The sequence below is a fragment of the Anabrus simplex genome, chromosome 1 (genome assembly GCF_040414725.1).
Source record: "Anabrus simplex isolate iqAnaSimp1 chromosome 1, ASM4041472v1, whole genome shotgun sequence".
NCBI classification, from domain to species: Eukaryota; Metazoa; Arthropoda; class Insecta; order Orthoptera; family Tettigoniidae; genus Anabrus; species Anabrus simplex.
The window spans coordinates 87,445,465-87,589,643 of NC_090265.1; the positions used below are offsets into that span (position 1 = coordinate 87,445,465).

A 144,179-nucleotide genomic window follows, 5' to 3' on the forward strand; every position below is an offset into this window, starting at 1 on the left:
GTGCACATTCAAATTTGTGTCCAATTGTAAAATTCCCTTGTTAAAGTGTAATTCTGTGTCGTGTTCATCTATTTCGCCTACCCAGGATGAGATGTTGTTAGACCTTAGACATCTACCTGAGGAGCAGGCTGATAGTATTCGTAAATTATGTCAGTCATTTCCAGAGGTGTTCTCTGATACTCTTGGTGTTACTGACCTTATTGAATACAAAATTGAGGTCACGGATTCGATTCCTGTCCGTTTTCCACCTTATAGGCTATCTCCACCTAAAATGAAGGCTCTGAAAGAAATTATCGATCAGATGTTGAAGGATGGTATTATTAGGCCCTCTAAGTCGGCGTATTCATCGCCTATTTTTCTAGTCCCGAAACCCCAAGGAGGCTTCAGGCCTGTCATTGATTACAGGGCTCTCAATCGGAAGGTGGTGTTGCAATCTGTGCCCCTTCCTGACCTTCATTCTTGCTTTTCATGGTTTCGTAAGGCCAAGTTCTTCACTATCTTGGACTTGAATCAGGCCTATAATCAAATTCCCCTTGCCGAAGAGTCTAAACACCTTACAGCGTTTGCCACGGACTGGAATTTATACGAATACAACCGCGTGCCTTTCGGGCTCCCCACGGGGGCAGCTGTGCTCACTAGGCTACTAGATAGGGTCTTCTCCGACATCAAATTCGAGTACTTATATCACTATTTAGATGATGTCGTCGTATTTTCAGAGACTTTTGAAGAACATCTAGATCATTTGCGAGAAGTTCTCGATCGCCTTCGTAAGGCTGGGTTAACTGTTAAGTTGTCCAAGGTTGCCTTTGCTAAGCCCTCTATGTCATTCCTAGGGCATATTGTGTCACCCGATGGTGTAGCAGTCGATCATTCTAGAACACAGGCCATCCGTGATTTTAAACCTCCCAAGGACATTAAAGGTATCGCCAGGTTCATTGGTATGGTGAATTTCTTCAGGAAGTTCATTCCTAACTTTGCTAATAGAGCGGCGCCCTTAAACCTTCTTCGTAGGAAAGGCATCAAATTCGAGTGGGGACCTTCTCAACAAGCCGCTTTTGAAGACCTTAAATTAGCACTTTGTAATGCCCCTGTACTTGCTATGCCTGATTTCTCGAAGAAATTCATCGTCCAAACCGACGCGTCGTCGTCAGCAGTAGCTGCAGTCCTTCTTCAAGAGACTGAACTAGGGAGGCGACCTATCGCCTATGCCTCTAGGACCTTGTCGGCTCAAGAAGCCAAGTATTCCATCTATGAGCTCGAAGGTTTGGCAGTCTTATTCGCCTTAGAAAAGTTCCGTCTCTATCTGGAACACGTCAAATTCGACCTGGAGACAGATAATCAAGCATTAAGCTGGGTCTTAGGTAGGCCGCGTCGTACTGGTCGTATAGCCCGCTGGGCTATTCGTATTTCCGCCTTCCAGTTTGATGTTAGACATATCAGAGGTACCGAAAATGTTGTTGCTGATGGACTCAGCCGTATGTTTCATAACGACGTCGAGACCCACGAACCGGTCGACAGTTCATCACCTCCCGAGTCCATACTATCTGGTGTTAATGCCATCTTAACAGATGCTCCCATGCTTTTTAGGGATATTGAGAAATACCAACGTGAAGATCCGACGCTGGCTCCGATAATGGAAACCCTTTCTTCTGGGGAACATGTTGTCCCTTATGTTCTGAGGAATGGTGATCTATGTTGCCCATCGAGGCATGATAGGATGATGAAAGTTGTCGTTCCAGCTGTTCTTGTACCTATGATCTTCAAGTATTATCATGAGACCCCATTAGGAGGGCATCTTGGAATCTTTAAAACTCGTGAGAAGATTCGTGAAATGTTCATCTGGAAAGGTATGGACGGTGAAATCCGGGAACTTGTAAAAGCTTGTAAATCTTGTTTGCTCAGTAAACCCACCATGTCCACCAAGGTAGGCCTTTTGTCTTCGCATCAAGCGTCGCGCCCCATGGAACGTCTGTATATCGATTATGTAGGACCCTTCCCCCAGTCAAAGGGTAATGCTAACAAGTTCATCTTTGTGTGCGTAGATGGTTTTACCAGATTTTCTTGGTTATTTCCGACTAAGCTGGCTACCGCTCAGTCTACCATTACCTGCTTAAATTCTATTTTTGCTTCTTTTGTTCCGTGTCAATATATTGTATCTGATAATCCTAAGGCTTTTACATCTAATTTATTTCGTAAATTCTGTTTTGACTTATCAATCTCTCATGTAACTACTTCTGCTTATTACCCTCAACCATCTCTGGCTGAACGGGTTAACCGTAATCTCAGGTCCGCACTTATTGCCTATCATCATGAAGATCATTCCAGGTGGGACACGTCCCTGCATTGGATAGCTTTTGCTTTGAATTCGGCGGTTCATGAATCTCACAAGTTTACTCCAGCTTCTTTGATGTTCAAGTTTGTTCCCAACTCGCCGCTCTCTAACCTCTGGTCTCTGAATGACATTCTACCCGAGACAATAGATCCGGATAACATTAAAGATCTTTGGAAGAAGGCTAAAGCCAATCTTAAAGTGTCTCATGAAAAGGTTAGGGAAAGGTATGATCGTGGACGGAGACCCACCCCTTTGAAGGTAGGTGACCAGGTTATGGTCAAAAATTTTGTTCCCGCGGGCAAGCTTGCCCCCAGATTTCATGGGCCTTGTATAATTCTCGATTTCCTCACCCCGGTTACGTTGTTATTAAGCAATCCAGCCACCGAGAGGATATTTAGGGTTCACCTGTCACAGGTGAAACCAGTGTAAATTTTGTGTCAACTTGCTTTATATAATTTGATAGGAATATGAAGGTTATATATTTTTTTTTTTTGAGTTCCACTCTTAAGGCATTCTGCTCCTTCTATTTTATTTTATATGTAAGCATTTCTTGTAAACCTCCCCGATTGTTAAACTGCCTTCCTGTCCTTACCTCGGCCATTACCACGCTCCCGTCTCCTGCTTCAATACACACAGTGGCTTGACTTATGCCATGGATATTTGCACGCCGCTGGCCCCTCAACCTCTCCACAAGCCTGTACCCTCAAAAAAGATGATGGTCCAACACAATTCTGCCGCCAAGCTTTAATGTTTCAGTGCCCCCGCAGCCGCGCGGCGCCGTGCAGCAACTGGAGCTGAGGACGGGCCCCCTCGGCCCCAGCGAGGACGACGTGTGCACGGCGAGCCGGAGCTCTCCTCCCGGCCAAGGCTGATGTGCGGCGCACGACCTGCTACTTGCCCGCAGCCTGTATATGTTCACCGCGGGCGCGGCGTGCTTCAACACCTCTGCTCCCCTCATAATGCGGGCGAGCGGTATCTCAGGGTACTTGAGGGGTCCGAGCGGCCTCCTTTGGACGCAAGCCGCAACGGCCGGTCTGGCAATCCCACTTCATCACCATCTACTACATGAACAGATACCATAAGTAATGACTACACTTGGGAATTCAACTGCAATATTTGGTGGACCTTGAAATTTTTTTTTCTTCACTTTCAAGTATAAAAAGTTATCTTCAGAAATTCAACTTCTACAAATATAAAGACATTACTTCATCTGCAACAACAAATTTTGAAACCAAATCAACCCCAAATTAAGAAAATCTTATAAATTTTTTGGCAATCAATCTTCATACCCACAGCATAACTTGGACCTTGTTTCAAACTGATTTCATGTGTCATCCCTGGAGGGACTTTTGGGGGGGGAGGTCTGTACCGGGCGGTACACCTCCACTCCGCTAATTTAAAATGTGCGCCTGTTGAAACTCCTCTGCTGGAGGAAGTCTGAACTTTATTGACAGTATTAATTTTCTACCGTCTCAAAAGATGTCACCACGTGGAAAATTTTGAGTTTTTGAACTGTGTCATTTTTGATGTGTTTTTGTTTCGCTTGAAGTAAGAAGTGTGAACTTTCTCTTCTAGAGGACACTACTGAAGATCTACAATAGTGCAACCTAGTGCGGAGTCAAAGAACTATTTTTTTTGGAGAAAATTTAATTTCAAGAGTTTGTTCTTTGTTAAATTTCTTTCTGTCATTGTTTAAGTTGGCAATATTTACCCCTTTCTTCCCCTTGTTATGAATGTATCCAATCCCGAATTTCTTCAATTAATTTCTATCCAATCAGATGTATCTTCCCCCAACTTTAATCTGTTGCGGGGTCCTATCCAATAAAGAGTTTGTGGGAGGGTGTTTTCTTTCCCCTAACGCCTAGAAACTTCCGCGAGAGTATTTAAACTGCTGATTTTTGGGTCTCTAGGCCACTTCTGTTCCATCTTTCAGTGTGTTAAGTACATAGCAGGGGGCGGGAAGCGCCTCTTTCTTCTCCAGCCGTTCAACACAAGGTAATGGCCGATTAATAACTTCTTTCTTTGCTAGCTCAGCAGTTTAACTTTCGGGGCGGGTTCTAAGCGTTCAACCATGTAACCTTTTCCTAAAATGTAACTTCCCTTTTCATCTATTCTCTTGTAAAACGACATATTGGGATAGAGAGTGCTAACCCTCTCGAGCTCCCACTCACATTGTCTTGAGGTGAACTTATTTTCTCGACCTATTTTTCGTTAATGTAAAACAAATTGTTCTTTTCTTAAGTCACCTCTTTAGCATGGGATTAGCCCTTGTATTAACGGCCTAGTGCCAAGTAGGTCTTAATCAAAGTGTATTAGGAGTGCAAGTTCGCCTCCTCTCAAATTGTTATTTTAGAGGTCATTTAATTAACCTGCTTTTCTTTTAATAGACCTCAGTAGATTGGGTATTTTACCCCTGTGTTTATGTCCGTTGAGGACAACTTGAAGGTGGAGTTTGGTGTGGCCTGGGAGAGGCTTAAATTTTGAGAGCGAGTGGCTCTTTTGAAAATTCTGGGTTGTATGCCTCATGGAGGTTTTTCAGTGTAATTTGGAGCAAGGGCTCCTAGGTATGAATGGGGTTTTCTCCCCCTCTGTTAAAACTTGTGTTTGAGGTAAAACTGAGCTGATTGCCCAAGCATTGTGAAGTCAGGGCGCGAAGCCCAAATTCTGTAAATATTGTAACTAACCCCTTTTGAATTGCTACTTTGTACCTGCCATGCTTGTTATTTCTTTGTTTTCGAAAAGAAAATATAACCTTGTTAATTTTTAAATTAATTTTACATTGCACTATAATTTCGTAGCTTGAAACCCATTCACACCCGCACCTTCTTTCACCTCTACCTACCACGGAAAAGTCCGTAACAAATATAATTGTTCTTCAAAATTTGATTATCAATGAATTAAAATTTTAAATATATAAAAAATATATAATGGCGATAAAGCTGGAATTCAAGAGGAAAATTTGGGTCAAACACTCGTTTATGCTGGACGAAGTGGAGGTGGGACAGGTTTTCCTCCGGGTACTACGGTTTTCCCTGTCATCTTTCATTCTAGCAACACTCTTCAATACAATTTAATTTAATCTATCCGTCATTATTCATTGCCCTAGAGGAGTTTTACAGACTTCGACAGCCGGCACGTTTCCGATCCTCGCAGCTCGATGGGACTTCATTCATTCCATTCCTGACTCGGCCGAATGAATGGAAACAGGCTGTGGATTTTCATTTTCATGAATAGGAAGTATGGACTGGAATAATTTAACAAGGGAAATGTTTGATAAATTTCCAACTTCATTGAAAACATTTAAAAGGAGACTAAGTAAAGCTGGGTGACAGCACTAAAAAGAGATAATGAAGACTGATGGTTAACTGAAACATACTTCACCACAGCACCCGTTGTAAAAATAAATGTTACGATATCCACACCTATTTTCCCCCAAAAGAGAAAAAATGAACATTTGCATCGACGTGTTGTCGCCACTACGATACAAAGAACCTTCATCAAATATTATATCCTAAGCTTACAATTAAGCCTGAATATTACTGCTATGTCAGGGGACAACATCTCTGTAGCGAAACCTTCGCGGTTTGAGATAAGTTTCATCCGGAGTCAAGGTACAGGTAGCTGCAACACACGTTCATTACATATTGCACAGTAGGATATTCCTAAGACTCAGATAAGATAAATAAAATTCATTAATATCTGAAATGATTGATGAGGTGTTGACAAATATATTTCTACTAAGTACTTACGATTTCCTTATCGATAATACAAGGAGTGAAGAAACATCAATCAATGTCCGGAACCGTAAACATAGGTATGACTAATTACTAACGTCATAATTACCTTTTATGCGCTCACTTTTTCGCATCCTTTCGGCTGTATGTGGACCACTCTGCCCCACGCATTCTCACCTCTCTTGGGCATTACTGCGGGTGCAGTATGTTTACATTTCAGCTGTATGTGTTCTATCCTTTCTTGAGTCCATTTTCTTGCTGAACGTGGTGCGGTTGTAGAGTTCCTAGGGAATGTATACATCTTATGAGATTTTTCTATATAGATTTCTGTTGTGCATTTCAGTCGGACTAATTTTTAGTCAGGGCTGGATCATTTTTGAATAAATTTGGCGTAAAATGGCCTTTGGGATACTGTGTTTCCGATGTGGTATGTTAGCACTTCGTTATCAACATTTTCTAAATGACGAAAGAAAATAAGTCTTCTCTTCCTCATGTAACTTATGTGGTTACATTTTCGCTATATTATCATGTTTCTTTAGGTTTGATTAAAATAACGTCGTGTTCATGAATTTACCAAGTTCAGCACAGATACACGAGTGATGTCATAAGCTTACTTCGTACTATATTCGATATGACGAAAAATAAAAAGAATCGATTTCTAATTATTTGTTGGATAGTTCATGTTTATTCGTCGAAAGAGTTTTAACAGTATATATTCAAGGTTCGCCAAAAGAATGTGCACACTATTTAATTGATGGTGTCTATGTATTGTTGCCGGAATAGAATTGAATTACCATCACAATATGTAGCATCGTGTTTTCTCAACAGGTGTGACTTCTTGCATCACTATAATGTCATATTACGTATGACATTGACGAATGATAGTGCAAGAAGGGGGCGGTAGCACGATTGACGTTTGAGAAATGGAAGTGCATCTTAAAGTTGTACATCAAGTGTGTAAATCTTCAATGTCAGTTGAGTCGTGAGTTCCAAGCGGAACCTCGAACGAGCTTGACAATTACGGGGATCCGTGACAAGTTTTATGTAAATAATACCATTTGTGATGTGCATAAGTGAAGATCCTGAAGACCTCGCACAGCTACAAGCCATAATCCTTCTGCTTCGGTTTTGGAAATGTTTACAACGTCTTCACGGAAGTCCGCTACACAATGTGTAGATGAGGTACGGGTTATTAGTACAAGTGAGGAGCAACCAATGAAAACGTGTAATGTCCAATAATACAATTTTTTCAGGAGAAGCAAAAAACTGATAGCTCCTAAAACATTGAATAAAATATAATGTAGTTCTCACAGTTAGTTTCTTATTGGAGATCAATTATTTATTGAAAGTTAATTTACATTTTGGACAACATACGGACATACCGGACATTATACGTTTTGACGAGGTTATTGTATTGTCATCATTAGATTATATTAACTTTTATACCTGAAAATTATAACTTACAAAATTTGACTTGCAATCACTTCAAATTTACAGCACGTGCTTAGAATGGCTTAAAATGAATATCTGCCTGACGGAATCAATCAATCAATCAATCAATCAATCAATCAATCAAGCAGTCGCCCAGGTGGCAGATTCCCTATCTGTTGCTTTCCTAGCATTTTCCTAAATGATTTCAAAGAAATTGAAAATTTATTGAACATCTCCCTTGGTAAGTTATTCCAATCCCTAACCCCCTTCCTATAAATGAATATTTGCCCCAGTTTGTCCTCTTGAATTCCAACTTTATCTTCATATTGTGATCTTTCCTACTTTTATAAACGCCATTCAAACTTATTGGTCTACTAATGTCATTCCACGCCATCTCTCCGCTGACAGCTCGGAACATACCATTTAGTCGAGCAGCTCTTCTTCTTTCTCTCAATTCTTCCCAACCCAAATTCAACAAAGACTAAAATTACTTTGTAAAAACTGGTTCAGTACAATCATTTATTATAGGCAGAATATTACTGTCTAGAACAGACTACATTCATTACATTTTATGCCATTTATGAAAGGAAAGTGAAAATATGTCATTGGTGGACATTATACAAATATGTTCTGATTCAGTCACCCGCGTGGAAAATATACGATTTGTTTTAACAACTCACTTTCAAGATATTATTTCAATGTTACAGTATACAGACAGATAAAAACTGAATGCGGTATCATGTAGAGCACGAAAAATACTCTACGAAACTGTATCAAACTCATTTTCGTCCTGAGGTGGACATTATATATTTTGATTAGTTGCTTCTCAAGTGCACGACGCTTTCTGCAAACCGTTACGTGGAAAGTGTACATTCCAAGATTACTGCATGACGGTGATTCTAATCGCCGAATGCAGTTTTGTAAGTGGTTTATGCAAATGAAAAATCGGAATGAAGAGTTCGTGAAGAAGATAATGTGGTCTGATGAGGCACAATTCAAGCTTAATGGAACAGTGGAGTCATAATTGTGTTGATACAGTGGTTGATCTACCAGGGGTGAATGGTGTCAGCCGAATGTTAGATAGAGGTTTAATCTTCTTTAAAGGCGTTATTACTGGTAAAGCGCACCTGGAAATGCTCCGCTCATCCATTTTACCAATAATACGTGCACTTCACGAAAACACTGATATCTTATAACTCCACACTACTGCTAAGAAGTGCGAGATTTTCTGAATGAGAAACTGCAAGGACACTGGATAGGGCGATGCGGTTGGTATATTTGGAAATCCAACATGTTAACGAGTTTTAACACCTCTGAACTTTTAACTTTTGGGGTACGCTGAAGGATGTCATGATTTTTAACATTAATATTGGATGTCCTGGAGGAAAGGAATCTAATATGCGAAGATTTCACGTCTTAATGGAGTTAATTTACACCCTACCCTTGAACAGTCGGCAGTTGATCCCCAATGACTTCCGCTATTTTAGTTTTATATTACAGTCTGAGATATTGTAGTCACTCTTTGTCATAAATTTCTTTGACAATGAGCCGGGCTGAGTGCCTCAGACGGTTAAGGCGCTGGCCTTCTAACCCCAACTTGGCAGGTTCGATCCTGGCTCAGTTCGGTGGTATTTGAAGGTGCTCAAATGCGACAGCCCCGTGTCGGTAGATTTACTGGCACGTTAAAGAACTTCTGCGGGACTAAATTCCGGCACCTCGGCGTCTCCGAAGACCTTAAAAAGTAGTTTGTGGAACGTAAAACAAATAACATGATTATTACTTTGACAATGATAGCTGGATATATGATACACGTAGCAGAAGGAGACACTAGATGCGACAGTTGTCTAAATTAAATAGCCTTTGGCACCTTTAATATCGTCGAGGGTACTAACAGGTAAAGGTAAAACGGATATACGACGGGTTCTATGGGACAACGTGATTATACAGACGTACCACAGGACCGAACGAGCTAGCTGCGCGGTGTGGGCAGCTTAGCTGTTAGCTCCCGCTGTGGATGGGGGTGGTAGAATAACACTCACGATGTCTGTGCCTGTCGTAAGAGCCGACTAAAAGGGCTCCCAGGTGCTCTTAACTGGGGAGCGTGGGTTGGCGACCACGGGGCCCTCAGTTGAATCCTGGCATTGCTTACGATTACTTACCTTAGGATCCTCACTTTCATCTATCGTATCCGGCCTCCCTTGGTTAACTCTTGTTCTTTTCCGACCCCGACTGTATTAGAGCACTCGTGGCCTAGGGAGTCTTCCACTTTCTCGCCCCTCGTGCCTCTTGTCTTTCTTTAGCCGAAACCTTCATTTTTCGAAGTTTCGGATCTCTTCCAATTTTCTCTCTGATTAGTGTTGGATAGGGGATGGTTGCCTAGTTGTGCTTCCTCTTAAAACAATAATCATTACCATCACTTATCTGTTAGCTTGCGTTCTGGAGATGGTAGATTCGAAATCCCCATCGGCAACACTGAACATGGTTTTCCTTGGCTCTCCATTTTCACACCATTTTAACTTTAATTAAAGACATGACCGCTGCCTTCCCAGTCCTAACACTTTCCTATTCCATCGTCGCCGAAACCCCACCTGAGTTGGTGCTAATAGTATTTTTCTTTTGCTAGTGGCTTTACGTCGCACCGACACAGATAGGTCTTATGGCGACGATGGAATAGGAAAGGCCTAGGAGTTGGAAGGAAGCGGCCGTGGCTTTAATTAAGGTACAGCCCCAGCATTTGCCTGGTGTGAAAATAGGAAACAACTTAAAACCATCTTCAGGGCTGCCGACAGTGGAATTCGAACCCACAATCTCCCGGATGCAAGCTCACAGCCGCGCGCCTCTAACCGCACGGCCAACTCACCCGCTAGTGCTGATAGTAAGAAAAAAGAAAACCATACATGATTGACGTGAGAAAGGACATCTGCCCATACAACTAAGCCATATCGACATACGTGACGCGTATATGGTGGTAGTGGAAGTGAGTATTATTTCACGAAGTACAACTAGTAGGACTGGGCAATCAGTCCTTCTTAACATTAATCCGAAGGGAAAGAGAGAAGTGGTACGATTCTTCGAAGAAACAACAACAGAAAGAGAACGGTCACGAAGGTGGTGGTGGTGGTGGTGGTGGTGGTGGTGGTGGTGATTATTGGTTTAAGAGGAAGTACAACTAGGCAGCCATCCCCTATTTAAACTAATCAGAGAGAAAAAACTGGAAGGAATACGAAACTTTAAAAATGAAGATATCGGCCAAACGAAGACAAGGGCCACAAAGGGCGTTAAAAAGGAAAGACTCCAGAGGATTTGCAAACTAATACCAATGGGGTCGAAAAGATCAAGAGTTGATCAACGATAGTCGGATAGGATAGGTGAAAGTTAGCGGCTTGGCACAATTGGAAGTTATGCCAAATTTAGCTAAGGGCCCCATGGTCACCAACGCATGCTCTCAAGTTGAAAGCCCCTGGGGTGGTGGTGGTGGTGGTGGTGGTGGGGCTGTTGATTATTTTATAAGAGGAAGTACAATTAGGCAACAATCCTCTATTAAGATGAAAAATATAGAAGGGACCCGACAATTCGAAAAATGAAGAGATCGGCCAAAGAAAGACAAATACCACGAAGGGTGTTAAAATGAAAGACTCCCTAGGCATCGAATTTTCTAATAACGTCGGAGTCGGAAAAGAACAAGAATTGACCAAGGGTGGTTCGATAGGATAGATGAAAGTGAGGAATCTGACCCAAGTAAGTGGAAGCAACGCCAGGACTCTGCTCAGGGCCCCCTGGTCGCTAACCCACGCTCCCATGCTGAGTGCCCCTGGGGCCTCTTTTAATCACCTCTTATAAAGTATACGTGAGAACAATATTTGAATTTGTGCTACTGGAAATATGTTTCGTCGTGATGACCACGTGACACCTCGTAATCTGCAGGCCTTCGGGCTGAGCAGCGATCGCTTGGTAGGCCGTGTTCCTTCGGAACTGCTGAACCATGGGCGTTTCCTTCTTTTAGTCATTATTTATCAATCAATCAATCAATCAATCAATCAATCAATCAATCAATCAATCAATCAATCAATCAATCAATCAATCAATCAATCAATCAATCAATCAATCAATCAATCACTACTGATTTGCATTTAGGGCAGTCGTCCAGGTGGCAGATTCCCTATCTGTTGTTTTCCTAGACTTTTCTTAAATTATTGCAAAGAAATTGGGAATTTATTGAATTATGTCCCTTGGTAAGTTATTCCTATCTCTAACTCCCCTTCCTATAAACGAATATTTGCCCCAATTTGTCCTCTTGAATTCAAACTTCCCTTAAAGACATCACTCAAACTTATTCGTCTACTAATGTCATTCTATGCCATCTCTCCACTGACAGCTCGGAACAAACCACTTAGTCGAGCAGCTCGTCTCCTTTCTCCCAAGTCTTCCCAGCCCAAACTTTGCAACATTTTTGTAACGATACTCTTTTGTGAGAAATCACCCAAAACAAATCGAGCTGCTTTATTTGGATTTTTTTTTTTTTTTTTTTTTTTTTTCCAGTTCTTGAATCAAGTAATCCTGGTGAGGGTCCCATACACTGGAACCATACTGTAGTTGGGGTCTTACCAGAGACTTATATGCCGTCTCCTTTACATCCTTACTACTACCCCTAAATACCCTCATAACCATGTGCAGAGACCTGTACCATTTACAATCATATTTATGTGATTACCCCATTGAAGGTCTTTCTTTATATTAAAACCTAGTTACTTACAATGATCTCCAAAAGGAAATTTCACCCCATCAACACAGTAATTAAAACTAGGATAACTTTTCCTATTTTTGAAACTCACAACCTGACTTTTAACCCTGTTTATCATCATATCATTGCCTACTGTCCATCTGACAACATTATCGAGATAATTTTGCAGTTCCTCACTACCTTGTAACTTATTTATTACCCTGTGTAGAATAACATCATCTGCAAAAAGCCTTGTCTGATTCCACTTCTTTACACATATCATTGGTACATATAAGAAAACATAAAGATCCAATAATACTGCCTTGAGAAATTCCCCTCTTAATTATTACAGGGGCAGACAAAGCATCGCCTAACCGTACTCTAATTCTCTGAGTTCTATTTTCTGGAAACATATCCACCCATTCAGTCACTCTTTTGTCAAGTCCAATTACTCTCATTTTTGCCAGTAGTCTCCCATGATCTACCCTATCAAATGCCTTAGATAGGTCAATCGCGATACAGTCCATTTGACCTCCTGAATCCAGGATATCTGCTATATCTTGCTGGAATCCTACAAGTTGAGCTTCAGTGGAATAACCTTTCCTAAACCCAAACTGCCTTCTGTAAATAATATAGTTTGTGCACGTTATTTCTGGGTGGTTATGTACAGAATGAGTGAGCTAATATGTTGTCCTCACATAACTCACAAACCGTTAAGATTGTCAAATATCATTTTTAACCTTTATTAACGTTACGCAAGCCTCCGTTGCTCAGACGTCAGCGCGCCGGCCCATCATCGCTGGATACCGTGGTTCAAATCCCGGTCACTCCATGTGGGATTTGTGCTGGGCAAAGCGGAGGTGGGTCAGGTTTTTCTCCGCGTAGTCCGGTTTTCCCTGTCAGCTTTCATTCCAGCGACACTCTCCATTAACATTTCATCTGTCACTCACCATTGCTCCAGAGGAGTGCGACAGACTTCGGCAGCCAGCATATTTCCTATCCTCGCCGCTAGATGGGGCTTCATTCATCCATTCTTGACCCTGTCGAATGACTGGAAATAGGCTGTAGATTTTCAATAATGTTACGTAAGGGCTCAATCAAAATTGAAGTAATTTTCCAGTGTGTCAGTATCTGCCGATACAATGGTACTACCTTCATTTTTCAAAGGAATTACACTTTTCTACACCTAGGATTAAAAGTCATGGAGTGTGATGTTTTCAAAATCTGACTGGTAGTTCTCGAGAAAATGGAATGTTTTTAGACATGATTTATTCGTCAGCTGTGAGCCACCCTATTCGAATGAATCCCAACCAGATGACCAACGTCCACGCTTCGTATGAATCCTGAGCCTGTTAACACATTGACCCTGTACTTTATTCTTTTTTCAATTTGCTTTACGTCGCACCGACACAGATAGCTCTTATAGCGACGTAGGGATAGGAAAGGTGTAGAAGTGGGAAGAAAGCGACCATTGCCTTCATGAAGGTACAGCACCAGCATTTGCCTGGTGTGAAAATGGGAAACCACGTAAAAGGGCTTCCGACAGTGATGTTCGTACCCACTATCTCCAGGATGCAAGCTCATAGCTGCCCGCCCCTAACCGCACGGTCAACTCGCCCGGTGTAGAGGGAACTGGGATATGCAATTGCTGCTATAGAACAACATTAAATTATCCTGACGTGCAGTGTTGACCATTGTCCCCTTTATTATGTAGCTTTATCACATTTTTGTTCTTACATGTGCTTTTCTGAATAAATACAACACTGTTTTATTGTAAAACATTCCCTGACATCTGTTAAATGTACGGCGGGTGCCGCAAAAAAAAAAAAAAAAAAATTGTTCGTAAATTAAGGAAACTCGGTCATAACATTAAAATTGAGGGCAAGTAGGAACTGTTGCTTAGCCTACAAATTATTTAATTAATACTGAGTAGAAGGGTAGGTTAGAAGAAGTTTCTGAAAATAATCCTCAGTTATTTCCGTTCATATCACTCCTATTGAAAAATTGTACTAACAAATGTACTCGTAGAGTGATTTCCAATCTTCTTGGCTTGTAGGCCTACTATGCTGGTACGGTAAGATTTTAGATGTTCGCATGATTTCCTCAAGTGGTATGTATGATACGTTTTAACTACAGGGACGTAGCCAAGGGGGTTTGCTGGAGGTTAGAATACACCCCCCTGAAGATGGTTTTCCGTGGTTTCCCATTTTCACACCAGGCAAATGCTGGAGCTGTACCTTCATGAAGACAATGGTCGCCTTCTTCCCACTTCTACACCTTTCCTATCCCTACGTCGCTATAAGAGCTATCTGTGTCGGTGCGACGTAAAGCAAATTGAAAAAAGAATAAAGTACAGGGTCAATGTGTTAACAGGCTCAGGATTCATACGAAGCGTGGACGTTGGTCATCTGGTTGGGATTCTTTCGAATAGGGTGGCTCACGGCGGACGAATAAATCATGTCTAAAAACATTCCATTTTCTTGAGAACTAACAGAAAGATTTTGAAAAAATCACACTCCATAACTTTGAATCCTAGGTGTAGAAAAGTGTAATTCCTTTAAAAAATGAAGGTAGTACCATTATATCGGCAGATACTGACACACTGGAAAATTACTGCAATTTTGATTGAGCCCTTACGTAACTTTATTGAAAATCTACAGCCTATTTCCCGTCATTCGACAGGGTCAAGAATGGATAAATGAAGCCCCCATCTAGCGGCGAGAATAGGAAATGTGCTGGCTGCCGAAGAAAATAAACTTGAAGTGACAATAAAAAATAATGTTTCAAAAAAATTGTAGAACCAACAGATCTGTGGAACTTATTTTCTAGGAAGCCTCGAAAGTTGGATTTTAGATTGTAAACTGAAAATACCATTGACTGTAAAACCGTCGTATTGTTCTTGATCTGTATTTTAATATAAAATTTTGCAGTGCAGGCCTACTGCAATCCGAATATCAACATATTTCACTTGTATCAGCGTCGTTATGATGACAAGACTTGCATGCGCGCACCACGTGCACACACAAGCACCCTCATTATGTTCTGTCTTTTTGTAACTATAACTCCCCCCCCCCACTATATTGGCTGATCCTGGCTACGCTACTGGTTTTAAGCATAACATTTGAATTACCTAGGACATAAACAATGTTGAAAAATGATGTGGGGAACGCACTGATGTGAGATTAGAGGGCTGCGTGTCTTGAAATTCAGAGCAAAATGTCACGATGATGAATATAAGTTATTCACCGAGAGCGCAGGAAGCGAGAAGACGCTGTTTAATGTTTGTAGTAGTAAGGGCAAAGTATGTTCTAAAACATTTTAGTAGTAAGGTTATGTACGTCCTAGTTCATCGACCTAGTAGTAAAGCTATGAAGGTACTTGCCCGGGTTCAGTGACCTCTCGGTAAGGTTAAGAAGCGGAATAACGCCATAGCCTTGCGTACGAGAGCAAGCCTAACCTCACAGACTCCATTGGAGGGGCCTAATTGGTCAGAGAAAGACCTAGGGTACTCTTGACCCCTACGTGAGGTTATGACATCATACCCTTACGTACGAGGGCAATGCTAACCTCACTGGCCAACCTGGAGTGTTTTTGACCGCTAGGTGAGGTTATGACGTACGAGGGCAATGCTGACCCCACGGGCCACTTTGGAGGAGCCGCATCGCACGGGCCCCCCTTGGAGGAGCCGAATCGGAATAGTCACGGACACCTTTGGAGGAGCCGAATCGATCGGGCGCCCTTGGAGGCGCCACAAATCTGTAAGGTGACCTGTAGATGAGGTTAAGACGTCATTATGACGTGTTAACCTAATCTTGCGCACGAACGCTAACATAACCTCACACAGGCCCTTTGTCGGCTCCCCTTGGAGGAGTCCAGTCTGTTAGGTGACTGGTAGTTGAGGTTATGATGACATGATGACGTGTTAACCTAACCTCGCTACGAGGAACGCTAACGTAACCTCAGACAAGCTATTTACGGATTGCTCTTAGAGGAGCCGAAATAGTGAGGTGACTTGTAGGTGTGGTTAACACGTGTGCTAACCTAACCTTGGCCACGAACCGTAACCGAACCTCACACAGGCTCTTTGTCGTCTTCCCTTGGAGGAGTCCAATCGGTTAGGTGACTGGTAGTTGAGGTTATGATGACATGATGACGTGCTAACCTAACCTCGCTACGAGGAACGCTAACCTAACATCAGACGGGCAATTTACGGTTTCCCCTTGGAGGAGCCGAACTAGTGAAGTGACTTGTAGGTGTGGTTAACACGTGTGTTAACCTAACCTTGACCACGAACGGTAACCTAACCTCACACAGGCTCTTTGTCTTCTTCCCTTGGAGGAGTGAGGGAGCTGTGACGAAATAAGCGCGGGCGATTTAAAAATGCATGCTTATCTTAACATATCCGCACGTGCAGGCTTTCTCCTGACAGAGCTGTGACGTCAAAGCCTGGGTGATTTGAAATACGGACTGCTGGCTAAGGGTGCAGGAAATTATAACCATTCCTTGTCCCGTTTCTCTACGGTGTCGGATTTGTGGTGAGATGAATCTGTCAAGATGGATTTTTTATAACCGGAGTCCCTTCCTGACGTCAAACTCATCAGGGAAGATAATAAGGTGAAATGAACGACATGATATATGATAGTAGAAAGGGAGAAGGTAAAAGCCGGTAGTGGCATATAGCATTCTCCTCCCGAATAGCATCGAGAGGTCTGCTCAAGGTTTTACGTCTCCATCCGACGGACAAATCACCATCAACAGCGTTATATGTCCTCGCTCCACATGAGCACTACGGAGAGGATTGGAATTTAATCGAGGGTTTCAGGCACGCAGTCTAGTAATTAAGAAATTGTATACCACCATCTCCCTTACCCTGCCAAGCTGAGTAGCTCAGACGGTTGCAACGCTGGCCTTCCGTCGCAAACTTTGGAGGTTCGATTCTGGCTCAGCTGTGTGTGTTGGGGGGACATATCAGCGTACTCTCGCGGCGTCTTCGTGAGTTACTGTAAACAAATACCCCGTTAGAGACTTAACAGTGTGCTCTTACGACGACGTTCGTGAGTTACTGTAAACAAATGAATATCGGTTCCCGCTAGAGACATATCAGTGCGCTCTCGCGGCGACTTAGTGAGTTACTGTAATCAAAAGACTATCAGATCCCGCTAGATACATAACAGTGCACTCTCGCCGCGACTTCGTCAGTTACTGTAAACAAATGACCGTTAGATCCCCTAGAGACATAACAGGAGAAATAACTAGTGTGCATGTGCGAATGTACATCAGCTTGAGGTACACTCTGACGGCGAGTTTGCAAGTTACTGTAAAACAGATTACTCACGCACTCTGTTAGCCGTGGGAGAAAGTAGGTTTGCGAGGGGCGCTATGTATCTAAAGAAATGACAAGTAGTTCTCCATACTTCGGATAGGTGTCGCATGTTGGTATGCGTGACGGATGACAAAGGCGCTAATTTTAAACTTTTGTACGCAAGTGTTTAGAAGCAAGGGGATACTGTGCGGTCGACATCGACTGAGATAGTAGAATAACAACAACTGACCCTCTGTTAAAAGTAGAACTGGTTATCACGTGAATACGTGTGTTAACACATTTCCTTTAAAATTTACCTTTCTTATGCAAGATATAGCATGTTACAAGTAACCTTTGTACTTAACGCTCTTTATACTACGTATTTCCTTTTACTTCCTTATCTTATGTATCTGAATATCCTCCTCCTGACTCTTAATGCTCGTTTTTAAATAAATAAATAAATAAATGCTCAAAATTTTTCGACGGACTTTTTCATACGAGGCCTAGTTACTAGCTTTAACCGAGTGGAATTCGTAATTTGATAAAAGTAATCGTTCTTCAGTACTGCGCTAACTGTAAGACATTATCTCCTTGTTCACTATTTTACCCCCATTAAGTGGCTTTACCCTAAAGTATAAAAACTTGTGCTTCATTTAGCCCAGAACCTATTTGTAAACCACGTTTGTGGTATTGCCTTTCGGGGCTAAGATGACCAGGTTACTGGCAGAGCTAACTCTAGAACATGCGCCAACGAAATGTCCATGTGAGAAACAGCCCATTCTCACGTCAATAAATAAATAAATAAATAAATAAATAAATAAATAAATAAATAAAACAAAATAAAAATGTGTGTTTCTTTATTTTTTAAATGATTCCAAATACCTATTTCCACATCTGTAACATCTTCACTTTTTGAGATATAAGTATCCTCATGAAAAGAATTCAATACCTTCTTCACTTTTCACCCCCAATAAGTGGCTTTTCCGATAAAACAAAAATTACATATTCTTGTATTCTTAAAGAAGTTTCCAAATACCAATTTTCACGGCTGTAACATCTTCAGGTTTTGACACATCTTCTTCTACCGCTTTTCCCATACCTATGGGGTCGCGGGTGCGAACTGTGTCAGACATATGTGGATTTGGCCCTGTTTTGCGGCCGGATGCCCTTCCTGACGCCAACCTTATATGGAAAGATGTAATCACTATTGCGTGTTTCTGTGGTGGTTGGTAGTGTAGTGTGTTGTCTGAATATGAAGAGGAAAGTGTTGGAAAAACACAAAAATCCAGTCCCCGAGCAAGAAGAATTAATCAAACACGATTAAAATTTCCGACCCGACCGGCAATCGAACACGGGACCCTCTGAGCCGAAGGCCTTAACGCTGACCATTCAGACAATAAGTCGGACAGTTTTTGACACATATCCTCGTAAAAAGAATTCAAACCGTTTATCAGGTTCCCACTCCTCAAGTGGCTTTCCCGAAATAAAAAAATACATGTTCTTGTATTTTTAAAGGAAATTCCAAATACCAGTATTCACAGCTGTAGCGTATTAAGTTTTTGAGACATACTGTAGATACATTCATTTTAAAAATTCACCCGTTCTTTCAATTCACTTCAGCCCCTTAAGTGGATTTTCCGGGGAGAAAACTTGTTCCTTTATTTTTAAACGAGCAGGGGAGTTGGCTGTGAGCTTGCATCCGGGAGATAGTGGGTTCGAGCCCCACTGTCGGCAGCCCTGAAGATGGTTCTCCGTGGTTTCTCATTTTCACACCAGGCAAATGCTGGAGCTGTACCATAATTAAGGCCACGGCCGATTTCTTCCCACTCCTAGGCCTTTCCCATCCCATCGTCGCCATAAGACCAATCTATGTCAGTGCGACGTAAAGCAAGTTGTAAAAAGAAAATTTAAACATGATTCCAAATACCATTTTTACGTCTGTAACATCTTCAGTTTCTGAGATATAACTATCCCCTTATAAAGAATTCAACCCATTTTCCGGTCCTTTTCACCTCACTTAAATGGATTTTCCGAAAACAAAAAAAAATACGTGTTTCTTTATTATAAAGGAGATTCAAAATACTAATTTTAACGTCTGTAACATATTCAGGTTTTGAGGTTCAGGTATTCCCCTTAAGGATTTTAACCCCCTTCTCGGCCCTTTTCACCCCACCCACCAAGCGGATTTTTCAATAACAAAGAAAAGGAGCGTTTCATTATTTTTGAAGGGAATTCCAAATACCACATTTTACGTCTGTAACATGTTAAGATTTTGAGATATACTTATTTCAATAATGCACCAAGTTTTCGCTTCTTTTTACACCCCATAAGTGGATTTCACGAAATTTAAAAAATACGTTTTCTTTTTTTAAAGGAGATTCCATGTATCAATTTTCACGCCTGTTGCATTTTCAGTTTTTGCGATATAAGCAGCCTCATAAGGATTCAACCTCTTTTTCACTCATTTTTAAACCCCTTAAGTGTTTTTCCTGAAAACAAGTAATATCTGTTTCTTTATACTTAAAAAATATTCCAAAAACCAATTACCACGTCTTGAATGTTAGGTTTTTGAGATATAGATATTCTCATTTGCAAAATTACCCCCACCCCCACCCCTCCCCACCTTTTCAGCTCCTTAGCGACGGGATACCCGAAAATCCTCCCTTAGTGAGCACCTCTGTACACTGTAATATAAATGTATCCCCAAAATGTCATTTCTTTATGTCCAGTAGTTTTGGCTCGGCAGTGATGAATCTGTCAGGACATGTTATTTTATATGCACTGAGTGGACAAAAGTCACGGGAAGGGGTGTCCCGTTAGAAAATGTGGCGTGTATGACCGCTGACCGTTGCGGCTAGCGGCGGCGTAGCTGAGCAGTGTGTTGCAGACACCAGTGTCGCGAAGATGGCAACACGCCCCGAACGTGGGATGAACATCCGCGCACGGCGCATGGGCCATGGCATTGCGGAGATTACACGCGAATTCGGGTTTCCGAGGTCAACAGTGTCGAGTGTGATCTTCAGTATCGGAGAGATGTTACCACCCACGTAAACCGCAGCACAGGAAGTCCACAAGTATTTAACGAACGGACACCTTGTCGCCTCCGCGCAACCATACTGGGTGCTCGACGGACTACTGTGAGTCAGATTACCGCCCGGTTGAATGTTGGGAGTCAGGAAGCCGTTTCCACACCAATATCTACCAGAACTGTATGGAGGCAACTGCACCCAATAGGCTTCACCAGCCGATGACCAACTCGTGTCTCTTTGGTGACACCTCGACACAGAGCTCAACAACGTGCATGGGCCCGCTAACATCGACAATGGACCATGGAACAGTGGTGGCGTGTGGTATGGTCCGATGAATCCCGTTTCCAGTTGTATCGAGCTGATGGACGCGTGAGAGTGCCGCGTCTGCCCCGTTATGCTACGGATCCTGCATGTCAACAAAATTGTGTCCAGGCGGGAGGTAGCTCAGTTCTGGTCTGGGCAGGGTTCTCATGTTCGTAATTAGGCCTCATTGTCCGGCTGCAGGGAGCGCTGACTGGTGCACGTTATGTGGACATTCTTTCAGACCATCTGCATTTCTTTCTGGCCCTAGAATACCCTGATGGAAATGCCATGTTTCAATAGGACAATGTGCCATGTCATCGCTCTGTGGTTGCACGTAGGTGGTTGGAGGAGCACTCTAGTGGAAGTTATGACCATGGAATTGGCTCTCCACTTTTCCCGATCTTAAACCAATTGAGCATTTATTGGATGCTGTCGATGTTGGTATACGCTCCATGAACCTCGCACTAATTATACGAGAACAATTGTGGGCAGCAGTGCAAGATGCGTGTGTAAAGATCCCTGCACAACTATTCCAACACCTTGCAGAGTCGATGCCATTCTAAGGGCTCGCGTTAGAGCAACTCGTTATTAACACTACATGCAGTGTCTTCACATGACTTTTTGCTACTCAATAGATAGTGATTCCTGACGTCTTTGCAAGATCTAAATGATTACTATAATTTTGACGAAACTCGAACGCGGCATTTAGGGGGCTAATTGCAGAAGGGTTGTATAATTTGGTGAAGCCTTGAGATATATATCTCGTTCTTTGCGGACCTGGAATGTGGATAAGAAGTAAAGAACAACCATTATAAAGGGCATATTGAGAGATAAAAATACTAAAAATATTAATATATGTATAATATCATCAAGAAGATGTCCCAACTCGACTGAAGCATGTCTATTCTGTAGCGTGGAAGAAAGCACACTCCGGAAAGATGAAAACCTGGTGGGTTCGCAAGAAGACAAACTGTTGAGATCTCGCAGTCCTTAGTAGCCCTAACGATGAATAATAATAATATGTATAATAGATCCATCGTTGTGGCCGGATAACGATTCTAGAATTCACCACCAGCTGCTATCAGGAACTCTTAACACCATATCAAAATTGAAGAATACATGCATAGATTACCTGCTGAATACCGCTGATTGCTTCGTATGATTGGTGACATATGATAGGGTGTGATTGTGGTATGTAGCTTAGTAACATTGACATTTTACTTTACAGCTGAAGATCACTGCTGTTCCTTATGATTAGAGGTTAATATTTTATTATTATAGTGTAAATGACGAGTGCCTGTTCAAAATGTGCTATTTACGTTTCCAAAAATGGAATCAGTATTTCGTCCACATGCATTAAAGTAGTTTTTTTTTTATCGATTGTCATGAGCAATCCAAACCAGAAAGATGCAATTCCTTATAATTTGTACCAAAGCCGATCATGTGTACGTTCCATGTGTCTTTTACATTACGCTTCTTGTACTTTTCCCAAAACTTTCTTAAGGTGGAAATAGCAGACACTCCTCAAATGTACATAATATTTAGCTGTTAGCTCATACTTCACGGAATATTGGAGGTAGAGAGGTAATCATTGACACACATGATTGGCATGACATGGGGTTTTATTGAAGCCAAAATAAAGTAAATACAGCTTCGCTAACTGTGCCTTTTCTGATAACGTCAACATGCCGCGATTGCAGGTGCATCTGACGCCCTCTCTCACGACAGTTCCTTTTATACCGTACACGGGTCCCATGCGGCATCACTGACGTGTTGCTGTCCAGCGCCAACTGTTGGGCTGTTTGCGCACTTATTGTTGGTGTCAAGGAAACCCCATGTCATGTCAAGCATGTGTGGCCATTTGTAACTGACTTGCTGTTGTCCAGCGCCATTTGTTGGTCATTTTGTGTACTTTATTTTAGTCTCAATAAAACCCCATGTCATGTCAAGCGTGTGTGGCCATTTTTACCTGACGTGTTGCTGTCCAGCGCCATCTCTTGGTAATTTTGTATACTTTATTTTGGTCTAAATAAAACCCCAATGCCAATCATGTGTCTCAATTATTACTTATCTGCCTCCAATATTCCGTGCAGTATTGGCTCGTCAAATGTTAACGAACCGTGTATCTGTTTTTTTTTTTTCGTTACTTATTATGTATTGTGTTCTGTTTACGCATTGGCTTATGTTTTTCAGTTTGTATTTTGCTTGTTTTTCGTTTAGATTTTTTCTCTTTTTTTACTTTTATGCTTCAGATTTCTTTTCGTTTACAGTATTTGTTGAGTTTTGCTTTCTTTCTTCATTATATGTTCTCCAATTCTGTTATTTAGTTTAATTAACATTGATTTTATAATAGAATCGCGTATTTCTTCTATATGTGTATTATCCTGTCATTTACAGGAGAGGGTCACGAACCCTAACTTCGCCACTGCTAAAGACAAAATAAGTATTAGAATAATCGCGAATCAATAACTTCATCGTCCACTTCATCTTCTGTTGAAAGGAATCAATTACATGAAGAAGTCTCCAAAGGTTTTGCCAGAAGATACTTCCATCAAACACCGAGGCTGTCCATTTTCTCAGGACACGACAATGCATTTCTTACCTCACGTTATTTCCAGAATTCCGTCTCCATTACAAATCAATTAATCCTGGCTAATATTTCATGCCCCTCTCCTTTGTGAGATGTTTGTTATTACCTTACAAAATACACTATAATATTTATATACAGAGCGTATCAGAACTACGCCGAAAAAATGAAGGACGCTCTTCGTTCTTGAGTGAAAAGAAGGTGAGGCAGAGGAAGTGGAGGTGTATGATGGAGACAGAGATAATGCTCCGCACGTATGCACAAGGTTCCTCGTTCTATTAGCTCAGGATTGTCCTTGTCTCTTACAGGCAATATCCACTGTCCTTTTACTTAAACACCCCTAACTGTACACACAGTACAAGAACACGCTGTAATTATCACATACTTGACAGTCAAGGAATGCACCAAATTGTTTCTCCTCACGTCTGTTGGTCGCAGGAACATACTTTATTATTGAACTTGCTCGAGATGCAATGCACAGTCCTGCACTCTGATCGGCCAACCGAGCAGAGGAGGGGTGGCCACGGCTCTACCGTGGCTCTACGCTTCTGCATTCGGGAGACGGGACAGGGCTGGACCTCACGGCTGTCCCAACCGTCGGCTATCTTGAGAATGATTTTCCGTGGTTTTCCATCCTCCTGCACTAAGGCGAATGCCGGGACAGTTCCTAGTATAGGCCACGGCCACCAACACCCTCAACTTCTCCGAGCATCTCCTTCACTGTAACAGAGCTCCCGGCCTGAGAGACGGCGTCACCGCCTAAGAGGCCCAGCTCCCCCTTCAGGGGAGGAATGAAAACGTAGTAGTAGTAGTAGTAGTAGTAGTAGTAGTAGTAGTAGTAGTAGATGCAATGTTACCACCCAACGATTGTGTATTCCTTCACTCAAAACACTGTAAATGGAATGAAATTTTGAACGAAAGAAACAGTACGCCCAATGGTTTGATTACAGTACATGTTCAATGTGTGCCGCTCTTACTTCGAGGCACAGTTCACAATGGTGTAGTAGTGACATTTGGACTCTGTTCAGGATGTGTGGTGTGTCGCAAACGACTTGGAAATCTCTTCTTTCTACGCGATTCGTATAGTATGAATGTGTGCAGACAAACTGTGCACTGCCTACTGGGGCTAGGAAGCGACTATGCGAAACAAACGAGCAGCTTGTGCATTCGCACCGAACATAACCTCTGTCTTCCACTTCCCCTCCCTTCCTTTCCCTCCCCTGACGCACAGCAACAGGAAGTGGCTGGTTCTCTGGTATAGCAAATACGGCAAGTTCGTCAATTTAAATCGCGCGCCTCGAACTAACACACTAACCTCATTTTCTCGAAAAGAAAGAATTTCTTCGACAATCCGGTTGCACCATCGTTCTTAACATAACACGAAGGTCAACTCTGTTGTTTTTAGATATCATTCTGATACACCCTCTACAGATCGTGGTGGTGATTATTGTTTTAAGAGGAAGTACAACTTGGCAACCATCCTCTATATAACACTAATCACAGGGAAAAATGGAAGGGATCCGACACTTCGAAAAATGAAGAGATCGGTCAAAGAAAGACAAGGGCCATGAAGGGCATGAAAATTAAAGACTCCCTAGCCCTCGCAAACCTAATAGCGTCGGGGTCGGGAAAGAACAAAAGTTGACCAAGAGAGGTCGGATAGGATAGATGAAAGTGAGGAGCCTGGCACAAGTAAGTTGAAGCAATGTCAGGACTCAGCTAAGGGTCCCGTGGTCGCCAACCCACGCTCCAAAGTTCAGAGCCCCTGGGGCTATAGGTCAAAGAAAGACGAGGGCCACGAAGGGCGTGAAAATGAAAGACTCCCTAGCCCTGGGAAAACTAATAGCGTCGGGGTGGGAAAAGTTGACCAAGAGAGGTCGGATAGGATAGATGAAAGTGAAGAGCCTGGCACAAGTGGAAGCAATGCTAGGACTCAGCTAAGGGCCCCGTGGTCGCCAACCCACGCTCCGAAGTTCAGAGCCCCTGGAGCTCCTTTTAGTCGCCTCTTACGACAGGCAGGGGATACCGTGGGTGTTATTCTACCGCCCCCACCCACAGGAGGATACACCCTCTACACCAAAATATGATACGTGACACTCGTTCTTAATAACCACATTACATCTAACGTAACACAGTAGGCCTACAGTATTTAGTGAAACACAACTAGGTTTATCACATTTTAGCTGTATATTTCACTCCAGTGGTACAACTCTCCGTTTACAGCTACAAGTGATTTATCTCGATTATAATTTCTTTACACAGGAAAGGAAAGGCTAATAAAATATGATAATGTGCTTCTAATAAAGGAGTTTTCCTTTTTTCGCTGACTGTACAACACTTGCATAAAAGTATGTGACAAGAAATCACATTACAAATATTGTCTTCACGCAGAAATTTTGAAAGCGGATATCTTACCTTAATCATTCCTCAGTAATAAACACAGACTTCGTTACTTTCCTTCATGATGCGTAGGGTTGATAGAGGGGCCCTCAAACATGAAATAAAACTACTCAAAATAACTGACTGGAATGAATGCAGAATTTAATCACTTATATTGTATTTTTAATACTAAACGCATTTAGACTCCCTGTGTTGTATTACAGTTACTAAGTTGTTGATGAAGTTCCTATAATGAAAGTGGACCTAAGTGTTAGATTACACTACAGTGACACGGAACAAGTTTTAAAAACATCTTCAAGATTTAAGAATTCTGATTGTGGTAGTGGATATCTTTGTAAATTATGTAATGTACAGTTCATTAGTCCTATAGGATTTTTTTTATCCCAGTACGTAACTGGGAATGGTATTTGAGATTAATGAATGTCGTATACAGTCAGAGGTTAGTACCAACTGGCTAGTACTGACGGACATACGCCTGTAATTAAATTGAGCTCACTCTATGTCTCCAAAGAAAGAAATGACATATGCAATACGTTGGTTACAACTTGTCCCAAACTCAGGACTTTACCGATCGGAAAAGTCGCTCGTTTCATTAGCTACGTTGGCACTTTATACTGTCAAAATTCTTAAAACAGCTTCGTATCGACAAATTTATCGGTACTTAAAGAACTACTGTGGGATACATTGACGTCTCCGCGAACCGATAAAGTAGTTAGAGGGCCGTAAGGAAAATGTATTATTATTATTATTATTATTATTATTATTATTATTATTATTATTATTATTATTATTATTATTATTATTATTATTATTATTATTATTATTATTATTATTATTATTATTATTATTATTATTATTATTATTATTATTATTATTATTATTATTGGGCAGTCCCACGGTCTTGTAATTGTGCACCTGCCCCTTACCGGCAGACCCTGGTTTCAGTAACTGATTGCTGGTTGCAGGTCCATTCATCCTACTTAAGAACAACTGAAAAACGTTTTGACGGTGAGAAAGTGAACCAGGTCTAGAAAACCAAAAATAACGGCCGAGAGGATCCGTCGTGCTGACCATGCGTCACCTAGTAATCTGCAGGCCTTAGGGCTGAGCAGTAGTCGATTGGTAAGCCAAGGCTTCACATGGGTGTAGTTCAAGTTGGTTTGTTTTTCTTTATTTTTATCATTTATTTATTTATTTATTTATAACTTTTATTTTTTATTTTTTTCACCACTGTCTCTTTGAGGAATACAGCAGCCACACCAGGAGGCTGTCGACGTTAATCGTGGAAGAACTGTGGCACAATCGCGACGTCCATTGGAACCCCAGCTGGCAACATTTCAGTTGTCCCACACTACTCTTAAAGCAGACCATACACGCTGAGATATGTATCAAGAGACTGTGCCTGATATCAGTTATATCGCGTGCAGCGTTTTCACAACTGGTCTCACGTGGTCTCATGACGTATCACGTCTCTCGCTGGTAAGAGAACTTGAGACCGATATAAGCAACACTATACAAGTCTCAACATGTGTGTAGGGAGGTATCGCGTATACAGAGTATTTCTTTGAAAAGTGATCATGAGCGGAGAAATATCTGATCGTGCATTTTGGAAAGAATTTATAAGTCCCTACCAAATGTGCACATGTACATTGGAGCCCGCCACATGAATCAGTGTCTTGAAATATCTCAGTGTGTATAGTCCGCTTAAAAGTCATTAACGGCGCGTGGCTGGGCTTCTAGTATCACGTTTTTGCCACTTGACGGCCCACTTCCCGCGTATTTCCTGTCAAAATGCTCCAGACACAGTTACGCTGTGGAACAGTAGGCCAATTTGGCAACAATGCTTGTTTTTCAGAAGCCCAGCTGCATCACTTGGAGGGTAGGACCTTCTTTCGAAGACGTTTCACTCAATGTGATGCCAGCTGGGGTTCCAGTAACCGTAGCGACTATATATCGAGACTGCAGATTGTCCATCCGAGACAATGGTACTAGTGTTGGACGGAATGCAGCCTCAGTGATGCGAGTATGAAATCGGCGGACGGGGGCGGACAAATTGACCATTGTGAAGGATCCCGACGGCCACGTCACACTTCCGAACGAGAGGGTACACACCTTGTGGCGTAGCTATTACGGGTTGTATAGCTACATCATAAACTCTCTACCTACTATGTGCCCTACTGCTACATCACGAACAAGCATTTAAAAATTTAGGTGAGACCGCAGCCACACTCCGACATAGCCTGCAGCGTCGAGGTATTTGATTTCAAGGCACTCAAGATCCAGCTAACGTTACCTTGGAGGTGATTATGATTCTGAGGAGAAGAAGAAAAAGTAAAGAAGTAATGGAATTTAATGAAGATTAAGAAAAACAAATTTTGGCTCATCAGGAGAAAAATGAAAAGAAGATGCAGTTTAAGGTGACAGTGAAGAAATTAACAAGACTGTGGAAGGATCAAAAGAATTCTAAGAGACTGAAAATAAGGCTAGCAAACTGTCGAATATTTCCAATACTAATGAATGGATGACATCGAACAACTCTTCAAGTTGGCTGAAGAAAGGGGTGCTTTCTCCAGGGTGATTGCCAACGTCCGGGGGACCGGATATGGCACCTGAAGGAGAAGAATAATGTATGGATGCTAGTCGTGGATATTAAGAAAGAAGGAGAAGGAAAATCGATCCAACGGAAATGTTTTGCTGAAGAAGGATGTCGATAATTCCATGGGCCGATAAATGCAGGGATAACTTCATCCTAAAAGAGCTTAAATTTGAAAGGAGTATCTCAGGCCAGGTTCGGCTTCGTCAGCTGAATACTTTGACCATGTAATGGGAAGCGGACCAGAAACTGAGAAGTTCATCATTCAGGGAACAACCCGGGGACAGATCCTAAGTGGAAGAGCCCAGTCAAGGTTACCAGTAAATGTAGAAGAAGAATTAATGATCTAATGGAACAAGTTAGTGATCTAGGACATCACAACAACCTCCACATCTCGTACAGGACGTCAGGATTGAAGAGAGGGAGAGAATAATAGCAAAGAGGCCAAGGAGATGTTCAAGCAAGGATAAGCAATCAATCAATCAATCAATCAATCAATCAATCAATCAATCAATCAATCAATCAATCAATCAATCAATCAATCAATCAATCAATCAATCAATCAATCAATCAATCACTACTGATCTGCATTTAGGGCAGTCGCCCAGGTGGCAGATTCCCTATCTGTTGTTTTCCTAGCCTTTTCTTAAATGATCGCAAAGAAATTGGAAAATTATTGAACATTTCCCTTGGTAAGTTATTCCAATCCCTAACTCCCCTTCCTATAAACGAATATTTGCCCCAATTTGTCCTCTTGAATTCCTACTTTATCTTCATATTGTGATCTTTCCTACTTTTAAAGACACCAATCAAATTCGTCTACTGATGTCCTTCCACGCCATCTCTCCTCTGACAGCTCGGAACATACCATTTAATCGAGCAGCTCGTCTCCTTTCTCCCAAATCTTCCCAGCCCAAACTTTGCAACGTTTTTGTAACGCTACTCTTTTGTCGGAAAACACCCAGAACAAATCGAGCTGCGTTTCTTTGGATTTTTTTCCAGTTTTTGAATCAAGTAATCCTGGTGAGGGTCCCATAAGGGCCCCATAAGGCTGGAGAGACCATGAAAAATCTTTAGAACTGGAACAGCGAAGGAATATGGTAGATTTTTAAAGAAGAAACTACAAGAACATCCGAAATATGTTTTTGGATCTAAGACAAGATATCCTACTACAAGCCTTGGAACGCATGGTATCCTTAATTTGAAGAAATAATGATAAACTATCGGGAGGTCAAGCAGGATGCAGGAAATACAGCAACGCGATAAACACAGAAACGAAGAAAGTAGGGAAGTAAATTTAGAGAGGAAGATGAAGACAGAGTTAAGGGCAACCCGGAACCGAAATAAGAAGACAATTCAAGAGAACACAAGAAAAAAAATTAGACAGAGAGAAAGGATTGGTTTGGAATTCTAAAACAACTGTAAGGGGGTTTAGAAAACTACACAAAGGGAAATGCGCTGATGGAACATTATGGAAAATGATGTTGAAGATAACGAACCTGATTTGTTTTAAGAAACTTACATCATTGAAACCGTACATACTCAAGATATGCAGACAAGGATAGCTAGGAGACGGAGGACCTTGAAAAGAAAAGAAAACCTCAATGCTGAAGGTTATGACGACGTGTGACACTGAGAATAGGGGTGGCGAAATAAGATTCAAGGTTTTCCTGTTGTTTACAAATCCGATTAACGACAGTATTACAAATATATTTTTGTAATAAATTATTATTATTATTTATTATTATTATGAAAAGGGAATCGCAATCCAAGGAGAGGAAATTAAAACCCAGATATGTGCCGATGATATCGTTATTAATTTCAGCTGAGACTGCACACGATCTGGAGAAATTGCTGAATGGTATGGACATCTTGGGGAAGAAATACAAGATGGAAATTGAAAAGTTCAAAACTAAAGTAATGGAGTGCAGAGTGCAGTCGAACGAAGTCAGGTGATGCGAAATATATTTCGAATTAGGAAATGAGCCTTATAGGAAGTAGATGAATATTGTTAGATGGGTAGTAAAATAACTAACAATGGTAGAAGTAAGGAGGATATAAAATACAGACTAGTACAAGCAAGGAAGAGCTTTCTTAAGAACAGAAATTTGCTGACTTCGAACATCGATACAGGAATTAGAAAAATGTTTTTGAAGACTTTCGTCTGGAGCGTGGCATTGTATGAAAGTGAAACGTGGACGATAAGTAGCTCAGAAAGAAAGAGAGAGAAGCTTTTGAAATGTTGTGTTACAGAAGAATGCTGAAGGTGAGATGGATAGATCGAATCACGAATGCAGAGATACTGAATCGAATTGGTGAGAGGAGATCGATTTGGTTAAATTTGATGAGAAGAGGAGGCAGAATGATAGGACACATCTTAAGACACCCAGCACTTGTTTAGGTGGTTTTTGAGGGAAGTGAAGGTGGTAAGAATAGTACGGCTAGACCAAGGTATGAATATGACAAACAGATGTAGGATGCAGTAGTTACGTAAACATGAAAAGTTTATAACAGGGTAGGGTTGCATGGAGATCTGCATCAAACCAGAATAAGGACTGATGCCTCAAAATCAAATTATTATTATTATTATTATTATTATTATTATTATTATTATTATTATTATTATTATTGCCTCTGTTTGTAAGTCACAGACTTCTATTGTAAATTAGTTACGTGTAAAGGACTGCCTTGAGTCTTAAACTCACCACAAATAATAGCCTAATCTATCTACTTACCTATCTGTATATCTATCTATCTATCTATCTATCTATCTATCTTTGCAACTAGTTTCCTGTATAAATATTTATTTATCCATAAATTTATTATCTTTCTCGTCATTGAATTAAGAAATGGAAGATGGGAGAGAACTGGACAGTCTGGATATGGGTGAGTGTGGAAAGGAATTAGATGAAGAAGAACAAGCCCGTGAATTTTGGGAGAGTTTAGAAAAGCAAACAAGCGTTAAGAGAAACAAAGCACCAGGTGAACATGGGACTGATTATTACACTTACTTAAATATGGTGGACAGAGAACTGAAGACGCACTTTACGACCTAATAATTTAATAACGGAGAAGGGAGGAGATGCCGCATACGTCAGAAAGGAGACAGAGCACCTCATAAGGTCCAAGATAAAAGTATTTTGAAGAAGACTTGAGCTGTGGATAGTGTAGCATATCGGGGAGGTACCGGGAAGGAGCACACTACGACAAGTACTGGAGCAAGTTTACGAATATGACAAACACATTCATCAAACAGGATGATGATAGTTATAACACAAGTAACCGATATGAGATTATAAAAGATTTTGGAATCCAACAGGAAACGGTAGGGCTGCCAAAAGTGCTTGAGATGTATTAGAACAGGATGGTCAGGGACATTATAGTGAGAAGGGCCACTCTCTACGCTATTGAATAAGTAATTACTAAAGAGCCCATAAAACTAGAGGGAACGGTATTTAGCAGACTTGCACACGTGGTAGCATCAGAAATTACTTGAAGAGAGTTATACCGTATAAGAAAATAAGGAACAGTAACTAGAACTGAATATAAATAACGAATACATGAAGTAGGAAAATGCTGAAGAGTCAAAGAAAATACTCTAAGATTGAGTGGAAAGGAACCAGGGAGTTGAAATTTTACAAATAGTATCAGGTAATGAAACATCAGTAGTTATGCAAAACGAATATCAAATGTAAAACAGGAGGAATCAGGAGGAATACCAATATTAAAACATACACATACAACTGTCCTAAGACCTCTAATTGGTATGGTTTAGAGTGCTGGGTGATGACCGCAGATATGGTGGAAAAGAAGGATATTAAGGAATGCACTCAAGAGTATTACGAGGTGAAAGTGATCGGAGAATGAGGACAAATACAGAACTGTAGGAACTATTCGGTGGCCTAATTATTTAGCGAAATTTAATCAGTGGAATATAAGTAGAGATGGGTTCTGGATAGCTCGATAGGAGAAGGAGAAGGAGTGGCAGAGGAAAATGTGGACCCACAGAGTGGAAGAAGACCTGCAAAATTTAAGCATTAGAATCTGGAGAAAGAAAGGTGGATCGAGGAGTCTGGGGGCAGGAGACTGAGGCGGAGGTATTCTGCATGGACTGTAACGGTCATCTATCTATCTATCTATCTGTCTATCTATCTATCTATCTATCTATCTATCTATCTATATCCATATGTCCATCTGCCTATCTACCTGTTTACGTAACTATCTATTGTACATATCTATCTACCTCTCTACCTACGTATGTACCTACCTACATATCTACCTGGCTACAAACCTATCTCTCTACACAGCTGTTTACATATATATCTACGTATCTAACTACCTACATACTTATTTATCTATCTGTCTGTCTGTCTTCTGCATGTCTATCTACTATCTACAATATGTACCTAAGAATAAGTCTACCTACGTACCTACCTACGTATCTATCTACCAATCCAACCATCTACATATCTATCTATCTATCTATCTATCTATCTATCTATCTATCTATCTATCTATCTATCTATCTATCTATCTATCTCCATATGTCCATCTGTCTATCTACCTGTTTACGTAACTATCTACTGTACATATCTACCTCTCTACCTACGTATGTACCTACCTTCATATCTACCTGGCTACAAACCTATCTCTCTACACAGCTGTTTACATATATATCTACGTATCTAACTACCTACATATTTATCTATCTATCTGTCTGTCTTCTGCCTATCTATCTACTATCTACAGTATGTACCTAAGAATAAGTCTACCTACGTACCTACCTACGTATCTATCTACCAATCCAAACATCTGCATAACTATCTCCCTACGTATCTATCTATCTACTATCTAGCTATCGATAAGTAAGTGTGATGCAGCTGTAATACCCGTAAAGCGTGGCCCACAAGATGTGTATCCCCTCGTTCAGTTGTGCTCTAGCTGTTGGAATTCCTTCACATCGGTCAGTTCGTCCATCCTCGACTCACAGATTCCACATTCACATCACTGCGGCCGTATTCCATCCAACACGGGTACCAGTGTCTCGGATGGTTAATAATCCACAGTCTCGAAAAGCCACAGTTTTCCTGCGATCAAAGGCGATAAGCCGTAGATGTGGCTGCTTTATTCCTCCACGAGATTCTTTTATTCTTTCGAATCCATGCCCAACCCCACACTGAGTTTAGAAAGCATTCAGTTGCACTCAAGCCATCCTGTGTAAGGGTACGTCCAAGATGCACGCTGGTTTTCTGAGTCAGACAGTCGGCGCCGAGTCGGCATAAGTATATCCTTTGTTGCTAAACGGGACTGCCCATAATGCACCTGCGCGCAGAAGCCTGCGCACCGGTAGTCTGACTCAGATGTTTACCGGAATGATTGGTTCATTCTGGTTTCAGACAACCTGCCCCGCAGGCTATTGATTTTCGTGTTGAGTGTGTTTGACATTGTTATCGATGGATATCGAGGATTTGATTTCAAAAGTTCAACTTAATTCTCCGATATGGGATAAGCAAATTAAAGATCATTCCAATAGGAACATCGCCTGTGTTCAATTTTTTAACAAAATAAAATCAAACGTATCCGAACTCATTCTGAAATATTCGAAAAATCTGTTTTCGTCGGCAAGTAACTGTGGAAAAAGGTGTTTGTACTCCACGTAAATAGATCATAATTCATTAATTGGATGTATATCACTTCTAATTCGTTTTAACTTGGTTTTAACATTGTCACTTAGCAGCAATAGAGCTGCAGCATGTTCTCTTGTTAGTTCCATGCTACACTGATCAGTTGTATTTCATATCTTTTCTTTTGTGGCAGCTCTGTCTGCGCTGACAATCAGCTTTCATAATGGCCACATCCCACCTGCTGCTCGGAGTCAGACAGTCAGCGCCGACTGTCTGACTCAGACAACCAGAGCGCATCTTGGACGTACCCTAAGGTGGGGGGAGTACAATACCACCTGCCAGTCGGAAGGGGCGACTAAAACGGATACGCTCCGAAGATCGCCACTATCGAGCACTGTACTTCCTCATAAAACAACAATCGCCATCACAATTTGCGAATTATACCAAACTATGGCGGCTTTGCTTCCAGAAAGAACTATGGGATTCTAGTTGCTCATTTAGCAGGAATAATCAGTTAATACCAATTCCTATATTACTATGGAAATAGAGGCATAGCCAGTGTTGTACACATGGTTTAGCATGAAGTTAAAAGTGCCAACATTTCCTCTCCTAGGACATTCAGCTACACGTAAAGCGCATAAACTCGCTACAACGAAGAGGTTGTAATGCCAAACATAACAGGGACGATTATTTCAAACAATGAAGCATTAAATGACCCAATTTTCCACTGTTTCTTCTATTTGTAGTATTATTTCATGTCTGCAGTTTGGACCTTCCTCATAAACAAAATGTTCGTTAGTAATTTAGAACAAAAGTCTGCGCTTGTCGTTTAGAACTAATGAAGGGCAGCTCACTGGATCGCTTTAGACATTAAATAAACAGTTGTTATTTCAACAAGTGTTCAAGTCATACCCTTATGCAAACCTGAGTCATTGTGAACCATTCTCTGAGTAAATTTGGAAAATAGCCTTTCCAAACCTTCTTTAATTATTTTGGTACCAATATCTTCCTGAATTTTTCACATTCAGTACGGAAGAAAACTCCTTCGACTTGTTGAGATACGTTTCTCGTCAGGATGAACACTTCTTTATTCTGAGGATCAAACAAAAGTATATCACGTTAAAATAAAATATTATAGAGAACCCTTTTTCAAAGAAAACTAACATAATAAGAAGAATACTGATGCACTAAACAAGAAAATAGAAAAGTATGGTATGAAGATCAGCGCAGAGAAAAGCAAGACCATGGTGATATCAAGAGAAGACAAGGGAAAGGCATTGTGAAAATTGGTGGCCAAAGCCTTGAAATTGTTAACAGTTTCAAATACCTAGGGAGTGAATAATGAAGAATACAACGCTGGACATGGAGATAAACAAGAGAGTGCAACAATGTATCCCAATAAAGTGTAAGAATCCTTGCCTGGAATAAGGAAATACCAATGACATGTAAAGAAATACTGTACAAAATGTTTTATGCACCTATATTGACACATGCAGCTGAGACCTGGAGAATAACAAGGAGGGAGGAAAGTAGAACTGAAGCCAATGAAATGAAATACCTAAGAACTATGATAAGCAAGACAAGGAAAGATAGACTGAGAAACGTAGGTGTGAGAAAGTAGATCGGAATGGAAAGCGTAAATGAGGGAATTGGTAGGAGTAAACTAAGATGGAAGGTAGAAGGACCGAAGAAAGGGTTGAGAAGAAGAATACCTTTAGATATATGATTTTTCACGAGAGTTTAATCCTGATGTAAACAAATAGGCGGAGCACCTTGGCTTTGCATGTGGACACAGACGTAGTTGATTGGAGAAGCAACCGTCGCACTCACTGGACTGTATGCGAGCTCGAAGAAAATTAGTACGTGGCATTAATTTAATTTTATCTTAGTTTATTACATTTAGATAGTCTGAAAGAGTACGTAATCAAATTAAAATATGGTTGTCATATATACCGGTGTGTATCTATAATTTTTTTAAATAAAACAGTGATTAAATAATGAGATATGAAGGCAGAAGGCGTGGTGTAATGCAGGAAGTCTTCTCATAGCGAGGGAAAGTCCCAAGCTGTACAGTGTGGAGATAAGGTGTTGCATCTTGCAGCAGCTGTCAGTGTCAGTATTCACAGTGAGAGAAATGGAGCAAGAGGTGCTCTAGCCTACGATAGCTTTCTTTAATATTCAGAAATGAATAAAAAATAACGTAGGCCCTAATCTTCAGCAGTAGATCTCCCTTTAGACCCCTCTGTTTAGTTTCGCACAGCTCAAAAACTGTTCCTCGTCTATTTTAGGTAATATGCGCAGCACTGTATGTCCGAACACGGGACGTTGACGGGGCGGAGGTCGATACTACACGCTCAGCGAATCACAACTCTTTCTTTGGCTGAGGCGTGGACATGCCTTGTTTACATCAGGATTAAACTCTCGTGAAAAATCATTTAATCCTGGTCATGCTCGCTAGTGTAGCGATCAGCGCTGTTAGCTGCTGTCCTCGGAGAGTCGGCTTCAATCCTCCGTGGCTTATAGATGAAGTACACTGGATGTGTATCTGGAAGGAACTCCACCACCAGCAGCTCGAGGGTTACTAAATTACTAATACACTTTTCTATCACCATTACTGTAGCCACTGAACTCTTCAGTGCCTGTTAACATCGTAAAGTTACCCCTTGTCGTCCGCTTGGTCGAGAACACTTTGCTTCTTATGAAACATACATTTGGTATGTCCAGTAAATTTATTGCACTGAGTGTGGGGCGAAATTCTCTGCCAGTCACGTGTTCTCGTCTTGAACTCCGCCAATCCACAGACTCAGATCGTTTCTCTCCTCGTGGGCTATTTCCATAAGTATATCTCTACATTCAACACATGAACCCTTGTGGTAAAAACACATCCACAACATCCTCTGTGTCTATGAGCGGTGAACTTCCAGGGGTTCAGGAGTGTGGTGACGACGGGGCCCTTGTTCCAGGCTCCTCACATTAAGCCTTCCTATTCGATCTCTCTTCATAAATTCCTGTTTTCTTCTGACATCGACTGAAATCCGTTCTTCGAGGTCCTAGTAGATTTTTTTTTCCTTTTGACACATTTTGATTATCCGATGCCTTCTTTTATTCGAAGAATCCAACCTTGGTTTTTATCTTCTGATAAAATCAATCAAGGGAGGGTTGTTATAATTTAGTTACTCATCCCATTACTATCACTGTCACACCCACATTTTACCGGTTTTTAACAAACATTAGATTGTATGTTTGCCGACAACATTCGCGAGATGTATGAATACAGCCAAGTTATACTGAGATTCAAGTTACTTCAGAGGTAGTTGGGAATGAGTCAATATTTCGCTGATCGTCACCTCCCTTCACTTAATCTTCTTCTTCTTAGCATTTTCCCATTCGTACAGATTCCACTTGTAAAGCCACTTAACATGCTCAACTGTACCGTCCACACTATCCATATCTCGTCTTGGTAATTGAAATGGCGTATGGCTTTTAGTGCCGGGAGTGTCCGAGGACAAGTTCGGCTCGCCAGATGCAGGTCTTTTGATTTGACTCCCGTAGGCGACCTGCGTGTCGTGATGAGGATGAAATGATGATGAAGACGACACATACACCCAATCCCCGCGCCAGCGGAATTAACCTGTCGGGAATCGAACCCGGGACCCCTGTGGCCAAAGGCCAGCACCCTAACCATTTAGCCATGGAGTCTTGGTAATTAAGACTAACGTACTCGTAAACTGCCAATGTGACACACATGTTAATTACTTCGGAGGCAAGGACGTCGTATGAACGTTCCTCGGTGCTGTTCATTCGTACTCGGACAGTCTTTATTCAGCTCGTCCTGCTGAAGTGTCTTGAGAGTACGACAAGGAAGTGGTGCGGTGTGTTCCTGTTACGTCAAACATCTGTAACAAAAGAAATACAATAGCGAAATTAGAACAAAGAAGTTTGGGCAGGATTTAAATTTCGCGTGACTGTTAATTTACATGGATTACGAACCACAGTGCCTTTGAGTTTTTAAAATATGTTTGGGAGAAGCAGATTTTCAAGAACCTTCAAATTAGAGACTAAACTGGCGTCGCATACAGGTTTATCTAAATTATATAGACAAAAGTTTCAGGGATGCTCTTCGTGTTATATAAAGAACGATGGTGCAATCGGATTGGCGAAGAAAATGTTTCTTTTGAGGAAACGAGGTTACGTTGCTGCTTCCGAGCGTGCGATTCGAACTCGCCGTATTAGCTGTGCCAGAGCGCAACCGCTGCCGACTGTTTTTTTTTCTATTGGCTTTACGTCGCGCCGACACAGATAGGTTTTATGGCGACGATGGGACAAGAAAGGGCTAGGACTGGGAAGGAAGCAGCCGTGACCTTAATTAAGGTACAGCCCCAGCATTTGCCTGGTGTGAAAATGGGAAACCACGGAAAACCATCTTCAGGGCTGCCGACAGTGGGGTTCGAACCCACTATCTCCCGAATACTGGATACTGGCTGCACTCAAATACAGTAGAGACAATACGCGACACTGAGCGAGATATCGAGGGACAGCTATTGGAGCTCACTCTAGCGGATAGACCTGAACGGTACTGATTCTGCCATAAGAGCACGTGTATTTTTGCGTGAAGTTTTTGGTGTTATTTATGCGTTTTCAGTGAGCTGACATAATTAAATAGTAGCGTGTGCCATTCCTTGATATCTCCTCTCAACATGAGGGGAAAGGTATGTGCTGTGTTTGGCTGCAGTAATTACGAAGTAGAGAAAAATGCGCGGTCGTTCTTCAGGTTCCCTCGTGACAAGAAAATGTAAGTAATATTGTGTTTGCATATATATTCTTCCAGTGACAGAGATTTTTATAGTACTTCATAATCTTCTGACCTGCTCGACCCATATTTTAACTGGCATAAAATGTAATACGCATATTTTATTGTATAGTGCAGCAGTTAACCTTCAATACCGATGTGTTGTTGTAGGTGTGATCTGTGGGTTTTGAAATGTCACACAAGCGATTTGGATGAGGTGTACAAGAAAGAAGGGACGTTACGCTTATATAAGAATTATACGATCTGTTCAGATCATTTCCAGGCCAGCGACTTTAGAAATCCTCGACAATACAGCCAAGGGTATGTTACATTTTTACTCTAATTGTACGTAAATATTCCTCAAAGCATCACTATCGACAACATTTTCAAACTTTTCCTTCTTTTATCCCTCTTCTCAGATTAAAGCCGGGATTTTATAGATTTTCTTTCTGTTAGTAGGCTCCATGTTAAGAGGAAAATTGTCCAGCTATTAAATGTTAATTCATTGCATCATATGTGTAAGGAATGTGCCGATATTTTTATTGACAAATGTCTTAATGTGATGATACAATGTTTTTAAATGAGGAAAAAAGACAAATCCAACCGTAAGATTTCAGGCAGATATGCTAAAGCTAAAAAAGTAATGCATAAATGAAAGATCAAGCCATTTCACAGCAGTCCATTTCACACCTTGTTTATATGTCTAATTTCAGTCTTTGAATAATAACCTTTTAAATAATTCTTCATTCATTTATCCAGAATTGCTTTAGCAACTTCAAAGTTAATATCTCAATACCACTTTCTTTCTAGACGTAATTTATTTATCCATTACCGTATATACATTTCCATTGATATTTGAATTTAGCGAGATTTGTTCAGGTCAAGTCACTAGGAGCGCCACCGTCGAATTGTCTCCCATTTTAACAAGGCGAAATCCGTAAGTGTCGCGTATTGTCTCTACTGTATTTGCTGCACTTACGCGACTGCAGCTATCGAGCTCGGTATGCCGACTGTTGTGCTTCAGGGAAGAGAAGCGGAAATGGGAAGTTGAATGTACGATAGACGGAGGCAGAGATAATTCTCCCAGCGAATGCACAAGTTTCTTCGTGGCCTTGTCTTTCTTTGGCCGATACCTGCACTCTTCGAAGTGTCTTCTTGTCTCTGATTAAGTGTTAATAGAGGATGGTTGCACAGTTGTACTTCCTCTTAAAATAATAACCATCACCACTACCACAACCGCATCAGTGAACAACGTGAGAGAAACAAAGAAAATTATGTTCAAATGACAAATACAGCATTTCATTAGAGAAAATTTCAGACCAGTCTCAAGGTTTTAAGGAACTTCTTTTGATATCCAAAAGTAGGTTGAAAATGAAAATTCACAGCCTGTTTCCAGTCATTCGACCAGGTCAGGAATGCAATTAATGAAGCCCCCATCTGGCAGCGAGGATAGGAATCGTGCCGGCTGCCGAAGCTTGTCGCACTGCTTTGTGGCAATGATTAATGAGTTAATGACTGAGAAATGTTCGCCTCTGTGGTGTAGTGGTTAGCGTGATTAGCTGCCACTTCCGGAGGTCCGGGTTCGATTTCCGGCTCTGCCACGAAATTTGAAAAGTGGTACGAGGGTTGGAACGGGGTCCACTCAGCCTCAGGAGGTCAACTGAGTAGAGGTGGGTTCGATTCCCACCTCAGCCATCCTCGAAGTGGTTTTCCGTGGTTTCCCACTTCTCCTCCAGGCAAATGCCGGGATAGTACCTAACGTAAGGCCACGCCCGCTTCCTTCCCTCTTCCTTGCCTGTCCCATCCAATCTTCCCCATCCCTCCACAAGGCCCTTGTTCAGCATAGCAGGTGAGGCCGCCTGGGCGAGGTACTGGTCATTCTCCCCAGTTGTATCCCCGACCCAAAGTTTGATGCTCCAGGACACTGCCCTTGAGGCGGTAGAGGAGGGATTCCTCGCTGAGTCCGAGGGAAAAACTGACCCTGGAGGGTAAACAGATTATGAAGTAGAAGAAGACTGAGAAATGAAATGAAATCATATTGGAGAGTGTTTCTGGATTGAAAGACAACAGGAAAAACCGGAGCATCCGGAACAAAACCTGTCCCGCCTACACTTTGTCCAGTACAAATCTCATTTGGAGTGAGCTGGATTTGAACCACGGAACCCAGTGGTGAGGTGCTGGTGCGCTACCGTCTGAGCCACGCGGGCTCATCAAAAACACGTTATTCAGTTGCTAATTCAGGTATGAAGGTAAGAAACGCAGAAAGGACGTAGTACTTGTGAATTTCTTTAAGTATTGTTTAAACATCGTATTAATCTGCTTAGTGCGCTAGTATGCTGGTTATACGGTTCGAACGAAATGCATGGAAATGAACGATATCTTCAAAGATTTCTGTGACTAACAGTTGTAATTCTGAGAATGGAGTACAGATAAGAAGATAACCTGGTAAACATGCAATGGATCATCTGTGATGGCAGCTTATCATGGAGGTGTGAACATAATTAATGAAGAGTGACCACCTACAATATTCATTCATCGTTCTGTACGAAAAATTAATTCGACTCAAAATGAAGAATGTTATCTTTTATGATTTGAATGTCATCGATGAGAGAGATATGGGTTCAAGCTACCATAGGCGTGTATAACACGACTGAACGTCCTCTCCGTATCAACTTCAACAATAATGGCGCTAAACATTACTGATAATAACGAACGATGGGACGGCTAATCACATCATTCTCCTACAAAATTGTTTAATGAAATAGACGACTCAACATGTTTCTTTATGAGTGGTAGTGGTGATTATTGTTTTTTTATGCTAGGGGCTTTACGTCGCACCGACACAGATAGGTCTTATGGCGACGATGGGATAGGAAAGGCCAAGGAGTTGGAAGGAAGCGGCCGTGGCCTTAATTAAGGTACAGCCCCAGCATTTGCCTGGTGTGAAAATGGGAAACCACGGAAAACCATTTTCAGGGCAACTGGGCAACAATCCTCTATTATCACCAATCGGAGAGAAAAAATTGGAAGGAGACCGACACTTCAAGAAATCAAGGTATCGGCAAAAGAAATACAAACGCCATGAAGGGCGTGAAAATGAAAAACTCCCTACCGTCGGGATCAGAAAATAACAAGAATTGACCAAGGGAGGACGGATAAGAGAGGTGAAAGTGATGAGCCTGGCACAATTTAGTGGAAGCAATGCCAGTACTCCCGCCAAGCATTTTGCCACAATGCGCTCCTCCGCGCCACAAGTTCCCCTCCTTTGCAATCTGCTGAGAACTTTGCCAACGTAAGTTTCAGTTTATTCAAGTGTTCACGAGTTTAGTGTCCGACTCGTTGGCTGAATGACCAGCGTACTGGCCTTCGGTTCAGAGGGTCCCGGCTTCGATTCCCGGACAGGTCGGGGGATTTTAACCTTCATTGGTTAATTCCAATGGCCCGAGTGTTTGTACTGTCCCCAATATCCCTACAACTCACACACCACACATAACACTATCCTCCACTACAATAACACGCAGTTACCTACACATGGCAGATGCCGCCCACCCTCATTGGAGGGTCTGCCTTACAAGTGCTGCACTCGGCTAGAAATAGCCATACGAATACGAGTTTAGTGCTCTATATGTTGTTCCAATCCCATTTTCATTGGTGAGTGTGTGTATATACATACTACCTTCATAATGTACGGGGAATCTTGTTCGAAAACACTTGGCGATTCAGTGCCGGGCGAGCGCTGGAAGCATTGGCGGGAGACAGGTTCGCAGTGCAGGCGACCGGGCGAGCGACAATCCCCGTCATAGATAGATCAATGTCCCTGTACAACCAGTGGTTCTTCTCCTTAAAACAAATATCACCACCAACCATGAAATAACTATCCACATGTTAGACCTATGTATAATAAGCGGAGTAAATATTCATATCGACCATACAAATTCTGTTGGTATCACTTCACTGTCATCTTCGGCATAGAAAGTGTTGGGATTGAAGTTACTTGGTTTAGTAGTGATCCGAGTAGAAGTTGGTTGAAAGTTTTGAAAATTTCCACGTTGATAAGTGAGATGACTGTAACAAACCTTTCCCATCATCATTCCTGAAAAACGTAATGAAAATATAACTTTTTAAATACTACAACATAGCTGTCATTCCGTCCCTGGAGGTGTATGGCGGGCCTCTTAAACGGTGACGTCTCTCAGGCCAAGGAGATTTGTATCGGTGAAGGAGATGTGCTGTGAAGGTAAGGGGTTTGACCCTCACCTGTACTAGGAACTGTCCCGGCATTCGCCTTAGAGCAGGAGAATGGAAAACCACGCAAAACTTTTCTCAGGACAGCCGATGGTGGGGACCGGCCTCTCTCCGTCTCCCGAATATAAAAGTGTAGAGCCGTGGCCACCTCGTGGGTGTCTGCAGCTGCCGACCCCGCCTACTATGGGTCCTTTGTTCCATGATGACGGGTCGATAGGTTGCTTGTTTCAACTGAATGATGAAAATTCAATTGTACGACTTAGAAAGGTCATAAAGTTATATAGTTCTAATCTTCCGGTGTTACGTGGTGTGTTTGAAATGTGGTTGCGGCTATCAGGAGTTTGAATGACCAAATGACTGGTACGAGGTTTTAAGAGGGTACGGCTATTGAACGTACACCAGGTAGGAACCTGCCATGTGTACTGGCCCGCTTATTAAGGCCACAAGTGACTTGATGGGATGCCGGACTTGAGTATGGGGATCGAGTGTTTGGTGGCGGGATGCTTGCTTGTCAGGGTGTCTGCTACTCGATCCACCGAGGGGACAAGATCGTTTGAAAATGGTCGAAGCACAGTGAATATTGGATGGAAGGAGGTGTTATAAACAACATTACAAACGAATCAGTTTTTTTACCGGTATTAACTGGTCACAAAACTGTCGAAAAGGGCAGGGACTACGACAGGCATATCAAGACGAGTTACCTGACCCATTTATAACGAATGCTGAGGAGCAGCCGGGTAAACTAGTAATAATGATTTTGATGATGATGATGATGATGATAATAATAATACCTGTAGATGGCCATAAATACAGCAGACTTCGTGTATTTCTCTGGAGACTTCTGGCACTATCCTTCAAAGACATTTTTGTGACCCCTCTTCCACACAAACATACTGTGTAGTTTCTTAAGAATAGGCCATGTTTTCCCAAATGTGAATGCACTGACCAGAAAGATCTGTTAGTTACTTCCTATTATACATTACGGAATTTGCCGAGGAATTAAGTTTCATTGCTTCTAACACTTCCGTGTTATCTACTTGCAATAGTTTAATTTTAAAATATATGTATAATAATACCAAAATAATTTAGGGCCTAATAGAAGGTTAGGTTTTATGAACTGCATTCAGTTGTATACTTTTAGACTGGGTTTTGGTTTTACTTCGCATTAATTTTGATGAGAAAAGGCAGCGCGTTCTGAACGTTATCTAGCCAAGAAGAACACAAGTTTCACGTGGTAAATAATTTATGTTATTTTTATGCTTCTCCTGCATCAACAATAAAACACAGATTAAAAGTTCAGTCCATCTCACGCAGCATTAGTACCATGGTTACTGCTTGCATCGGCAATATCTACGCGCAGTTTGACTTTCCTATGTTTATTTCTCGCAGACGACTCGCCGATGACGAAGCCACAAAGCTGCCAGCCACTGTACTTAGGAACTAGTCCATCTGTTAGCAAGGGGGTCTGGCAGGGGGGGGGGGGGGGAGGTAAGTCCCCAGTTAGGATAGGGCATGGATAAGACCATTGGTACCGAGCTCGATAGCTGCAGTCGCTTAAGTGCGGCCAGTATCCAGTATTCGGGAGATAGTAGGTTCGAAGCCCACTGTCGGCAGCGCTGAAAATGGTTTTCAGTGGTTTCCCATTTTCACACCAGGCAAATGCTGGGGCTGTACCTTAACCCTCAAGCACACGCGCCAGATCTTAGGACGCAGACACACGCGTGGGGGTGCTTTCCACCCCACATATTATTGTATTGTAAAATATGAATTACTGTATTAATTGGAGATTTTAAGATAGATTATGTAGGAATGATTCTTTCTGCAGGGATCCAGCCAGAAAGGTACAAGAGCGGGGAGAGCACAGAAAGGTTATTTGTACATTTCACTAGGATATAAAATGACCTGGGGTGGATTCCACCCCATACGCGTGTGTTTGAGGGTTAATCAAGGCCAAGGCCGCTTCCTTCCCACTCCTAGCCCTTTCCTGTTCCATCGTCGCCATAAGACCTACTGTGTCGGTGCGACGTAAAGAAACTAGCAAAAAAAAAATAATAAAAAATAAAAGACCGTTGGTCTGGATTGGTTATGGTATTGAGCCCTGGACCACAGTTACCTTTCTTTTCACATGTTAGGGTACTTAGCCCTGGACCACAATTACCTTTCTTTTCACATATTACGGTACTTAGCCCTGGACCACAATTACCTTTCTTTTCACATATTACGGCGTTACGGTACTTAGCCCTGGACCACAATCACCTTTCTTTTCACATTACTACACCGCGGCATTATATGTGGGTTGCTGGTCAGGAAATGATACGATTGATAGCAGCAAAGCCTACTACGTCTTTCTTCGTACATAGCGCCTCCACATCTAGGCAGCAGTGCGTCTGTCCATTGTTGATACAGAAAACATATCTAACTCTATTGACATGGCATCGTGCGATGGATGCGTTATTAATGTTACAAGTTTAATTATTAGTGAATGAGAAGTTCAATCGAGTTGTTTTTTCATGTCGCCGCCGAGTACAAGGAGGTCGGGAATGTGTTTGGTATGCCAGGGCTAGAAAAAATACTTTCTTTGTATGGTTTTTAGTGTTTAGAATCGTAATTACTGCATCGAAACGTCTCAACTATTTCAACATGTTCTTATATAATCGTGGCTGGCGGTGGCACGAATGGACTTTGCCATCGCCTGAAGATTTGCCCTATGGAATGTCACTGCCATACTTCAAGATAGCCAGATATTGTTAATCTTATTTGTTTCATATGGTTATTCTTTTACATTGCCTCACTCTTAGGTCTTTTCATCGCGTAAGTTGGTCATAATTTCTGCCTGTATTGAATTATGGGAACGACATTTCATTGGACTAGCCTTCAACAAATGGCAGTGTCCATTCGCCCACCGTTAGCCCGTTGCCTACGAGATAAGTACAGGCCTCTGCATGCGCGGTGTTTTCAAGCACTAAATTGGCAGAGCAGTAGCAGTTCAAATACCGCCGCTAGATGTCAGGCAAGGCCTCCATTCTTTAGCACATTCCCAATTGGCATTACGAGAATAATTTGCACATAAAAGCACATTAAGGAGGTAAAACATTGAGTTTTGAGTAGAAAAGCGATATTTCTATGATATTTAATAAATAAAAATAAATGTATCACACAGTAATTCAAGAAGAGCTCATACAGTCACGTCGTATAATAGTGACCGGAAAGATCACTTCCAAGTAGAAATGAAAATACTCCACTGTATATTTAAAACCACTTCAGTATTCACATAGCAGGATTTAATGTTATGAAAACTTCACTTACCGATATGTTTCTTGTGGTAATTGCGTCACGTCGTGTAGGCTACATCTACAACTTCATAACTTTCCTGTTGAGTGGCTTAAAACTGTACTGCTTCGCACGACCGTGTTTGTCCGTCACTTTTCTGCCAACATTGTCCAATAGAGGATTCAACAACTTGATGAGCAAAAGAGAGCAAAGTTTATCATTGTCACATTCACTGCATTTCAGTTCATTAAAAAACCTGGTTTTACAGTACTTAAACAGTTTTGCTCTAACATTTCTTCTCGGCAAAAGTGGAATAGCATTAGAGCAAAAATCCACAAGAAGTAGCACCAGAGAGATAAACGATGGCTTAGGGTATCTAAGTCCGCCCCTATCTTGTCTCTGAATCAGCATATTCAGTGGTGCGTTTGTGGTGATTGTTGTGAGCATGTCCAGGCAGTGATCGCAAGTTGTGTTCTCTTCAGCCACTCTTACGAGATAACCACATACAAACGTCACGGATGCTGCTTTCAACGTTGTTGGACAAGCTGGGAAAAAAAATAGGAAAGAAAATTTTTGTTTCAAAAAGCATGTTAACATTGGAATTAATATAATGTGATTATTCGTACTTACTACTTAACGGGCGCATTAATATTTCCATCACAGCATTCGGTAGCTGAATTTCTGCCATCTCCATCTGAGTCTCTTTATGCTGAGTTCCGAGCCAATTTTGTGAAAAATTATCAGGATTCATCTCGACATTTGCATGCATAGATGCACGTATGATTCCACTTTTCAGCGTGGTCTCAATTCCATGCGTACAAGCACGAGCATCCATCATATCATTAAATCCTCCCAATTGCCTGAGGTGACTAAAAAACAGTTCAACATCGTCACTGGAGAAATTTCGCGTTAACACATAGTGGAAGCCCATAGTTAACAAGTACTTGATACACGCAACCGTCGACTGTGTAGTAATGACAAGAGCACGGTAAGTCTCCGTACTTAACGTCTCATTTTTGTTTCTTCCTGCACCCTGAAGTTTCTCAATATAAGGCAAAAAGGTATCAGTGAGCCATTCAAGTCTTTCATCACTAACGGAAAAGAAATGCAACTTATCAGAATTTCGTGAGAATAGAGCATGAGTTCGATTGCAAACATCGTAGATATCGAACCACTTTCTCATTACATTCATGAAGTGTACCGTAGCATTAAGACTCTCCTTATCGGGAAAATGTTCACTTGCAACAGAACTACAGGTTTCCAGAGCAGCTGTAATTGAGACTGAAAATAAAAGTTTCGCACGCTTAACGTTTATTTTCTCAAAATTGGAGGGGTATACCATCTTTCTGGTCAAGTAGCGAACTGGAGAAAAAATTAAGTTCCTCTGTAGTCTGTACAGAGTTTTTACGTGCTTTCCTGAGATTTCTTTTCCGTCATCTTGAAATGACTTTTCTAGAAACTGTGACCGAACATTCTTGATTATGTGACTTTGATCATAGCTCAGAAATAGTTTGCGAGTTTCATCTAAAGGATGGGCCGTTTCTGGTTTAACATGCCCACCACATAACTTTTCATACATAGACACGTTCACTATGGCATTATCGGTCACGATTCTCAACACCGTAAATCCTATTTCTTCTACGGCTGCTATTACTTGCAGTGTTCTTCTTTGGAGCTCAGTTCCGTCCAAATTACAGCAAAAGAAAAACGCCACGGGAATTCGAAAACTTGCTGCCAGACCTCTGAACATAAAGCAAAGCAATCTGTTAGCTAATTCTCCTTCCGTAGCAAGTTCATAACCCCCATGAAACTGGTATAATTGTCGATCATATATAAGTTTAGGCTGTATTGCCATTTCGTCGATAATAAGAGAGCCAACCTTTTCCTGTTCCGTAGAAAGTGTCTGTAATTCTGCTTCCAACCTATCTTTTATCTCCTGTGTAACTCCTGTTTCTCCAGATGATCTGCCAATATATTTCATTAGCGAACTTTTGTGTGGCAAATGCAATATTTCCATCTGCCTAGCAAATTCGTAGCCTTTTGGCGATTTCCTCTGCCACAGAACACAAATTTTTATAATATCTTCTGTATACTGTATCTTTTTCTTGCCAAATGCCTTCAGTTGTTCAAGTAAAAACGTAGCTTTCAAGTCCTTCGCTTCACTAGAAACCTGAAGTGTAGCAAAGAGTTTATCTGCATACGATTTTCTCTTTCGTTTCTTCACTTCAGCAAGCAACTTCCTATTCTTGCACCTCAATTGTTTTATGATAAGGTTTTTCCTTTTGAGAGTACGCGATGCCAGTTGTCTCGCATTTACCTTAGTTGTGGAAGTTGACTGTACTTTATACTGGGGGGTCATGTCAACTTGGACTGAACGTGAGATGGCTTTTTCGTCTTCTCTTTGCTCTTCTTGTACGTCATGTGAAACATTTGTACTTGGCTGCGTGAATGCATCTTCATAGCTTCGTTTCTTGGGTAGCTTACGCGTTTTATTAAGCCTGCTCTTGTCATGAAAATACGATGGGTACCCTGAAAAAAGCGTTGGAATTGAATTCGGAAGAAGGCGTCTGATTTTAGTAGAAATGCTGAAGCACGTATTTTCAAAATGTTCGCTACATACTACAGATTTTGAGGAAGGTTGCCACATGCTATTTTTCTCGTCACCCCGACGAGATATAACTTTGACCCATTTTTCTCGTAATTCTGCATTTACTGGGAACTCGTGGAAGGAAATCCCACTACCTTTCTGCAGTTTACTTTTGCAGAATGGAACACAGCAATAAACCATTGTTTATCACGTGCAATAAACATCCTGTGAATAGAATGTTTACAGTAAATAACTCTCTCGGCGCCAAATACAGAACCTTGTATATTCATGAATATTCATAAAAAAAATATCTTAATTTTATGTTTAAATAGAAACTATGTACTCACCACAAGCTGAATACACAAATCAACGCTTTATATAATTAATTTTAAGGCCTATATCACCTAAAAACTCACTAACTTAACTTTTTGTTCACTATTTCCGTATAAGTCTATTTTTAACAGTGGAGGAGTAACACGCAGTCTAGCGGCGAGTCTGGAACTAGAACGTATTGCACGCTGCATAAGCTGCCACGCGGAGGCCTTATTACTAATCACGTAGGCAACGGTTAGCCATGATTACTATGTTATAAACTTGCGTGAGTAAGGCTGAACTTTTACCAACACAGTTCTATAAAGCTGTATAACAATGTCAAAAGCAGAACTCACCATCAGCTCGGGAGAATGAGCGAAACACACACCTGCATTCTTCGTATCCGATATATTTTCGGTTGGGATTTTCGTCTCCCAGAAAAGTATCCTGTCCTCACTCGAAGGAAATGAAAATTATTTTGTGTATAACCACTTGCATATCTGTATTTTCGACGTGGTACGCATAACTTCTTAGCATTGTGGCAAATTTCACACATTATATTTAAACACGCGATATATTATATTTGCACAAAGAAGTGCTCTGTGGTAAAACTTCAATTAATAAAGTCCATGGCAAGTATTACGTTCCTTGAAATAACCATACTCACACCTGAAGATAGGATACCTAACCTACATGAGGTCTCATTGTCTTAACAACAGCAGTTTAGGTAAATCGTGATGTGATTAATTACGACAACAAGCATGCAATATACTTACAAATATAGGTCTGTCTTTCAACACTCACAATTATACAAGGAATGCTCCCAATCCTTATCATTACATTTACAGGTACAACTCATAACATTCGCTTAGCTCGCCCTAATCGATCAGCTGATAGGCTTGGCACGCTGACTACAGTACGGCTTACATGTTACGCAGGCAGTGGTTTTGTTTAATTAAGAGATTAAAAAGGAAACAGAATTATAAACTAGCACGTAGGGAAAGTACTGGCATTTTCTTTGTTGGAACGATGAACTGCGAAGACATCAACTTGTTTATTTTTTTTATTTTTTATTTTTTGTAAGTTGCTTTACGTCGCACCGACACAGATAGGTCTTATGACGACGATAGGATAGGAAAGGGCTAGGAGTGGGAAGGAAGCGTCCATGGCCTTAATTAAGTCCCAGTATTTGCTTGGTGTGAAAATGGGAAACCACGGAAAACCATCTTCAGGGCTGCCGACAGTGGGGTTCGAACCCACTATCTCCCGAATACTGGATACTCGCCGCACTTAAGCGACTGCAGCTATCGAGCATGGTCATCAACTTTTCAGTGGCCATGAATATAATGTACTGTAGTACAGAGAAGAAAACTTACTTATATGAATGGTAAACAAATAGCCAAGTATACAGCATTTCAGTGCTTTTACTCACTTCCGCACAACTTATACGCCGTTTATTCTTTGATAAATAGGCCTGTATTTAGATATCTGTGGCAAATGGCCATGATTATGTCTGTCAAAACATTTCCAATGAAACGAACTCTGGTTATCTGTAGGAAGTTAGCAAGGATATGGATGAACTAGAAATAACTCCGCACGATTTGCAAAACCAAACAGAAAATTTAAAGAAAGTGAAAAACATAAAAATAAGATATAAACCAATAATAGACAAAGGACATACAATGAAAAGGATATTTACAAAAATGAAATGGCATATTGCTTTTAGTGCCGGGAGTGTTCGAGGAAATGTTCGGCTCACCAGGTTCAGGTATTTGGATATGAGCACGTAGACGACCTGCGCGTCCTGATGAGGATGAAATGACGATGAAGACGACAGATACACGCAGCCCCCGTGCCAACGGAATTGACCAATGATGGTTTAAATTCACGACCCTTACGGGAATCGAACCTGGGACCCCTGTAACCAAAGGCCAGTAGCAGCAGCAGAAGAATGTTACGATATTCGGACAACACAACAGTTAAACATACTCGACTGCTTGAAAAATGAAACACACACTAACTAGATTGCACTACACTAAATATCACTTCTCAACTTCGTGTAAGGGTAAGAAATTACCTTTGTAGATGAGTTGAACATCACACTTTCACACAGGAGTCATTACTTCTGATGAGTTTTATAACCGATACCAGGTTAGTCATTGTGTTAAACGCGACAGATCGCTAATCCAATTCTGCAAATTCTAACTCAACATGTGACGTTATGCAGCTCCATATTCAGTATTATTATATTGTTTCGTGCCTTTCAGTAATCTGGCCATTACCATAGTAATGTAACTGTGATTGAAAGCGACTTTCAACCTATTAGGTCGTGTTACGTACATTTAGTACGTGATGAAGAGATGTTAAGTACAGAACAAAAATGGCCAACCAGACACCAGTGGGACCCGAACCCACAACCTCCCGATTTCGCGTCGGTTGCTCTACCAATTGAGCTATGGTGGCCTAGGCCATCTTTGTTCTGTTGGAAAGGATGTAAGCTACAGGTCTGGTACTACTACCATCACACTGTAGAGTGCGTTCAAGTTGCCCGTTGAGGGCCAAGTCAATGAATATCGAATTTTCACGACCACATTGTAATCGAAAGCGACTTTCAACCTATTAGATCGTGTTACGTACATTTAGTACGTGATGAAGAGATGTTAAGTACAGAACAAAAATGGCCAACAACCTCCCGATTTCGCGTCGGTTGCTCTACCCACTGGTGTCTGGTTGGCCATTTTTGTTCTGTACTTAACGTCTCTTCATCACGTACTAAATGTACGTAACACGACCTAATAGGTTGAAAGTCGCTTTCGATTACAATGTGGTCGTGAAAATTCGATATTCATTAACTGTGATTGTTGATCGTCAGTAGGCTATGCAGATTGTAGCAGCATAACTTACATACGCACGGTTTTCGCTATACACATTACAGTACATTTTGGAGTAAACTCCAAAATTTCGAAGGGTTTCAAGTCGTAAGAACTATAAAGACTGGAAGGGCGAGGATGCAGAAGCAAAGGCAAATACACTACAGAGAATATCTGTATCTTTGCGAGATATCGCAAGACATTGATTGACAGCGCACCCCGCGGACGGCCTTGAAACTGATTGTATTAGTGCACTATACACCAGGGCCTCTCAAGCGCCCAAAATCTCACGCGTGCAAATTGAAGCGCAGAGTTGCTGTGCACAGTGCATCGGTCCCATTCGGTTCGGCTCGGACCAACGCTTCGTCGCTGAGTTACTCGGCTAAGCTCGGCTCAACTCGGCTCGGATTTGGAACGCTACGGAGCAAATTAGGAAGAGGGAGACAGGCGGATCGAGCGAGACAGGCGTGGGGAAAGAGAGAGACAGTGCTATTGCTCCAAATCGAGTAGTGGGGGTCTGCACTATGGTCAACGAAGCGAAGTCGTCTTTTGCACCGTGCACAGTGCATGCACCAGGTTCATGCACTCTGAGAGGCCCTGCTATACACTATCAATTATGCCAAAATGTCAGGTTCCAAGTCGTCTTTAATTAAAATTAAAAAGTGGTTACAGAAGTTCCCCATTTCACATCGGATGGTAAAAGAGATTATTGAACTTGTTATACATTCCCCCTAAAGAGTTATTTATTAAAATAAACATGGTTTTTAATTCATGCCTATTAAAATAAGTAAAATTCATGTTGCATAAAAATATTTTAGAATCTATTTGTGTGTCTATTTTCGGCAACTAAAATAACATTTAAGCACCTAAAAATCCGAGGTCTAGTAATCACTATCGCATGTTTCTGTGGTAGTTGGAGGTGTAGTGTAGTGTGTTGTCGGAATACGAAGAGAAAAGTGTTGGAACCCCAGCTTGGCAGGTTCTATACTGGCTCGGTCCGGTGTATTCGAAGGTGCTCGCACTCGTCAGCCTCGTGTAGGTAGATTTACTGGCACGTAACAGAACTCTTGCGGGACAAAATTCCGGCACCTCGGCGTCTCTGAAAACCGTAAAAGTAGTTAGTGGGACGTAAAGTAAATAACACTAAATATATACATTATTAAGAACAAACACAAACACCCAGTCTCCGAGACAGGAGAATTAATTAATTACGCGATTAAAATCCCCGAACCAGCAGGGAATCGAATCCGGGGCCTTTTGAAGAGAAGGCCTCAACGCCGACCATTCAGCGAAGGATTCGGGCAAAACAAAATCAATATTGAGTTTCATTGTTTCTATCAGTATTAGCATTCAACTTTCGTAGTAGAACAAAGCAAAAAATAATTATTTAGTTTAATTATTTCTATCAATTTTTACATGCAAATTTTGTAGTTTCAATCTTGCCGCCTGAGATTTAAGGTCGGGCCGCCAGGTGCGCCACTGTCAACATGTCTCTCGGTTTAGTACGGGAGAATACGGAAGTGTCCAGTATTATCTATAGTGTATAGGGCAAATGTAGCAGATCAGCAAACGTATGAAGGAGTACTGAAGACAGAGGAGACTCCTGAAAAAGAACACCAAATAAAGTTGTAACGTGATTCTAGGTGGTTAATTCGCAAATAGACATTTATCCGATATGATATTGATGTACAAAGTTGTAATAGTATCGTTGATAACTCGTATCTTCTTTCAAATTCAATATCTCGTAGACGAAAACTATGAAAATGAGAAAACAGCCAGTTACAATAACTCACCACTTCAAAAAATACCGAACGAGTTGGCGGTGCGATTAGGATAGCGCAGCTGTGAACTTGAATTCGGGAGATAGTGGCTTCGAAAACCATTCTCGGCAGCCTTGAAGATGGTTTCCCGTGGTTTCCTATTTTCACACCAATCTGTATTACGCGACCAAGGCGAGTGGAGTCCTGCATACCACAGCGCCACTAGTAACGATCATGACGTTATCGCAGTACAGTCATTCCAGGAGCACAACTGGAGCACTAACCAAGACCGACTACAATTGACCCGAGCAGTTCGGGTTCAGGACGAAACGTAGTGCCCCACTACAGGTACCACGACTGGTATACGACATAACAACTGCCATAGACATCAGGCATCCGGTCCCGGCTGTATTCATGGACATCGAACACGCATTTGATACAGTGTGGCGCCCATTGTTGATAAATAAAATGCACTTTGATGCCAATGTACCGCCTTACCTGACTGGAATAGTAGCCAGCTTCTGGAGAGAAGATCGTTCTTCGTGAGTGTTGATGAGCGCTCCATCATTCGCGGAGTGGAAGCGGGAGCACCCCAAGGCAGCACACGGTGCTGTACAGCCTCATGGTGAACGATCTTCCAAGATTACCGTACGTACGCATAGCGCAATACGCAGACGATAGACAATGTTGCACTCTACGTTATAGCTAAACGACATCTGTGCTTTAAATATTTATCTGAATATTTAAATCTCTTCGAGGACTGGTGCGACGTTAACCGTACGCGACGAAGACGGTTGCCATGACCTTTACTAGACTCAAAATAGATCCCCCGCCACTGACTTTTAAAAATACCTCCCTACCATGACAATCCAAGACAAGATATTTGGGAATGACCCTGGATAGGAGACTTTTATCGAGAGATCACATTGCTCAGGCCATCGCTAGCGCCAAAGTCCGTACGCCTGCTCTGTACCCTCTCTTGAGAGACAGGTATCTGCCTCTCAACTCAAAAAGAGGACGTACCTAGCCTGCATTAGGCCTGTCTTAATATTCGACATATACTAGAGCACTACAGGTCGTGTAAAACAGGGTCATATCCATTATGACCAACTCCCCACGATTCACAAATTTACGTAGACTACACACCTCGCTACAAATACCAACAATACGCAGGTTTATAGACAAGGCAGCTCTATGTGTATTAGGTCGTATCCCTGCCGGTCTTCAAGATTGCGGCATCAACATGATTAAAAGACTTTCCCAAAATAATTTCAAAATTGCCTACTGGGTGTAAAACCCGAGGACCGTAGCTAATGTATAAAAGATAAAACTGTTGCGTGTATTTTATACATGACCGGATACGATTTCTCCCCGACAGCGAATATCTTTAAGGTCAGAAGAAACTTACCTTAGGTGAGTTTCTCTATCCTTAATTAAAAAACATCAGATACATACATGTAAAGGGACCAGGTTTAGGTCCTGGAAGATGCAGATCTATATGTGAGATCAAAAAGAAAATTTCGCTGAGGACAAGATTTGTGTCCATCGCCAAATTAGCAAAACCCTCTGTACAGCCAACGAACATAGAAATACGATAGAGCATCTCAGCAATGTGCAGCCAGAATTGAAGCCAATGGAAACGCGTGACCGCCATATTATTTGTGCTACAACATTATGAACGGTTGCTGTCTGTTTTTGATCAAGTAAAAGTAAATGGAAGAATTCTGTATTATGGTTTGAGTTTATCTAGGTCAGGACGAATAGAAATGAATAGTGTGACGACTCCCTCTGAATCACATGTTAACAGACACGGTGTACATGTTCTCCGCCACCTGCAGCGCTGCTGTCGATAAAAGGGCCAAGTACGCGCGCTTTTCGTCGGCTTACTGTGGAAGTGTGCAAACAGTTTGTGGTCTTTTTCAGTAGTTTTATACGTCCTCCAGTGTATAAGTGCAAAATAGCTGGCATTAACTTTTCATGAACTGAAAAGTGAAAAAGATTATGCATTTGAGAAGTAGGACGTATACTTTGACATATGCTTCAATTTACTACCGCATGTGAATATGCCAACTTGCAATGTCCCGGATTGTAATTCGGGTTACAATAAACATTCGAATTATAAGCGTCATTTTTGTTTCATCCCCAAAAGATCCCACTCTATTCTCAAAGTGGTCGAAGGCTATCCCACGTCAACATCTGCTCTTAAAGTGATAGTACCCTTAACATAATTTTTCAGTCAGATTAGAGCTATGGCAAAAGCTGTTGTCAAAGAGAATGCCAAAATCACAAATACAGCTCAGGAAAAAAATTGCAACACGCTTACCTTTGATCAGTCCGACTCGTTGGCTGAACGGTCAGCGTACTGGCCTTCGGTTCAGAGGGTCCTGGGTTCGATTCCCGGCCGGGTCGGGGATTTTAACCTTAATTGGTTAATTCCAACGGCACGGGGGCTGGGTGTATGTGTTGTCTTCATCATCATTTCATCCTCATCACGACGCGCAGGTCGCCTACGGGAGTCAACTCGAAAGACCTGCACCTGGCGAGCCGAACATGTCTTCGGACACTCCCGGCACTAAAAGCCATACACCATTTCATTTTTTTTCACCTTTGATCAGCCACAATTATCTTTTTTCATTTTTTGCTAGTTGCTTTACGTCACACCGACACAGGTAGGTCTTATAGGAACGATAGGATAGGAAAGGCCTAGGAGTTGGAAGGAAGCGGCCGTGGCCTTAATTAAGGTACAGTCCCAGAATTTGCCTGGTGGGAAAATGGGAAACCATGAAAACCATCTTCAGGGCTGCCAAAAGTGGGATTCGAACCCACTATCTCCCGGATGCAAGCTCACAGCCGTGTGCCCCTAACCGCACGGCCAACTAGCTCGGTCCACCATTATCAAGTTGGGAAGATGAACAAATAGCTCCTTTCACCAGTTCAAAAATTGATGTCATTCATCAGTTCTGTGGGTATATTGTTAAACATGCAAGCGAAGTGATAGGCTGTGCAGCATGTATTGGTTCTATGCAAAACAATACAGAGGAGGACCTAACAAGTCTAGAAGAATATTTTAACGCATCCAACTATCTTATTTATCCATCGAGTTTTAATGTGTTTATATTACGCAGCATGTACACTAACAGTCGAACATGTGTTTTTTAAAGGTTATAGCGGATAATTGCAACTGAACTTGATTTTGTGGTGAATTAATGAAATAGCTCTGACATATTCGTTAAGACACTGACGAGCCAATTTCAGAAGTAATGTCATTAAATCATTACTAAATGTAAAATATTTCCTATGAATTTGTCACATATTACTTTCAAAACAAGGAACACTATATCTTAATTTGCACGAAACACAGATCGCACATAAACACAGTCAACGGTGAGTAAAGAGAATGCACATTCCTGAAACATAGCAATAATAAACACACGGTTTTGAATAATTTATTTAAACGATGAATTCCGAATTAAGTCACATCAGATCTCATTTAAAATCACATGTTCAGGGACAGCTGATCCCTGTTTACCTACACCAGCGCCGCGTAGTGTAGGAACATAACAAACAGCAGAAGTCGTCACACTATGTACTTCTATTCGTCCTGTCTAGGTATTGAAAGGAGTTGCAACAAACATTAAGGTATGGCCTTAGGAAAGAAATCAGAAATCTAAGTATAAATAGCGGGAAATTGAAAATGACAGTCAAATTTGCGGCAGAACTTTTGAACCACTTCAAACAACTTCAAATGTCAGACGCAGAGGGATTTTATATCTTCATTGTTCCCGACTCCTGTTCAGTAATTTTTTTATTACTCTACTCTATAGTCGAAAATTAATTTTTAAACCAAAAGATTGGAAATGCTGTAGAACCCAACTATAGTGAATAGCTTCTAAAGCTCATTAGTGGAGAACTAGGCCAAAATTGCATTGAGATTTCACTAAAATAAATTTCAAAAATTCTTGTACAATATTTAATTGTTTTTTCTTCGCATTCAAATGAGAATTTACTTCCTTTCCCAACAGTAGCAGGACAAATTAATATTATCAGCCAACAGGTTCTGAACATTCTGGAAGGTGACAAAAAACTACACCAGTATATTAACTACTGACTCCGCAGAATGCGATAATGTTTATGAGGCAGAACATTGACTTTCCGTGACTCTCTTCACTCTTCAGTTATACCACCTTACAAGATATAAATAAAAGTTAGATGCGTTCTAATATTCTTCTTCACAATCTAAATTCTAATGATGGTTTGTGCAATGGAACGAGTTCGACTGCAGTCAAGCAAAGCAGAGATATTGTTCATGCAAAAAAAAATAAAAAAATTAATGATGGACTGAGATTCAGGAAAAATGAGTTTTATTCCAAGAATATATTTGGAAATTCTGACGTACCATTCTTTCCTTAACGGAGCCAATTTCCTCCAGATTTTCTCTTTCACAGGCAACAAGACATAGGAACACAATTAAATTTGGGATGAATCTCTCCGCTCCACTGTTTACCCATAGATTGATCCATAAGCGTCAAAGAAAAACTCCCATTTACGAATACACTCATTAAGGTTCATAAGGATATTCCATAATATATGCTACGATTCCGTGCAATTGACACGTATATAACATGGGAACTGTAACTTTTATTCCTAAGATATATTAACATGTTCATTTCAAATTTCTAATTACATTTTACATACTAATTTTGACTGTCGAAGACAGGCTTACGTACTAGTTATATGGACAAAGTACCAAAAACATTAAATACATCTCTAGAACGGAAATATCTATAACGAAGCATGCACCATCAAAACTTGTCAGAAGATGTCACTCCCCGATCTCAGCTGTAAGAGCAATCTCGTGCATATGGGTGGAAGTTGCATCGATACATACGCTAGTATGGTTATTTTTACAATCTGGTTTTCGTCGCACCGGCACAGATAGTTCTTATTGTGGTAATGGAAGTGGAAAGGGCTAGGAGTGGGAAGGAAGCGACCGTGGCCTTAATTACGGTATAACCCCAGAATTTGCCTAGTAAGAAAATGGGAAACGTAGGAAAACCACATTCAGAGTTGCCGACAGTGGATTCGAACCCACTATCTCCCGAATGCAAGCTCATACCTACACGATCAAACCGCGCAGCCACTTGCTCTGTCCAGGATGGTAAAGATTATTTATTAATGTCACTAAAAGAAGGTGTTTTTCACGATCGCCAAATCCACAATCATCACCTACCTTAATAAGAGGAACATTCATCCTTCATTACTGTGTTAAGTGGAACCAGCCGTTTGTTCTGAAGGTAACAAAAGTAGATAAAATCTTATTTCCAGACCTTAGCAAAATTCAACTCATCTCCCTAAGATACTCACCACTTTCTGCTGGAAAGAATTACTTCCTAACCACAAATCTTGGTTCGATATGTTTACGATTTGATCTCAAACTTAGAAATTTTCCCTGGTGTATTTTTATTTATTTCTCCCTTAAAATTGTGTTATGCAGCGAATTTAAAAATTGACGAATCTGCAACAGTATATTTAATTTACAACCTAGTACGCAGCACGAACGACCAAATTTGGGAAATGTTACAGCCGTTACAGCGCAACAATGTACACTATTATATAAACTACATTATTTAATACATATATTTCTATCACTACACCGTACTAATGACTCGTTAAAGAGTGCCAGTATCCCCAGTATATACCGTACTTCCATAACACGGTCGAAACAAAGGTTACAGATCTCTTCACATGGTTATGAGAGTATTTAGGGGGTTGTTGTAAGGATGTAAAGGATAAAATGAAATGGCGTATGGCTTTTAATGGCGGGAGTGCCCGAGGAGAAGTTCGGCCTGCCAGATGCAGGTCGTTCGATTTGACACCCGTAGGCGTGATGAGGATGAAAAGATGATGAAGATGACAAATACACCTAGTCCCAGTGCTAACAAAATTAATCAATTATGGTTAAAATGCTCGACCCTGCCGGAAATCGAAGCCGGGAGCCCTGTGACCAAAGGCCAGCACCATAACCATTTAGCCATGAAGCCGGACGATGTAAAGGAGAGGGTATATAAGTCTCTGGTAAGACTGAATTTCGAGTATAGTTCCAGTGTATGGGACCCTGTCAAGGACTACTTGATACGAGAACTGGAAAAAATTCAGAGGAAAGCAGCACGATTTGTTCTGGATGATTTCCAACAAAGGAGTAGTGTTACAAAAATGTTGGAAACTTTGGACTGAGAAGACTTTGGAGTAAGGAGACGAGATGCTCGACTATGTGTTATGTTTCGAGCTGTCGGTGGAGAGATGGCGTGGAATGACATTAGTAGACACATAAGTTTGAGTGGAGTTTTTAAAAGTAGGAAAGATCATAATGTGAAGATCCCCCACAAGGCCCCTGTTCAGCATAGCAGGTAAGGCCGTCAGGGAGAGGTACTGGCCCTTCTCCCCGGTTGTATCCTAAGAATCAAAGTCTCACACTCCAGGACACTGCCCTTGAGGCGGTAGAGGTGGGATCCCTCGCTGAGTCCGAGGAAAATGCCGACCCTAAAGGGTAAACAGATTAAGAAAGAAATGTTCTGTGCCTGGTTTTCGATCAAATTATAAATGTACTTATATCACAACTTTTGGATCCAAAGAAAAGCAGCTCGATTTGTTCTTGGCGATTTCTGGCGAAAGAGTAGCGTTATAAAATGTTGCAAAGTTTGGACTGGGAAGAATTGGGAGAAAGGAGACGAGCTGCTCCACTAAGTGGTATGTTCCGAGCTGTCAGTGAACAGATGGCGTGGAATGACATTAGTTGACGAACAATTTTGAGTGGTGTCTTTAAAAGTAGGAAATATCACAGTATGAGGATAAAGTTGGAATTCAAGAGGGCAAATTGGGGCAAATATTTGTTTATATTAAGGGGAGTTAGGGATTGGAATAACTTACCAAGGAAGATGTTCAATAAATTTCCAATTTCTTTGAAATAATTTAAGAAAATGCTACGATAACAACACATAGCGACTCTGTCACCTGGGTGACTGCCCTAAATGCAGATCAGTAGTGATTGATTGATTGATTGATTGATTGATTGATTGATTGATTGATTGATTGATTGATTGATTGATTGATTGATTGATTGATTGATTGATTGATTGATTGATTGATTGATTGATTGATTGATTGATTGATTGATTGATTGATTGATTGATTGATTGATTGATTGATTGATTAGGAGGACTACCATTATCGTTAAGAAGGGGCTGGTATTGTTCCTTCAGAGTGCATTGTATATTTTATACCTAGTATTTTATTAAATAGTTTATAAACGCGCACAATTTGCATGTTACACATTGTTACAGTTCTAAAGTGTTATTCACTGCAAAGTTGCTGTATTGAGATAGTACTTTTATTCCACGCTAGTGAATGGTATCCGTCATATGGATTCCCCCTACCATTCACACCTGCATAGTTTGCACTTCTCGAGTCGTTAGGTAAAATAGCCCATGTGGCGTAGAATGGAATGTTCCTCTTCTTTTCATACAACGTTTGCAATAATGGAATACTTTGCTGTATATATGGCGACGTCATTTCATATCTTAATTTCTCAATGACGAAAGGCTCCTTTGCCATCTCATTAACCAATCTTGCCTGGGAATATTTTGAAATAGAAGGGACTCTCTTTGTTAAGTAGATGGTTTTTACATGTTCCAGTTTTACCAGGTCACTCTTGGTTAGATGCTCCCACGTGAGTTCTAGTCCATAGGTTACGATTGGGAATACCTTGGGTCTGAAAAGCTTAATTGCAGTCTGTAAAGATGAAAGACTCAGGCGAGCGATGTCGCCTATCGTTACAATTGCTGCTGTGGCCCTCTCTCGTATGTGAACTGAAAAACATTTTCCACAAATCTGGAATGTTAATCCCAGGTATTTGGACTGATCCACTAATTCCAATTTCCTTTCCTTCAAGTATGAAGCATCTTCTCTGGATGGTCTCCACCCTCCCGTCCTGAACATCATTGCCACAGTTTTCTTGTCTTTGATCGAGAGATCGTTCTTTTCTGACAATTCTACAAGTTTTTTAAGCATTCCTGAAATCTTTCTCTCGGATTATCGAAACCAGAGTGTATCATCTGCATAAATATTATGTTGTTAATTGCTCAGTTCTCATAACTGTTACCACATAATAAGTTTGATGTTGAATAATAAAGGGCTCACTGGATCCCCCTGAAGTACGCCTCCTGTTTGTAGCATAAGGACTGAAGTTCGTGATGTTATCGTCTCTGACTAAGTAGTTTTTTTGACAGCATGTGTGATGTAGAGTGGTATCACTATTTCCTGTGTTTTAGCAGCAATTTATTCCTATCTTTGACAAGATATTGGTACACATTTTGAATTTTTAACTTCTCCATTCGTTGGACGACAAATCCTCTGTGGCTTAGAAGCCTATAGGAATGTTCCTCCTCATTTCATACAGCGTCTGCATTAATGTGATGCTTTGCTGTGTATACGGCAACTTTGCTGTATATATGGAATCAAATGCCTTAAGGAAGTTTATAAATATATTTTAAAAAAGCCAGTGGCGGCCGGTCAGTACGTGCTACCGGGCTCCAGCACGTAGCTTGGAACTGTAAGGAATATTATTTATGTACAGTACAATTATCCTGGTGCCTTTTCGTGTTTTGAGTACGATATGAATTTGTGTTTTGTGAAAATCAGGACGAGATCTGTCGAACACCTAGCGCCGTTCTCCCGGGGAACAAGGCTCGTGCTCATGTGAAGTGAGCCCTTGCCTGTAGCCTGAAGGAAGCAATACGCAGGCGCAGCCAAGCTTGCAACACTCCCCCTAGCCGGCGGAGTATACCGTAAACCGGGATCAACTTTCACTGATCCCGTTTATAGTTACTTCCTCTCCCGCAAGGGGGTAGAACTACTCGATGTCTCCTGCTACCCGGAGCGCAGCGAGGGATCCAGTTGGCCGTGCTTATGTTGAACGTGGTAAGCGAATCTGCCACTAGAGAGTAGCATCGTCTGGGTTGGAAAGTAAAGAGTAAGTGGAGGTAATCTATCTCACGCATGCTTATTAAAATATCCATCTTCCTTTTGTGTCAAAAATAAGGAATTCGTAGGTGAGTCAAAGAATCTTTGACTGACCCTAAATGTTATCCCGCATTATAATGTAATTTACTCTGGTGAAATGAAATAGCGTATGACGTTTAGTGCCAGAAGTATCCGAGGACATGTTCGACTCGCTAGATGCAGATCTTTTGATTTGACTCCCATAGGCGACCTGCGAGTCGTGATGAGGATGAAATGATGATGACGACAACACGTACACCCAATGGTGGTTAAAATTCCAGACCCTGCCGGGAATCGAACCCGGGATCCCTGTGACCAAAGGCCAGCGCGCTAACCATTTAGCCATGGAGGCGGACATTTACTCTGGTAATAGGGGAGGTCTCAATGAATTAGTTGGCAACTCTTTCAGTTGCTTTGTGCGGTTTTTAATCTCGCGGTTATATTACTGGTGCGTGTTTTTTCTGTCATTGTGTTAGTGCTAAAGTTTATACGAAGATTTATCAAATTATTTATCCACTGCAGTGTATATAAAGTGAAATTAAATTAGTGTTCTTAGTGGGGATCTATATTCCCACGATTCTATTTGCACTGATGTAAGTTGCGCCATTAGGTTAGTAAAAACAATATTTCTCCAATGAATTATTTATCTCGTAGACAGTTGTCGAAGAATTCATCTGCTTCCAAATTAATGTTGTTTTTGTTTGTTCTGAGTTATAAATTGTGAGAAAAGTTGTATTATTATTATTATTATTATTATTAGTAGTAGTAGTAGTAGTAGTAGTAGTAGTAGTAGTAGTAGTAGTAGTATAGTAGTATTACCAAGTTTGAAGTATGCGTTGTTCATCATGGCAATATGCAGATTTAAAACAGCGTATTTAGCTTGTTTTTTGTAGCACGTAGGATGATTTTTTCACGAGCCGCCACTGAAAAAAGCTTTCTTCGTGAATGCCTCAATGTTTCCCTGATCTCGTCCTATATACAACACTGTTTGTAGTGTTGATCTTCCTGTACGAAAACCAAGTGGTTCCTCCGGAATTTTGGATCTGTACGTAGGTCGAACATGTGTTTATGTTACTGTATAACATTTTTAGACGATACAGAATTATTTCGTGATTCTTCACTTAAGAAGTGTGGTTTTTGTTGGATGTAACAATTTTGATTTACAGAAATTATGAACATTATCAGCGTTAATTATTTCATGCAGGCTTTTATAAATAAATACAACAATCCTGTTGAGGAAAAACGTTTTTGGAAGAAACTTGACTAGTTTTTTTGCAAGAAACCAAAGTTTTTCTTTGGATTGTGACGTAGAAGTTCTTTATATTTCGTTCAATTGATCAAAAATGGTTTGAAGTGTCAGTTATCAATATTCTTGCCCCTCTTTTGAAATGTTTTCTGACTTCTCCAGGTGTTGATTAGAGGCAAATATCAATATGAATTTCTTCAGTAACAGAATGAAAGAGATGCACTTGAAGGTTTTGAAATTCAGTAAGTGAGAAAAATGTGTGTAGCTTAACCTTGATGATGAGCGTCTGTGTGCTATTTTTTTGAAAGCAGTCATTAAAACGCGAGCTGAAGTGGAAGCTTTCTCTTTTAATCTCTTTTATGGTAAGCTGTTGTTGTTTAGTAATTTAATATTTATTAAGCACAATGTACGTATATAATACAAATTGAAATCTACACACGCATTACATAATATAATATCCATAGATATAGAGCGGATCATGTACATCATTCACAATTAATTCTGTCGCCAGTCTTTACTCTTTAGCAAATACTGAGAGATTGTGTTCTGTTGGATCAGATCATTAAGTGATCACGAGAATAGGGCATGTCACAAAGTTGTTTACTAACGTTAGTGATTTTCAGCTTTGCTTGTTATATACGTAAGTCGAACATGTGTTTGTGTTTATTGTATAACATCTTTAATACGATATAGAAATATTTCCTGATTCTTGACTTTAGAAATCTGGGTTATGGAAACTACAACAGGAACTTGGAACTTTAATCAGAAGATGTCTCGACTGAAATATTAAGTAATTTTGTTATGGTGCAGTTTCCTAAACTGACTGAACTTCTCCTTGCTTTGTTTGCCATTCATCAAGAAGTTTGGACATTCTTCCACAGATGACACTACCAAAAAATTATGATCATGCACTCTGGTGCAAAGTGGAAGAACTTATAATTTAAAGAAGTTTTGTATTTCTAGGTTGTCCATAACTGATCTGTGTTCATTTATTTTTGGGTTGGCAATACTTCCTTTTCTTTCCGCCAGTTTTGAATCTAGCCAATCACTAATTTTCGTAATTAATTTTCAACCAATCCCACATTTCTTGTTTACTTTGTGTTTACCCAATAAAAATTAAGAGGGCGTGTCCTGATTAATCTTGAATGATCTCGAACCTTCCCTGAGGGTTTATAAACTGCGGCTTTTCACGTTTATTGGCCAATTGATCGTCGTCTTTCTGCGTGTGTGTGTTTAAACAGGAGGCGGGCGGCCTCTTTCGTCGGCAGCTAGAACATCTACAAGGTAATGGCCACATAAAATCATCCTCTCTTGCTAACTCCGCAGTTTAATCCGAGGGAAAGGTCCGAATCTTTAGTTATGGAACAAACGTTTCTAAAATGTAAATCTTCTTCCGGCTAATGTAAAAATTTCATAAAGCTTTAACTTTAAATCGGGGATAGCGAGTGAGTTACCCTCTCGAGCTCCCCTTCATGTTGGTTTGAGGTGACTACGTTTTGTAACTGTTTTTCCTTCTGTAATGTGTTAAAGTAATTTCTTTGCGAGTCACCTCAGTAGTTTGGGAATAACCCCTGTTTTCATCGGCCTAGAGCCCTTTAGGTTTTTTTACTGTTCATTATCTTGGAGTGCTGTGTGCCTCCATCGACCTTGTGTTTGGGCCAGTTATGTAACCTGTTCTTTTTCCATGAAGGCCCAGTAGGTTGGGTATTAAATATCCCTGTAAAGTAAGTTCCATTTGTAAATGGTGGTTTGAGAGACCAGAGATTCATGTAATATTGCCTTGAGTAGACAGTAAGGAACCGAGAGCCTGTTTACTTTTTTTCAAAGTTTTTGTAAGATTAACGAGTGCCTCTGGAAGGCTAGAAATTGTGTTTTGGGAGCGAGTGCTCTGTGATTTAAGGGGATTTCTACCCTTGGATAAATGATTCCTTAGTTTGAATTAAAGATTTTGTAAATTGTATCCGGTATCTCTGACTCTGTAAACTAGGGGCTTGAAGCCCAAAATTGTTAAAGTTCTGAATCTTGGATTTTCCTAGTCTTGTCTCAAGATTGCTTTTGTATCTGATATGTTGTTAAGTTCGTTTTGGAAAAGAAATATAACCTTTTAAAGTTTTAATTCAATTTTTATATTGTAGATAGACCCATTCACCCCGGCACCTTCTTTAACCTCTTTCTGCTCCACGGGTAACCCCGTAACAATTTTATCTAGGCTTTATTAATAAATACGAAAATCCTGTTGAGCAAAAATATTTTCCAAAGGAACTTACTAAGAACCTCCAGACTAAAAATATGAATATAGGTAGCCTAACTGTGATAATACATGTGAAGACCCCGGAGCAATAGCGTATTGAAACTTGGCCGCAAATTATTCTCCTTAGAAAATAATACGAGTGCATTCCCTAGTAATAATTTATTCCTTCAATCTTAAATGATGTCACTGAAAGTGAGCTGATATTTTAGAAATACATTGTTATGTGCACATTTGAAGTTATCTGCGTAACCGCTTTGTAGTAATTGAGAATGGTACTGGAGTTGGTGCTTTATGCTTGTTCTCCTATACCTGTTTTACGCTGTTATGACAGATCTTGGTGATACCTCGTGATTTTCAACTTTGCTGGTTGTAGGTTTATGAACGTGGTTCGAATACTTGTTCATATCTTAAATATTTTTCAAACGATAATTAATATAAGTTCGTGTTTGTATGATTTTTTTACTTTGTAGACGCAGTGAATGTTGAATTGAATATAACAGTCATCTTTAAGTAAATTTCCAGCGTTAATTAGTTTATCTACAGTTTACGGCCATCGCTTACCTCTTTTTCCACAGCAGACAGCAACTTTACGTCAAGAGCAATGGCCCAAAACAACCGCCATGTTGGATTCTGCATTACGAACTGAGATCGATATAGGTAGTTTTTGTTCTTGAAGAAAGTAAGAGATGCTCTCACCTGTTATTCTGTACTCTGTGACGTAGGAAAGAAACATTCCAAATGAAACACGGTATCCGCGATTTTTGATATTGATGTTATAAATCAAGTACCGTATACAGATGAAAACAACTCGAATTTAGAATAACTAGATAATGGAGTTAAGTTTCAAGAAGTTGTAGCCACACCGGCCGAATTTGCGAGAATCACGGTTAGTGAATAGAAAGTATTCGTAAATGTATCTAGAGTTGGAAACAGCACCAAACCCTATAAAAATAAACAGGTTGTTTCTGATAACAGAGAATCACATTTTTCTGGGTTATGTAAATTAAATTTTGTGCTCGTTTGTAGTGTGATTGTTTTCTTAGGTGCGTAACAACTAGGTAATCGGTTCATTGTTACAATGGAAAGAAATGTTATCTAAGCAGAATGTGTTGGAATTGGAATTAAGTTACTCGTTTTCATAGCATGGACTATCGCAAAAGTTTTTTCACTATTTAGATAATATTATGCAACATGAAGTTTAATGGGACACGTCTCCTAGAAGTAATGTTAATTCATCATTCACCTTATTCATTCATCCGAACGATATCTTTGAACCAATATAATGAGTGAAGTTCTGAATGAAATGATAACTTTCTTCTGACAATAATATCGAAGAATTCATGAGAAAGGGTTCAATTAGGATAATTTCTTATTCGTATTTATTTCTAGCTCCAGATTAAACTAATTAGGAAAGCGCTACAGTGGATTAACGGACAAAAACACGCGCCCTATTCTAAGGACATCATTTTAATCCTATATTAATCATCAACATATCAATTAGTATTACAGTCCTGTATCGTATAGAGTAAAATGTTTTTGTGCTTATTTGGCTAGGAATGTGTTCATTAGTAATAAGTACGGTATTCTTAATTTATTTTTCAACTCATCGAGAAGTTTCTCTTCTGGGTGGGGACGGCTAAATACACCCAGGGTGTCCCATCCTGTCATAAAAGTCGACTAAAAGATGGACTAGGAACTGTCCGCTTGGGAGCGTGGGTTCACGAAAATGGTTCCCTAAGATCAATCTGTAACTGATGCCAAAGAAATAGCATATCTTAATAAATTAACGAAGTTTTCTGGCGTAGGTGTCCTTCAGCTTACAGTTTGCTGCATTATACAGTGTATATTTAAGGTTGTCATTCTGTCCAGATAGCAATACACATCTTACTGTCTTGTGATTTTTAGGTTTTAAGCAATATTTCAAACTTGACAACTTGACGGCATTGAAACCAGGAATGTTATCATGAAAGTACCCTTCTTAATGCCGATCATAGGAAGTAGAGAAGGTCCCCAGTGGATGGATACTGTAGAGTATATCCGTGGCTGCCAGTCATAAGAGGGGACTAAAGGGGATTCCGGGATTCCCTAACTCCGGTTAGCAAGCACGATCCCCTAGCTGAGTTTGGTGTTGCTTCCACTTTTGACAGGCTCCTCACGTTCATCAGCCCTATGACACCTCTCTTTGCGAACTCTTGTTTCTTTTCGCCCCGACGGTGTTAGGTTTGCGAGGCCTAAGGAGTCTTTCATTTTCACGCTTTTCCAAACATTTCCTTTCCCCCTTCTGAGGAGGACGGTTATTCAGTCGCACTTTCTCTTAAAACAATTATCACCACCACCACCGAGAAGATCTGACCCTTCAAATAATTAAGTTACCTGAAAGAGAAATTGAAGAACTGAGAATGGTGCGTAAATAAAAGAGTCTCTAAATTTCCCAAGCCTAATTGTATAGAAGTGAAACATGGACGATGACTAGCTCGGAAAGAAAGAGAAGAGAAGCTTTTGAAATGTTGTGTTACAGAAAAATGTTGAAGGTGAGATGGATAGATAGAACACGATTGAAGAGATACTGAATGGAATTGGTGAGAGGATAGTGAGGTGATTTGGCTAAATTTGACCAGAAGAAGAGATCTCGTAGAATGATATGATACGTCTTAAGACACCCAGGACTTGAACAGCTGTTGTTTTTTGTTGTTGTTGTTTTTTGCTAGTTGTTTTACGTCGCACCGACACAGATAGGTCTTACGGCGACGATGGGACAAGAAAGGGCTAGGAGTGGGAAGGAAGCGGCCGTGGCCTTAATTAAGGTACAGCCCCAGCATTTGCCGGGTGTGAAAATGGGAAACCACGGAAAACGATTTTCAGGGCTGCTGACAGTGGGGTTCGAACCTACTATCTCCCGAATACTGGATACTGGCCGCACTTAAGCGACTGCAGCTATCGAGCTCGGTCAGCTGGTTTTTGAGGGAAGTGTAGGGGGTAAGAACGGTGGGGGTAGACCAAGGTACGAATATGACAAGCAGATTAGAGGAGATGTAGGATGCAGTAGTTATGTAGAAATTAAAAAATAGCAGAGGATAGGATGTTATGGAGAGCTGGACCTAACAGTCTATGGACTGATGACTCAAATAACAACAACAGTACTATAATCGAAATTGAACAAGAGAGCTCGTACAGGGGAGATAAAGGACAGGAGCTACGCAATAGTAATTGGAACCAATGCCGAACTCTTCAGGAATCATATGGTCGCTACTCCGATTCCATGTTCACTAGTTGTGTGTCCTTTAAGTGTGTCAACCTAACAGTATTACTAGTTATCCTTTATAGACAAGATAGATTATGCTATCGGAAATCACAGTCATAGCCAGATTAATTACCTAAAAAATATATTTGTCAACTTTGAAAGACTGTAATGTAACAGCTATATGTCGTTACTTACTCACATCATAAGGCCGGTCCACACGCAACCCTATCTGTGCAAATGTCTTCGCAAATGAGATTGTTGCAAATACGACTGTGCAAACCAAATGTGTCCATATTATACAGTTTTCAGCACCAGGTTTACCAATCCATTTTGAGTAATCGTGAGAGAAGTTTTATTCTGATCAATTTTCGCAGTTTGTTTTGCAAGAAAACAGCGAATTAAACTTCATCCATAGTATTTCCTGAATCCTTCGGAGTTTCATGATCACTTAAAAATCAGAACAAATCGAAATACCATAATATTGGCTTATGAACGTCTTCGTTTTCAGCGCCTGAACGAATTGACTTACTTAATTTTCCCAACTCTTTTCGGCAGACAGTCCTGAAAGATATATTTCGTGACTGTTTCTCTGTTTGCCGCTTGATCAATATCTTTGTACTTCAGCACTAATGCGCCATAGAAATGATTCTTTTCTTCTTTTTTTTTTGTCCCGGACACTATATTCGTTTGATTTAACACCCCACAAGCACGGAAAGTTCTTATTTAAATCAGTGAACTCCCAACAAAACTCACGTGTGCATTGACGAAGATCTGCCACAGTAAAAACAATAATCTCATAGTGTTTGTACATACATTTTAGGCAAATTGAACAAGAGCGTTCACATGCGACGACTTATCTGTGGTTGATGCAGACATTTATGCTCTTGGTCTCAAACCTCTACTTCAATCTCTGTCCTGTTCTCAGTTTTTCACACATAACGACTTGTCTGCAACGATCTAACGTGCCCAGACATTTGCACAAACAAGTCGTTGCGTGTGGACCGGTCTTACACTGTATCATTCACCCCGGGTGTCTGGCTCCTTGGCTAAATGGTTAGCTTGCTGGCCTTTGATCACAGGGGTCCCGGGTTGGATTCCGTGCAGGTTCGAGATTTTTAGCCATCATTGGTTAATTTCGCTGGTACGGGGGCTGGGCGCATTTATCGTCTTCATCATCATTTCATCCTCATAACGACACGCAGGTCGCCAAATCAAGACTGTATCTGGCGTGCCGAACATGTCTTCGGACACTCGCGGCACTTACAGCCATACGCCATTTCATTTCATCCCGTGTAAAAACCAGATAAGTCAATTTTCTAGTTTTTTAAATGTTTGCAGTAACTTCTAAGGTCAATGCCGTCTATCCTTTGACACTAACAATATAAGCCATTTCGTCATAATATTGAAGTAATAGCCAAATTTTACTTCCAGATTATTAAAAAATACAAAACAGTGCCCGGTAAGAACCAGATAAGTTGAGTTATCCTGTTAATATTCTGACTATTGTTAATAAAAGTGGCTTCAAACAGATAAGTCAGCTTGTCGTACGTGTAATACACTTCCTATGGGTATTGTGGACGTGGACATTATCATACTGTAAATCAGGGCCTCTCAAACGCCCAAAATCTCACGCGTGCAAATTGAGGCGCAGAGTTCCTCTGCACGGTGCATCGGTCCCACTCGGCTAGGCTCAGACCAACGCTCCGTCTCTGGGCTACTCGGCTAAGCTCGGCTCAACCCGGCTCGGATTTGGAGCGCTACGGAGCAAATGAGGATGAAGGACACATGCGGAGCGAGCGAGACAGGCGTGGGGAAAGAGACAGCGCTATTGCTCCAAATCGATGCACTCTGGTCAACCAAGCGAAGTCGTCTTTTGCACAGTGTACAGTGCATACATCAGGTGCATACACCCTGAGAGGCCCTGCTGTAAATGAATTATTGACAGTGAATTTGCACAGCTGCTTCTGTTAAACATAACTATTAAATCGTACAAGCTAACAATACACAATGTGTTTTACACACTTTGGTTTTTACTGGTCCACATAAGAAAATAATTCCTGGTCAATGTAAAACAAGTCAGTTTTATTCTCGATCCAAAGCAAATACTTCATCCATTTTTTCAATTAAACAAAATCTACCCAAAACCATAACTGTTTCATATAACGCTGAATGGTTTGACAACATCTGGTGAATCTGTGATTTTGTAATGTTTAGAAACAAAAATTACTTTTATTTTTCTTGTTATTTCCTGAGATGAGTGGTATTTTTAATTCATATTCAGAAGCACTAGATCTAGTGATCACTAAGTGTTCATGTATCCTGTTTATTCCTAATTATGTAAGAATAATAGGCTACTTAGACTTCATTAAACAAAGTATCCTAATGTATGGGTATTTTTACAGAACATCGCGATGTGGAAATTGTTCGTGGTATCTGCTATCCTGACTGTGCATACTGAAGGCTCGCAATTAGACAATGCCCCTAGTATTGGTTGCAGGGACACAGTAGAATGCAATCCTGATGAATGTTGCATGATAAGTAAGTATCTAAATTTGAAGTTCGAAAATAACAGACCGAAAAAAGTGTAGCGACATAATACAACACATCTTTTACACACACATTATCATTAATTACAGTTTATCCACGTCATTTCTTGGTGATTACGTACAGAATGAATCAGCTAAGATGTACACCTCAAATAACTGATAGACCGTTAAAGTGATGAAAGGTAACTTTCCCTATACTATTGTTACCAAAGGGCTCAAAATCGAAACTGCAGTACTCCTTCCGAATGTTAATATCTGCCGAGATATAATGGTACTATTTTAATTCTTTTAATGGAACTACACTCTTTTGTACACATAGCATTAATGTCATGGTCATCGTAAATTTACGAGTGTGATTATTTTCAAAATCAGACAAGCAGTTCTAGAGAAAATAGAATGCCTTCAAGCACGCTACATTCGTCATCCGTGGGCCACCCTCGTTTGCTAGTTGCTTTACGTCGCACCGACACAGATAGATCTTATGGCGACAATGGGGCAGGAAAGGCCTAGGAATGGGAAGGAAGCGGCCGTGGTCTTAATTAAGGTACAGCCCCAGCATTTGCCTGGTGTGAAAATGGGAAAACACGGAAAACCATCTTCAGGGCTGCCGACAGTGGGGTTCGAACCCACTATCCCCCGGGTGCGAGCTCACAGCTGCGCGCTCCTAACCTCACGGCCAACTCGCCCGGTCCACCCTCTTTTAATGAATCACTGGCCAAAACACATGCTTCGTGTGAACCCTGAGTCTCTTGACATATTTAACGTTTTACCTTCTTCTGGCAGACAGATGTGCAGATCGATACCTGTGAGAACATTGTATGGTTCTTAAACTTTAATATCACACTCGATATCTCAGTCGCTTAAGTGCGGCTAGTATCCAGTATTCGGGAGATAGTGTGTTCAAACCCCACCGTCGGCAGCGATGAAGATGTTGTTCCGTAGTTTCCCATTTTCACACCAGGCAAATGTTGGGGCTGTACCTTAATTAATGCCACGGCCGTTTCCTTCCTACTCCTAGAATTTCCTGGCCCATCGTCGCCATAAGTCCTATCTGTGTCGGTGCGACGTCAAATAACTTGTAAAAAAATTGTCGAAGATAATATGTGAAGGAATCACGGATAGTCAATAGCTTCTGTCGAACAAAGTTATTATCTCGACGAGCAACGTTAACCATTTTCCTCCTTATTGTGTACACTTATCACCTTTTTTCATTTATCCCTGTTGATCGGTTCCGAATAAGTACAACACAGGTTTAATTTTAGTTATTCACAGCTAGGAAATTTGCCAACGTTTATTGAGAACTTCATGTCCCTCCGGCTCTTTCGAGTCCGAGTAAGGAATGCATTTTCTCAATATTTAGTTCAAGTAAATGTAGTACCACATGGATTTGTACTGAGTGTCACGCTGTCCGCAATCGCCATCAACGGCATAGTTGCTGCAGCTGCTGGGCCCGCAGTCGTTCCATCGCTGTAGAGGATTTAGCTCTACATTACAGCTCCGGAAAGGTAGCGTTTGCTGAGAGACAGTTGCAATAAGCTATTAACCGAGTCGATAAATGGGCCCCGCAACATTGTTTTCGATTTTCAGCGGCAAACATCTCAGTTATAAACTTCTGTCGACGTCGGCTTGTACATCCTAAACCACAGCTCCAGTTATAACCTGCAGATTCCTGGGTCTCCATTTTGATAAGGGACTAACGTGGCAGCCCCAGATCCGTCAGCTGAAGGTTGCCTACACGAAGAGATTTAACATGCTTAAGTTTCTCAGCTGTACTTCGTGGGGGTTAGAGGGGGGTGTTTACTAATCGTGCGGTGCTGATACGTTTCCACACGCAACAGTCCTCTCCCGAATGGACTATGGTAGTACGGCTTATGGGTCAGCATCAAGATCTCTCTCTCTCTCTTAGTCCAACCCTTCGTAAGGGTGTAGTGGCATCACGCGACAATCCTTTTGGTGATCTTCCTCCAGGAGTCTCTGCTTTGGGCATGGTGACTTGCTTGCTGTAAGCTCATCCTGGTTAAGTTCTTGATCTGGTCCATCCATCGTAACGGCGCACGTCCTCTAGGTCTTCGGCCTCTACGCTGAGCCTTTTAGACAGTGTTCACCATATTGGAGTTAGGCTGGCAACGAGAACTTTCCATACCAGACCCATTCCCAGCCTACTTGCTGAAGCGGGAGCTCCATCTTTACGAATAAGGAGGAAGCAGTTACTCTTCACGTACGCTGCCAAAATTCGTGAAATGCCGCGACATCCGAGCTATCAATACATCTTTAGTACCCAATACCACCAAAGGTACCAAGACCGGTCGAATGTCACACGGCAGGTTGGGATTCGAATTGATTGCTTATGTCGTGAGTTAGATGTGGCTATCGGTGGTTGTCCTGAGCGGACTTCTAGCGAGGTACCTCCGTGGTTAGTTCCACGACCGGATATACAGCTAGTTCTACTCCGGTACTCAGTATCCGGTCATGAGACATGTCTTCATGGATGGTTTTAAGATAGGACAAAATGTGGGTTGCTCTTTCGTCACCGATAATATAAGCATTAGGATCTCTCTTCCTAGTGTATATAGCGTGTACACTGCGGAACTTTACTCCATCTTAGAAGGTCTGCAGTGTGTACTTTAACCTCCATAGCCTATGAATATACCTGCTAAAGATATTTGTTCTCAGCTACATTGAACCATCTTTGTGTCCTGGAAATTGGAGTGGCTAGCTATCCGAACTCCCATCAAGCTGAGGGAAATTCAGAAGACAACTACCGTGTGGCGGTCCTCTTTCCGGCGTTCACGGAGAGAGGCCGTAGTTTTGTGTAAGCTGAGGATAGGTCATGGACGATCTACGCACTCTTATCACCTAAAGAGGGAAGATCCCCCAGTGTGTTCTTGTGGTGCCGACTTCAACGTGGCCCACATCCTTATAGAGTGCGCCGATCTCCCTGGCCTACTATGGAGCCTCGGCCTGCAGGGGACACTCGAACTCATACTAGCCGATGACGCGACTACTGCTGATCTCGTCATTCGCTTTATGTGTGAGAGTGGACTAATCAAAGGTAGGCCTACGTCAATTTCAAGTGTCCTCTTACTCAGGGAACTTATGTTCCCCTTTGATTAGTTAGTGACCTTTTCGGCTTAACACATTTGTTAAAATTTATTTTCTAATTCATTTCGAAATTCCTTCGTTGAATAAATAATGTTGTTTTAATTTTATGTTTCTTTTCCACTTCATTTGTTCAGAGAGGATGTTTGCTTGGTTGTACTTCCTCTTAAAGCAAAAATCACCACCACCACTTTATCTTGTCATAGAGTACAGCTCTTGGAGTTTGTTACCCGAAGTATAATCTTGCTTTCGTTTATACAGACAAACTGATGCAAGCCTATCTGACAAACCACTAAACGCCATTCAGTATTTATTATCCACCCAAACTTTAAGACTATCCTACAACAGTGCTTAGCTCAGCCATTATTTTCTTCATTCGCCTCTATTTCCGGTGCAATAATTTGAATGTCTGTAAGCAATTCCCTTAGCCTTCAATTGTTCCATTTGGACGTAACCACAAGCTTTTCCACTTTGATTAAAGAAACTTCCATGTCAGGCATTTCCTATGCTACTTTAGAGAAGACTAATAAAGGAACTCTTACAGTTTAGGAGTAATTTTAAGGAGCTTCCTTTCCTTTAAATTTTAAAATTACTACTTTCTAAATGTACTTCGATATATTTCTCACATCATCTTGCTTGCAGATAATTGCGGAAAACCGTGAAGATAGATGGCATAGCCGCACGATGAATAGTAAATATACAGGAAAACTTCCTCAAAGCGGAATCATAAAAGACCAAAAAATATTTCCGAATTAGACAAGTTTCCGCATTACACAAAACATCGGATTATTGGCTTAAAACAATAATTTTAAATAGTATTTGGAGCTTACGTGTATCTGTCTACGCATGAAATTCGGCTATCCATATCGATGGCTTTCTTTAAAAACCTCGTAAGTCCGAATAGTCTTCCTATCCATTATATTCCTTAAGACTGGTCACGCCTCCCAGTCCCATATTTATATGCAGTCCAAAATAATAATTGTCGTTATGGTCATTTTCCTCTGCCAGTTTGTAAAGGAAAATGAACCTTAAATACATTATACTGTAGGAATGTGTAAATTTGCCATGCAATCAACATCCCTACAATTCGGTACGTTAAGGTCCATTTTCCTTTAGACTTTAGCAAAGGAAAATGAACACAGCAAAAATTATTCTGATGGACTGCATACAAATATATGACCGGGATATAATAGATAGGAAGAACATTTGGACATACGAGGTTTTAAAAGAAAGCCATCGATATTGATGTATATAGTACTGTAGTGCACTGATGTGTTAATTCTTCTTCTTCTTTTTCTCCTTATTATTATTATTATTATTATTGTTACGGAGATATCCGTGGTAGTTATGCGTGAAAGAAGGTGCGGGGTGGTGAACGGGTCTCAAGCTACTAAAGTAAAATTAATTTAAAATTTAACCAGGTTATATTTTCTTTTCAAAAACAAGGAAATAACAAGCATGGCAGGTACAAAGTAGCAAATCAAAAGGGTAGTTACAATATTTACAGAATTTGGGCTTCGCGCCCTGACTTTACACTGCTTGGGCAATCAGCTCAGTTTTACCCCAAACACAAGTTTCAACAGAGGGGCAGAAAACCCCATTCATGCCTAGGAGCCCTTGCTCCAAATTACACTGAAAAGCCTCCACGAGGCGTACAACACTCAATTTTCAAAAGAGCCACTCGCTCTCAAATTTAAGCCTCTCCCAGGCCACACCAAACTCCACCTTCAAGTTGTCCTCAACGGACATAAACACAGGGGTAAAATACCCAATCTACTGAGGTCTATTAAATGAAAAGCAGGTTAATTAAATGACCTCTAAAATAACAATTTGAGAGGAGGCGAACTTGCACTCCTAATACACTTTGATTAAGACCTACTTGGCACTAGGCCGTTAATACAAGGGCTAATCCCATACTAAAGAGGTGACTTAAGAAGAGAACAATTCGTTTTACGTTATCGAAGAATAGGTTGAGAAAAATAAGTTCACCTCAAAACAATATGAGTGGGAGCTCGAGAGGGTTAGCACTCTCTATCCCAGTATGTAGCTTTAAAAGAGAATAAATGAAAAGAGTAGTTACATTTAGGAAACGGTTACATGGTGGAAAGCTTAGAACCCGCCCCGAGAGTTAAACTGCTGAGCTAGCAAAGAAAGAAGTTATTAATCGGCCATTACCTTGTTGTTGACCGCTGCCGAGGAAAGAGGCGCTTCCCGCCTCCTGCTATGTACTTAATACACTGAAAGATGGAACAGAAGTGGCCCGGAGACCCTAAAATCAGCAGTTTATATCCTCTCGCAGAAGTTTCTAGGCGTTAGGGGAATGAAAACACCCTCCCGCACATTCTTTATTGGCTAGGGTACAGAAACATATCCAAGTAGGGGGAAGATACATCGGATTGGTCGAGAAAAAACTCAAAGAAATTCGGGATTGGATAAATCTAAAACAAGGGGAAAAAGAGGGGTATACAGCCAACTTAAACAATAACAGAAAGAAATTTAGCAAAGAACAAACATTTGAAATAAAAATTTCTCCAACAAAATAGTTCTTTGACTTCGCACTAGGTTGCACTATTGTTGATCTTCAGTAGTGTCCTCTAGAAGAGAAAGTTCACACTTCTTACTTCAAGCAAAACAAAAACACATCAAAAATGACACAGTTCAAAAACTCAAAATTTTCCACGTGGTGACATCTTTTGAGAAGGTAGCGAATTAATAGCGTATATAAAGTTCAGACTTCCTCCAGCAGAGGAGTTTCAACAGGCGCAAATTTTAAATTAGCGGCGTGGAGGTGTACCGCCCGGTACAATTATTATTATTATTATTATTATTATTATTATTATTATTATTATTATTATTATTATTATTATTATTATTATTATTATTATTATTATTATTATTATTGAGCTTTATTGTAACATACAGAGTGATAAACAGTATTTCATTTTGGTACTGTCACAACACTATATAGTACTATTTCAGAACCCTGGATTTACGCTCCTTATTTCCATCATAAAACTGTATACAGTACTTCAAAACATTAAACTTTCGTGCACAGATCAAAGAAACTTGTTTCTTCTTCTTCTTCTTCCTCTTCCTTATTGTATATTTCTGAATGGAATCCTCAGCTCGTGTTCATGAAGAGTGGAAAAGTTAGAATTAGATCATACCAACACCAGAAATGCTCAAATATACATCAGTTCCTAATATGTTCCTCATTGTACAAGTAGATTTTAAAGAATTCTTTCATTTTTCTTTTCCGTTTCCACGTTAAGGAGATTTCGCATTAAACAAAAGTAAGAGCATTATATCACTGGAAGCTTCGCCGGGACCGAGAAAACATTCCGTAGTGGACAAGTTTCTGCTTTATTCAAGTTCCGCTTTGAGCACTTTTCACTGTACAATACATACAACATAGACATTGTACAGTATTTGTTTACAGCACCGCCGTATCAATCCTATATAGAGATTGAGACGGCGGTGGTTTACAGTAATTAGTCCCCAATGTTTTGGTTCAACAAATGGCTACCGCGCATGTGCACTAGCTTCAATTCAGGCACCACATTGGCGACCCTATATTAATAATCTGTGCTCGTTGGCTCAAATAGTACTGTCAGGTGAAAGTGCTGCAGTCAGTGAAATGGCGAGCAAACATTAACAAGAAAAGATTTTATCAACCCTGCTAGTGGAGTACAGTCTTAATCACGAGTTTAATGCTGATGAGACTGATTTCTCCTAAAAATGCTTTCCTCGGAAGCCACAGGCGTTTAAAGGGGAAAAGTTTTTCAGCGAAAAAACAAGTAAAGAAAGAATTACAGTGATGCTGGGAGCTAATGTGACGAGAACCAAAAAAATTAAAACTTTTAAAGGTCGAAAAATCGGTGAATCCACGTTGATTTTCGGGTATGAAGTCATTACTGTCAGGTACGAAAGCAACAAAAAGTTATTGATAACACGCTCTATTTACTAATCTTGGCTGAATGGTGTGGACAGTAACTTTCAACAGCAAGGGAGGAAATTCCTCCTTTTAAGATAACTGCTTTGTTAACCCCAAGGTGTTCACTCAGGTATTGAAGACTGTGCGCAAAGTCTTCTTGCCACCAAACATTCAAATTACAGAAAACGGACCAAAGGTGATCAAACATTTCAAGCATTGCTATATGAATACGGCTATTCGGGAATCCCAAGAAGAACTGAATCCGAGGAGTCATTACCGAACATCAATCTGCTAGAGTCAACAACAATGCTGATAATCGTAGGCTGATGTGAAGCAGGAAGCAATCTTAAACTGCTTCCCCAAACCACGATTTTCGATACTGTTGATGTTTGTTGTTTAAAGGGGCCTAACAACTAGGTCATCGGGCTCTAATGGTACAAGGTGCAATGAGGTGACATGATGTTTAAAACTTCAAAATATATCCACTGACTAGAAACTAAGACGAATGATGATGAAGAAAATGACCATGAATGCAAAACAATCAGTGGATCCAATTCAGAATTACTTATTTTCGCAGATGATACTTGTTGTCCAAAGAAGTCCAAAACCCAGGTCACTGGGCCCTCATAATAATAATCACTGGTAAAGCAGAACCATGATGTTCCAACTATAATTGTACTAATCACATGTAACGTAGACTCATGGATTTTATTAGCATGATGGCATAATCGCAGGTAAGCTAGACCCATGGTATGTCACATACAATGGGACCGCTCAAGGTAACACAAACTCATGGTGTTTGGACACTACCCACAAGTAACTCAGACCCATGGTGTTCCTCACACAGTGGAATTAATCACGGGTGCCGGTATTCCCGTGGTGTTCCTCACATAGTGGAACTAATCTTAGGCCACGTATACTCATAGTCGCTCACATAGTGGTACACGCACGCACATTAATGGTGTCCCGACATAAACAATCAACACTGCCCCACTCCAGTACTGAAAAGGAGGGGAGAAAGTAAAGGAATAGTGTTGAAGGCCACTCCAATACTGAAAAGGAGGGGAGAGAGTAAAGGAATAGTGTTGAAGGCCACTCCAATACTGAAAAGGAGGGGAAGGGAGTGAACAGGTAGTGCTGAATAAACAGTGTGTGTATTCCGGCGTTATACTGTAAAATTGTAATAAGATGGCTCCTATCCTATCACAGGTGAATCGAGGCCGTATTATTGGCATGTGGGAGGCTCACATGGTCCCCCAAGCAATAGCACAAGCAATACCATGCAGTCTTAAGACAGTTTGGAGATGGATAGAAATATGGCAAGAACGAGGTGAAGAAGGATTGGTAGACCCGATATAACGCAGCTACAAAATATTCCTAACTAGTATAAAATACTTTTCGGTTAAAAACCTCCTTTACCTCTTAATACTGTAATTAACAGAGTAGACTACTTTTTAATTCTTTTATACCGAGTTCGATAGCTGCAGTCACTTAAGTGCGGCCAGTATCCAGTAATCGGGAAATAGTGGGTTCGAGCCCCACTGTCGGCAGCCCTGAAGATGGTTTTCCGTGGTTTCCCATTTTCACACCAGGCAAATGCCGGGGCTGTACCTTAATTAAGGCCACGGCCGCTTCCTTCCAATTCCTAGTCCTTTCCTCTCCTATAGTCGCCGTAAGACATATCTGTGTCGGTGCGACGTAAAGCAAATAGCAAAAAAATAAAAAAAAAATAAAAAAATAATAATTATGTTAAAATGCTATTTGTTTGGGGCGTCGACCTATACAGTTCTCTTGCCCCTACTTGCACAATATATGAACCTGCATGTAATTGGAATTGCGGAAGTGTTGAGTGTTGAATGTGAGAAACGTTAAGGACGACACGAACACGCAGTCCCCAGGCCAGGGATATAATCATTTATAATTAAAAACCCCTGACCCGGCCGGGAATCGAACCAGGGCGGCCGGACGCCTTGCCCCGTACAGCGCGGGGCCGGACGAGTAGGTAACCCAATGCTGTACTTCAATACATCCGCCACTGTGCCCATTTCGATCACAACGAAGTCTTGTAGCGGGCTGTCTGCATGCAGCAATGCGTTAAGCGAGAAAGTGAGTCATTGTGCCTTCGACACTACCTCTTCACTCCCTTCCCCCAAGTTTTGTACTGGATTGGTCTTCAACACTACCCCTTCACTCTCTCCCCTTCTTTTCAGTACTGGGTGGGGCAGTGTTGATTGTTTATGTCGGGACACCATTAATGTACGTGCGTGTACTAATCATAGGCAATGTGGACGCATGGTGTGTCACACATTATATCAACACCCACTGGCAACATTAAACCATGGTGTTCCTCACACAATTGTACTACTCTCAGGCAACGCAGACCCATTGTTTTTTTCACATAGTGGTACTAAGCATGGGCGACAGCCAAATCCGTGGTGTTCACATAATGGTACTATCACGGGCAACGTAGAAGCATGGTGCTTCTCATAAAGTGTTACTACCACTGATCTCTATACATGGATCGCTGATGGCAGGTCTCCGCTGCAGGAGGAAGTACGCTAAGTTGAGCGCGCGATTCGCCATGTTGGCGTACCCAACATGGGGAAGCAATGATAATATAGTCAATTTGAAGTCGCAATTAATGGCGCATTGGAATAATTAAAAATATAGAGACATGTTCACTCAAAGCATAAGGACATTGGGATCTCTGACACGTCATTCCGAGGTCAGTAAATCTCCGGGATAGCAATAAACATGAGTGTATAATAACGGCCGACAAATATTAACTTCGGTGCTGAATACATGCAATTAGCGATCGGTAACACAATACGAGTGAAAACCAGTTTCTGGAAACATTGCTGTAAATTGTATACGTGTATGTCACGAAATTATGCATTCTTAAAATGATGTACCTATAAACGTAGCTCACTATACAGGCCTAGATTCGACATATCGTAATCGGTGCTTGATAATGAATTTCTGTTTCCTGTTTCCATGAAATAACGCGCATATTATCAAATTAAAATATCATTGAAGCAAATGTACACATTTATAAAACCAGCAAATATTCAAAACTTGTCAATATATCACATTACCTGCAGCTTAATTTACCATTACAGACCTCTTTAATTAAATTCAGCTAGCAAAGCGATATTGATAGTCATCATCAGAAATATGTAACACCAGTTAAATGAGTCCCAAATACCACGAATAGTATAATGGGATAGCCCCAAACACCCACCACACTTTCCCTTCTCCCACCACTCCAGTGTCTGAAACCCATAATTATTACTGATGTAAATAAGGTCTAGAATTCCTCCAGACTTCATTTTCTAAGATTGTTATAAGGTCACGTCACTTATTTCATCGAAAACGTCAGTTTAATTATGAGAAATTTAAAAAAAGTAAATCTTTACTTGCAGTTAATGTTCAGTAAACTTGAAAACAGTTGGCTGTACATTACATCTAAGGTGTACAGTTTGTCCATTTCTATCAAAACAGTCTTCCTCTAAGTGATCCGAGCAGAGAACAGCTGTTTTAGAAGGCTCCCAATTCTCCCGCCTGATACTCCTAATCCATGATCTTAGAAGTTCGGGTCTCGAGAAAGGAAACCTACAAAAATGTATTGCCATTTTGCTCCCGGAATATGCGAAAAAAGATACAATAAACCTAAAACTCAAAACACTACCCTAGGAAGATTATTATGTAAAGTATAAAACTCCCCAATGAAATGATTTCTCCTTCTGCTGATCGGTTCTGTTTGTACATCCATAAGCTGAACACTGCGGTATGTTAATACCCCGTAGAATGTTTCTTCATTCATATTTCAGATAAACACGTACATATTTAAATTGAATCTTGTAATCCACAAGTATACTACAAGGCAACGAACCTAAATTCGTAAAATACACTACTATTTACTTTGCAATAACACAGCACAGAAGACTCGTGGAACTACAATCAAGAGACCTGGCGTCACTGAACTAAGCATAAACAAAGCAAGCGCGCTCCTCGTGGTCTACTGCACCGTGCGCTCGCTGCCATCTTACTACGCCAGTCATCTTCTATTCGGCTTACTGCTACCCAAGCTACCAGCCATCCAGGTATAGAGATCAGTGGTTACTACCAATTAGCTTAATATGATAATAGTGGAAACTCCTGCGAGAAACTGGTGACACTGCTCTGCGTGGCATCTAGCGGTTCGAGGAGATAAATACACCTCCTACTGCAGTGAGCTGTGTATTTTAGAAGTTAGAAGTGACACATGATTTTAATTCAGATAGTTTTGTGCTTTTTATGCATCACTATTTTGTAAATAGCAGGAAAAAGAGTTATTTGTGCAATGTACGGGTGTTTTATTTACAAAAGATAAAGTGATCACAAGTAATTTGACAGATTATAAAAACACATTGCTGTGAGTATACCGGTTAATGTTTATGTGCCCGTATTTTTTCTATTTATGTAAACGTGATTTCTTTAAAACATTGTTGTGATTAAACGTACGCATTTATTCGATGTACAGGTGTACTCAGTGATTGTGAACAGCATAAGGGCTGATTTAGGTTAAATTCCCCCAAAGAACTAGAACATTTACCTAAATAAAGGCTATGTAGTGCACTCGGACCACTTCACAGAAAATGATTTTAGAAACAAAATTCTCCTAAGCCAAAGTTATAAATAGATAGTTTCCTGTCGCATTTCTGCACTGAAGCTATAGTTGTCAAAATCACACAATGGTTATGCTTCCCATTATTTTCTAACAAGGAGGGTCACACAGAACTGTACTGAAAACATTTTTTCGATCATGAGAGAAAAACGAGGTAACAATGTAACACAATTTCTCAGTGCCATAAGAGGATTGCTCTGTGCTTCTGATGTTGAAAATCTTCTATTGACTAAAAATAATGTGATGAAGGATATATCACTAATAGCACTAAACAATGTGAGTTAAGTGATCAGGTAACTGATTATGACTATGATGCAATAGGCTACAGGAAAATGCAGACCTTTATGTCATGGGCTGAGCATGTAGCAAGTTTCCCCATGCTAAGTGCAGGGATGTATTGTCGTCTTATAATGATTATAACATGGGAAATTTGCACATAAAAATGAAGATGTGTGATCATTCTAAAATTATATTTATAAATATGTGACGAGGGCATTTTTCTGCCGAAATATGAGTTATATTTGGAAGTAGTTTTTGTCACTTTTTGCAGGAAAGCACACATGGAATTAGAAGCAAATTAACTGACAGTTTTGAAACAATAAATGAATGAATATAGTGAAGGTATATGTAACACCTGTATAAAATTACTGATTGACAAGTATTTCGAAGTCCTTACTAAGGCATGTGTGAAGAGAACCAATGTTTCAAGAGATAAAAATCTTACCAGTAAAAATATCAAACTGAAAAAAGATATTGCATCTGTGATTTGCTCTTGGAAATGTTATCAGACTGCAGTCATAACACGACTATCGATAGGATAAAAAGAATAAAATCGTTCTGTTGAAGTATAAGGGTAGGAAACTCCAGGACGAGGAAATTAGACAGAAGTACATGGATATGATTAGTGAGAAGTTCCGAACAGTGGACAGTAAACAGGTTCAGGATAGAGAAAGATATGGGTGGCATACAGGGATGCTGTAGTAGAAACAACTGTGTGTAAAGATAGGAAAAAGCGAACATCTTAGTGGAATGATGAAGAGAGAGCAGCTTGTAAAAGTAAAAGGAAGGTTTATCAGAAAAACACTCCAAGCAAGGGCTGATGCAAACAAGAATCGTACGTAGATGAAAGAAAGTGAAACAAATAGTTTTTGAATCCAAAAAGAAGTCGTGGGTAGATTTTGGTAATAACGTGGAAAGGCTAGGTCAAGCAGCAGGGAAACCTTTCTGGACAGTAATAAAGAATCTTAGGAAGGGATTGTAAAAGGAGATGAATGTTTTAGGTAATTCAGGCGAACTCATAATAGATACCAGGGAATCACTGGACAGGTGGAGGGAATATTTTGAAAATATTCTCACCGTAAAAGGAAATCGTCCTGGTGGTGTCGTAAAAACCAAGCTCATGAGGAGGATGAACATGATGTTGGTGAAATTACGTTTGAGGAAGTAGAAACGAATAGATAAAATTAGACCTGAAAATATGAAATGTAATGGGAAGGCAGAGATGAAATGGCTTCACAGAGTAATAAGATTAGCATGGAGTGTTGGTAAGGTACATTCAGATTGGACAAAAACAGTAATTGAGCCTATCTATAAGCAAGGGAACAGGAAGGATTACAACAACTATCGATGTATCTCGTTGATTAGTATACAAGGCAAAGTATTCACTGGCATCTTGGAAGGGAGGGTGCGATCACTGGTTGAGAGGAAGTTGGATGAAAACCAGTGTGGTTTCAGACCACAGAGGAGCTGTCAAGATCAGATTTTCAGTACGCGCCAGGTAAATGAAAAATACTATGAGAGGAATTGACAGGTGTGTTTATGTTTAGTATATTTAGAGAAAGCATATGACAGGGTACCGAGGGAAAAGATGTTCATCATTCTGAGAGACTATGGGATTAAGGGTAGATTATTAAAATCAATTATGGCATTTATGTTAACAATTTGGCTGCAATGAGAATTGACAGTAGAATGGGTTCTTGTTTCAGGGTACTTACAGGGGTTAGACAAGGCTGTAATATTTACCCTTGCTGTTCGTAGTTTTCATGGATCATCTGCTGAAAGGTATAAATTAGCAGGGAGGGATTCAGTTGGGTGCAAACGTAGTAAGCACTCTGGCCTATGCTGCCGACTTGGTCTTAATGGCATATTGTGCCGAAAGCTTGCAGTCACTTTTGTCACTTTTTGCTGGAAAGCACACATGAGATTAGAAGCTAATTCACTGAAACTAACTTGAAAATAGGTGCAATGAGTATTGTATGAAGATTACACTTTCGAAAGCTAAACTGATGTCAGTAGGTAAGAAATGCAGTTTGGTAATACAAACCTGGAGCAGGAAGATAATTTCAAGTATTTAGGATCTGTGTTCTCCCACGATGGTAATATAGAAACTGAGACTGAATCAAGGTGCAATAAAGCTAATGCAGACAGTTCGCAGTTGCGATCAACAATATTGGGTAAGAAGGAAGTCAGCTCCCGGACGTAATTCTCTTTACATCACTCTGTTTTCAGACCAACCTTGCTTTACGAGACTGAAAGCTGGATGGACTCAGGATATCTTATTCAAACATTAGAAGTAACAGACATGAAAGTAGCAAGAATGACTGCTGGTACAATCAGGTGGAAACAATGGCAGAAGGGTACTCGAAATGAATAGATAAAGGCCAGGTAAGGAATGATCTCGATGGATGAAGCTGTACGCATGAATCGGCTTCAGTGGTGGGGTCATATCAAGCGAATAGAGGAGTTATACTACGTCAGAAAATAATGAACTCTATTACGAAACGTAAGAGAAGCGGATTGAGACCGAGATTATTAGGCTCACTTTCTGAAGATCTAAAGATGAAAGGTATGAAACTAAACGAGGCCACAGCACTAGTGCAAATAGAGGATTGTTACGACCTTTAGTAAATTCACAGAGGCTAGCATACTGAACGCTGAAAGGCATAACTGTCTGTAAAGATATATGTATGTATGTATGTTAAATATTAAATATTATATTGAACCCCTTAAGGTCCTTCGACGGATACGTACCTTACTTACCTATCAACAAATCTGCATGAGATCTACGTCTCGGGTCTTTTATGAGTTCTTCACCACTTGCTTAGGTAAGGGGCGGGTTTCAGTAATTTTAAACTCAAGTTAAAAGAAATTGATATTTTATTCATAATTGAGATGAAATCCGACATCTTGTGACCTTTCACAACCTCTAGTCAACGAACTAAGTTCTATCCGTTAAAAAAAAGATGATGAGGGACGCTGGATTTGGAGATCTTAACTCAATTGCCTGAGGGACATCCTTATAGGAACCACCGTCTTAATTTTAAAATGAAATAAAGAAAGTCTGGAGATCCCTAAGATCGGTCTAAATGTGAGACTGCATGTACCATCATAATGATTCGTGATGATCCAGCCTCGTAACACGAGCTCTGGACTATTGGTATAATTAAGGCAGTCCAATCGATATGTGCCACACAGTGGTTGTACGGCATGGTCCCTTAATTGAATCGATGTGACCTGCGACTATGTCATGGTTCGACATCAAACTTTGTGTTTTAAGTTGAAGTCATTGTGGGTGATGACTGCAATAAAATGACGCTATAATGGCAGATGCCCCTAATTTAAGTCACTGAAGTTGATGACCCCATTACCATCCAAACTTCTAAGACAGAACACAATTAAGTTACAGTAGTTGATGACCAAGATTTCCACATTAATAAATCCCCAGCACGCCTGATGCTCAACAAATCAAAATCAAAATAACAAAAACAACAAGCGCTCACACAAAACTTGTGGCAGCAAAGTCACTTGTCATCGGACATGTCCCCTTAATCGTTACGTTAATAAGTTGAAATATCCCTGCAGATAAAACTAAGATTTCCAGATAACATTTTCACGTTAGTCACTTGGTTTTAAGCTAATTCTCAAAATACGGTTCCACTGAACTTAATAAATTAATAAATGAAGTAATCTCATAATCCTAACTAAAAACAAACTTATCTATCCCGGACGAAGTGGTTTCTTTATACTCCCTGATTGTTTTAATTAAATTTTGGTTATCACTTGGACATGTTTACCAGAAGCATTCCTTTGAAGAAAGTATTTAATCTGCTATTTGTTTATGCTCATTGTTTTCTTGCTCCACAGCTGGAAAGCGGAAGACATTGTAACAACTACCGGTACCATTAATTTATTTCATGATGTCACTCAACAAATTTATATTATAACGCTAAAATTATTAAGAAACTAGCTTGGATAATCCTAACCTTAAATCCTAGAATCTGCATAAATTTATACACAACGCAAAATAAAACAACCCATGTCAAATCGCTTAAAACGCCTACGGTTATGCCTTGGACTAATTCCGGCATCTCCTTCGATATGACCTCAGGCCGATGAGATTCAAGTGACGTAATGCACCTCACCCAAATCTAGGGTGGATGGATTACTGCACCCCATGTGCTCCACAAGCATGACCTCATATCACATGAACTTACATTTTTGCCTTGGAAACCAACAACAACGCAATCATCCATCACGAACTCTATGGATTGACAAGCTATCGTGACATTCAAATAAAATATTCGCAAAACTTTGGACAATCCTCAACAACACGAAGCCACATCACTACGGATTCTCAAATGTTGACACCCTTGAAAATTGTTATTCACAACATAACATCGTGTCATTTCCGTCGCCCCGATAATGAATTTCAAGTCTCTACTAAACGATTCTTATAAAATAATGAAATCTAATTCCAAACATTTATTATAAACGACAAAATCTCAGTTACAATTTATTTCTGACAATGAACTGGCTCGACCGCCGACAAACAGGTGGCTTTCTACCTGTAACAAGACTCCTCGCTATCTCTCAAAAATATACACACATTATCTTGACCTGTATCAAATGAAAACCTCGCCTGAAATACAAGTCCTGACCAACACAGAATATGCGAAGAGATTTAATTTAAAACGTTACTTGAAATATTCTTATCCATCACGGTCCTACGGTTTCACGAGGAATCCTAACTACGGAACGACCCTATTCCCATATCATTAAATTACACAAAATAAATCCTCGGGTTCCTTACAATGAAAATCCCGGCATAAAGTCTCTTCAAAATTAGAGGATCTTCCTATCTACGCAAGACTTGAACCACTTACTACCACAAATTCTCTACATGACAATATTATGGAGTATCTCTCTTGCGTGATAAACTGTGTTGTTACATAAAACAATCTGTGGCAAACTAACCATCTCCCCTCGCATATCTGAATTTGACAACACAATATTTCCAAAACCGGAACTCACAACTTGACTTACAAAAATGTTACCGTTATTTTCCTCTCATCAATTCTACAAAGATTTTAACAGACCTTCGGGATAGCATTTGCCTTCCACAAAGCACACACCGGTCTCGGCTCGTGCCTTCCCTTGACAAATTTACAGCGCCGAACACATGACGGTGTACCTTCCTCAACAGCTGTCATCCGATCATTATCGCGCACTCGCTCTAAATGGTAATCCACGAATTACACTTACAAGAATTTCATCTTTACATTGAACGGAATTTCGTGATAACTTAATATCCTAACTTTGGCAAGCAACAACTGTAGGAAATAAACGTACGGAAGTGATACTTTGCTCTAGACATATTCGTTTTACAGCCATCAAATCTGCTACTGTACAACATTTCACACGCTAGTTTCGCGGCTTTGCCGATTATCCAAGAAACATAAAATGACCTTTCGTCGTATTTCCCTGACATTTTCACGAAATAAAAAGTGACCAAAATGCGTCACAGATACACAAATAAAATGGTGACATAATGTAACTAAATGCACTTATAAAAAGGTAGTCTACATGCCTGGAAGTCATATGTGGTCTTACATCATAACAGGCCCACCAGCCTCTCAATTTTAATCTAGCAATCTCGAAAAATAGTGGCTTTACAAACATTGTCTTCCTTTCCCTTATTTTTGGTATCATTCACTGAAAATTATGACATAAAAACGCCCTTCACACGTTCTGTCCCTCGCGAACCGAACACGTTCTTCCAATCACCGATTCACACATGCAATAATGTAAAACAATGATATTTCCTCATTCAACTGTAGGACTTCGGCATTATAATGACCGTCTGTTGCTTGGATGTGAATATATATGATGGTTCCGCATTTCGGAATACCGTTAATTTGACTGCTAATCTATCTCCACTTGGAGATGACGTTATGCAGCCACCTTTGGCCAAAACTGCCTTCTCTTCTGGGGACTTGGTCTCCCCAACAAGTTTGGTATGAATGACGTGCGGTCGCTTCAAATTCACTGGAAACAATGCGAAAATTGCAAATGGCGCGGCGTGCTTTTATAAAAATTTCTCCCACTACTGTACCATCCGCATTTACCGCCAAAAGTTTACGGACACTTTTCACGTCACAGAAAATGTAATTATGGCTGATTATGACATAACATATAGTTGCTTAGTTTAGTAGTGGTGTTGCTGATAAGCATTAAGGGTTTCTCTGAACAAATTTGAGTCGTTAAATTAACTCATAAGCTAGGCACTATATTTTGGACGATTTAACAGAGTTTAAACAACAGGCACATCTTTCGATAATTTTCCTTCTTGAGCTATTTAGCTGTCTAAAGTCTTTACCTCTAACAGCAAAATTGTTTCACTTACGATTTACTGACGTTTACGATGGCAGTTTCGTCGCCATTCTTCGTAAAATGTGCTTTTAACAAAAAATATTTCCGCCAAATTATTTCGTATCCCTGCACATTCTACAGGTGTGGGTGACGTAATTTCTGTAGCGTGAGAAAGAGAATCACCCCACTTGTCCTCCAGGTGCCGTTTCTGGTCAGAGATAAAAATGCAGCTATGGCTCATCGTGACTTGTAATTTATATGGGGCTTCATGTAATGAATTTAGGACTCTGGCTCACTATGACTCAAAGGTCATGAATTCAATATATCTATATATATAAAAATGAATGTTTGTATGTTTGTATGTAAATGACACATCTCCTCCTAAGCCACAGGAGCAATTTCAATCAAATTTTGAACACTTATTATTTGCTATCCGGAGACGAGCACTGTGGGGGTAAGCCACCTCTAGCCCCCCTTAGGAGTGGGGGGTTAGAGGGGTCATGTAAAAAAATAATCGAAAATGGTGTCGAATCCATAGTTTTTGGGGTCGCTGAGGTGAATAGTGACACTCCCGATTTTTTAAAAGTCAAAATTCTGCTCTCATTTGGATGGGGGGTGAGGGGGGACTGATGATGAATGTATGTGTGTAAATGACACATGTCCTCCTAAACCACTTGAGCAATTTCAATCAAATTTTGAACACATATTATTTGCTATCTGGAGACGAGCACTGTGGGGGTAAGCCACCACTAACCCCCTTAGGGGTGGGGTGTTAGTGGGGTCAGGTAAAAACATAATAGAAAATAGTGTCGAATCCATAGTTTTTGGGGTCGCTGAGGTGAATAGTGACACTCCCGATTTTTGGAAAGTCAAAATTCTGCTCCCATTTGGGTGGGGGGCGAGGGGAGACTGATGATAAATGTATGTGTGTAAATGACACATCTCCTCCTAAACCACTGGAGCAATTTCTATCAAATTTTGAACACATATTATTAGCTATCTGGAGACGAGCACTGTGGGGGTAAGCCACCACAACCCCCCTTAGGGGTGGGGGTTAGGGGGTTCAGGTAAAAATATAATCTAAAATACTGTCGAATCCATAGTTTTTGGGGTCGCTGAGGTGAATAGTGACACTCCCGATTTTTTAAAAGTCAAATTTCTGCTCCCATTTGGGTGGGTGGCGAGGGGGGACTGATATATAAAATTAAACGAAAATAGTGTCGAATACATACTAGTTTTCTGGGTTGTCGAGGTGAATTGTACACTCCGGATTTTTAGTATCAGGAGACAAACCACATGGGGTTAAGACACCCAAGAAAAGCTTAGGGGCGGAGGGGGCAAGGGGGTCAGATATAAAAATTAACGAAAATAGTGTCGAATCCATACTTTTCAGGGTCGCTGAGATGAATAGTGACACTCCGGGTTTTTTAAAGCCCGAGTTGAGCCCCCTTTTGGGTGGGGGTGAGGGGGAGTGATATATAAAAATAAACGAAAATGGTGTCGAATACATAGTTTCCGGGGTCGCCGAGGGGAATTGTACACTACGGATTTTTAGTATCAGGAGATAAACCACGTGGGGGTAAAACAGCACAGGAAACCTTAGGGGGGTGAGGGGGTCAGATACACAAATTAACGAAAATAGTGTCGAATCCATACTTTTCGGGGTCGCTGGGATGAATAGTGACCCTCTGGATTTTTTTAAAGTCCAAGTTCAGTCCCCTTTCGGGTGGAGGCAAGGGGGGAGTAATATATAAAATTAAACAAAAATAGTGCCGAATATATAGTTTTCGGGATCGCCGATGGGAATTGTACAGTCCGGATTTTTAGTATCAGGAGACAAACCACGTGGGGGTTAGACAGCCCAGGAAACCTTAGGGGCGGGGCGAGGGCGGTGAGATATTAAAATAATCGAAAGTAGTGTCGAATACATACTTTTCGGGCTCGCTGAAACGAATAGTGACACTCCGGAATTTTCAAATGTCCAAGTTCAGCCCCTTTCGGGGTGGGGGGCGATGGGGGAGTAATATATAAAAATAATAGAAAATAGTGTCGAATCCACAGTTTTCGGGGTCGTTGGGATGAATAATGACACCCCGGATTTTTAGTATCAGAAGACAAACCACGTGGGGGTAATACACCCCAAGAAACCTTAGGGGCAGGGGGGCAAAAGTGCTCAGATAGAAAAAATCATCAAAAGTAATGTTGAATCCATACTTTTCGTGGTCGCTGAGATGAATAGTCACACTCCGGAATTTTTTTAAGTCCAGGTGGTGGTGATTATTGTTTTAAGAGGAAGTACAACTAGGCAACCATCCTCTGTATAACACTAATCAGAGAGAAAAAATGGAAGGGGTCCGACACTTCGATAAATGAAGATATCGGCCAAAGGAAGACAAGGGCCACGAAGAGCGTGAAAATGAAAGACTCCCTAGCCCTCGCAAACCTAATAGCGTCGGGGTCAGAAAAGAACAAGAGTTGACCAAAGGAGGTCGGATAGGATAGATGAAAGTGAGGAGCCTGGCACAAGGAAGTGGAAGCAATGCCAGGACTCAGCTGAGGGCCCCGTGGTCGCCAACCCACGCTCCAAATTTCAGAGCCCCTGGGGCTTTTTAAGTCCAGGTTCTGCCCCCTTCGTGGTATGGGGCGATGGGAGAGTGATATATAAAAATAATCGAAAAGAGTGTCGAATCCATATTTGCCCTGGTCGCTGAGATGAATAGTGAGACTCCGGATATTTTATAAGTCTAAGTTTATCCCCCTTTGGGGTGGGGGCGAGGGGGGAGTGATATATAAAATGAATCGAAAATAGTGTCGAATACATAGTTTTCGGGGTCGCCGAGGTGAATGGTACGCTTCGCATTTTTAGTATCAGAAGACAAAAATACGTGGGGGTAGGACACCCCAGGAGCGCTTAGGGGCGGGGGGGGGCGAGGGGGTGAGACATATATATCATCGAAAGTAGTGTCGAATCAATACATTTCAGGCTCCCTGAAATGAATAGGAACACTCCGGAATTTTGTAATGTCCAAGCTCAGCCCTCTTCGTTGAGGGGGGGGAGGGGGATTGATATATAGAAATAATAGAGAATACTGTCGAATACGTAGGCTTCGGGTTCGCTGAGATGAATAGTGACACTCCGGAATTTTAGTATCAGGAAACAAACCACGTGGGGATAATACACCCCAAGAAACATTAGGGGTGGGGGCGAGTGGCTGAGATATACAAATCATCGAATGTAGTGTCGAATCCATATTTTTGGGGGTCGCTGAGATGAATAGTGACACTCCGGAATTTTTTAAAGTCCAATTTCAGCCCCCATCTTGGTGGGGAAGATGGGAGAATGATATATAAAATTAATCGAAAATAGTGTCGAATCCATAGTTGTCGGGGTTGCTGAGATGAATAGTGAGAATCCGGTTATTTTATAAGTCCAAGTTTATCCCCCTTTGGGATCGGTGGCGAGGGGGGATTGATATATAAAATTAATCGAAAATAGTGTCGAATACATAGTTTTCGATTTCGCCGAGGTGAATTGTACACTTCGAAATTTTAGTATCAGGAGACAAACCACGTGGGGGTAGGACATCCCAGGAACCCTTAGGCGCCGATGAGCGAGGGGGCTGAGATATAAAAATCATCGAAAGTAGTGTAGAATCCATACTTTTCGGGGTCACTGAGATGAATAATGGCACTCCGGAATTTTTTAAAGTTCAGCCCCCTTCGTGGTGGATGGCAATTGGAGAGTGATATATAAAAATAAATGAAAATAATGTTGAATCCATAGTTGTCGGGGTCGCTGAGATGAATGGTGAGACCCCGGATATTTTACAAGTCCAAGTTCATCCCCCTTTCTGGTGGGGTTGAGGGGGATTCAGATTTAAAAATAATCGAAAATAGTGTCGAAGCCATAGTTTTCGTGGTCGCTGAGATGAATAGTAACACTCCCGGTTTTTTAAAACTCAAAGTTTGACCCCCTTTAGGGGGGAGGGTAAAGAGATATAATAATAATAATCGAATATACTACCTAATCCATAGTTTTCCGGGTCGCTGAGATGAATAGTAACATTCCGGATTTTTAAAGTCCAGCTTCACACCCCTTTGGTATAGAGGGTGAAATAATAAATTGTCAAAAATGCCCCCCTTTGGCATAGAGGGTGAGAAAGGGTGAAAAAATAAAGTGTCAAATATGCCCAAGGTAATAGACGTGTGTATGTTTCAGTATGACTTTCAAGTATGACTTACTACCTGGAAAACACACTCTGGGAGTAAGACGCCCCTAGAACCACTTCGGAAGCGGGTGAAATATAAAATCCATATTAATAAATAGAAGTCAGTTTGGCGCGATCTATATAATATATATAAATTAAGGCATAAAAATGAAAACAGACGTGAATTAATGAGACCATTCTAGGCATTCTAGAAACTTAAAACTTGGTACCAGACAACCTGATGACTTCAGGATCCGTAGAAAAATCTAAAATTCTCAAAATTCTCTAAGAGGGACACGTTGGGTGTTTTCAAATCTGCATAAGAACACAGTCGGTGATATTTATCCTGAAGGATGACCTATACGTTTCATGGGCTTAAAAGTTTCCTGAAAGTCCTAATTTTTAACCCCCTCCCCAAATCAAGATGGCAGCACAATCTCCCAGACGAGTTAGAAAATAGAAATTTGGCAAAATTAAAGCTTTTTGCCTGTAATCGATGGAAGATTTACGAGATGTTTAAAAAATAATTTTTTACCCCCGAAAAAATATCGAAATATGGAGGCAATTTTAATGACGGTGCAGATTTTCCTTTCGAGGTATTTGGTGGCTAGACGGTAAGTCGTATCACAAAACGGATGGCACAATCTCCGTTCAATTTAGAGTGATCTACAACTTTGATCCCAAAACGTTCTGTTGTATCTCTATCCCTTATGTTAAATTTGGCTCTATTTCTGGATTTACCTAAATTTTGCACTTTGTACACGAAAATTGATGGTTTGATTCACTTATAAGAAAGATGGGATCATCAAATTCTACACGAATATTGGCCCATCCAGCCAAATTCTATGTTTGAAGCTGTCGCATAAGTATCTGAAAAGTAATTGACTGTGTGAAAACCTTACACAGATTTCACCCTATTCAACGGTTCTAAAATAATCTTGCCTTTAAATAGATGAGATACGAGGAAATACCATAGGGCCAGCTATTTAGATCGCTAAATGAGGCCAGAGTCGTCTTTTTATACAATCCGTTTTTCAATATGAATGCACCGTTTGGCAGCAGTTATTCTGTAAATGAAGGTGAACATGCATATACTTCCGTATGTCGATCTACATTTATTAATTTAAGTCGATTTTAGCGATCTAGAAAGGGGTGTGTCTTACATTGTAATTAATACTTTACAAATCAAAAGTGACTCTCAGCAGGAGGGCGTCTGCTGTTGCAATCAGTATTCCCCACATCGACCTTAACTAGCAATAGGAATGGGGTAGTACTCCAGCGCCTGTGTACCATTGTAATGTATAATTCCCTTCTTAATTTGACTAGCAGAAGGCAAGGGAGCGTGCATTTTTTTAAACTCTTTTACCTGATTCTCTTTATCATTACGTATAGGTGCACCCGATTATAAAAAAAAAATTACCCATCAAAATGTGACTGACGTTACGCATAGTGAATTGCGGCAGACAAGTGGACCTGTCGTTATCATCACAACTCTGCAACTCGCACTTTACATTGGAAACAACGTCTGCGAAACTCCCTATGCTTTTTCTCGGATAACGCCAAGAGACATGCAATTACATTTTTTATTCACTTCATGTACAGCAATTTACTTCGATTTGTATACATTGTAGAAGACCGTAGCGAAGCACGGGTACATTTGCTAGTTATTAAATATTTTTCACTCGTCTGGCAGTTATTTTCTACAGTATCACTTCTTCCAATTTCTCCCTGCTGTCTATTCTCTTCTTAGAATTATCAACAACATGTGGCGGAGGTGGTGCAGAGGTGATATAAACTTTCGAAGTGTTAACCAAGAAATATTAAGCAAATTGAATCAACTCAAATTAATGTCAAGTTACTTTCATAAGAAGAATCGTAACATCAATACATGCTCCACGATTCACGTCTCCATGGATAATCATCTCATAATCACAAATAAAAATAGAATAAATAGGTATTTCACTAAATATTTCTAGGACTAAAAATTAATAAAATCTAACCAAGATAATCACATGAACTTTTAGTTGTAACAAGGCGTAAGAGTTACACTTTTTTCAACTATCCTCTTTCTTTTAGATTGCATATGCTGATGTTAGAACATTTTACGATAAGTGGCCTTTCTTTCTTAAATTGAAATAATTGATGTCATTAGGAGCAATGGTAAGATGATATTGAAAAATACCGAGCATAGGAAAATAAAAATGAATATTAAGTCTTGACAATTACAGATGTACTGAGTAAGAATATTTGCCTTCATACGTTGAACGAATGTAGTTAAAATTACTGACCCCCGGTGATTAAATGCAGTAATATATTTAGTAGGTTTTAGAAAAAGGAACTATATGCTTCAGGCGTGTGTATAACACGACATCCTAGCTAAGCCTAGCAGCATGGCGGCTCAACAATGGCCAAGGTCAACCTTGAATTTGCTAGTAACGGCAGTGACGAAAGATAATGGACTCTCAATATAGTGCTAAAAGATGAAAATTCTAAATAACTCCCTTTACATCTTAAGGTGGACATAACTTAATGCGAATTTAAAATACTGCTACACACTCATTCATGCGCCCAGTTCCTCCTTTATGCAGGCCTGCAGAATACACTCGTAGCTTTCACTTACAGATATTCTGGGCGAATTCTAGATTATTAATCAGCTTCCTGCTTCTTCTAGAAGCTTCTTTAGCGTCAACTTCGCCCGCGCTCTTGTTTACGTCGCTGCCGCACCGGTATTGTCGTCACCCGTTGGCCCTGTACCTGCGTTATCACAATATATCTAAACTAGCTGATGTACCCGTGCTTCGCTACGGAATTTTATATTGTATACAGAATTGTAGCTTAGGTAGAGTACACGTTGTGAGAAATACTGTATTAAAATGCATAGCTCTTAACGTTACCCTGGAAACGCGACGGAGAAATCGCCAAACGTCTTTTCTCATATGAAGGCTTCGTTAGGGAATTTTCATTGTAATGGTAGGCCCGCTTGCCTACCATCAGTCACAATCAGGCTGGAGAATTGCATTATAATGGCAGACACTTAGCAATGATTTCTCATGAAATACTCGATCAAATTAAAACCACACATTTTCTCGCTTTTAACGAACAGTACTACGCTGCCGATCTAACATTCCAAAGTTCCAGAGTTGGAATGACCATGCCACAGACAGCCGTGATCCGTGAACATTCTTAGTCTTTTTTCGGAGCGGGGGCGGGGTTCGAATAGTGGAGAGTCAGAGGGCAAAAACTATGCCCTTTTACTAATCTGTTTCCTAGGAATACCCGATGAGTCGGAAAATCTCAATTCACTACACTGGCGGCGGAAAAATCTATCTGACTTGGAGGCAATTTTTTCCTCCAAGCCAGAGGAGAAACCCGCTCTTCACTGCTAATTTTGAATAAAATGAATGTAGAATTTATTAAAAGTGAAGAGGAAGAAGCTCTTCTTAGGAAGCGGCTCTCTTCAGGGTTGAATTTTGAGTTATTTAGTGAATTGTGGTGCTATAATTTGAAATGTGCCTGGTAATTCTAGACCAGGTCATACTACTACTACTACTACTACTACTACTACTACTACTAAGTGAGCCTTGGCCTTAAGAGTGCACACTGCTTATTCAAAACAGCGCGTCAGAATAGGGATCGAATAGCTGGAATACTATGATGAACCAGTGTGTTACATACCATCAGTATCAGAAAATGTATGAACCAGTGGAATGACATGTAAAGAAGAAAGATTTCTAACTCCCCAGCTATTTCCGGCCAATATTCATTCAGGCTGTTATACTCGGTACGCAGCAGTAATCCCATCTATCGGACTTGAGCGGCAGCATAAGAGACAAAGAACATCACCATAAACAATGGTCAATGTAATGTTATTGTTGATCAATGTTATGCGTTTTCGATATTGTAGGCCTTCACATTTAGTTTTCTTCTGATTCTGAAATACCACTTTTATCATAGTCGGTACGGTAAAATTGAATAAAATATAAATGATCGGAAATTGTATTCTCTATAACTTTTGTTATGTAGTACTTTTTGATAGGACCAATAACATAGGTATTTGAAATTACATTTTAGGCGCCTTCCCCTAAACTACAATTACATGCAGGGCGAATACAATTGTTTATAGCTTAGACTGTAGTTTCTTATTCCCCGACTCGATATACGGACTTTCATCAAATTCTTTTTACCCATTTTCTCGTGGCTCGGCGTTGATACGGACTTGGCAACAAAAATACAAATTCATAAATAGCTGTGTTATTAAAGCCGGTACGATAACAATGTATGACATAAATGATCGGAAATTTTAATTCTATATAAGTTTGATTATGTAGTATATCGATAGGACCACTAATAGTATAAATATTTGAGAATTCAATTCTAGGCCTTCCCCTAAACTACCATTTCACTCAGCGTGAGTAAAATGATTTATAGCCTAGATTGTAGAGGCTCATTCCCCGACTTCACATACCGATATTTATTAAATTCTCTTCAGCCGCTTTCTCGTGATGCGTGTACAGACAGACAGACAGACAGACAGACAGACAGACAGACAGACAGACAGACAGACAGACAGACAGACAGAATTACGGAAAATTAAAAAGTTAATTTCCTTGTTACTATGGACTTGACCGATACAGAAATGCCATTCTTTTAAAATTCTGTGCAAGGTACAGACAAAACTCTTATTTTATATATACAGATATCCGAAAGTCCGCCTCTGTGGTGTAGTGGTTAGTGTGATTAGCTGCCATCCCCGGAGGCCCGGGTTCGATTCCTGGCTCTGCCACGAAATTTGAAAAGTGGTACGAGGTCTGGAACGGGGTCCACTCAGCCTCGGGAGGTCAACTGAGTAGAGGTGGGTCCGATTCCCACCTCAGCCATTCTGGAAGTGGTTTTCCGTGGTTTACCACTTCTCCTCCAGGCAAATTCTGGGATGGTATCTAACTTAAGGCCATAGCCGCTTCCTCCCCTCTTCCTTGCCTATCCTTTCCAATGTTCCCATCCCCCACCAAGGCCCCTGTTCCGCATAGCTGGTGAAGCCGCCTGGGCGAGGTATTGGTCATTTTCCCAGTTGTATCCCCCGACCCAACGTCTCACCTCCAGGACACTGCCCTTGTGGCGGTAGAGGTGGGATCCCTCTCTGAGTCCGAGGGAAAAACCAACCCTGGAGGGTAAGCAGGTTAAGAAAGAAAGAAAGACTATATCCGAAAACTATAAATGTAGTTAGTGGGACGTAAAACCGGTAAAACACTATATTTGAATTCCTGTCATTCCTCCTGGACATAATAGCTTAATGTTGGCCTGCGAATTCCCAAAATGATAACATGCATTACCAATTTATATCTAAACACATTTAATGTATAAAGAACGCATGCTCGTTGTATGTTTCAGATCTGAAACGCCGCAATGTTCCCGTCTGCACGCCTCTTATTTCACAGGGAAGGCGATGTATTCCCTACAAAAAGGCTATCAACACCACTATGAGCTTCGGTGACAGTGATGGCATTGTTATGCTCACCAACGTTTTTGCAAATGACTGCAAATGTTTAACGCATTTAGTATGTGATGTAGTAACACGAACTTGTCGGTTGCCGTGATCTCAATTTAAAACATTGTACTGTAACTGAAAACTTATGAATAAATATTAATTTATTATAAACATTTCCGTTATTTTACTTACAGTAGTTGCTTGTGTCAGGGACTATAAATTCCGCGGTAACACACGTAGAAGATTGATTGATTGATTGATTGATTGATTGATTGATTGATTGATTGATTGATTGATTGATTGATTGATTGATTGATTGATTGATTGATTGATTGATTGATTGATTGATTGATTGATTTTCTCTTTCTCTATTTGTTGTGTTTCTGACAAGTAAAAATCTAATTATGTCCGCCTCTGTGGTGTAGTGGTTAGCGTGATTAGCTGCCACCCCCGGAGATCCGGGTTCGATTCCCGGCTCTGCCACGAAAATTTGAAAAGTGATACGAGGGCTGGAACGGGGTCCACTCAGCCTCGGGAGGTCAACTGAGTAGAGGTGGGTTCGATTCCCACCTCAGCCATCCTCGAAGTGGTTTTCCGTAGTTTCCCACTTCTCCTCCAGGCGAATGTCGGGATGGTACCTAACTTAAGGCCACGGCCGCTTCCTTCCCCTCTTCCTTGTCTATCCCTTCCAATCTTCCCATCCCTCCACAAGGCCCCTGTTCAACATAGCAGGTGAGGCCGCCTGGGCGAGGTACTGGTCATTCTCCCCAGTTGTATCCCCCGACCAAGAGTCTGAAGCTCCAGGACACTGTCCTTGAGGCGGTAGAGGTGGGATCCCTCGCCGAGTCCGAGGGAAAAGCCGAACCTGGAGGGTAAACAGATGATGATGATGAAAAATCTAATTATTCGAAGTTTATGCATGTGGTGTATATAATGTTAAATAATGAAATGCTGTGACGCTTAAGCTACATATTACATTTACTACACTTACAATACAAATGTGGATGATGGACGTTAGTGACAGTGCTATTAAATAAGTTTAATACAAAGTAGTTTATTCTCCAACACACCAGTAGAAGACTATACATTCGAAGAAGACATAATATTCAGGTTCGTACGCCACTTTTTCAGACAAAATAGTTTCATCACCAACATATTTGAAGATTAAATTCTGCTTAAGAGGGGAAAAAGGGAGACCACTTAAAAAGATTATGAAATATATGCTGGAGCCACTAGACGTCACAATTGTCAAGAAATGAAGAGAACAGCAGAAAAAAGGGAAGAATGGTTGCAAAGAGAAATGATGATAGAAAATGAGATGATGATGATGATGCAACTAGTGTGAATGACATTTCGTTAGGTTTGCCACTATTCTAAAACAAAAGTATGTATACTTGGAATATTTCATAGAGATTGCTGCAGCTACTATACCTCAATAGGGGCTGCCTGGCCGAGGCGAAAAAGGCGTGCTCGGTTCGCCCGGAAGGACGTGAAATAATACAGAATCCCTGATAGTGATCCGATATAAGTTACAATAAATACGCAGAAAGAGACAAAAATGGTCGGTCAGTCACTTGCTTTCTTGGCTGCTAGTGTCGCGCCAGCTGTCAAATGCTTCGATCTGATGCTCTAAGGTCAAATTTTTTATTATTATTTTGTTCGGAGCGAATAGATGGAGAGTCCCAGGGCGAAAATGTGCCCTTTTACTCATCCGTTTCCAAGGGATACCCGATGAGTCGGAAAATCTCTGTTCTACTGCACGGGCGGGGGACAAAACAATCTGTCCACGAGTTTACCTTTATGAAAGTTATAGTGACCTTCAGTCAGAGCTGAAACCCCCTCTTATGTTTTGGAAAGCATATATTATTATTGTTATTTATTAATGGCGGGGGGCCAAGCTTCTTAACAAACGGCCCCTTTTAGGGTTTAATTTGGATTTCATTTAATGAGATGATGGTGCAATTTGGAAAAGGCCGAAAGATTAATTAAACCAGGTCATAAGTGAGCCAAGGGCCTCGATGTTTAAGCCGAGTATTAGGCTTCTTGGTTCTTATGACCTGTTTAAGAAGAGAGATGCCCGGTACGGCTGACGGGGTTCGCAAAATTCTACATTTGGTCATCCTAGCTATCTTTTTAACCTGAGTTCTCAGAGTTGGAATACGAAGTTCGGATCGAATCCGCCTGATAGATTTCAGGATGTGGGCTCTTGTCATCTTTCGTAGTAATTTGTTTTGGAAAGTTTCTAATTTGGATGAAATTTCCTCTTATTAGCGCTTCGCGACTGTATATATTAGACTGTGACTATACCGTACCGTGAGTCTGCACTCCGCGGCGTCTAACTGAATAAAACAAATGTGACACAGAAAAATGAACGGACTTCAACAGCTCCCTCGGAAACGTACATAATATAACACACAGAACATTATTACATCTTCCAATGACATCTCAACACACATCCTTAAAAAATCTGCCCATGAGTTATCCACGACGTACAGAATTAACTACATACCGTGGTAAAAATCACACACACGCAAATATGAATCGAACGTAATTTTGCCCCCTTCCACACGGAGGGAAGGAAAACGGTTTATCACTGGACTACTTTAAAGAACAAGAGTAATGCACATACCTGAAGGAAGACTGATGCCAGCTTCCATTTTGTACACCATCTGCCCCTGAATTATTTAACAAACTATTTCAAACATATTGATCCATGTATTGATAATATCCAGGAAAATCAGAGCCTTCAAACATCTCATTTTACTTGTGAACTTCTTCCTTTGTGGCTTATACTTGAGAATTTGTAAGAGAACACAAACAAAAAATTACCCTTGAACACACGCTATTTATATTGCACATGTTAACCGAAAGTCTGATCTTTCGCCCGCACACGATAGACAATTTTACTGACTTCATCAACCTTCCCGGCTCAACCAAAAAAAAATGGTTTACCAATGACGGACAAACAGAAGAATGCTCAATGACGGACAGACAGAAGAATGCTATCACCGTTACAACGTCCGGCTCCATGGCTAAATGGTTAGCGTGCTGGACTTTGGTCACAGGCGTCCCGGGTTCGATTCCCGGCAGGGTCGGGAATTTTAACCATCATTGGTTAATTTCCCTGGCACTGGGGCTGGGTGTATGTGTCGTTTTCATCATCATTTCATCCTCATCACGACGCGCAGGTCGCCTACAGGGGTCAAATCAAAAGACCTGCAACTGGCGAGCCGAACATGTCCTCGGACACTCCCGGCACTAAAAGCCATACGCCATTTCATTTTTACTTTAACAACGCAGCAAATTACTATGTCTAGCGTATTTATTTCTCTCTTAGTAAAACTGAAAGCAGATAACTTACAAAAATGTCTACTCCACTATAAAAAATCACTTCGCATCGAAATACAAACAGCTTATTTTAAATACAACTGATACTTGAGGTTTTGAGACAACCTCGCCTCAGAGACTAAATATGCATTATCACCTTAGGTGATTGAATAATTCTGTAGCGTCTCCGGAGCTACTATGGGTTAACGAGCTCTCTGATCAAAAAATCCCCAGTGAATGATGCCAACTAGATCACTTGCTGTTGAAACATGGATGCTAGATTTCCAGCCGACACATATGGCGCAATAATTTGTAACTTCTTCTTTGATGGACCCTAAGGGTCTGAAATGCAGTCAAAATGTACAGAAGCCATTCGTTTCTTTTATTTCCAATTGCCAATAGTCCGCTTTATGGACAGGTAATTAATGAGGGTAAAATTCACATGGTGTATACCCACCGTACACGCGTATCGAAACGTTCTCCCTTCAATCTTTCTCAAATTGTCTCCATGTGTCAAAGCCAAGCATACATTACAGTCACATCGCTATGTAGCTCCCAAAATTGGGCTCTCCAGGGACCGATACATTAAAGTAAATGAATGTTTTATTTCTCCTTTCCTTGGACCTCTAAATGATGGGTTCAGTATGAATGTTGTAGGCCAAGTTTAGTAGACCAAGACCTCTATAACGTCTTAAATCACCATTTTTCCCTTTCTTACGTATCTTAATAACAGCGGTTTTTGCCATCTTTTGGACAAATCTCCATTCGAAACCATATTTAGAAATATTAGAAACGTGCGAATACGTTCTTCTCTTAAATACTTAAAGAGTTCGGAGTTGATCTTCACCAGAACCATTATTATTCATTCACACCTTCTGAACCACTTCAACTTCTGGCAAGGTAATTCCTTCAGTATCAGTGTTTACTGAGTTCGGTTGTTCTAAAATGTAATCATCTAGACGGCCTTCTTGACTTACTTGACCTTATTCCTCGACATCTTCCTGACGTTCTTCTGACCATAGACGTTGAAAATAACTGGTCCATATTTTAAGGGGAATAATATTTCTTCTTAGGCTGTATTTGGTTTTTTGGTCCAAGTGCTTTCAAATTTTGTATGTTTTGGTCTGAGGTCTCAATATGTCTGTTTCGAGGCAAGGAACAGCATTTTCACAGCTTTCTCTATGACTTTTGCTAACTTCTCTGTTTGGTATGGCCCCCTTTCCATAGTAGTCTAATCTTCTAATTATTCTGTTGATAAATACTTCTTGAAAGCTTCTCCCTTGTTTTAATTACTTTCACAATATGATCACCCCATTGTCTTAAGTCGTTCTTTCTTTGTCACATTTTTACTAAGACTTTCAAGAGCCATAATCATCATCATCATCATCATCATCAAGAGCAGATTGTTTTTGTTACGGGGTTAAAGAAGGTGCCAGGGTGAATGGGTCTATCTACAATATCAAAATTAATTTAAAACTTGAACAGAAGGTTATATTTTTTCAGAAAACAACAACTTAACAACTTTCACTTGGTGAACATAAAACATGTCAGGTACAAGGGACTCTTGAAACAAAATTAGGAAAGTCCGAGATTAGTGACTTTTACAGATCCTGGGCTTCAAGCCCGTAATTTTACAATTTCCAGAGCTCCCAGTTCAAATTTACAATACAAAAATGAGAAAAAATTTAGTCAAGGGCAGAAAGCTCTAATTCAAAGTGCGCTAGCTCCTAAAATCAAATGTATAGCCTTCCAGAGGCACTCTTTACAATTACAAAACTTGAAAAAAGAGCTAACAGGCTCTCAGTTTCTCAAGCCTACTCAAGGCAACATCGCATGAAAATCTGACAATCTCTGGCCTTACAATGCACTATTTACAAATAGAAATATTATTACACAGAGGTATCTAGTACCCAACCTACAGGGCCTTAGTGAAAAAAATACAGGTTCAATAAACGGCCCTAGTACAATATGAATGGAGGCGAAGAGTGAGCACCAAAAATTAAAACCTATAGGGCTCTCGGCCGATGAAACAGGGGCTATTCCCAAACTACTGAGGTAGCACGCATGGAAATTAATATATTGCAGAAACGAAATGTTAAAAAAACGTACTCACCTCAAACCAAGATGAAGGTGGTTTCGAGAGGGTACTTCACTCTCTATCCACCATTTACAGTTAAAGACTTTCGAAGATTTTACATTAGCAAAAAGAAAAGTTACATTTTAGAAAAGTACAGTTACATAGTTAAAGATTCGGACCTTTCCCTCGGATTAAAGTGCGGAGGTAGCAAGAAGGAATAAAGTTACGTGGCCATTACCTTGTAATGCTGCCGACAAAAGAATCCGCCCGCCTCCTGCTAAAAAAACACACACACAGATAGACGTCGATCAATTGGCCAAGAAGCGTGAAAAAACGCAGTTTATAAACCCTCAGGGAAGGTTAGAGATCATTCAAGACTAAACCAGCCACACCCTCTTAATTTTATTGGTTAAACTCAAAGTTACACTCAGAATCGAACAAGAAGCATGTGATAGGTTGAAAATTATTTACAGAAATTAGTGATTGGTTAGATTCAAACCTGGTGGGAAGAAAAAGGAAATATTGCCAACCCAAAAATAAATGAACACCAATCAGTTATAAAAACCTAGAAATACAAAACTTCTTTATATAATAACTTCTTACATTTTGCACCAGGGTGCATGATCATAGTTTTTTTGGTAATGTCATCTGTGGAGAAATGTCCAAACTTCTTGATGTATAGAAAACGAAACTAAGAGAAATTCAGTCAGTTTAGGAAACTTCACAGTAACAAAATACTCAATATTTTAGCGGTGACATCTTCTGACTAAATTTCCAAGTTGGTGTAGTTTCAGTTTCACTGTTTGGCCAATAGAGGAATTCATTTAGGCGCTGATTTTGAATGCGCGGCGTTGAGGTGTACCTCCCGGTATAGTTTTAACATGGTTTGAATATTAACCCACTCTTCTTCAAAATCAGTGCTCCTTGGTGTTGATTCAGCTAAGGCGTAAGTCTCCCCTGATATAAGCATATTGTACAAGTATCATTCAAAGTGTTTACTGTAAAGGTGGTATTCGTTTGATTTTGCACTTATTGTAGTTTTCTGTGCTATTTAGACTTAATACGAACAGGGTATATTAGTAAATAATGATCATATTAATCTCTGAGCTTCTAAAGAGTGTTTGCGTTTACAAATTATATGGTCAATTATGGATCTCTGATCACGATATTTCCATGTAAATTTATGGCTATCTTTGTTCTGAAACATGGTAACCATAATTTTGTATTGGTTATGGAGGACAAAATCTATCAATATAATGTCATTTCTATCACATGTTTCCTCACCATGCATTCCAATACTTCGTTTTATTTTCCCATTACCTACTCTACCATCAGAACGATCATATTAGACTTAAATATCATCATGTCCTTCTGTTAGCGCATAGACTCCAACATTCGTAAGATAATTTCGAGATTTTTTTTTCAGAACTCTATAATTATTTTAAAGAATAAATGTCATTGCGGCAAGTGGTAAGCCATGTTGAATGGTGAGCCATCCACACATTGACCATGCCCAGTGTTGTTTTATCCTTCCGTACCGGGCCTTACCGCTGGTTTGTTAGCAAGAATATATATATTTGTGTGTCTGTCGTTATTGACAACTGTTATTCATTTTGAGAGAAACAGTATTGTGGAAAATGCAACATTGTGGGACTCGTCGGCTATGCCCAAAGTTCCAGTGTTACGGTGGTAATTTACATTAAGGAAGTGACAATTTCCATGTTGTCTTACTTGGCTTGGTGGGAAATGTAATGCTTGATTGGGGAGGTAGGCTGGTTATGTTTAGGTTATTGGAATGGTGGGGAAGTGAAATTGTGATGCTACTACTAACGGTGACGCCGTCTCTCAGGCCGGGAGATTTGTTACGGCGAAGGAGATTTTCGGAGAAGGTGAGAGGGTTGGCGGCCGTGGCCTAAACTAGGAACTGTCCCGGCATTCGCCTTAGTGTATGAGAGTGTTAAACCACGGAAAACCATTTTCAGGACAGCCGATGGTGGGGACCAGTCCCTCTCCGTCTCCCGAATGAAGAGGCGTAGAGACGTAGCCACCCCTTCTCTGATCGGTTAATCAGTCGGAGTGCAGAGCCGTCGGACCAACCGAAGCCTACTCTGCAATCGTGAAGCAGTGGAATGATCCTGATGTACGTACCTACTGTAAATTGTAAGAAATTTTATATATTTTACGTTTCTGTATCTTAAATCAGGCCCAACAGTGAAATGTTCATTTCTGTATGTGCATTATCTTTTCAAATACGTAGCATGTTAAGGATTATGTCTCACTCTGTAGTTATATTGTGGACGAACTCTCATTTAACTATCATTTATGTTCTGGGTGCTATGTTGTATCGCTGTAAACGCAATTCTCGCGGCCACCGCCGTCTCGATCCTCCTGTACTGCCTACTCTCTGCAAGGCTTTTTGCGAACAGGCTGCGACACTCCGCTAGATGGCACAAAGTTCTTAACACGTTATAATGACGACAGCCTACAAAACACTCTGCTGTATAGTCATGTTCACTGAAGGTCGTAAATTACATCAGCAACATTAAATATGATAAGATCACCTGAACGAAGTCGTAGTTGACCTCTTTATGTCACAATTTATAGATTTTCCTGGGTGAAGGCTTGGAGTGATAAACCGGTTGGCTAACATTTTGTGTTCTTGCCAACGCAGTATCAGTTAACAGAGGTCTTAGGAACTTGGTTAGGATAATATCACTAACAGTTGGCTGATATTCTTTGATCTCACACTGTAACAGAACACATTCTAAAAGGGAAGAAGTACCAAGTCCTCGTATTATGCTGGTAAGTTTGAAGGACTTCCGACAGTAGGGCATAGTAGCTTCATCAAACTCCAGCAGATGCTTCATCAGAACAACAAAACGAGGTTTTGGGTATCAAAGACCTCTGGCCTGATGAATAATCAGTTCCATTTAGTGGTGTCGAAGCTCTAAGCAGTGAGATCTTGCTGTCGCAAATGTCACACTCCATCCTCTCTTCAAAAACATGAACCAAGTACCCGCAAATTAGGACTTGATTTTTGTGTTTCTAGATTTATTGGATATTTGTTTATTTGATTTATTTGGATATTTGAGGTTGTCCAAAATGTCTAAACATGAAGACGTTTGTTTTGTGATTGTCCGTCACTATTTTTATCACAAGGAATCCGCTATTCTGTGCGGCTTTAATTACCTTCTGAAATAAGGTGTAAAGGTGTAAAAGCTACATAAGCGAGAGTAATCTGAGGATATCATTTATTAGCTCCTTCACTGGATACAGCCGATAGCCACTTTTCACGGTATTTCATGGGAATCTTATCTCTTCTGACTGTGAACCACCTTGCCGAGAATTGCAAAATGGTACACAAGAGTAGAATATTTCGGGGAAATATCTGGTTTCAGTTCTACAAAGAAAAGAAGAAAACAATTACACTTTAAATTAACTTTTAAAATATCTATAAGCACAACATGATTACTTCATTTCACAGTTTTATACAAAGTATCACTTGTACAAACGTAAGTGAACAGACATGTTTACTCATTTTAGGCCAACGAAATAACTCAGCTTTTCACATATAACCTATACGCATGCATCAATAACACGATGCAACACCCACACTGACTGTAAAGATTGTGCGTCTATGACTGCACTCTTACGGCGACATTAAGAAATATTGGTATTCGCGCCTTCCTGTGTTAAACTGGTGGCATAAAGCAGGCAGTATAAGAGGATCGATACGGCGGTGCACGCGGCACAGAACAGGCAGTATTATATAGAGACAACCTTAAAGATATATAGACTGCTAAACATACTCGTTACAGCGCTCCTGGTTGAAGCACAGCGAACTAACTTTTGCCTGCAACTGTCATGGCGGCTGCCACTTCTTGGTCTTGACAATTAGCCCTTATCAGTTCAATGAATTGATGAGATTATACGTTATTGCAAATTACAAGATATATTTAAGAATAAACACGACATTTTCAAACATACTTAATGTTGTATTGATGTTATAATGAAATAAGCGCAGTGAATATGGTGAGCATTTGCTTGGTTAAAACGAGAATTACGTATGTAGAAGAATGGATAATTCGGCTTCATGCACTAACAATAAAGTCATTCACTACAGAAAGACATGTTATACGTACAGCAGTTCATTGAGGAATTCATACGCGTAGAGAAAGATACCCTGCCTTTTCATGACATACCTTCAGTGTCAATCTGGTATAATTTTTGAATTTTGCTTCTTTGTCTGGTTTGTTACGTTTTATGCTTTTTGCTATTTATGGCTCCTTTCTAAGAACTGCTGTGCGACATGTAGCACAGACGTCCGTTGGTTGCGGTGTACAACATCTCTACGGCATCCTCTGCCTGTCGTAAGGGGCCACTAAATGGGGTAACCCCAGATTCTAAAGTTGAGAACACCTGGCCCCTGGTTTAGTGTAGCATTCCTTCCACATACGGTATCCTACCAGCTTTACCACTTTAATATTTCTACCGGACCTCTCTTGGTCAAACCTCGCCTGACTTCATTCGACTGAATTCATAGCCTACATTTATTTATTTATTTATTTATTTATTTATTTATTTATTTATTTATTTATTTATTTATTTATTTATTTATTTATTTATTTTAACCTTGCACACCTTCTCAAATACCGTACTCCATCACACAACAACTTCTGCAGAGCCTTTCTATGGCAGATTCAGAGGAAATAAGCATATGTTTTGCCTACAAGTGTCATGGCTGCCAGTGGTTCAAGTAGATTCAAAGATGGCCATCAGATTAGCAGTCTATATTTTTTATGTCGTTGTATAGAGAAGACTCAGACGATGGTGGATTAATCCAACTTCAAAACGCCTTCTTTTGGGCTTTGATATAAACGTCCAACGATTTTGCCGTTGAAGCCGTACAACATCTGCCAGAGAACACTATATACCGATCAGCATCCATTATCTAAAACAGGATTTTAAAGAAACTTGCGTGCAGATCTCCAACAACGAAACATAGACATTATCGTTGCTGTACAAATGACTAAAGCTTCTGTCAGACAATATCGAACGGAACATTTCACCGATGTGAAAATATTATAAAATTGGAACAAAAATCTTGCATTAGAAAACTGTTAAAGCTCGGCTAGAAAGTGATCTGATATTCATTGGGTAATTTTGAACGGGAAACCCATTTCTTTATGGAGACATTTTTGAAAGCATTAATTATGAATAATAGCCCAACTGGTGGCCGTGATCATTAAGGCGCTGAAATATAAACTGTCTGACACCGTGGTTAGCCGGTTCGAGTCCCGTTGGTCGAAAAAATGTCACCATCAAAATGTTGGCCTGCAGGGTAGGGGAGGTGGTGGTATACAATTTCTAATCAGTAGATTGCGTGCCAAAAACCCAGTCCCAAACCTCTCCGCATTGCTCATGTGGAATGAGGGCATATGGCTCTGTTGATGGTGATTCGTCCGTCGGATAATGACGTTAAGCCTTGAACAGACTCCTTGGTGCTATTCGACAGGAGTAGGCTATGTGCCGGCACCGGGTTTCACCCTTTACCTTCCTACTATCATATATCACTTCATTCATTTCATCTCAGTATCTCCTCTGATGAAGTTGACGTCAGGAAGGCCATCCGGTCATAAAAACCTGCCACCTCATAACCGACCCCGTAGACAGTGTTTGGATAAACAAACATTAATTATGAATAATGCTTTTCGTGGAGCACCTATTCTCATGAGCGCCAGGTGGCGTAGCTCAGGCTGAACTGCACTGGTCCTCTGAGCTCAAATTGGCGGTGTCAATCGTGGATCAGTCTGTTTGTGCACAAGCCTCGTGTCGGTAGATTTACTGACACAACAAAAAACTCATATGCGACTAAATTCCGGCATTTTGGCATCTCCACACCTGTGTACAGTATCTCTTCTATAATAACAAAAGGAAGTGTTTATCTGTCTGTGCGCTATGCACAGCAAAATCTACAGCACGCAGAGATCTGAAATTCTGAACATAGATAGATGAAAGGGGGTCCGAATGCACCTCGAGCCCGAATTTTCATTTTCGCTTTCGTTGGTGAGTTATGAACGAAAAACCATCGGGAAACGTGTATTGGGATATGACAATCCAACATGCTGTCACCAGGATTATATGCATAGAGTCACTGTCGCTAGGCAACATACATAAGGTAGGTAGAGACACTGCCTCCGTGATGTCCAGGCCGTACTGTAACGAGCGCGGGAAAGCAATCAGCTGATCGTTAGGGGGGATGTTTAGCACATGAGTTAGTAGAGTTAAACATAGATTTTCGCAGTTTTATTGAAATTTTTAACGATGACCGCGTGTTCACTCAGATATATGTGAGAATGAGTCGTCATCGACTGCATTATTAAGTGGAAAGTCGTTAATTAGTGAAGAAAACTTAGTGTGAGCGTGTATTTATGTGAAGCTATAGGTTAAGAAGATCGTTCTTCAGTGTTTTAATTTTGAAGTTTATTTGTGTACAGTTATATTTATAGTGTAAAATTAATTGAGTTAGTGCATTCTGTGTTTTATTATTAACCACGAATTGTATATACTTGACTTAAGATGATCAGTGAGGGAAATCACCATGCCTAAGAGTTGCTGTGTGCCTGGCTGCAAAGCCAATTATAAACAAGGAGAGTACACTCCGGTATCAGTGTTTCCTTCTGATGAAGAACGAGTTAAGTTATGGAAGAAGGCTATTTTCAGGGGGAATTTATTAGTTAATCACAACACAGTTGTGTGTATTAAGCACTTTCCTGAAAATCACATCCTGAGAGAAATAAGAGTGTCCCGACCAGATGGTGAGTTATTTTTTTTATTATGTCTTAAACATGGGTAACATTAGGTAGGCCCTATATTTTTATGTAATCAGACCTACGGCTTATCTGAATTCGGTGTATTTGAAAATGCAAGTCTTATGAGTATCACCGAGCTCGATAGCTGCAGTCGCTTAACTGCGGCCGGTATCCAGTATTCGGGAGACAGTGGGTTCGAACCCCACTGTCGGCAGCCCTGAAGATTGTTTTCCGTGGTTTCCCATTTTCACGCCAGGCAAATGCTGGCGCTCTACCTTAATTAAGGCCACGGTGCTTCCTTCCCATTCCTAGACCTCTCCTGTCCCATCGTCACCGTAAGACCTATCTGTGTCGGTGCGACGAAAAGCAAATAGCAAATAATAATAATAATAATAATAATAATAATAATAATAATAATAATAATAATAATAAATAAAAATTATGAGTATCAAACAGCAGTTTGATTTAAATAAATCTTATCTTCTGACAGATTCAGATCGTATTTATGAATTACCTCCAGAAGTAAGATATCTGAATTTCCTAAATCGAGGGGGCTTAAAGTATCCATCAGACATGTCAATAGAACTTGGAATTGAGGTGTACAAAGCATTTTGTGTGTTAGTGTCAGATGCATATAAGATGGTATTTCTAAATTCAGACGATCCTAAGTGTGCCACAAAATCCTTGGCTTTGGAGTCCATGCAGTTGGCAGATTCCCTAGTCATTTGTGACTGCGGGAAGAAATTGGAAGACCTGGCCGGACAGTGTAGGCCTATATATATTTGGGTGAATATATTTTTAAATAACTTTTCCAAAATTCACACCGACTTGTGTATTCAACAAAGTGCTTCAAAGAGAGCAGACCTACAGTACTCCATACTGGTATAACTTCGTGTAAGAGGTCCAGGAAAGCTGCAGTGTTCATGGCGTGGAAACAGTGAGGTACAGAAATAATTTATATTTGTAATAAATAGTAATGGTAATTGGCTGTATGTTTTCTGTCAGTGTGTATGATGTGAGTGTTCCAGTTGACCAGAAAATGGATAAAATCGCAAGAATATGTCTCAAAGTGTTAGGCTGTACTCACGCAAACGAACGTATATACGCGAGAAATAGAACGTTACGGAGAAGGATATGCATTGTATGTCAGAATTAACAAATATTTGAGGATAGGTTTCGGTTTTATAAGGTGTTAACAGTTCTTTAAGTAATTTAAACGAGTGTGTTATTCAAGCGGAGCGTATGCGTATCGCCTTCAAGTTCCCCCCAAAGCGTGACGTCATCTGAGGTACAGTACGGCCTGGACATTACGAAGGCAGTGGTAGAGAGCACAATTGAAGGAGCCATTTTACGTCCATGGTGTAGGAAGCCGTTTTTGGTCTTATATGGTGTGAGGGCATATGACGCTGTTGATGGTGATTCGTTCGTCGGATGGGGACGTAAAGTCTTGAGCTATTCGAGAGGAGTGGGCTATGTGCCGGCGCCGGGTTTCATCCTCTTCATTCTTACTATCATATATCATGTCATCCATTTCATCTCATTAACTCATTTGATTAGGTTGACGTCATAAAATATATCCGATCGTAAAAACTCGCTAAGAAGATTCATCTCCCTTCATACCCAAACCGCGTAGAGAAAGGGGACAAGGATTGGTTATGTATACATTTAGAGGAAATATATAAGACGCATGACTGTGTCTAAGAGCAATTCTTGCACCAAGACATGAAGCTGTCAATGTCATCAATAAGCAACACTCACGATGTTCTACTAAGTTACAAGTCTATCGACTACACGGCAGAGCTTTTGAAAGACTTGGAGTCACCTGGAGTACCCTCGAACATCTTAGAGCGGACGATTGTGGCACTGGCTATCCTTCTGCCCTCTGCAATGAACACGACTCTGAAACTCATGACTAATATTATGGGAGCCATTCTCATGATTGGGCATGCCGCGAGCGAAGTAATATTCATTCCTCGGATTCGAATAATTTCTTCGGATATAAAGTTTAAGTTTAGATGTCTGCAGTTACCCATTTGTTTCAGTTTCGCTATGAACATCAACGAGAACAGTGGCACATCATCACATCATTGAGAACCCATGCAAGTGCCCAGATGGTTTTTCTCTTCCCAGACGGCAGTGGAGGATGCTAAATCGAATTAGAACCGGCCAAGGTAGATGTGGAGCCACTCTCTTCAAATGGAGATGGAAGACATCACCGCAATGTGACTGCGGACAAGGGGAGCAGACAGTGGATCACATTGCATTTGAGTGTCCTTTGCGTGGTTACAGAGGACTTAAACTGTGTCTCAAACGAAGCTCTTCTCTGGCTATTAAATTTTGACATGGAACTTTAGTTATGAACTTGAGATGGTAGTTGTATATATTGTATATAATATTGTATTCATCATACGCTAATAAGCTTAAGAAGTACCTGTTAGGCACTATAAATGTGTAACAGTTATTTCTCTGATATTTTCATTTCCAAATCTTAAAAGTCAAAAAGTTGTTCCTCATGTATTGTTACTCTGATGATAATCCACTTAATATAATCCTATCCATTAGATAAATTGTGATACTTAAAGTATATGTAAAACCACTATTATTACTCTTTCACTTTTAGACCGTATGCGTTAATCCGCCATTGTTGTGATTATCTATGTATTGTTCCTCTTGACAGAGCTCTTGCTCTCTGGAACCCTATTTATCAAAAAATAAAAATAATAATAACAATCTCTTAAAGTTGTAGGACTCCATCCTCGAAAAGGCTGCTACTCCCATTGTTAACTTTACGTGGTTTGCTCAAAAGTTGGAAAGGCAAACGCACTATATACCTTAGCTCCATTTGGAAGGACACTAATATAGTACAACCGGAACCTCTATAAGGAAAAGATAGTTTTTTATTATATAAAACCGTTTAACTAATAAATGCGGGCAAATCCGCGGGCACATGCTAGTATGACATAAAATCGAGTAGACAAGGATTCACTCTGTGATGAGTCATAACCTCACTGCTGTAAATAAACTCACATCAAGACATATTAATATTTAGGATTTCTTTGCTCCACGGCAGAAACAGACCATAAGTAACATTCAGAATGCATGATTTCTTCGTAGTATCTAAGCTTTCCGAATTCGACCCTGGACATCTTTGCCTGCGTCGCCTGTCTTTGTCATTGTACTCCCAACTTCGAGCATACAAGGCTCCCAAGGCAGAAAAAAAAGAACTAATTTCCGCGCTCTATAACGTAGCAAAGAAATATTTCAAATGAAACACGGTGTCCGCGCTTTTAATGTTGATGTGATAAATCAAACGCGGTACACGGATGAAAATAACTCGATTTTTTCAATAACCAGGTAATGGAGTACAGTTCCATAAAGTTGTGGCCGCGAGAATCATGGTTAGTGAATCCAAACTAAATGCGTTTAGGGTTGGAAACAGCACCAAACCCAATAAATACAAACAAACAAGGTAATATTGATAACACAGAATTATATTTTTCTTAGTTATATAAATTAAATTTCACTTTGTGCAATTTGTTACGGAAAAGATGATGGCTACTTTTCAAGAGGCTTAACAACTAGGTTATCGGCCCATTGAAGACAGGAAAAGACATTTTATCAAACTAGAATTTGGTGGTATTGTGATTATTCATTTTTGTGGCATGGACTGTCTCACAGGGTTTTTCATCTTAGATGAAATTGTGTTACATGAAGTTGAATAGGACACTTCTGATAGAAGTAATGTTACTTCAACATCCATAATAAAACGGCACTTTTGGACGAACATAATAAGTGAAACTCTGAATGAAATGGGAACTTCCTTCAGATAATAATATCGAAAAATTCATGTGAAAGGGCTCAATTAGTCATTTCTCGTTCGTTTCCTAATATTTCATAAGTATTTCTAGCACCCGATAAAACTAATCCGTCAAGCATTACAGTGGATTAACCGACCAAAGCCGTCCTGTTCTGAAAAAGCGTCTTAATTCAATTTTAAATATCAAGACCTCGATTAGTAATTGTATTATGGTATTGCATCGTATATCTGTACTAAAATGTGTTGGTGTTATTTCCTTCTGTAGGTGAGGGCGGTAGAATAACACCCACGGTATCACATGCCTGTCGTAAGAAGCGACTAAAAGGGCTCCTAGCGGCTCTAAACTTGGGAGTGTGGGTTGGTGACCACGGTGCCATGAGCTGAGTTACTTGTGCCAGGCTCGTCACTTTCATCTACCCTATCCGACCTCCCTTGGTCAACTCTTCTTCTTTTCCGACCCCGGCGGTGTTAGAGTACTTGAGGTCTAGGGAGTCTTTCAATTTCACGCCCTTAGTGGCCCTTGTCTTTCTTTGGCCGATACCTTCATTTTGCGAAGTGCTGGAGCCCTTCCATTTTTTCTCTCTAATTAGCGTTATATAGAGGATGGTTGCCTAGTTGTACTTCCTCTTAAAACAATAATGATCACCACTACTTTGGTGCTATTTTGGCTGGGAATATATTCATTAGTAATAAGTTCTGCATTCTTAATTTATCTGTCAAGTCATCGACAGTTTCCTCCTGTAGGTGGGGACGGTAGAACGGTATCCCCTGTGTGTCAAAACAGGCGACTTAAGAGGGACTAGCTACTTTGCACTTGGGGGCGTGGGTTGGCGGCCACGGTTCCTGTAGCTGTACTCTGGAATGGTTTCCAGTTGTTTCTATCAGGCTCCTCACTTTCACGTTTTCTATGGGACATCCCTTAGTCATCTCTTGTTCTCATCCGACCCCCCAAGGTGTTAGACTTGCGAGGCCTAGGAAGTCTTCCATTTTCACGCCCTTCAGGGTCTTTCCCTTTCTGTTAGCGATAACTTCAATCTTCGAAGTTTAAGACCTCTCCATTTTTACATCTGATTAGTGTTAATAGAGGATGGTTGGCTAGTTGTACTTGCTCTCAAATAAATAATCACCACCACCTCATCGACAAGTTGGTACCTTTACAGTATACCGCTAAGTCTTCCATACTTCCAGCAGCAGAAATTCAGATCTTGTTCTCACGTAACTTATGCTTTATATTCTACCCTATAAAGTCATTATGAAAAAAGAATTGATAAACGGGATTATCTGTGCTTCCTAACACGAATAACAATGCCATCAAATGCGATATTCTGCTTCTGATAGCAATTTATACACTTTTCTATATTAAGTAAAACAGACACTGCTCTTCTTATGGTCTAGCGTCCCATTTGAAGCCGACGCATATAATCCGAAATACGTATATTGATTTAAAATATTCTCCACACCTTCGCATTTGTGTAATAATATGTTTACACTAAATAAATAAATGATCAAAATAATTAAGTCCTTAATAAGTCAGATAGTCTTTTTGTATAGCACCTGTGAGTATTTCAACAATTGACGTTACACTGAAACATTGACAGTGTCTTCTTTTTCTTGTTTCCTAGCGTTTAGTCTCGCATTGGTGCAGGGTCCACATTTAAACATGCCATTCTCCACTTCCTGTGGATGCCTCCAGTGATGCCTACAAGACGCATGTCTTCCTTGATACAGTCGAACCATCTCTTCTTGAGACGACCTCAGGATGGAGAACTTCCAGGATCAAATTTGAGGGCTTTTTGTATCATTGAGTATGTAGCTCTTCGGACGACATGACCAGACCATCTAAGTCTTGCTTCTCTCATCTTCTCTGGGATAGGTACCACTACCAATCGCCTTCGCACATCTTTATTTCTGACGTGGTCCAATTCTGTAAGACCCAGTGGCCAACGTAACGTATCTGTACTATGTTGAACCTGCTAATGCTTGTTTGTTGTAGGCCAGCATTACGACCCTTAGAGTGCAACCATGGACTTGTAGAGTTTTGCTTTCAGGTGGGTGGGAAATTTCTTTTCACATAGCACACAAGTAACGTGACGCAACTTCAGCCATGTAGCATTTACTGTGCTCGGGTGTTTGGTAATGCCTTTCCGTCTGAGGTGATAAGTGATCCAAGGTTTTTAAATTGGTTGGCTTTAACTAGGTCTTGCCCGTCGATGAGAATAGTATCAGCAGTTTGTAAGCAACAATGTACATACTCGGTTTTAGTGATGTTAAGGCGCAACCATATTCCCCTAAACGGTCTTTCCAAATTTGCAGATTTTCCAGGTTCCTTTGGGACTGATCCGCAAAGAACACATCGTCAACATATAAGATTGTCCACGCGTATGACATCGGGATGTCAGGTGTGACTATATCCATACATAGAATAAATAACAGAGGTGACAGTGCTGAACCCTGATGAGCCCAAACATTGGTAGGAAATGAGTGTGAAATCTCTACCGGACAGCAAACCACACTGGGGACTTTGTCATAGAAAAGTAGGGTCCATGGGACATAGGATTCTGGAACATTACGGGGTCGTAGAGATTTCCAAATAAGCGCATGTGGTATGCGGTCGAAAGCCTTTTCTAAGTCGAAAAAGGCTAGGTGTAGAGGTTTATTTTTCTCTCTATGTTTCCCTACTATGAGACGGGCTGTATGAACAGCAAAATAGTTTATACAATCATTAAACCTCCAGTAGTGAGGTAGATTATCGTCATGATTGTAGAGTATAACAGTATCAGAGAAATACCTTTAAAATAGTCAGAGCTGTTAAAAACTTCCCGTGCGTATGAGGTGGTTTCCGTCCTTACCATTGTGCTATTGCAGAAGGGGCGAAGTCCATGTCAAATATCTTTCAGTCTACTGATGTATAAAGTTTCGTTAAAATCGAAGAGTGACGATTACGTTTGTTTACTTGTAGGAGGATCTGCTCACAGTATAACATTTCCTTAACTATTCACTTAAGTCTACGCGCTATTCACGTCTGAAAATCACCATCACCACCACCACCACAACCATCACCAGCACCACCACCACCACCATCACTACCACCACCAGGCAGTTTTCCCTGTTGTTTACAGAATATTACATATCCCGTCAGCAATATTTGCCAGTTTAAATGTCTTCAGGAAGCAACCTCTGTTTAAAAGAACTAGAACCTGATTAAACTGATGAGTCAAACACTACAGAAGATTAACCCACTACAAACCATGGCCTATTTTGAAGAAAGACCCTTCTGCTCCATTATGGAAAGACGAAACAGCGATCTGGCCATATTCACATTTAAATCATTCCCGTGAAAAAAAAAGAAACATCCAACTAGCCCAAAGTGGATTCAAGGATATAGTCTCGACTTGACCAGCTGTTATATTTATTTAAGTTTCTCATTTTTAAGAACTGACAAAGATATAGCCTAAATGACGTTACCGAATTTTTCTCCTGTATGTGCCATAATATTACAGTATTACACAGACTGTATTTAAGGTTGTCTGTACCTCCAAAGAGGAAGACATCTTTTACTGCGTTTCATACATTACATGACTTTCCTATGGGCGAGGTCTTTGAAACAATCAGAAAAATGGTCATGAAAGCGATCCTCTTAATACCAATCACAGGCGGAAAAGAAGACCCCAATGGAGGAAGGCGGTAGAATATGTCCATAGTGTGCCCTATAATGACTTAGTTCCCGTCAGGCCGATGCCGAGATCGAACTAAGTGCATCATAGTGAACAATATATCCACCAAAAGTGAATTATCATGCCACATAGCTTACCTTGCATGGGTATCACCTCCAACAGCTCCGACATAGCAACATGAATCATGGGTAACGGGTATAAGATAGGGTACCGTAATAACTCAATTAAATGAAGAGGATAAAAAAATACTTAAATTGCAAGGTAGAAACTAACACTAACCAAAATAACTAAATATTAGCTGCATTCAAATTTAACAAAATTCGTTTATTACAATATCATAGGATTTAATAATTAACATATGTCCAAAGCATAATCTTATGGATATGATAATCTTAAACAGGTCATTAGGTTATCCCGTTGAGTTAGTATTCGTTATGACATGTACAGGTGTAGAGGAGACATCATCGTTCTAATAACATCCAGCACTGCAACAACCATCACAACAGTTATGTAAATGAATGAATATTTAAACACGAATCTGCACGATAGGCAAGTCACGTCTATCACTAACCTACTTCTATCTACAGGAATCTATGCCTCAGTGCTCTTAAACGTCCGGCAAATACAACCGGCATGCTATTTACACACCATCGTCAGGGATCAATCCCGGGACCTAACCTAGTACAACACACGTAGACCATCATATTAATAAAAGGAACAATATATTTACAAACCGATACACATACATCTATTTGGACCGTAATCTAAAACGGTCGCTGCACTACAGTGTTATCGACAGAAAACACCCAGTTTTAACTTTCAGACATCCGTGTCATGACGTCACAAACGACCCACTTACCCTCTCAAACCTCGGTTTTTTGTATCAAGTGAGCGGCCATTTCCCTTGGCTAAAAATATCCTCCCAGCTGACGGAGTGTAAACACAAACGTGGGAAGGGATGATTCTCTCTGTTCTCCATGACCCTTGACTCTTGCATACCTATCGCTATCATTATAATATACTGGCTGCATGCCATAATATTCCTTCCATTATCAAATCAATATTATATCGCAGATATGCTAAATACAGCAGGCCCTTACATCAATTAGCACTGGTGCTGTCTACAGCACATTCCTCGGCTGGCCATCTTACTGGCGCTCACATCACACAAATGCATATTTTACTGTCATTTTTAATACTCGATAGCGCCCCATTTTACTTCTTTGAGCACAATAAGCTTATTACACAATTCTTATAGGCCTCTTGGGTATGACTTGCTCAACTCGATATGGCAACCCGAGTATGTTTAAGAGATTATTGATGATCGTAGGCTTTCAGCATTAGACAATTAATATTACAATTAACATGACACATGCACCTGGGGAATATATAACTGCCTGTCTTAGTTACTGTGTTGAGACCGTATTGGTCCGATACATGAAATACACGACGTCGAATTTGCAACCATGACAATAATATAGGCAAGAATGATACACTAAACAAAGACAAACTAACCACAAGCTACTATACTAACCTAACTGAATTCGAGCCCTGGGGCATAGTTCCTATTAACACGACCATTATATCATAACTTATTTACATGATAGCTGAAGGCCAAATCTCTCTACTAGTTCCTAATCGGTTATGGCGCTGCATGCTCATACAATGGAAATCTCTGACATGTATCTGCAGACATGACTGAACAGCCCCCCTTGCGGACGTTTCTGATTTACAGCATCATGATGACTTTAGATGCTGGTTGTAGCACACATGGTTTTACGGCTGGAGACACCTGGCTGGCGGTAGGGTTCTCTGCAGCTTGTTCCGGTGGCTGGATGGTCGCCACTACGATGTCGTGCTGAGTAGATGTCGCCGATGGTCCTGGGTCGACTCTCGATGCCGTGAAGACTGCTTGTCAGTTTCAGTTCCAGTTACCGCTCCACCGTGAACGATGAGCAGTGTCTCGTCCACTCGTGATGTAGGGGAAAACTGTAAGAAAAAGCACATTACACTGTGTCCTTCGTTCGATGCCTATCTCCTCTCTCACCATTGCTTTGGTCTGGTTATATCAAGTCACTTTCGGAGTGTAGTCCTGATAATATAGCCACTCAATTCCCACTGCATAATAATTTTACACTTGACTGTTCTCACGATTGACCGAACTTCATTACCAACAATATTCTGAGCCTACACTAATATGTGTCATTCGTTTGGGACAATGGGAACCTCAGATTATGTGAAGTGACTAATCACGCAGAGCATTATTTTCAGTAGAATATTCTCCCATGAAAACAGACCAACACTTGTTGTATAAATTTTTTCTGCTCAATTATATGTGGTTGTTACTTACTCTTCCCAAGAATAAGATGAACTTCGGGTACGTGGCTCGTAGATAAAGGCGGTCTCCTCTTCGCTGAGCGGCGGCGTGACAACCCGTATGTGGCAACGGTACACCCGATGAATGAGTCTGGCGCGCTTGACAGTCGTATTTATAATCAGGCTCGCGTTCTCACTACCAAGCTCTGCGTGGGTGGGCTCCCCTTCGTGTGCCCGCCTATGGAAATTCTTCCCGTGATATGCATGTCAAGTACCTCTACTGTCCTTTATGATCACAACTATAGTCGTGCCGCATATCAAAATTTTTAGAAAAATACCCTGATTGCAGTTCCTGTGTCCAATTCTCAGTATTTCTCTCGTGGCGGAAAATATTAAATAACTTCCTCTTCCCTCCAAGGTAAAAATTCCCGCGAGATTCCATAGAGTCGTGCGCGTCTATCGCTGCCGATGAAGAGGTTGGCTTGGGTAATAAATTTTTTATGAGTCTTCAGACGCTTCACCTTGCTTGTAATGCTACGTTCCCACGAAAAACGCGCAATCTCATATATTCTTACACAATAAAATGCTATACCAAGCGCTTTCATGGTGGTCTCACGCAATTCATATAATTTATGACAAAACCAATATTCTTTGACCATGAACAGAATGGTTCAATAGAATCCCCAACCGGTCATAATACATAAAGGGACTCCAGGATCTCTCAACTCGGAAGGTGGCGGTGGTGATTATTGTTTCAAAAGGAAGTAGAACTTAGCAACCACCCTCTATATAACACTAATCAGAGAGAGAAAATGGAAGGGATCCGACACTTAAAAAAATGAAGGTATCGGCCAAAGAAAGACAAAGGCCACGAAGGGCGTGAAAATGAAAGACTTTCTAGGCTTCGAGAGCTCAATACCGCTGGGGTCGGAAAAGAACAAGAGTTGACCAACGGAGGTAGGATAGGATAGGTGAAAGTGAAGAACCTGGCACAAGTAAGAGGAAGCAATATCAGGACTCAGGGGATACCGTGGGTGTTATTCTTCTGCCCCCCCACCCACAGGGGTTCTCAACTCGCAAGCATGGGTTAGCAACCACGACGCCATAGCTTAGTCAGGGGTTGCTTATTACTTGTGTCACACTTCTCACTTTCATCATTCATATCTGATCTCTGGAGGATCGGTTGGAAAACAGAGTGATAGAAAGATTAAATACCTAAAACGTGTTTGTCAACTTCGAAGGACTGTGAAGTAACAGTTGTATATCGTTACTTACTCATATCTTCTACTATATTTAACTTCAAACTAAATCAATCAATCAATCAATCAATCAATCAATCAATCAATCAATCAATCAATCAATCAATCAATCAATCAATCTATCTATCTATCTATCTATCTATCTATCTATCTATCTATCTATCTATCTATCTATCTATCTATCTATCTATCTATCTATCTATCAGTCAATGCTGATCTGCACTTAGGGCAGTCGCCAGGGTGGCAGATTCCCTTCCTGTTGTTTTCCTAGCCTTTTCTTAAATGATTGCAAATAAATTGGAAACTTATTGAACATTTCCTTTGGTAAATTATTCCAATCCCTAAATTGCCTTCCTATAAACAAATATTTTCCACAATTTGTCCTCTTGAATTCTAACTTTATCTTCATAGTGTGATCTATCCTACTTTTAAAAACTCCACTCAAACATATTCGTCTACTAATGTCACTACATGCCATATCTCAGCTGACAGCTCAGAACACACCACTTAGTCGAGCAGCTCGTCTCCTTTTTCCCAAGTCTTCCCAGCCCAAACTTCGCAACAATTTTGTAACGGTACTCGTCTCTCGGAAATCACCCAGAACAAATCGAGCTGCTTTTCTTTGGATTTTTTCCAGTTCTTGAATAAAGTAATCCTGGTGAGGGTCCCATACGCTGGAACCATACTTCAGTTGGTGTCTTACCAGAGACTTATATTCCCTCTCCTTTACATCCTTACTACAACCCCCAAACACCCTCATAACCATGTGTAGAGATCTGTACCCTTTATTATTTACAATCCCATTTGTGTGATTACCCCAATGAAGATCTTTCCATATATTAACGGCTAGATTCTTACAATGATCCCCATAAGGAAAGTTCACCCCACAGACACAGTATTTAAAACTGAAAGGTCTCTTCCTATTTGTGTAACTCACAACCTGACTTTTAAACCCCGTTTGTTATCATACCATTGTCTACTGTCCATCTCACAGTATTATCGGGATCATTTTACAGTTGCTCACAATCGTGTAATTTATTTATTACTCTACACAGAATAACATCATTCGCAAGAAAGCCTTATCTCTGATTCCATTTCTTTACTCATATCATTTATATACATACACTCATTGGCATTATATCTGTTGTATACCAAGGGTTAACATAATTCCTTATTATATAAGCATAATAGGCTACTTAGACCCCATTGAACTAAGTATCCTAATATATGGGTATATTTACAGAAAACCACGATGAGGAAATTGTTCGTGGTATTTTCCGTCCTCACTGTGTGTACTGCGCAACCAAGAGAAGAATGCCCTCCCTTTAATGCTTGTGTGGACTCAAGGAATTGTCGTCCTACCGAATGTTGTGTGTTCAGTGAGTATCTAAATTTAATTTGTAAATGTAATTTGTTATGTAACGTAATTTCTGCGTTATTATGTGCAGAATGAGTCAGCTACGATGTATATCCCAAATAACTCATAAACAGTCAAAATCATCAAAGATAATTTTAGTAGTATTACCAAAGGCCTAATAATCAAAATTGCCGTATTTTTCCAGAGTGTCAATATCTACCGAGATAGTTGTATTTTTTATTTAGTTTAGAATCATTTTAAACCTAAGGTGTATCGTGACTCCTAATTCTAGATTTTACACTAAATTACTGTAGCAGTCATTGGTAGAGAGTGAAGAACAAGTGACATAAAAGAGATTTCCGTATTTCAAGTAGAACAACAGCTACACTTTTGAGTACAGACCAGTGCCTTTGTAAACAATGATTTGATTGCACAGTGAAGCAGACGAGAGGGCCTCCACAATCTTTTAGATACACTAAAAAAAATGGAAATTGCAACATCCAGAAGGAGTGGAGCTACATTGCTGCAATTGAACATGTAGGACGAGTGTTCGGTTGTGATTCGATTATTACACTTTCAGGTCCCTCTGACCGCAAGTTTGGACAACTATCAATACAGGATATGCCCACCACGGTCTGCAATACATTGATGAATTCGTCGAGGCATGGAGTCAATAAGGCCCTGGATCGCTTCCTGAGCAATTGTGGCCCATGCTTGCTGCACTGCACGGGTCAGTTGTTCCACAGTTGTGGGTGGCTGAGGACGGTTGTCCAGTTGTCGACCCATCATGCCCCACACATGTTCAGTAGGAATGAGGTCCGGGGATCTGGCGGGCCATTCTAAGGTTGTGATGTAGTGGAGAGCTTCTCTGGAGATGCGTGCAGTGTGAACCCGGGCATTGTCCTGCTGAAACATCCCATGAGCAATGTTCGCCATCATAGGAACAACCACTGGATTGAGTACCCTATCAACGTACTGTCGAGCAGTCATAGTGCCCTCAACAAGCACTAATTGTGATTTCACATTAAAGCCAATAGCTCCCCAGACCATAATGCTTGGTGTTGGCCCTGTGTGCCTCTCGGCAATAAGATCTGGGCAGCCCCTCTCCCCAGTACGTCGGCGCACATGATTCCGGCGATCACTGCGGGCAAGACAGAAGCGCGATTCATCATTAAAGACGACCCTATGCCATTTGTCGACCCACGTCGATCTTTCTCGACACCAGGCCAGCCTTACACGTCGGTGTTGTGGGGTCAATGGAACACCTTCTGCAGGGACACGGGTTCGTAAGCCAGCTGCACGCAGGCGATTACCAACTGTTTGTTGTGTAACGTAGGGTGCCAAAGCTGCTCGAATTTGCGCTGTTGTTGCATGGGTTCAATCCGGGCCATCCGAATGATGCGGCGATCTTCTCTCACAGTTCTCTGTCGCGCTGGGCCTGTGTCAGGTCTAAGAGTGTGGGTACCTTCATTTGACCACTGCTGCCATACACGTTGTACCGTAGATGCCTATCGGCCAACACGTGCTGCGACAGTCCTTAGCGATAATCCAGCCTCACACAGCCCAATTATCCGAGCCCTCTCAAACGGCGACAGTTGTTGATAGCGTGCTTTTCTCTGTCGTCGAGGCATGTTTGACGGGGAACACTTCACTGCACGGACGTCAACTACGCTACACCGGAGTCCGTATACTGGAGTTGATTCCTCCACAACCAATCACGCGGGGTGACCTGTGGCAACAATCCAATGGGTCTGAAACTTTGATCGTTTACATAACTACATGGCATCGTTCCATATCTTAAAAATCAACACAAACGATCAATGCCTTCATGGTGTTGCAGTTTCCATTTTCTTAAGTGTATAGCGTAGTATTTGTAGGCCTACTTGTGTCATTCGTTGTTCGGTGAACAGTCTCTGATGATGTACTTCACAGTCAACACACTATTGCATGTTATGCAGATGGGGGGCTGTTTCTTCTCAAAGAGGTATCAGGAGCGAGCGATCCTTATTCTAGATATGAGGATTTTATCTTGCCTGTGAAGTTTGTGAAGATAATGTTGATATTCATGGAGCTTACTGTTTGAAATTTTAAGACAATTCGTCTTCGACTGCTGATATAATTTCCTTTTAACATCTATATATATGATAAGAGGTTTGTCTGTACATTGCTCAGAATTTGAAAAGAATGGTATTTCTGTATCGGTCATGTCCACAGTAACAAGGAAATGCATTTTTTACTTTTCCGTAATGTCTGTCTGTCTGTCTGTCTGTCTGTCTGTCTGTCTGTCTGTCTGTCTGTCTGTCTGTCTGTCTGTCTGTCTGTCTGTCTGTCTGTCTGTCTGTCTGTGTCTGTCTGTCTGTCTGTCTGTCTGTCTGTCTGTCTGTCTGTCTGTACACGCATCACGAGAAAACGGCTGAAGAGAAATTAATGAAAATCGGAATGTAAAGTCGGGTGTTGAACCACTACAATCTAGACTATAAATAATTTTATTCATGCTGAGTGAAATGGTAGTTTAGGGGAAGGCCTGACATTTAATTCACAAATATTTATGTTAATAGTGGTCGTGTCTTAACGAAAATCAGTATACAAAGTCGGGGTAATAAGTCGATATAATCTCGGTCATAAATAATTGTATTCACGCTGAGTGAAATGACAGTTTAGGGGAATGCCTAAAATTTAATTTTCAAATATTTATATTATTAGTGGTCGTATCTTAATGGAAACCGGTAGACAAAGATGGGAAATAAGTCGCTGCAATGTAGGCTATTCATAATTGTATTCACACTGAGAAAAATGGTAGTTGAGGGGAAGGCCTAAAATTTAATTCTCAAATATTTATTATATTAGTGGTCGTATCATCACAAAAATTGGTATGCAAATTCGGGGAATAAGTCGCTATAATCTAGGATATCACACTAAGTGCAATGGTAGTGTAGGGGAAGGCGTGAGAGGTAATCTATACAGGATATTAGGTGTATACGTGCAGATATTTCTTGTAGCAATAGAGAACGATGTGACGAACCACTATATATGAAACTTTTAGTAATCCTCGGAAGTTATTTTCGAGAGAAAATGTATACGATGTTTTTAGAATAGGTAGTATGCCTTGTTCTTGTGAATGAATAGCTTTCTTTTGATAACAGGCAAGTCACGCGCCATCCGTGCCAAACTGGTTTCTGTTCTGTTTATGTTTAAGAGCAAATCTACTACTGTGACAGCTGAGCGCTACCTATGCAATGCCACGAGATGTTACGTAATATACTTGCCAAACTGGTTTTATGTTTACGAGCAATTGACCTACAATAACAGCTGAAGGCTGCTACCAGTGTATAACATGTTACGTTACATTCTCGCCAGACTGGTTTTGTTGTTGTTAGTATTTAGTTTCCGTCTTAGGGGCTTCAGACAACACTAGTCATCGGTTTCGGACCCTGGAGATGTATTGAATTGTCAGCGTTAATACTGGTTCATTTGCTGTTATGTCCTTCAGGGGATTGGGATATCTGTGGTCGTCAGCCCTGTGGTCTAGTGAGTATGGAAATGACCTGAAAACCTGTGTCGGTGCGGGACCTGTACGAGCCTGTCATATAATTATTGGTTGGGTTAGGCGTGCCGGGACGTGAAATAGGGTACGATCCCCGTTGTGCATTGCGTAAAGGTAGAAGAAGGAAGACAGTTCCTTACGCCAACGAACGAATGCATGGGATAGGATATCCATATGAGTACCATCGGAATTGAATTATCGAAGCACATCGAACGTTCTGTTTCAAACGAAAAATGGACATGTTATACAACTAAATAAATTATACGTACCTACATTTCGTGCTTCCTGCCGGGTTGAGTGGCTCAAACGGTCGAGGTATCAGCCTTTTGACTCCAACTTCGCAGGTTCGAACCTGGCCCCGTGCGGTGGTATTTGAAGGTGGTCAAATACGTCAGCCTCGTGTAGGTAGATTTACTGGTACACCGAGCTCGATAGCTGCAGTCGCTTAAGTGCGGCCAGTATCCAGCATTCGGGAGATAGTTGGTTCGAACCCCACTGTCGGTAGCCCTGAAGATGGTTTTCCGTGGTTTCCCATTTTCACACGAGGCAAATGCTGGGGCTGTACCTTAATTAAGGCCATGGTTGCTTCCTTCCCACTCCTAGCCCTTACCTGCCCCGTCATCACCATGAGACCTATCTGTGTCGGTGCGACGTAAAGCAACTTTTAAAAAATATACTGGTACATGAAAAGAACTCCTGCGGGAATAAATTCCGACACATAAGTTTCTCCGAAAACCGTAAAAGTAGTTAGTGGGACGTAAAGCAATTCTTCTTCTTCTTATTATTATTATTATATCATTAACAGATGAAACATGTGGAAGAAAATAGTTCAATATGCGTGGTTTAATAGGAAACAAGATGAAATGTACGTCACGTGAGGCAATATCGGTCTCAATAGTTAACTACAGATTGCTATACGTAAGACGAGAACCAGGTACTGCTCTTGGGGTTGAGTCATTTGTAACCTTGTATTGTGGTTAGCACGAGAGGACGACGTGTGACAAAGCAGGTTTTGTGTACAAACATCAAACATACACATCAACAAATCTTATAAACATAACAAGGTTACACGTGGGAAACATGTAGCTATTAACCTGAACGCCAGGCCGACGGTCGCTTTCATGAGTACAATGTGAGTTATCAAGTTATACACAATTCACAGATGCCGAACGTATTTAAGAGGATTTCGCCACAACTACATCCTGCATTTTAATATGATGGTGCTAATAAAAGATCGCAGCAGATTACGCTACTGCGTGTTAAGATGATACCGGTGGAATGCATCTGTTAAGACATAAGGCTTCAGTAAAAGAAGAAAAAGAAGAACATGCTAACGAGAGCCACATAGTCAAACAGGACATAGCCGAACAAGGCTCACATTTGTGACACAGGTATAAAAGTGGCGTGTTCGTAGGAACTACAGTCGTAATAGTAAAACTCTGTTGTAGGAAAGAATGAACGAACATACAATAGGGGCTCCGTAATTCCAGGTGGACGGTAGCAAGACTATCTCGAATAGAAAAGCACGCATTTACGAACGTACACGAAAACGCCTGTGTACACGAAAAATTTACAGATCTCCAACTGCACCCATCCAGATATTAATTAGAACCGGTGCTGGAAATTGCCTTGTCCTATTGAATGGAGATGTTCCACAGCTCATGAGTTGGATATAGTGGGTTCGAACTCCTCTGTCGGCAGCCCTAAAGATGGTTTTCCGTGGTTTGCCATGTTCACACCAGGCAAATGCTGGGGCTGTAACGTCATGAAGGCCAAGGTCGCTTCCTTTCCGATACTAGCCCTTTCCCGTCCCATCGTCACCATAAGGAAAGCTACACCGATCAAATTTATGCAAGTAAGGTGATTGGTACCGGTCTGAGTGTCTGAGACGTCTCAGCGTCTCAGAAAACGGTAAAAATAGTCAGCGGGACGTAAAGCAAAATAAATCTTAATAAAATACGATTGGTCAAAGAAACAGACCTCCCACTGCATCCATCCAGATATTAATTGAGAGCCGGTGCTAGAAGTTGCCTTGGCATACTGAGAGGGGATGTTCCACAGCCCATGAGTGAGTTATGTAAATATTAAACACTCCTTGTGTAAAAATTGACTCACGTGTCACTAATACACTTGACAGAAATTCTGGATTGCGTGCTTGATCAATTAACTAGCGGCAGAAATCCACTCATAAATCATCACAGAGCTTGATAGTAGCAGTCGCTAAAGTTCGACCAGTATCCAGTATTCGGGATATAGTGGCTTCGAACCCCTCTGTCGGCAGCCTTAAAGATGGTCTTCCGTGGTTTTTCATGTTCACACCAGGCAAATGCTGGGGCTGTACCTTAATTAAGACCACGGTTGCTTCCTTCCCGATCCTAGCCCTTAGGTATATCTGTCGCCGTAAGACCTATCTGTGTCGTGGCGACGTACATCAACTTGTAAAAAAAATTGGTAATGGTGAAAGACACTGCCCCCGTTGAATGTGGTCAGGGTGCATTCGCTCTTCATGCAGTGTCCCACGTGTGGTCCAAGTTGATATACCAACGGCAAGTGTTATACTACGCGTAGGGCGCCCGGGATCATCGTTTACCATTGTCAGGATGTCTCCTTCCGCGTCTAATAAAATAATGTTATTTGCTTTACGTCGCACTAACTACTCTTACGGTTTTCGGAGACGCCGAGGTACCGGAATTTAGTCCCGCAGGAGTTCTTTTACGTGCCAGTAAATCTACCGACACGAGGCTGACGAATTTGAGCACCTTCAAATTCCACCAAACTGAGCCAGGATCGAACCTGTCAAGATGGGGTCAGAAGGCCGGTGCCTCAACCGTCTGAGCCACTCAGCCCGGCAAGATGATGGGTGCCTCACTGCGTTAAGTGCTGGCCTTCTGAACCCAAGTTGGGAGGCTTGGTCTTGGCTCAGTCCGGTGGTATTTGAAGGTGCTCAAATACGTCAGTCTCGTGTCTGTAGATTTTTTGCATTAAGAAAATACTGCAGTAAAAAATTCTGGTATTTCAGCGTCTCCGAAAACCGTGAAAATAAGTTAGCAGAACGTAAAGACATTATTATTATTATTATTATTATTAGTAGTAGTAGTAGTAGTAGTAGTAGTAGTAGTAGTAGTAGTAGTAGTAGTAGTTCGGAAGTTCTAATTAAACGGGTCCATTACAGTCATTATTTACCTATCGGCATTTAATGTCCAGTAATAAGCCATCTGTCCGCCTCTATGGTGTAGTGGTTAGTGTGATTAGCTGCCACCCCCGAAGGCTCGGGTTCGATTTCCAGCTCTGGCACGAAATTTGAAAAGTAGTACGAGGGCTGGAACGGGGTCCACTAAGCCTCGGGAGGTCAAATGAGTAGAGGTGGTCCGATTCCCACCTCAGCCATCCTGAAAGTGGTTTCCCGTAGTTTTCCACATCTCCAGGCAAATGCCGGTATGGTACCTAACTTAAGGCCACGGCCGCTTCCTTCCCTCTTCCTTGTATATCCCTTCCAATCTTCCCATCCCCCCGCAAGGCCCCTGTTCAACATAGCAGATGAGGCCGCCTGGGTGGTGTACTGGTCATTCTCCCCAGTTGTATCCCAGACCCAATCTCTCACGCTCCAGGACACTACCCTTGAGGCGGTAGAGGTGGGGTCCCTTGCTGAGTCCCATGAAAAACTAATCCTGGAGGGTAAACAGATTAGGAAAAAGAAGAATAAGCCTTCTATTACAAATGCCCGGCGGCAATTCCGCAGTAGCACTTTTTCCTTCGAGCAATGTTCACGCATAGATGCAACTACGGTTTTTGAAATTTGTCTCATTAATAACAATTGTATTTAATATGTGTTGCCTTTTCTTTCAGTGTCCACCGTCCTTTCATTGACCTAAAATGTTTATGAATAAGCATAGACAACCCGCATGGTCTATTGTCAGAAATTCATCGCAGACTGTCGTAATACCCGCACAGAAATGTTGCCCCCATTTTTCATTTACTTATTAACTATTTCCTTTCATTTTGTTAGCTTGGGTCACTGAGTAATGCCATTGACCTCTTATAAATCACACACAACAACACAACACTTGATTTGCATACATGTGCTGGTACGGATCTTCGACATCACTGTAAGGATTCTGTGTACTTTTCTCACAGGCTACCCTAGACCGGTTTTCGAGTACAGCAAGTGGCCTGGCACGTGAGTCAACCTCTCCTACGTGCCAAGCCTTTAGGGGAAGTTCACAAAATGTGTTTGCCTGCGATAAGAAACAGGTTCAACAAGCCCTATACTCTGCCACTGTACTTAGACTACGCGTGGAGAGAATGGCATCATCGGCGTATCCTGCTACGGCCGTTCAAAACACATTAGGTCCTGAAATATTTGGCTCAGTTATGGGCAAACTAATAGGACAAGGTAAAAGTACATAGCATATATTGTGAGATTTATTTTCCTTGCCGACTAGCTTAATATCTGCACGTATACCCCTAACTTCCTGTATATATAAAATAAGATTTTCGTCTGTACATTGCTCAGAATTTGAAAAGAATGGTATTTCTGTATCGGTCATGTCCACAATAACAAGGATATGCATTTTTTACTTTTCCGCAATGTCTGTCTGTCTGTCTGTCTGTCTGTCTGTCTGTCTGTCTGTCTGTCTGTCTGTCTGTCTGTCTGTCTGTCTGTCTGTCTGTCTGTCTGTCTGTCTGTCTGTCTGTCTGTCTGTCTGTCTGTCTGTCTGTCTGTCTGTACACGCATCACGAGAAAACGGCTGAAGAGAATTTAATGAAAATCGTTATGTTAAGTCGGGTGACGAACCACTACAACCTAGGCTATAAATTTTATTCACGCTGAGTGAAATGGTAGTTTAGGGGAAGGCCTGAAATGTAATTCTGAAATAAGTGTTTTATTGTATTTGTGGTCTTATCGATAAATACTACATAACTAACATAGCTTTAGTTATGCCATACGTTAGTAATAGTTATGTAAGAAGTTATTAAATTTCCGATCACTTATGTCTTATACATTGTTACCGTACCGCATATAATCACAGAGATATTCATGAATTTGAATTTTTGTTACTAAGTCCATATCAGCGCCGAGTCACGAGAAAATGGGTAAACAGAATTTAGTGAAAATAGGTATGTAAAGTCCGAGAATAAGGAACTACAGTCTACGATATAAATAATTTTGTAAGACGCTCTAATATCACAGAGTCGAAACAAAACTAATGTGAAGGCCTGCAATATAGAAAGCTCATAAACTTTATCAACAATAACACTACATTGACCATTGTTTGTTGTGATGTGCTTTTTGTCTTCTGTTTCCACTCATCCCCGATAGATAGGATTACTGCAGCGTACAGAGTTTTTTAAAATTTGCTTTACGTCGCACCGACACAGGTAGGTCTTATGGCGACGATGGGAAAGGAAAGGAATAGGGGTGTGAAGGAAGCGGCCTACGCTTTAATTAAGATACAGTCTGGTGTGACTGGTGTGAAAATGGGAAACCACGGAATACCATCTTCAGGGATGCCGGCAGTGGGGTTCAAATCCGCTATCTCCCGGATGCAAGCTCACAGCTGCGCACCTCTAACCACATGGCCAACTCGCCTGCTCGTACCGAGTGTAACAACCTGCTTGTATATTGGCGGGAAGTAGCTGGAGAGTTAGATAACTTTCTTCTTTAACACGCCATTCCTCTGGTTCATACATTTTCTGACATTACTGGTACGTAACACACTGGTTCATCATAGCATTCGAGCTATTCAATGCCTACTCTGAGGCACTGATTGGAATGAATAGTGTGCATATTTAAGGGAATAATGACAGAGGAGCGTTCACGGCAGTCTGCGACCTGGTTATTCCAGCTCTGGAACTTTGGACTGTTAGATCGGCACCGTAGTACTCTTCGTTGAAAGTGAGAAAGGGTACGGCTTTTCATTTGATCGAGTATTTTATAGGATAACATTGCTTTCAATCGCTACATTCCTACTGACGTTTTTGTAATAACCTATGTTGAATTCAGTTGGGAAAACCACCAAATCAGTCTTTCTGAGAATCCCGTAGCGAAGCACGGGTATATCAGCTAGTTCATATATATATATAAGAAGACATAAAGGTCCAATAATACTGCCTTGAGGAATTCCCCTCTTAAATTTTACAGGGACCAAGCTGTGGTAAATTGCTGCACATGTCTCGGGAATAAATGTATAGATTGTACTTGTAGGAATTCGATAGAACATTAACTTTCTGTAGCTCTCTCCTGTTGCTAAAAATCATAGAGTAATTACCAACTTATAAAGATAATCAATCATACAATCAATGGCGAGGTTAACGTTTCAATCACTCAAAATTTTCAGGCAGTTAGCTCCGTGAAGCAGAAATACTTACTCGCATGACTATATTTTGCTTCGTGAGTTGAGGCCCAACAAATGGTAACAGTTTTTTGAAAGTCTGTTCATTCATCCTCAAAATGATCTTGTAGGAATCAGTGTCCACTACACGTATCTATCTACTATCTTTTGCTTCGTGAGTTGGGGCCCAACAAATGGTAACAGTTTTTTGAAAGTCTGTTCATTCATCCTCAAAACGATCTTGTAGGAATCAGTGTCCACTATACGTAATTCATGTCCAACTTCGTTTACTGTAATATCCACGGTTTTTTTCACCATCTATTCAACCTCCGTAATTTTCTTCTTCGGCGGCATCGCAAAATTATCACAGAAATAATCGCTTGTGCGGCAGCTACCACGAACTCCACTTCAATATCAGCCATTTTCCTGACATAATTTGAACCATATGAAGTATCCTGTGTTCATGTGGTACCGATAGAAGGCATACCAGTAAATTGTACAATAAATGGTATAACAGATTGCGCCAGTTCTGGCACAAGAAATGTCTCCATCTGTACAGGGCTAAACGGTCGAAAGTAGTCCGCGGTATACGTGCTGATCCGTACATTTATGTGGTATGCGCAGAAACACTGAATCATTGCTTCCTGATATCTTCATCAGATGTTAAGTTATTGAAGTTAATATGGAAAGTGACAACGACTTCTTACAATCTTCATCTAGTAAATGTGAAGAAGAGCTGCTATTTTTCACAAAAATAAATTAAATATATTTAGGTTCCGGTATTTAATGTATTATCCTTCTTTAGCTATTTATGTATTGTATTAAGTTAGGCCTATACATCTACCAGGTTAATAAACACAACGTAATTGAAATACGATGCATGTTTAAGAAGAAACTGATCCTTATTATACAGTAAAAAGAACTTTTTCGAGCATTTCCTCATAAGCTGCGAAGTTGCTCAAGGTATTGAAAATGGGTGTCAAATAAGAGAGAAACAGGGGTAACTTAAAGAAAAGAGGATTTCGGACAGTTGTGAAACATACAGAAGTTTACCCATACTCTTTTTTTTATTTCATATTTTGTTTTTAAATAGGTTAAATCGCCAGATATGAAAACTTGTTTATAGGTCTCAACATCTAGATTTCGCGTTAAGAGGGTCTACATTGAAAAACTATAATGGTATAATTCTAGAAATATTATGTTAGTTAATATTTAAATAAAATATTGCGTTATTACTGAGGACTGATATCAAGGAAACTTCCTCCCGTTCATATTTCAGCTTTCATTGGCCTGTGTTACTCCAGTTCCATGGAGAAATAAGATATTTCTCCATGCCAGTTCATAACGTGAACGAGAATCCATTCCAACACAAGCCAATCGTGTATCAATCTCAATCCCGTAACCGATAGGAAGTCAGCGCATGCGTCCATGTTATGGTAACGAACTGCGTGTTGGAAAGAACCATATAGTAGTCGGCCAATCGGTACAGCATGGCATGCTCAGGATATATAATCGTGGAACAATTTCTTTCCTCACATTTTGATCTATCAGTATAGATTGCACTGTGCCTTGGGTATCTACTAGAAATTTCAAGAAGTAATTTATGGTAGTGGGATCTGTAAATTTGGCCTCTGACACTGTTTTAGTTCGAAACTGAAAGCCAGTGGTTGTGATCCTCACCTAATGTTTATACCTTGGTGTCTATTAGACGAAACATGCAACTTAATGCGTGATTCAGTCATAGCTGAAGAATTAAATTTAAATATCCCTTCAATACCCCTCTCTTAATGTCCCACCCTGGACAATTAGGTATTCTTCCAACAATTAACTAGTACATATATAGTTAAATCTTTACTGCTGTATGTTCCGTGTGCTATATCAAAGCTGGTTGGAGCAGTTGAGTTTAATAACACTAGAGTAAATACATCTTCTCTATTTCTGTCCCCTTGAATTAGCATTGCGACTAGCCCATAAACCGTTATGGCTATTAAAATCACCCATCAAAATAGAGGGTTTGTGAGTTTGTGTATTAGGTTTCTTAAATCATCAATTTTACTTAAAAGAAGTTGTAAATACTCTTGCTGTGATCGTTAAATGTTGAGGTTACATTGAAAGAATGTTAGAGTCACAAGAATGACTAACAGCTGCAGAAGGAATATTTTTTCATCATAATGCAAGGAAAGTAGAGTCATAACTGTAGTAAACTCTTATTTACTTTATCTCGGTTTTGACTTATAACCTTAAGTAGATCCTTGAATATTCTGTTCTTTATGGATTTTTTTAGTGTATTAAAGATACACAGTCGAACCTCGATATCTCGAAACTCCATTACTCGAATTTTCAGTATCTCGAAGTAACTTAAATATCCTGGCCGTTTGTCCTATCCTTCACGTGTATTTATTTCTCTGTTACTCAAAATTCGGTTACACAAATTTCTCAATTTTTCGAAGCAAGATATTCTCTGTAACTCTAATTTTGTGCAACATTAACTGTGCAATACGGCATTTGTAGTTTGTGAGAAACAGTTAACAAGTAAAGAAAGGTTTACAGTGATGCTTGGAGCTAATATGACGGGAACCGAAAATCTGAAACTTCTCATAATCGCAAAATAGGCGAAGCCTCACTATTTTTTGGATGTGAATTAATTACTGATCAATACGAAAGCAACCACCGCGAATGACAAGCTCAATTTACGTATCTCGGCTGAGTGGCATTGGCGAGAAGTTTCAACGTGAAGGGAGGAAAGATTAATAGTAACAAACAGAAGAGGCTAACGAGTTTTTTCCAAATGCGTTAACCGTGGTATGTTTCTTGTTTCACTACTGTATGTGCTGTATCCTGTTTTCTAAAAAAGTTATTAAAATAAGGGTTATAATTAAAGTGATGCCGTAAAATGGAGTTTGATTGTATAATTCTTAATACTGTTAAAAATACTGTATTCAGTAATAAGCCCGTAGATACATATGACTCAAGTATGTGCTATACATGCTCAAAACCAGTATTCACTATATCTCGAAATTTCTATAACTCGAAATAAAATGTAGCACCCGAGGTGATTCGAGATATCAGGGTTTAACTGCAGTTTTTGAAGCGCTTGTGCTAAACCCTCTGGATCTTGGTGTAATCGGAATTTATTGTTGTTATGTAATTAACTACAATACTGTTTACAAAAACGGATTGGAGTTGTAAGTAAGTGAGGGGAAAGGACTGAGTGTCGGCTTCTGGAATTTGCTTAATTTGCGTATGACTAATAGTTGTGCTTTCCTTTCCTGCCTTCCGTTTTTTATAATTTAGCTTGTCTTATCTTTCTCTGCCTGTTCAAATTTTTTTTTTTTTGCTAGCGGCTTTACGTCGCACCGACACAGATAGGTCTTATGGCGACGATGGGATAGGAAAGGCCTAGGAGTTGGAAGGAAGCGGCCGTGGCCTTAATTAAGGTACAGCCCCAGCATTTGCCTGGTGTGAAAATGGGAAACCACGGAAAACCATCTTCAGGGCTGCCGATAGTGGGATTCGAACCTACTATCTCCCGGACCTGTTCAAATGTGCTCGGTTCAATTGTTAGGGTAGGTCACTTGTATCAGCACTTTCATTGCTGGAGAGTGAAATTGGCCGCATTGATACAGCGAGATGAACACCTGTCGGGGTTTGAGAAGATCTTAAGGAGAGCATAAAGTGGTTTCGATCTAGGATAAAGGATTACAGTTTTGGTTCTGGGGAACATTGAATAGTTGTAGACGTAGCAGTTGTCCGAAGAGTTGCTTGTGAGGGAATACAGGAAATTCTTGACAGTTTGTTCCCATTATTTGTGCACCTCCTTCTAGCTGAGGAAATTCCGATAGGTTGATCTTGCCACGAGGATGCCTGTTTTATTTAATGAGGAGTCGTCACGGCAGGCTCCATTGCCTACTGCGCATTCACAATCGACTTGGAGAATTTTCGCTACAAACGTTACTTCCAAACAGATTACAGTTGAGGAGATTTTATTATAATGGCAGGCAACTTCCCTACTGCCAGTCAAAATTGAGTTGTGCTGTTATCATTATAATGACAGGCCAATTTTCCTACTGCCAGGCAGCTTACTGCCAGCCACACAGAGTTTGTGAGTTTCCGTTATAATAGCAGGCCACTATGCTTAATGCCGGTCACATTTTAGATGGCTACATTTGTTTATAATGGTGGGCACCCTTGCCTACAGCCAAACACAATCGGAAAGGAAGTTTGAACAAAATTGCATGCTTCTTTGATTCCTGCAACTCCAATACATACTATGGTATGTATGTTCAGTCCGTCAGCGATTCCGCTGGTGGGATCCTCAACGGCTCTGCCATCAAGGCGTACTAGGGAAATGAGGAGTGAGGTAGTTTCCCGTTGCTTTCCTCACCGAGCCAGAGTTGCTATTACATATCAGTCTGCCAAGCCCACTGAAATGCATACACCAACCGACCCTATGAGCAACGTTTTCACACCATTCATATCAGGGACTGGCTGCATAAGGAATGGCATTACTAGCATCGCTCATACCTCAGTCACTTTCATATTGTCAAAGCCAAGGATAAGACAAAGACAGATCTATGAAAGTAACAAACTTAATCTATCCTATACGAGAAGACATAGTGCACTGTAAACACTAGGTCCTGCCAGCAAAGGCATATTAACATGGTAGGCCCTCCTTACTATTGCCAGTTACACAGGAGTAGGAGAAGGACCCCATTCCTACTGCCAGTCAAAGCTGATGTGGGGAGTACTTCCTTTATACACAGGGGCTACTATAGCAACTCTCCATTCATTTGGTATAGCTCCTTCGTGCAACCAATAATCGAATGAGTACTTCAGATATATACTATATCCCAACCCATTGCCAAAATCTTATAAATTCCAGCCGCTTTTCTAGTTTTCAACTTTTGTATCCTACTGTAAATGTCATTGTTATCAAAAGTAAATTTTAATACTTCTTTAGTATTAGTCACCTACTTTATCTGGACATAAAGCTGAAAATTACAAGCCAGTCAGTTTGACATGCATTGCATGTAAGCTTTGGGAAAGCATTCTTTCATTATATTAGGCATGTTTGCGACATTATTAACTGGTTTGACAGAAGGCAGTTTGGGTTTAGGCAAGGTTATCCCACTGAAGCTCAACTTGTAGGATTCCAGCAAGATATAGCAGATATCCTGGATTCACGAGGTCAGATGGACTGTATTGTTATTGACCTATCTAAGGCATTTGATAGGGTAGATCATGGGAGACTACTGGAAAAAATGAATGCTATTGGACTAGAAAAAAAGAGTGACTGAATGGGTGGCTATATTTCTAGAAAATAGAACTAGAGAATTAGAGTAGGTGAAGCTTTATCTGATCCTGTGATAATTAAGAGGGCAATTCCTGAAGGCAATATTATTGGACCTTTATATTTTCTTATATATATCAATGGTATGTGTAAAGAAGTGGAATCAGGGCTGTTTGCAGATGATGTTATTCTGTATAGTTGAGCACTAACAATTTTATGTCATCCCTACTTGACTTCCAGTCCCCTGTACCTCTATCACCGCTACCTAGGCCACCCCATTTCCCTGATGTACCTGTCTATAACCCTTCTAAGCAAATTTCCTAACTTATATGTACCACTGCGGTTTAAGTGAAGGCCATCTGAGCGCAGATCCCTGTCTCCTGCCCACCCATTAGGATCTAGATATTTCCCTCACAGTTTCCCACATAACCACTCAAGAGTCACATTTAAATACCCAATCACCTTCCAGTCAGTATCCCCCCTACACAGTATTCCACTGATAACAATCTCCGCTTCCTTAAACTGCACAAATGTAGAAGTACTGTAAAGAAAGAAATCTAACTAAGTAATTTAATCGATATATACTTACCAGATGTTGTAATAGGAGTTGAATCATGGCTGAGAAATGATATAATGGATGCAGAAATATTCTCACAGAACTGGAGTGTGTATCGTAGAGATAGGATAGGTATGGTAGGAGGGGAAGTATTCAGTCTGGTGAAAGAAGAATTTGTAAGCTAAAAAAAAAAGGTTAAAGATGACAAACATGAAACTCGAGGTGTAAGGCTCATCTATAAAGATAATAGGCAATTTGATGTCTATGGAGTGAACAGACCGGGAAATTTGGCGCTGAGGCTGATTCAGAATTATTTGATAAGATAATCAGCTATGTTGGAAACAATATGGAAAGGAGCAAGATAGTAGCAGGTGATCTCAATTTACCAAATGTCCTGGGAAGGGAATGCGAACGATAGGAAGCGTGAACAGCAAATGGCAAATATGTTAATATGGTAAGGGCAGCCGATTCAGAAAGTGATGGAACCAACAAGAGGGAGGAATATTTTATATGTGGTGCTGGTAAAACCAGATGAGCTCTATAGATAAACCGAAGTCTGTTTACATTTTTATTTTCTAGTTTCCTCATGCCTGTTTTATCAGCCATATGGTACTACCTAATAGTCTTACTTTTTATACCTTCCTTTCTTTCCCATTTATTTTCTAACTACGACAAAAACAGCTTCGTGATCACTATTACCATCTATTACTTCCCAATTCCTGGATAACACTCTACCCTGGTTCCCTTTTCTCCATGCACTTTCACCACATGTCTCACCATGGAATCCCCCATAACCAGAGCCTCAATCCTACCCCACCTCATTTGATCCCCTGCCCTCCTGGTCAGCCCTATCTTCTCTCACTGCTGCAGAAGCTACCTCCTCCTCCCTTTTTTCCCTCCCATGACCCACCTGCCTTTTCCTATCCACTACTCTATATTTTCCCTTCCCTACCTTTTCCCTTTCTCCTACTTTCACACTTCTCAGCAACAGATCCCTGTTCCTCATCTTCCCTCGGTTGTTCTACCTGCAGTGACTCGTACCGATTTCTCACAGACACCTGTCCTGAATTCTGACGCTGAATAGAGCCCTTGTCCTGCAATATATTTCCCCTTAAAACATTACGCCACCTGTCTTATACAATTTCCCACTTTCCTTCCCATCCCTCTTTAACACCTAATGTATCATGTACATTTTTTGAGGGAGGCCTACTTTCCTTCCTATCGTCTGAGTGAATCTCGACCTTCATTGTCACAATACATTTGAATTTCCTTCATTCCACCTGGACATAATAGCTTAATGTTCGCCTGTGAATTCCCAAATGACAACATAGTTAATATTGTCCCCTTTTCCGGGGTCGCTCAGTCGGCGGAGCGAGAGTCCCAAAAGGGTGGACCGTTCACAGGGCCAACTTTACTATTCCGGGACCGACCTTCAGAAAATGTATTTTTGCAGGGCCATAAGTGACTGGATAGGTGACATAACGTGGAATAAAAATCAGAACAAATATATATAATTTCGTGTGGCTATTACTAGCCGAGTGCAGCCCTTGTAAGGCAGACCCTCCGATGAGGGTGGGCGGCATCTGCCATGTGTAGGTAACTGCGTGTTAGTGTGGTGAAGGATAGTGTTATGTGGGGTGTGTGAGTTGCAGGGATGTTGGGGACAGCACAAACACCCAGTCCCCGGGCCACTGGAATTAACCAATGAAGGTTAAAATCCCCGACCCGGCCGGGAATCGAACCCGGGACCCTCTGAACCGAAGGCCAGTCCGTTGACCATTCAGCCAACGAGTCGGACATCAGAACAAATAACAACACTATTTATTAAAATATAAAAAAAGAACCCAGTCTGGACAATGCAGAAAAAAATATATAATATATATTTTTTTAAACATAATTCAAATCAATTGTTTCTCGTTAACAAAAATAAATGTACGTCCTTGGCATGCTTAGAGGTTCCATTTGATTCAGTTACATCTTCAATGCAACTCCACCCGAAGTCATACTCTGCAACATTTGACCAATCACAAAATTAGTGATGATGTCGTTATGAACAAAAACAAATTGCTACATTAAACATGAAATTACCGTATTCCCTTATTTCTTTTATCTTTATAAATTATTATTCCTCATCATAAAAGCTTGGGTAGCTTCCCATTAATTAATTCTTTCCAAATTATAACGTCTTTCAACAGAAAATATTAGTTATTATTTTCTTTCTAGAAATTTCCTTTATCATGCTTTAAAAGTTTTCGTACCATTTTATAACAGAACTATTCTTCTCATACTCTGAAAATCTACTTGCGAAATATTTGGAAATCTCAAAGTATTATCGTAAAAAAAAATACTTCGGCAAATTTCTTTACAAATTCACTTGGAAATTACTTTACAAATTTCATTTTTGGCACCTTTTGGAAATTCATTACAAAATTCTGTAACACATTTTGAAATTCTTTTATAAATTTTTTTTGGCACATTTTTGGAAATTCTTTTATAAATTACATTGACACATTTTTGGAAATTCTTTGGCACATTTTTGGAAATTCTTTTATAAATTACATTGACACATTTTTGGAAATTCTTTGGCATATTTCCCCTCTCTCGCAGATTTCGCTCGACTGTATTCTTTTATACATCACATGAAACGATTTCTCACTGACTAATCAACGGTAGATAGATAGAGCATCACATAGCACCACGCGTAATCAACAATAACATCATTGGATAATAAATCACACAAAATCACTAAAAGAATAAACATTCATGGAAATACAGGGATAAATTGTCGCGCAATAACATAGTCTCCCCAACTGTCTATCAGCAGATTTTATCACACTGTCGTAAATATTATATTTATTTATTTATTTATTTATTTATTTATTTATTTATTTATTTATTTATTTATTTATTATTAATATTATTATGTCTCCTTTTAGAATTTGGTTGAAGACCCTCACAGTATTACCCGATCATAGTAAGGATTCACCATGACTAGTGTTAGACAACAAAATAGGATGAGTAAAAGAATAATCTCGAAGAAATAATCATCATCACCATCGGTTAAAGAACTTCGAAGAACGCACTCATAACCCTCAGGGAAAAGAAAATAATAATCGAGTCTTACATCACACAATACCGGTTGTTGAGCGAAGGAAAAAAACTATTATTATTCCCTAAACACTATTTTATCACCATAAATCACTATAATCATCACGACTGACATGCACCCTCAACAACCACTCAAAATTTCCGACTCTTCATTATCATTATAATAATTATTATTATTTCCCCGATCGTTGCTCCTAGAAGCGTCTTCTCGATGAGTTGCCTACTGTTCACATCAATCACCATCCCTTCCAAGATCAATCCTTTTTCACAAACCAGTTGTTCACTTAAAACTTCGATTTAATTGTAATTTTAATCTTATATATTTAATTTCATCCTCGTCGTCATGATTATTATGAAGTCACATTTTATTCTTCTTCTTATTATTATTACCATGGTTATTATTAGGCGTTATTCCCCCATAATACCTTTTGAAGACCTTAA

General features: G+C 40.6%; 1 long non-coding RNA gene across 2 annotated transcripts; it reads left to right on the top strand.

Annotated features, from left to right (window-relative positions):
- The first annotated feature begins 6,212 nt into the window (after window positions 1-6,212).
- LOC136861748 (uncharacterized) lies at window positions 6,213-100,369 on the top strand. Of its 2 annotated transcripts, none has more exons than XR_011017626.1 (3): window positions 6,213-6,264; window positions 72,086-72,221; window positions 100,173-100,369. It is a non-coding gene; the product is annotated as an uncharacterized lncRNA (long non-coding RNA). The 2 variants fall into 2 exon arrangements; XR_010859050.2 differs by lacking the exon at window positions 6,213-6,264 and adding an exon at window positions 7,180-7,248.
- Window positions 100,370-144,179: the final 43,810 nt, after the last annotated feature.